Source organism: Zingiber officinale, chromosome 7A (genome assembly GCF_018446385.1).
Source record: "Zingiber officinale cultivar Zhangliang chromosome 7A, Zo_v1.1, whole genome shotgun sequence".
Lineage (NCBI taxonomy): Eukaryota > Viridiplantae > Streptophyta > Magnoliopsida > Zingiberales > Zingiberaceae > Zingiber > Zingiber officinale.
Genome location: NC_055998.1, coordinates 2250594 through 2393045, shown reverse-complemented (window position 1 = coordinate 2393045; position 142452 = coordinate 2250594). Strand labels below are relative to the sequence as shown.

Here is a 142452-nt window from a genome sequence, read left to right as displayed (position 1 = left end):
TGTTCCGACCTGTACGTCAGGTCTGTATTCCGACCTGCTTCTGTCCTCTGTACTCCCTGGCTCGTACGTTCCAACCTGTACGTCAAGTCTGTATTCCGACCTGCTTCTATCTGCTATTATCCATGACTTGTACGTTCCGACCTGTACGCAGGTCTGTATTCCGACTTGTTTTTGTCCTCTGTAATCCCTGGCTCGTAGGTCCCGACCTGTACGCCAGGTCTGTATTCCGACCTGCTTCCGTCTGCTATTATTCATGGCTTATACATTCTGACCTGTACGCCAGGTCTGTATTCTGACCTGCTGCTATCTGCTATTATCCATGGCTTGTACGTTCCGACCTATACGCCAGATCTATATTCCGACCTGCTTCTGTCCTCTGTAATCCCTGGCTCGTACGTCCCGACCTGTACGCCAGGTCTGTATTCCGACCTGCTTCTATCTGCTATTATCCATGGCTTGTATGTTCCGACCTGTACGCCAGGTCTGTATTCCGACCTGCTTCTATCCTCTATAATCCCTGACTCGTACGTCCCGACTTGTACGCCAAGTCTGTTCTATGCCAGAGGCCTTTCCTTCACCGCCTTTACCTGGTCTATGCGCCCCGCCCTTAATTGCCATCGATGTTGGATCTTGTGCAACTTGTAATCTTATCTTTTGATTGCCCCATCAACTAAGACTTTGACCATGGTCACGCAAGCTTAACTTCTAACCTCCACAGGGGATAGACTTCTGACCATCCTATGGGCTTGACCTTTGACCACGTCATCCGCCTGACCTCCTTCTCATGCACCGTTTCAATACCTAATAAGATTCATTGTTTTATCTTTTTGTCAAAACTTAGATCTCTCTAATCTTTAGGAAGATGTATAGATGTCTTGCAACCCAAAACTCTTATATAATCATAAGAGATTTTTTTTCCTGTCTAAACTCTTTTTCGATGCGTCTTCATCCAAAAGAACTGAAGGAGATAAATTTATCAAATCAATAACTATTCTTATTGCCTCACCAAAAAGACTTTGTTCACTTTGCATGAGAGAGCATAAACCTAATCCTTTCATTGATTGTTTAATTCAACCTCTTTGGAATATTCCATTTTATTGAGAAGTTTTTGGCACTGACTTCTCAAACTTAATTCCATGACTTCTACATTATTTATGGAGCAAATATTAGAGTCTACAACCCAATCTCCTGATATGTAAGATTGATATTATATTCCTATATTAATAATGACACGATCATCGTTAACTATATATAATTGCAACCCATTGAAGTCTTTTATGATCATCATCGACTTAAATTTTTCACACGACTTATCATCATTCTCACTGTTCTTTGCTGTTCTACTTTTGCTTTTACCTCGCTTTTCAGGAACAAGTACCCGACTTAGTATAGCTAACTTTTGGTCTTTTTTCCTCACAATCTTTAAAGTGAAATTTTCATCTGGAACACAATTAGATAAAAAAAAAACAATTAAACATAAAGTCTGAATTGTATCATTAGCTTCATTTAGATCACAGCCAAGTAATTCAGTGTATCTAGACTAAAAACTTCACCTTTCTTGTTTTTTCTGCTGCTTCTCTCTCTTTCGTTGTCTATTGTCACGATGAGCTCATGATCTGCCTCTGCTTCAGCGTGCCACAGGTCAAGTGCAGTGATTGCAGGCGTTGATTAATGAGTAGCAGAATTTAACAAGATGTACCTTCAATAGAGAGACCTGAATCCAAAGTTCTCAATCTATTTATTTAAGTATAAAGAATATCTACCCATATTCTATTTATTCGAGGTTATTAGCATCTAAAGTCACCAGGGCTTTATCCTCCATAAAATAGAGTCAGAACCTGTTTTAGTAAAAAGAATCGTACATTACATCTACGACGAGAAGAGGGGAGAGGGGAATCCAATGTCACATTGCACGACGCGCGTGCCTTCTGTGCCTGCGCACTGTGCATTGCGCAGCGCGCCGTACGCTGCCGGTGTCCCAATCGACTCGTCGTTTAAGGTGCCGTCCCACACGCAGTTGCAGTTAAATAATGCCAATCTCTGCGTCGTCACGCCTGGCCTTGAGACTCTTGCCTCTGTTTTCTTCTCGTTGAGCATCGCACCGCCCCGACAGTCCCGCAGGAGCCATCAGCGTGACCCGATTAAGTGGGCTCAACACTTCTTGTCTTCTTTTGACTAATTCTAGCTAGGTTCGGTTCCACCCTCTGGTCATGTCGCGGAAGCCAATTTTCTATTATTTTTACGAGGCAGAATGAACGGTAGTTGAATTATGAAAAACTAAAAAGCAATCTATGGGCCGCGAGCACTGCGCGAGCCTACACGGCCCCAAAACTCAATGAGCTATGTATTTGTATCTTGTCTGTGAATGGATCAACGGGGAGTCACTCTGCTCTCCTTTCAATTACGGCGGCTGCATAAAACTGACAGCGGCGTGGATTGGACGGACCTGAGACAAAGATAAGATAAGAATCCTCTCACATCATCTTAAAATAACATCCGCCGTGCTGCGGTATTATCCTCTTACATTCGAGGGCGTTCCTGTCATGGTCTTATCCTGTTTGCACTAATGTAAATCCAGTCTCCAACCATTAGAAGCTCACCAGCAAGCAGTTGACTAACCATTAGCCGGAGTAAACGTCAACGTCAACGTCTACACCACTCGATGGATTGAGGTACGATTTTAAAATAAATGAACCAACGGCGAGCCACAACCACGAGTCGCTCCACGTTCAGTCCTTTGCTGTGGACTTCTCCGACGGGCCGCGGTCTCCTCCCCTGCCCTGACGCAACGCTAGGCTCCCGATCCAATCCGATTCCCAAATCCAACTATATAACGCCGCTTCTGCGATCCCAGTTCCCATCAATTTACGCTCTAGTTATTTCTCAAAGTGGTTTTTTAATGGACTGTGAGCTCATTCCGGGGCTTCCCGACGAGATAGCGCGGGAGTGCCTCATCCGCGTCCCTTTCCATGCTTTTCCGGCACTCGGTTCCGTCTGCCGCCACTGGCAGTTCGAGCTCCGCTCCCCCCTCTTCCACCGGCTGAGGCATGCCGCCGGCTTCGCCCGGTCGGTCGTCGCCCTCGCCCAGGCCGAGCCGCCGCTCGCGCGGGCTGCCTCTGGCCCCGCCTCCAAGTACGCGGCCTCGGGCGCTACCTACCGCCTCGTACTCTTCGACCCCTGCTCCGGCGCGTGGAGGCGCCTCCCCCCCATCCCATCCCTTCCCCGCGGCCTTCCCCTGTTCTGCCAAATCGCCTCCGTGGGACGGGAGCTGGTGGTGCTCGGCGGGTGGGACCCTGAAACGTGGGCTGCCTCCGGTGGCGTCCACGTCTACGACTTTGCGATCGGTTCGTGGCGAGAAGGTGCGCCGATGCCCGGTCCGAGGAGGTCCTTCTTTGCCTGCGCCGCATCGGCTGAGCTCCGGACGGTGTTCGTCGCCGGCGGGCATGACGAGGAGAAGAACGCGCTGCGGTCGGCGATGACGTACGACGTTGTGGTGGACGCGTGGACGCATATGCCGGATATGGCGCAGGAGCGGGACGAGTGCCGGGGGGGGGTCTTCATGCGCCGCGGCGGCGGCGGCGTCTTCCTCGTTCTCGGAGGCTACCCGACGGAGGCGCAAGGATGTTTCTGGCGGAGCCTGGAAGCGTTCGACGTCGGCGCCTGGCGTTGGGGCGCTGTGGAGGACGGCAAGTTGGAAGCGAGAGTGTGCCCGCGGGCATGTGCGATGGGCGACGACGGGCATCTGTATGCGTGTCAACCCGAAGGGGACGTGACGGTGGCGGGCTTGACGCAGGAGAGCGGCTGCGCCTGGCGAAAGGTGGCGGAGGTGCCGGCGGACGTGCGGATGGCGCCGCATCTGGTGGCGTGGGAGCAAAGCCTGATAGTCATGGGGTCGGATAAGCACGGCGGAACCCACGCAGTGTACGTTGCGGAGACGAGAGAGGGGACGAAGGTGGCGACGCCGTGGAGGAGGGTGGCGGTGCCGGATGAGTACGCCGGCCACGTACAGGCCAGCTGTTGCCTGAAGCTTTAGAAGAAAAGTGACCCTTTTTTTTTTTTTTTGATGAAACCAAGCAGATTTGCGTCTTCAAGTTTTACTCTGTTTTTCTGTGTGTGTAAAAATATTATATATATATATAAAAGGGAAATATAAAGTATCAAAAGTAATTTTCTTTTTGCAGTTATTTGTATAAAAATATTATTTATAAGAATATTTTCAAAGAAGAGGTTCCAGTCTTCCAGAGAAGGTTTTTAACTAAGCCACAACCACTGGTCTTAACCAACTGTCTCTTGCCTGATTTCTCAACATCACCATCAAGTTTGTTCCCTATATTGTACGTTTGGATAACTATATGATTAATTATAAATATTAAAATGCCAATAAGAAAAAGTCAATTTGTCATCAGATGATAACTTTCTAATCCATTATAAAGTTTTCCTTTAAAATAAATAATTGGTTGTGCATTAGAAGGTAAATATTCATTAATTATTCGATAATAGATGTACTTATATTTTCAAATTTATTAAAAAATGTAAATTATTTTGGTATTTATCCAAGAGAGTATCTTTTTATAGTCCTCTTCTTATTCTATCTTTTCAAAAAAAAATTTTTTCTGTCATTTCTCTTTTTTTCTTTCCTCCTATGCACATAACATCTCTTCTCTTTTCTCTCCTATTTTCTCTTTTCTCTCTTTTGTATGCATGATAATGTGAACTTAAAAAACCTCCTGAAAAATCGATTCTTTAGCTGATTCTTCTAAAAATATTTCAACACTCCTGATAAATCAAAATAAATAATGGATAATACTGTTTGACTCCTTTCACATTCAGCCTCAAAAATCTATAAGACCTAAAATGGGTCCAATCGTACCTATATAGGTTCATTAGTGAATTTCGGTCAGAATCCACTAATGGATCTAGACATGTTCGATTGGACTCATTTAAGGTCATATGGATTTTTAATTTTACAAGGAGTCAAACAGGGCTATCTATTGCTTATTTTGACTTCGCATAGTGTTAAAATATTTTTAGAATAATCAACTAAAAAATATCATATCATGCCCACGTTGGGCCTAATATGGAATTATATCATAACCACATTGAGATTTTTTTTTTTTGCCGATTGTTCTATTTATATTTAACACCTTTCGAAAAGTCAAAACAAACAATGGATAGTACCTTTTGACTCTTTGCCGCCTTAAAAATCTACGAGATATGAAATGGGCTCAATCGGACCTATCTAAGTCCATTAGTGAGTTTCGGTCCGATTGGACTAATTTTATGTCAAACCCCACAGATAGAGCTAGAAAAGTCTGATTTGACCCATTATTGTTTTCGGTATTCCTAGTGGTGGTTAAAAAATTTTGAAAAAAAAAATCTCTTTTTTTTTATATTTTCTCAAACCTATTATGGGAGATCTGGCCAACTTAAGCCTGTTATCTCCCCATATCAGGCTCAAAAAAAAAGGATATAAAAAAGATAAAAAATTTCCCTTCACGATTTAAAAATTGATTTTCTGAGTTTAAATATTGTGTTCCAAATTTAATTAATTAAAGATTGAACATTAAAAAGATAAATTCAAAACAGAAGGGAAATGTCCAAATATATACCACTAAAAGAGGTAGATATTATTTTACCCTATTTTATTAATTAATTTTCCTCATTTCTTTTGTTGGATCAATGAATTCGCTAGAGGAGGAAGGGGGTAAATAGTGAATAAAAAATATTGTAAAAACTCGAGTCGAATGCACAACGGAAGAATAAAATAATCAAAGTTAACAAGAGTCGTTTTATTTGGTTCGGAGCCTTTGTCGACTCCTACTCCAAGGCTCGCACTCGTTGAGTGCTTTTGTTGGGCAATTCACTAGCAATTCGAAAAGATGATTACACAGTCTAAATTATAGGAATGCTAATAAATAAACAATACTGACAATAATAAGGAAAAGAAAAACAGCACTTGTCAGAGAAGCCTTGCAGAGTCGCAGGAGCATAGCACAGAAGAGCAAGCATTGGAAGATCTTGTTCTGAGATGTTCTTTGCTCTAGGGCACACCCTCCTTATATAGGATGCTCCGGGCGCCCGAATCCCTTTTGGGCGCCTGGAGTGTGACGTAGCCCAGCCAGCCTTGAAGCTCTATGTGGCGAAGCGCGATGGGGATAAAACTTGCATTTCGGGCGTCCGGATTCCTTCTGGGTGGCTATACCACTTTTCTCCAGAAGATCCCTCTCCTGCAAGAAAGAGTTAGTCCGAGATAAAATGTAAATTATATTACCCTATAAAATAAAGTGTTAGCACAGTTATAATTAACAAGCAGAGTATTAATTAGATTCTGTCTCCTCAAGACCGGAATCTAATCACGATCTCAACTTAGATTTCCAAAATTGAGCTAAGTTGGATCGACGCCTAATGTTCCTTTTCCGGGAACGCGTCCTCACAATCACTCCCCTCCAGTGACTTACCTTCACTTACCTGTCAGACGTCGGGTCAACCATTCGACCCGTCTGGACTTCGTGCCAGCTATCATGTTAGCCCGTCGACCTGGTTGGACTTCGTGCCAGATGTCAGGTTAGCCCGTCGACCCGTCGACCCATCTGGACTTCGTGTCAGCTATCAGGTTAGTCCATCGACCTAGCTAGACTTTGTGCCAGACGTCAGGTCAGCGTCGACCCATCTGGACATCTCCTGCACACTTGGTCAAAGTGTTAAATCAATATGAAACTAACTTAACCTACTTTGTCATTCATCAAAACTTGAGTTAGACCGTTAGTGCTAATTAACCGCCCCAACAATCTCCCCCTTTTGATACAATGACAAACTGGATTAAGTTAGTGAAAAATTTTGTAAGTAAAACAAGCAATTATAAGGTTTTTAAGTTAGTCTTATTTTATATTTGGTATTTTGTTATTTTAACTAACTTAAATCACCTAATCCTCCCCCTATGACATTTATCAAAAATAACACAGAACCTACAAAAATAAGCGATTAAGAAAGTAATAGATAGTGCAATAGAAAATTTGAATTAACGTCATATTGACTTGGGGGAGTCACACATAGAAATTTTTTTGAAAATTTTGCTTTTAAAATTTTTTTTTCCAAAAATAGCTAAGTTTAGAAAGAGAGATAACTTTGTAAACTTAGTAATTTTAAATATAAACTTTGCAAAATTAACCTTATTTTTAAGCTTATAAATTTAAAACACTTTTTGAACATAATTTTCAAAAAATAGGTTTTATAAAAGTTAATTTTCAAATATACCATCTTTATAAAAGTAAGATTATTAAAACCAAGTTTATAAAATCCAAATTTCAACTCATGGATAAAATTAATATTCAAAATTAAATTTATAAAATCCAATTTTTAAAAACTAAGTAAAATCTATTTTTTAACACTAAGTTTGTAACGCCCAATTTTCAAAACCAATTCAACAACTAAGTTAAAAAAAGATCAACTTAGTTTTATAAAAGTTAGTTTTAAAAATATAGATTTAAAATATTAATTTTTTTAAAAAAAATATTTTTCAAAAATTAATTTCAAAATAAGGGAAATAAGTATGAAGATAATTAATGCTCCCCCTGAACTTGACATATAAAACTGTCTAACCAATTAGTTACTTATTGACTATCAAAGAATAGCAGCTTTCACTTGGTTAGTCAGGTTAAGTCAACTGTAATCAGTTAATATTTGACTAAACTGAATAACTTAACCTGATTGATATGTGTTTTGTATTTAACGTCCAGACTTATCGATACACTGAAATAAGTATCTTAAGTCCAGACAATTTGTCTATGTATCTCACCCCTTTCTATGTTCAACAATCACAAACAAGGTAGTCCTAGTGTGTTGGTGAGATGCTTAAATTCTAGTCTTATAGGAACATGCTTTCTAAGGAATTGACCTAATCTAAGGCTAAAACTGATTTTGAAATTCTAAAAATAGAAAATTTTGAAAATATAAATGTTTTATCCTAGAAGTTAAAAACAACCATTTTTGAAAATAATTTTAAGAATCCTAGTCTATTAATCAGATCAAGATAAGTCAATGTCGGAGTCGAGATATAACTAAGTCGAAGTAAATCAGAACAGTATAAGTCAATATCTGAGACAAAATATAACTAAGTCAAGTCACGATCAAGTACATATAGTAGTGATCTAGTCTATCGGGATGATGAGGAGGGTGGTCCGGTCCCCAAGGAGCGTAATAACTCTATCAGCTCAGTATGTCGGGCCCGGTTATCCTCTCCGGAGCTAGATAGGTCATGACGAAGGTCGGAGATCTCCTGTCGCACGTCTCGTCGCGAGTCGGAGACCTCCTACCGCATGCCCCGTCGCAAGTCGGAAACCTCCTGCCGCATCTCCCGTCGTAGATCGGTGACCTCCTACCGCATACCTCGATGAAAATCGGAGACCTCCTGATGGAGACTCATCATAGATAGCTCAAGTCCGGCGACTCGGTCGCCTAAAGTGCGAGGAGCGGGACGTGGTGCTTGGGCTGGAGGTGGTGCCGGGGTCGGAGCGGCCTCGTCGAATAGCGCGACCATAAACTTATACTGCTTTGCCTCCTCCTCCTGGGCATCTGGGTCAGGCTGGTGCTGCCCCTCTGCCAAGATAGGACACCCTCATCATCTATCTGGATACCTCCTAGAGAAAAGTTCCTAGATTTTACGACGTCAAACTCAGTCAGGACTCAGATATCACCTCTGGTGACATCAATACGTAGGGAGGTGATATATGCTGTCAAAATGTGACAGTACGACATGCGAACTCATGCGTTGGTGATGACTCCAGCTGTGTAGATAATAATCTGAAAGATATGTAAGCTAATGTCTATATCTAATCTATGGCAAAGTGCATAAAGGAGAAAAGAATGAAATGGGCGCATCATTGCAATGTCGCGAGTGGTCAACGACAAAATACAGGAGACTAAAACCTTATAGAGAACATAGTCGTGAACTTGTAGGGTTACTGACCTAAACATAGTAACAGTGGGTACTCGTTCTCCCCCCCCCAAAATACAAATAAATTATATCAAGAGTAATGCGCGAGTAAGGATCACCAAATGGTAGATCCCTATGAGGGTAGCACTGAAAAGCGCATGTAAATAGTCGTAGGCCTAAAAAGGTCCGGATGATGGTAGGGGATAGCGTGATATTAGTACCAGCTACCCTAGTAGTATATGTAAGATCATCTACCCTGGCTAAGTTGTTGTAAAATTCAGCACATAAACCAATGTATACTGAACTGGTACAGTAAACAAGGTTCTATAAGTTATAATAGTCAACGACCTCTACGGCTGGAATACAGGAGGGCATGAAAAATTGTCTATCTAAACACCTAGTCCGGATAGACATATAAATGGTAGACTCAAACCTAATCCTAAGTTCATCAGTAGGGAACCTAGGGTCAGTACTAGCAGTAGAGGATCCAACACCAGATCTAGAATGTTTCCTAAATTATATTAAAAAAACTAAGTTAAGCATAAAATATAAAACTGAAGCAGTTTAAAAACTTGAGAAGGAAAAAAAAATGTATCGAGACATCGTGAATAAGAATACTAGAAATGACGACCTCGGTTGACGTGTAATGGTGTAATAATCGAAGAAGAAAAGAAAATTTTAATTTTCAATCCCTCACCCGTTAAGGCTCGAAGAGAACCTTTGCAAGAAGTGGAAGGGAGAGGTGCAAGAAGAGGGGGCGCCCGTGGCGCCCCTTATATAAGGCGGTCCGGGAGCCCAGAATCACTCTGGGTGCCCGGAATGATTAGGGCGGGGCGCTCGGAGTGCCTTGCGGGCGCCCCGGAAGGTTATACCTAGCAGGGGCATCCGCCCCTGGTTTTTGACCCATTTTTTTTAGATAAATTTTAAGTTAAAAAGGTTTTTAAAATAAATTTTAAGTTAAAAAGATTTTTAAAATAAATTTTAAGTTAAAAAGATTTTAAGATTTTTTAAATAAATTTTAAGTTAAAAAGATTTTTTTTTTAAATAAATTTTAAATTAAAAAGATTTTTAAATTAAATTTTAAGTAAAAAAGACTTTTTTTTAAAAAAATAAATTTTAAATTAAAAATATTTTTAAAATAAATTTAAAGTTAAAAGGATTTTTAAAATAAATTTAAAGTTAAAAATATTTTTAAAATAAATTTTAAGTTAAAACAATTTTGAAAATAAATTTTAAGTTAAAAAGATTTCTTAAAATAAATTTTAAGTTAAAAATATTTTTGAAATTCTAATTTAATTTTAATTCTATTTTTATTTTTATTTTTATTTTTATTTTTATTTAATTTTAATTTTAATTTAATTTAATTTAATTTTAATTTTAATTTTAATTTAAGTCCTTAGTCATCTCACCCGATCTAAATTTTTAATCAGGGAATCCTATAATTTTGTGAGATGAATTAGATTCAGTTTTAGGATTTGATTTAACTTTGTGTTAGATTCAGGTTTAGCTTTGGACTCAACAAATATACATTCTTTCGACAAACTTCTGGGCTATGGTGAGTCACTTGGACATCATTAGAGTAATTATGCCTTCGAGGTTTTCCAAATAGTCCTATCAACTGAACTTAATATAAAACCTTGGTCTACTTGGTTAGGATCTGTAAAGGGTAGCTTCGGTTAGTTCTACTAAGCCAAATGCACCAGGTCGAAGTCATATCTTCTTAGACATGCATAGACAAAGCTTCCCTATTATCTAAGACTTCACCAGTATTGTTGGTTAAGTTAAACTATTATCCCTTTGAACTAGTCCTAATTACCCTGCCGGGTAAGTTGGTTTTGGTTAACCTGTCGGGTAGGTTAATTTTGGATGTGTCGACTATTCCGGAGCCTCCCCTGAATTATTGGCCTATATTTTTAAGTTTTAGTTCTAAGTTTATGTCTGTTATTTTTATAATTATATTTAACTTGATGATAATCTGATTTTTGATTTGGTTTATCAAATTTTATATAGTATATTATATCTTTAGGTATGTAATATTGGTTAATTCCTACTTATGTGGTTAAGCGCACTTTCGGAACCCAAGCTTTATTTTGTTGTTTATGTTGGGTTATTAATGATTTAAATATTTTATTTGAACTTGACTTGTAGCCAAGTCCGGTTTTATTGCAGACTGATTTTTTACTGTTTAAAATAAGATCTAAATTTTAAGATCTTGTTGTAAATTTTTCTAAAATACTTTTTAATTTATTATTTTCTATTTTTAGTGTTAAATTTTCCTTCTCAAGTGTTAGGTCTTGAGTTGGATTAGAATTTATGATTTGTTCCTTAAGGTTTTGCTTTTCCTCAAGGAGCACTTTATTATCATTTTCAGTTGCAATTAATTTCTTATTTAAACAAGCAATAATTTTAAAAAATTTCATATTCAAATTAAAATTTACCTCTTCGGGACCTTCGGAAATGACTACGAACTCGTGGCTTGATTCAAGTTTGGACCCGTCTTCCGATTCATCCTCTGATTCTTCTTCGCGGGTCATCAACGCGAGGTGACTCTGGTGCTTCTGATCTTCTTCCTCCGATTCTTCTGAGGATGAGTCGTCCCAGGTTTCTTTGAGAGCCTTCTTCTTAGATAGATGTCTTCGACATGTCGCTCTTCATTCTCAGACACTCGTTCTTGTAGTGGCAATTTTTATTGCACCCGAAGCAAGTCACGTTCCTGGGTTCAGGCGAGAAGTTTATCTTCTGTAGGTCCTCTTTGCTGAAGCTCTTCTTCCTTCTGGTGAACATCTTCCTTACCAGGTTCACCAAGTACTCTTCGTCTTTAAAATCTTGGTCGGACACATCTTTAGAGTCAGGCTTGGTCTTTTTCTTTTCCTTAGAGGAACCTGCAAACAAAGCAATACCTTTCTCGGTTCCGCGCGTTAGTATGCTCGTGTAATTCAAGTTCGCAGAATAGTTCGTCTAATTTCAATTTAGATAAATTTTTTAAAATTTTGTAGGCATCCACGATAGATGCCCACAACGTATTCTCGGAAAAGCATTTAACGGGTACCTGATTAAATCATGATTTTCCATTTGGTGGCCTATCGCGTGGAGTCCGTTGAGGATGTCCTTGATCCTCGCATGAAGTTGACTCGCTGTTTTTCCTTCATGCATTTTGATATTAAATAATTTATTTAACAGAAGGTCGCACTTAGTTACCATGGTGTCGCTCGTTCCTTCGTGTAGTTCGATCAACTTGTCCCATAACTCTTTAGCATTTTGGTGCGGTCCCACTCGGTCCAACTCTTCCTTTGTCAACCCGCATTGCAGCGTGTGAGAGCTTTGTAGTCTATCGAAGATTTCTTTCTCATGTCCGGAGTCCACTATTCTGGGTCTAGTGGGTTATGGAGTTGTCGACCGGCACCTTGTATCCTTTGGTGATGTTGAGCCACTGGTCGAAGTCGGTCTTCAAGTAGACCTCCATTCGCTTCTTCCAGTAGGGGAAGTCGTCCCAGTTGAATAGGGGGGACGTACTGTGTTGAAGCCTTCGACTTGAGACATTTTTATCCTGCACACAAATAAACAAAGAGACAAGAAATCTCAAGACTTGGTCTTGGATTAGCAGTATGAAATAAAATTAAAGAAAAACTGAATTGGTGTTCCACCAATTCAGCTTAATTACTATGAAAAAAAATTCAAAAAGGCAACGATACTAGTTTGGATTTATAGCATAAAAATGAAAATTAAAAAAATAAAAAAATTTCACCCCCTGTCTGATTGGTGGTTGTATCAAATCAGAGTGGTATCTGCTCTGATACCACTTGTTGGATCGATGAATTCGCTAGAGAGGGGTGAATAGCGATTAAAAAATATCGTAAAAACTCGAGTCGAGTGCACAGCAGAAGAATAAAATGATCAATGCTAACAAGAGTCGTTTTACTTGGTTCAGAACCTTTATCAACTCCTACTCCAAGGCCGCACTCGTTGAGTGCTTTCGTTTTGTTGGGCAATTCACTAGCAATTCGAAAAGATGATTACACAGTCTAAATTATAGGAATACTAATAAACAAACAATACCGACAATAATAAGGAAAAGAAAAACAACACTTGTCGGAGAAGCCTCGCAGCGTCGCAGGAGCATAACACAGATGAGCAAGCGTTGGAAGATCTTGTTCTAAGATGTTTTTTGCTCCAGGGCTCACCCTACTTATATAGGATGCTCCGGGTGCCCGGATTCCTTCTGGGCGCCTGGAGTGTGACGTAGCCCAGCCAGCCTTGAAGCTCCACATGGCGAAGCGCGATGGGGATAAAACTTGCATTTCGGGCGCCCAGATTCCTTCCGGGTGCCCGTACCACATTTCTCCAGATGGTCCTTCTCCTGCAAGAAAGAGTTAGTCCGAGGCAAAATGTAAATTATATTACCCTGTAAAATAAAGTGTTAGTACAATTATAATTAACAAGCAAAGTATTAATTAGATTCTGTCTCCTCGAGACCGAAATCTAATCACGATCTCAACTTAGATTTCCGAAATGGATCTAAGTTGGATCGATGCCTAATGTTCCCTTCTCGGAAATGCGTCCTCACAGTCACTCCCCTCCAGTGACTTACCTTCACTTACCTGCTAGACGTCCGGTCAGCCCTTCGACCCGTCTGGACTTTATGCTAGCTATCAGGTCAGCCCATCGACCTAGCTAGACTTCGTGCCAGACGTCAGGTGAACCCGTCGACCCGTTTGGACTTCGTGCCAGCTATCAGGTCAACCCATCGACCTAGATAGACTTCGTGTCAGACGTCAGGTCAGCCCGTCGACCCGTCTGGAATTCTCCTGCACACTTGGCCAAAGTGTTAGATCAATATGAAACTAACTTAACCTACTTTGTCATTCATCAAAACTTGAGTTAGACTGTTAGTGCTAACCGCACCAATAATCTCCCTTTTTTGATGCAATGACAACCTGAGTTAAGTTAGTGAAAAATTATACAAGTAAAACAAAAAATTATAAGGTTTTTAAGTTAGATATGTATGATTTGACTAATTTCAGATCTTATAGATTCCTGAGACTGCAAAGAATCAAAAGGTATTATTCATTGCTTGTTTCAGCTTCTCGAAAGGTGTTAAATATTAATGGAACAATCGGCCAAAAAATCCCAATGTGAGCCTGATATAGAATCATATCAGGTCCACAGTGGGCCTAATATAATTCTATATTAGGCCCATGTTGGACCTGATAAAATTCCATATCAGGCCCAACGTAGGGATGATATGGGATTTTTTTTATTAATTCTTTTAAAAATATTTTAACATTACTGAGAAGTCAAAATAAGTAATAGATAGCACTGTTTGACTCCTTATAGTCTCAGAAATCCATATGACATGAAATTGGTCAAATCGAACATATCTAGGTTCATTAGTAAGTTTTGACTGAAATTCACTCATGGACTTACACAGGGTCGATTGGATCTATTTCAAGTCCTATGAAATTCTGAGACTGCAAGGAGTCAAACGGTGTTATCCATTATTTGTTTTCACTTCTTAAGAGTGTTAAAATATTTTTAGAAGAATAAGTCTCTCAGGAGATTTTTTTAGTTAATATAATATCATGCATGCAAAAAAGAAGAAAGAGAAAATAAGAGAGAAAAGAGAAAAGATATTGCATGCATATGAGAAAAGAGAAAAGAAAGAAAAATAAAAGAAAAAAATAATTAAATTTATCAATAGGTTAAAATAAAAAGAATACGATAAATAGATACTCTTTGATAAATATCAATATAGTTTATTTTTTCCGTTAAATTTAAAAAATCTATGTATATCTTCTGATAAATTACCGTTAATTATTTCTTACCAAATATGACTTTTGCCCTTTACCACCTCAAAGCGCACAGATTTTAAATAAATTGACTTTCGTATATGTTATCATATAGATGTTATGTTCACTATAAGTAAATTTAATTATCTCGGTCTCAAATATCGTGGGACCTTGAAAGCACTTACACACTTTTATTTTAAGATATCTCGGTCTCAAATAACATGGGCAGCTACTTGCCATTTTTCTTAGCCATCAATAAATGGCGCCATTATCATTCATTGATATATCTCTAAGGGGAGGTTTAGTTTAAGGTAATACGAGTGGGGGAATAAGAATGAGAATCATTGATTCTTATTGTTAATGTTTGGATTATAAGAATAGAAATACAAATAAGGGAATGAATCCTTAAAATTGAGTAATAACTCATTCCCATGTACCTCCCTTTCAATGAGCAATTACCCTATTTTCATCAATCAAAATATTCCCTTATTCCAAAAATACTCCTGACTTAAAACTAAAATTTTCTCCATTAATATCAAATATCAAAATATATTTATTTATTTTTTTCTTTCATATCACTTATCTCTCCTTATTCTCTCTCATTATATTTTCTCTCACATTAGATTTTCTCTATCATCATTTTATCACACACTTTCTCTCTCCTTAATCTCTCCTATCACACTCTCTTTCATCTTTTTGCTCATTACACTTTCTCTCTCATCATACTTTCTCTCTCCTCAATCTCTTTTCTCTTTTTTCTCATCACACTTTCTCTCTCATCATACTTTCTCTCTCCTCAATCTCTCCCATCACACTTCCTCCTTTTTTCCTCAACACACTTTCTCTTTCATCATACTTTCTCTCTCCTCAATCTCTCTTATCACACTTACTCCTTTTTTCCTCAACACACTTTCTCTCTCATCACACTTTCTCTCTCCTCAATCTCTCCCATCATATTCACTGTTCTCTTTTTCTCTCACCATACTTTCTCTCTCCTCAATCTCTCTGTCACTCTCTCATGACACTCTCTCTCCTTATTTGTTCTCACTATATTTTCTCTCTCTTCATCCTCTCCTATCATACTTTCTCTCACATCATATTTTCTCTCATCATGCTCTCTCCAATCACACTCTCTTTTTTCATTTTCTCTCATCACACTTTCTCTCTCTTCATTCTTTCTTATCAAACTTTCGCTCTCATAATACTTTCTCTCTCATCATTCTCTTTCATCATATTTTTCTCTCACATTCATCTTTCTCTCACATCTATTTTTTTCTCTTATTTTCCTTTAAGGGTAAAAAATGAAACTTTGATTTATTCCGATAGAAGATATACAACTAACCAAACATTACTTTTAAGAGTGATATTTATGTTCATACCCATTCTCATTTCACAATACAATGATTCTCATTCCGATTCCTATTCCTAGGAAAGAATCAAACGTCCCCTAATTTTCTTTTTTCTTTTCGAGTACAGTGGCATTAGTAGGGAGTCAATGGATAAAGTTTATAAAAGGATCGAAATATCATTGTTTAAGCTTAAATATTTTTATTAGTGTCCAAGCCTCAGAGTAATAGCCAATTTCCCTCTGTTATAATTAATAATAGAGTAGTTATGTTGGTTTGCAAGAAAACATTATAAAGCCATCATATAGCTATATATATTTTGCATTCCTAATCCTTTAATAGTCAATTATAAATTCACTTTATAATTTATCTCTAATATAATGATAAAATGGATCATTCTAAAAAGTAGGACAAAGTAAAGAGGACCAATTACCGTGGAGGTTAAAGTCAAACGATCAAAGTCACATGATCGAACGAGTGGACTTGGAATTGCTAACCAAGATAAGTTGGCCAGCGGACCTCATACCGTCGGTCGGACACGAAAGGCCGATCAAACCTTATGGGCGACCATCCTTCTCAATTTACAAAAGAGGTTTGAGTCTAAGTATTGATATACCCGGCCGGTCCACCACAGTATCCGATCAGACTAAAGGCCGATTGGATATATGGTTCTTCTTATGTAAAATGAAAGGTCGAGAGAAAAATGAGTGGTTGACTGTATTCCGTGAGGCCGAGCTGGCAATCCCTTGACCAAGTGGTCATCGACCGACCCATAGTAGAACTCATACATTGTCATATCGTACTCTTTTGAAAGTTTGTACCATAAATGATAGATAATATATTTTATTTTAGAAACAGAATAGTGCTTTAGAATATTCCAGTCTGTCAAACCTTAGATATTTGCGTGCTCGTTTAAGAAAAGGCGTTAGAAGTACTTTATAACCTGCCCTTTCTTAGGAATGCTTTGACAAACATGTCAGCGTTTTGAGATTCATGCTTAAGCACAATAATGACAGTATAAAAAGAGATATCCATTTATAGATGATGATATGTGATATTTTATATTTCAAAACGCTCATTGCTACAGTGTTGTACTATTCTCTTCTTTCAAATCGTGTACTAACTTGAGTGTTGGAGGACCAACGTCAAGGACACTTTTCTTGACCCGGTACTAATACTCTCTGTGTTGCAAGATAACGTGAAATCTTCTCTTGATCAATAGCAAAACATCATTTCCAACTCACAGGTTTCATCGTTTTTGAACCAGATCAATCTTCCTATACAAAACTTAGGACTGAGCGTGTGAGACAGCTGGAAACTTCCAGCTTAATTAGGAAATCAAAAACTAAGCACACAAACGACAGAAGGAGAAGTAATACTACTTATAAATTTCACCACTTTCCTTTTTCTGACATTAAGCGGGCTCTCACATATCCGATCCTTTCTTTCTCCAATTACAACTACACAATTTCTGCTCACGAATGCATCAGACAAGACAGCCTTAATTTCCCAAAGCTAATTAGCACAGCTATCGTCTCCTCGACCAATCAAACAAGAATCCCTAGCCATAATTCACATGTCGACCAGGTTAGTTGTCGGCCGGATTTCGACATCATCGATCGTCGCTTGGAGGTGAATTCTATCCTGATCGCGGCGTCGACACGTGGAGTTCGCTGGTTGGGACTACCACATCACACCAGGACGCCCGGAAGGGATCTGGGGGGCCCCGAGCCTCCTATATAAGGAGAGTCAAAGGCGAAGCTCAATACAACAACTCAGAACTGAAGAATTGCTCTCTTGTGCTCCTGTAACGCCGCGAGGCCACTCCGACAAAGCGCTCTCTTCCATTTAATTCTTTTCATTTTGTAGGTATTTTCTTTTCTATTGTACTAAATTTGTAATTCCATTTTTTCGAATTGATAGCGATTGTCCAACAAAAGTACTCAACGAGTACGAGACTTGGAGTAGAAGTCGACACAAGCTCCGAACCAAGTAAAATTGGTTCTGTGTTAGCATTGTTTTACATTTCCGCTACATACTTATCGAAATTTTTATTATCGATATTCACCCCCCTCTATCGAACGATCACAATCCAACAGCAACCACCTGATCAGTTCATTCATCCACAATTTCTATCTCATGTTTGCCAACTTAAGAAATCTTCGACAAGCTCCTCGTGCATGGTTTCATCGACTATCCAATTGATTATAAGCTCAAGGATTTTCTGGATCAAAGACTGACTCGTCTCTATTTCACAAATATAATGATCGGTCCATGATATTTTTTCTTATTTATGTGGATGACATTTTGATAACCGGTAATGATCACAAGGGCACCATAACTTTATTAAGTCTTCTCAATTAAGAATTTCCTACCCGAGATTTGGGCATTGCTCGTTTTTTTCTTGGTATTGAGCTTATTCCACATGAGGATGGTTATCTTCTTTCTCAGAGCAAATATATTACTGAACTTCTTCAAAGAGCCAAAATGGATGGAGCACGTTCGGTCTCTACACCAATTGCTATAAACAACTCTCCATCTTCATCCTCTCCTGCTCTGTCTAATCCACAGATTTATCGAAACATTGTTGGAGCCTTACAATATGTCACTTCACACGTCCTGATATTACTTTTGCAGTAAATCGTGCTTGTCAATTCATGCATGCTCCAATTGAACAAAATTGGGATAATGTAAAAAGAATACTTCGCTATCTCAAATGTATTATTCTACATGGTCTTATTTTATATCGTCAATTGTCTCGAGATTTATATGCCTATAGTGATGCGGATGTTAGAATGTATACTAAAAGCCTAGCTTTTGGTATAAAACATTTATCTAAAAATAAGAATCACATTGGTCAAATGTCTACATTTGTGATAAATATAGTTGTTCAATTAATTTATATTGTAAATAACATGGTGTGTGGTGTCACACACAGAAGATCAAGTTATCAGTACCTTATAAATTATAAACAGTAGCTTACGACCATGATGGAAAGGAACAAACCATTGGAAGGTCGTAGTGTAATTAGGTGTTAGTTTATCTTAACTATATAATTACACTAGTACACTAAGAGTGTATTGAGTAGGACCATTAGAGGTCGTTTCTTTTATACTGACTTTATAAAGGAACAAATACCTCAGTTATTATGGAAGTGTGTGCTCTTAATCCTAATATAATAACAAGCACATATATTTGATATTTATTTCTTTAATTTATCAATGGGTGAGATTTAGTTCGATGAATCAATAAGCCCGATAAGTTGGGAAATGATATCACTTATAGTGTATGTTGTTGATTATAGAAGGAAACTGTGTCCTAGTAATCTAGGTTGAGAATGTCCCCAAGAGGAGCTCATAAGGATTGTCATGTTAAACCCTGCAGGTGGACTTAGTCCGACATGACGATGAAGTTGAGTGGTACTACTCTTGCAGCTAGATATTAATTAAGTGAGTTGTCAGTAACTTACTTAATTAGTGGACATTTGTTATCTTAAACACAGGGAGACTAACACACTCATGATAAGAAGGAGTCCAAAATGTAATTTGGGATTGGTGCGGTAATTCAATAATAGTTCTCTAGTGGAATGAATTATTATTGATAGAATTAAGTTGTGTGTTCGGGGCGAGCACGAGATTTATACCCACTGCATATCCACCTTCTTACCCATCCAATGGGGCCGACCAAGCTAGCTTGGAACCCAAGCTAGGGCCGGCCAAGACCAAGTGGATGAGCCATGTAGGTGGCCGGCCACTAGAATATTAAAAAGGATTTTTATTAAAATTATTTCTTATGTGGATATCATGATTTTAAAAGAGAGTTTAAAAATTAAAAATTTCCTTTTATAGCTTTCTACAAAAGATTAAGAGAAGAGATTAATCTCTTTCCTTATTTGTAGTTTAAAAGGATGATTTTAATTTTTGGTAAAAACTTTCCTAATTTGTAAATCATCTACATGTTTAAAAGAGAGTTTAAAATTTGAAATCTTTTCTTATTTGTTGATTAAAGGAGGATTTTAAATTTTAAGAAAACTTTCCTTTTAAACCATGTTCATGATTTAAAAGAGAGTCTAAAATTAAATAGTCTCTTTTATAAGTTTCTACAAAAGATTAAGAAAAGATTTGATATCTTTCCTTATTTGTAGATTAAAAGAGTTTGTAATTTATAGAGATAACTTTCTTTTTATCCACATGTTTAAAAGAAAGATTTTAAATTATTAAATTTCCTTTTTATAAACCAATCATGAAGGGATAAAATTATTGGACAAATTTTTTATAAATTTCCGGAAGCAAATAAGGAAGTTTTAATTTTTGTTTAAAATTTTATTTGCTTGGAGAATTTATGTGGTGGCTGACCATTACAAATTGAAAAGAAAAATTATTTTTAATTAAATAAATTTTCCTTTTCAATGGCAACAGAATTAAGGAAGTTTTTATTAAATTTTCCTTATTTGCCAAGACCAAGGATTATAAAAGAGGGGGTAGAGGAGGCTTCAAGGCTAAGGACTCTATTCTATTTTTCTCCCTCTTTTCCTTGGTGTGGTGGCCGACCCTTCCCTTTCTCTTCTCTCCTCTTGTTGTGGTCGAAATCTATCATCTCTTGGAGCTTGGAGGATGTGGCCGGATCAAGGAAGGAGAAGAAGGAGAGAAAGCATGCATCCCTTGGAACTTGGTTGGTGGAAAATTCTTCATCCTTTGGAAGTTCTTGTGCTTGGCCAAAACTTGAAGGAAGAAGGAAGAAGGTGCCTAGGTGGTTCTCATCTCGGAAGATCGTTGCCCACACAACGTCCGAGGTTAGAAGAAGAATACGGTAGAAGATCAAGAGGTCTTTCTAAAAGGTATAACTAGTAATTTTTCTTTCCGCATCATACTAGTTATTTTTGGAAATAATACTAAATACAAGAGGCATATGATTCTAGTGTTTTGAATTTGTTTTCAATATAGTGTTCTTTTGTTTTTATTTTCCTTGTGATTTGATTGTTTTTTTCGGTTGACCTAAAGTTATTTTAGGAAATTAAATATTAGCTTTCCTTAAAAGGTTTTGTCTAGTCGGTGGTGATTGCTCTCATATCCAAGAAGGTCATGTGTCTCGCCACGTCAGTACTGGGAACCAATTTTAGAAATTAATATTTAATGGAATTAATAACTTAGGTGATTTGGATCAAACGTGTTAAGTTCCGCAAGAGATCCAAGTCAAAACCTAAAAGAACAAATAAATTAAGTTTTGGATCAAACGTGTTAAGTTCCGCAGGCGATCCAAAATTTAATTTAAAAGAACACGTGGTAGCTAGGAAAAGGTTCAGACCTTTGTACAAAATTTTTGTACAGTGGAACCTCTAGGTTTTCCGAGTAGCAACCAACAATTGGTATCAGAGCTAGGGTTTTGCCTCTGTGTATTTGATATTAGTTTAATTATGCACATGTCATACATAATTTAGGCAGGATAATAGTAGGATGTGCTAACTTTGTGGATGCAGGATCCAACTATTATGGCTTATAGTTATTATGTGTGTGATTGGACCCTTGGACATGTCAAGGGCATTTATTGTGTGTGCATGATTGTATTATAAAATACAGCAGGAGCTGTATTTAGTTTTATTAGGTTTTTATTTTTTGATCTAGTTTATATGTACATTCCTTCGAGGAATATAGGATCGAAAAATGTAAAATTCTATTTATGTCGCGGATCGAATCTTGCAAGGTGTGGAACCTTTTAGAGGACCAGAGACGCAGCGGAACAAGGAGCAAGATGGATGCGACAACTAGACCCGGTGGCGGTGGCCAAAGATGGCAGCAGCTAGGGTTGGCGACACACGAAGGACAGCAATAGATAAAAGCCATAATAGTTGAAAATTAGTTTTTCTATTTATTGCTTTTTATGCTGTGTTGTGTGTGCTTGTTGGTATGCATGTTAGGTAGACTAGCATAGTCAAAATTCCTCACTTTAAATAACTAAGTGGGAGAGGGATTTATTTTAAATTCCACGGTCTCCATTACTGGTTTATAAGTGATGTAACAAATTTGCGCGTTGGCTCTGAGTGCCTTCCTCCATATCGGATGAGCTTGTTTGCAGATCACTAGATTAAACTTCCATTTTGGATGACTATAGGAAGTTAATTAAGAGCGTGTGATCTTCTCCATAGGAAGGGGCATAATCTTATTAATGGACTTAGTGTCAAGTAATGGTATACACTTAGGCACGTCTAATAGTATCCTCCTCATCGGAGTCACTGCTATTATTTGTGTGGCCGAAGAAAACCAACTATTAATTTGTCAAATAAATAGGTTGACAAGATAATAAAATTAAAAACCCCTCTTACGAATGTTTGATTTTGTATACGTCCACACTATCGTGGCATACAAAATTCACGGTGTTTGAGGTAATTTTATTTGTCATAAAGATTTATTGACAAGGTAATTAATGGGTAAACCCCTCCTCTTACAAATGGTTAATTTTGTATACGTCCACACTATCGTGGCATGCAAAATTCACGGTATTTGAGGTGTTGGTGAATTTAAATTGTTTGAGGAATCAATGTTATTTTAAATTTAAAAAATTTTGACCAAATATTTGATCAAAGACAGATCAACTATTAATTTTATTCGTCATAAAGTAAAGTTGACGAGATAATAAAATTAATGAATAAAATCTCCTCTTCGATTTTGTATACGTTCACACTATCGTGGCATACAAAATTCATGGGGATTTTTAGGAGTTGATCTTGACCAAATATTTTTGTGATTCTTAGAATTTAAAATGTTTGTCAATCCCCTAGTAGTCATACTATAGAAAAGACTTAGTAGTCCCAATTGTAATGATTGGAAATAGGACTTGGACATTAAGGTAGACTGTCTTCTTAGAATTAAGAACAATATAGGTGTATTTAATTCATTAGTTGAAACATGTTTAGTGGTGTTATCTACCAGAACCTAGAGTGTAGATACAGATGCCATTAATCATGTTCGCAATTCATTGCAGGGTTCCAGGAAACCCGGCAACTAAATGAAAATTAAAACACCGTCCACATGGGCACTACTATAAAAATGATAGCTATTGCAGTGGGAGATGTTTATCTTTTGATAAGAATAAAACATGGATTTTTGAGTAATTGTCTTTATGCACCAAGTTTAGAAAGAACTAGTTTTCAGTTTTTAAACTATTCAAAGAACTTGATATTCTGTCTCTTTTAATAACAAAGTTGTTATTAAGAAAAAGAGGGAAGTTATCTGTTCTGGTACGTTGGTTGGCAATTTATAAATCCAATAACTCTCATGATGCAACAAATGAAAATTAGTAACACATCTTCTAACTTTAAGAGAAAGTAACCTACGGAAATGAACCAATTATATCTTTGGTATCTAAGGCTAGGTTATATTAACTTGAGTAGGATTCATTGGTAGCTGATGAACTTTTGAGTTCATTAGTAGTGAAAATCTTTCCAACCTGCGAGTCTTACTTGGAAGGAAAAATAACCAAGAAGCTTTTAAGTCTAAGGGGTATGGAGTCAAAGATATGTTGAAATTGGTTCATTCTGATTTGTGTGATCCTATGATTATCCAGACAAGAGGTAGTATTGAATATTTCGTCTATTTTATAGACAACTATTCAAGATACAAATAAATTTACTTAATGTACCGCAAGACTAAGTACTTTGATTAGTTCAAAGAGTACAAGGCTGATGCGGAGAAATGGTAAAGTAAAAGTCACTATGGTAAGATCGTAGTGTCACGTACCTCTTGGGAGAATTTAGGAGTCACTTATCAGAAGTAGGGATTCAATCCCAACTAACTGCACCTGGTACACCCCAACAGAATGGTGTAGAAAAAGGAAGGTATAGGACTCTTATGGAAATAAGTAGATTGATGAGTTATTTAGAATATTACCAAAATCATTTTAAGGATATACTCTGAAAACGGAAATGAATATAGTACCTTCCAAAGACAGAACTCTCTACTCATATAGAATTGCTGAATAGGTGTAAATCTATTTTGAAGCATATTCAGATTCGGGTAGTCCAGCACATATGTTAAAGAGAGACAATGATAAGTTAGATAGGAGTTCACTTGTTTGTAAGTTATCCTAGATAAACAAAAGTAGGTTTATAGTCTTAAAAATCAGAAGGTCATTGTTAGCATCAATGACTGTTTTTTTTAGAAAAGGACTATATAATGAACCACAAGTTCATAAGTGAATTTGTTCTTACAGAAATAATAAAAGACATGTCTAATCTAGTACCAACTGTACAAGATGAGATACCACAAGGAAACTGCAACACGTATCACAAATGATACACAATTGCAGAAAGTGCATCATCGTAGTGGGAGGGTTGTTAGGCAACCTAAAAAGATTCATGTTTTGGGAGAGTTTTTGGACTCGATCTCTGGAGGACATGAACCTGATCTCCAGACATATGACGAAGTACTCCAAGATAAAGATGCAGCATCTTGGCAAAGAGTAATGAATAATAGAATTAGAATATATATATTCTAATACAATCTGGAAGCTTGTAGAACCACCAAATGGTGTAAAAGTCTTTGGGTGTAAAAAGGTCTATAATAGGAAAAGAGGGATAGACAGGAAGGTAGAAACTTTCAAAGCAAGGCTTGATGAAAAAGGAAACTTTTTCACTGGTAGCCATGCTTAAGTCTATCCAGATTCTTTTATCTATTTGGCAAGTGGATGTCAAGACAACATTCGTTAATGGAAGTCTTGAAGAAAGCATCCATATAAAGCAACCAGAAGGGTTCATTGTAAAGGGCTAAGAGCATCTTGTGTGCAAGCTCAATCAGTCTATGGACTGAGGCAAAGCTTCAAGGTCTTGGAACATCCAGTTTATCAAAGTAATCCAGACTTATGGATTTATTGAGTAAACAGATAAGTCTTGTGTATACAAAAGGTGTGATGGAAACGTGGTGGTGTTTCTTGTACTATACGTAGATAACATTTTTGGTAGTTGGAAACAATATCAAAATGTTGTCAGAAGTAAGGGTATGGTTGTCCAAATAATTCGATATAAAGGACTTGGGAGAATGTATATATTTTTGATATCAAAGTAATAAGGGATCGCAAGAAAAAAATATATATTACTTATCCCAAGCTTAATACATCGGAAAAATCCTTGCTCGTTTTTAGCATGCAAAACTCCTAGAAAGGTTTCTTACCTTTTAAGCATGGAGTGTCTTTATCTAAAGAGATGTCTCCGATGACATCAAAGGAGATTGAGGACATGTAGGCAGTTCTTTATGCTTCGGTAGTTAAACAACCTAATGTATGCTATGCACGAGATCAGAAATCTGTTTTGCCAAGGGCATAGTTAGCAGATATCAAAGTAACCCTAGACAAGGACATTGGACTGCAGTAAAGCATATATTAAAAGTACCTTAGAGGCACTAGAGATTATATGCTAACTTACAAGGCAGTTAATTTGGTTCCTGTAGGTTGCACGGATTTTGACTTCCAATCGGATAGGGACAATAATAAGTCGACCTCGGGGTTTTGTGTTTACTTTAGGAGGAAAAGTCATAACTATGGAAGAGTGATAAGCATAGGTGTTTTTCTGGACTCCACCATAGAAGCTGAGTATATGGCAAGCCTCTGAGGTAGCCATAAAAGTTGAATGACTTAAATAACCTCAAGATAGACTTAGATATGATTTCTAATTTGTCCAAAGATTATTACAATTTATTATAATAATAATGGTGCAGTAGCAAACTCGAAGAAACCATGAGTCTATAAGGCAAGTAAACACAATAGAGCGCAAGTACTACCTAATACGAGAAATTGTATAACGAGGAGAAGTTGTTGCCGCCTAGATTGCATCAGATGATAACCTAAGGTCCTTAAGGCAAGAGCTTTTTGAAAGGCATGAGAATCAGATGTATGGCAGCAGATATGGCAGCTTAGTCTTTTAGTATAAGTGGGAGATTGTTAGAATGTATATTAAAAGCCTAGCTTTTGGTATAAAACATTTATCTAAAAATAAGAATCACATTGGTCAAATGTCTACATTTGTGATAAATGTAGTTGTTCAATTAATTTATATTGTAGATAACATGGTGTGTGGTGTCACACACAGAAGATCATGTTATCAGTACCTTATAAATTATAAACAGTAGCTCACGACCATGATGGAAAGGAACAAACCATTGGAAGGTCGTAGTGTAATTAGGTGTTAGTTTATCTTAACTATATAATTACACTAGTACACTAAGAGTGTATTGAGTAGGACCATTAGAGGTCGTTTCTTTTATACTAACTTTATAAAGGAACAAAGACCTCAGTTATTATGGAAGTGTGAGCTCTTAATCCTAATATAATAACAAGCACATACATTTGATATTTATTTCTTTAATTTATCAATGGGTGAGATTTAGTTCGATGAATCAATAAGCCCGATAAGTTGGGAAATGATATCACTTATAGTGTGTGTTGTTGACTATAGAAGGAAACTGTGTCCTAGTAATCTAGGTTGAGAATGCCCCCAAGAGGAGCTCATAAGGATTGTCATGTTAAACCCTGCAGGTGGACTTAGTCCGACATGACGATGAAGTTGAGTGGTACTACTCTTGCAGCTAGATATTAATTAAATGAGTTGTCAGTAACTTACTTAATTAGTGGACATTTGTTATCTTAAACACAGGGAGACTAACACACTCATGATAAGAAGGAGTCCAAAATGTAATTTGGGATTGGTGCGGTAATTCAATAATAGTTCTCTAGTGGAATGAATTATTATTGATAAAATTAAGTTATGTGTTCGGGGCGAGCACGGGATGCTTAATTTTATCGGGAGACCAAAACCAATTCCTCCTCTCGGTCCCTATCGTAGCCTCTAGTATATAGAGATTTATACTCACCGCATACCCACCTTCTTATCCATCCAATGGGGGCCGGCCAAGCTAGCTTGGAACCCAAGCTAGGGTCGGCCAAAACCAAGTGGATGAGCCATGTAGGTGGCCGGCCAAAGCTTGGGTCCCAAGCTTAGGTGGCAGGCCACTAGAATATTAAAAAGAATTTTTATTAAAATTATTTCTTATGTGGATATCATGATTTTAAAAAAGAGTTTAAAAATTAAAAATTTCCTTTTATAGCTTTCTACAAAAGATTAAGAGAAGAGATTAATCTCTTTCCTTATTTGTAGTTTAAAAGGATGGTTTTCATTTTTGATAAAAACTTTCCTAATTTGTAAATCATCTACATGTTTAAAAGAGAGTTTAAAATTTGAAATCTTTCCTTATTTGTTGATTAAAGGAGGATTTTAAATTTTAAGAAAACATTCCTTTTTAACCATGTTCATGATTTAAAAGAGAGTCTAAAATTAAATATTCTCTTTTATAAGTTTCTACAAAAGATTAAGAAAAGATTTGATATCTTTCCTTATTTGTAGATTAAAAGAGTTTTTAATTTATAGAGATAACTTTCTTTTTATCCACATGTTTAAAAGAAAGATTTTAATTTATTAAATTTCCTTTTTATAAACCAATCATGAAGGGATAAAATTATTGGACAAATTTTTTATAAATTTCCGGAAGCAAATAAGGAAGTTTTAATTTTTGTTTAAAATTTTATTTGCTTGGAGAATTTATGTGGTGGCCGACCATTACAAATTAAAAAGAAAAATTGTTTTTAATTAAATAAATTTTATTTTTCAATGGCAAAAGAATTAAGGAAGTTTTTATTAAATTTTCCTTATTTGCCAAGACCAAGGATTATAAAAGAGGGGGTAGAGGAGGCTTCAAGGCTAAGGACTCTATTCTATTTTTCTCACTCTTTTCCTTGGTGTGGTGGCCGGCCCTTCCCTTTCTCTTCTCTCCTCTTGTTGTGGCCGAAATCTATCATCTCTTGGAGCTTGGAGGATGTGGCCGGATCAAGGAAGGAGAAGAAGGAGAGAAAGCATGCATCCCTTGGAGCTTGGTTGGTGGAAAATTCTTCATCCTTTGGAAGTTCTTGTGCTTGGACGAAACTTGAAGGAAGAAGGAAGAAGGTGCCTAGGTGGTTCTCATCTCGGAAGATCGTTGCCCACACAACGTCCGAGGTTAGAAGAGGAATACGGTAGAAGATCAAGAGGTCTTTCTAAAAGGTATAACTAGTAATTTTTCTTTCCGCATCATACTAGTTATTTTTGGAAATAATACTAAATACAAGAGGCATATGATTCTAGTGTTTTGAATTTGTTTTCGATATAGTGTTCTTTTGTTTTTATTTTCCTTGTGATTTGATTGTTTTTTTCGGTTGACCTAAAGTTATTTTAGGAAATTAAATATTAGCTTTCCTTAAAAGGTTTTGTCTAGTCGGTGGTGGTTGCTCCCTTATCCAAGAAGGTCATGTGCCTCGCCACGTCAGTACTGGGAACCAATTTTGGAAATTAATATTTAATGGAATTAATAACTTAAGTGATTTAGATCAAACGTGTTAAGTTCCGCAGAAGATCCAAGTCAAAACCTAAAAGAACAAATAGATTAAGTTTTGGATCAAACGTGTTAAGTTCCGCAGGCGATCCAAAATTTAATTTAAAAGAACACATGGTAGCTAGGAAAAGGTTCAGACCTTTGTACAAAATTTTTGTACAGTGAAACCTCTAGGTTTTCCGAGTAGCAACCAACAGCGGATTAGGTAAGTTCTCCTGAAGATAGACGCTCTACTAGTGGATATGCAATATTTCTTGGACGCAATATTATCTCATGGAATTCAAAGAAGCAACCTACGATATCTCGTTCAAGTACTGAGGCAAAATATAAAGTTATAGTAAATACAACGTCTTAAATTATTTGGCTTCAATCACTTCTTTCTGAACTTCATCTTACATCAAATATTGCACCAAAAATTTGGTGCGACAATATTGGAGCAACATATCTCACAGCAAATCCAATCTTTCATGCTCGTACAAAACATGTGGAGATTGATTTTCATTTTGTTCGTGAACGTGTGGCAACTCAACAATTATCCGTCTCTTATATCTCTGCTGAGGATCAAATTGCTGATATCTTTACTGATCCTGTCTGGAAGCTGAGAAAACGAACCTGCCGGTATGACGTGTCTGGAAGGTTGACCGCATCCCCATGACCCGGTCGATGAACTGTACGCTACGTTGACCAGATCGTCAGAAGTCCTCCTCCGGTCAACTGTACCTGTATCCAGCGACCGGGTTCCCCCGGTCTCTGGTACCTCGGTGCTCGAGGCGAATCCCACAAATGCATAAATATCCGGATAATAATAGAATATTGAAATAAATGCAAAGAAGGTACGAGAACGTACCCTGGCCCAGGGGGGCGCCCTCGGATGGATGGATGAGTTGGTCATGTTGCTGACCGAGTCGTCGTGGCCCCAACCGTGAGCTGGGTGGGGACCCGCTGATAAGCAGAATCCGATGGTGGCGATACACAATGGCTCATAGGCCGATATGCGACACGCAGGCCGGATCATCATAGCAGTAATACAAAGAATAGAACATCACGGCTCGACGGCCGGAAAACACAATGGATGCATAGAAACGCCGCAAAGGGCCGGATCTCAAATGTACAGCCGTCGATGCGAGCTGTCAGGACGCCGGGACTCCGGCCGGGATCGCCCGGAGATGGGCCGCGTGTGGTGAGCACCAGCCGGTGGTGGCAAGCAGACGCCGGGCGCCACCGCCAGAGGCGGCGGTGGCCGGAGGCGGACCCCACTGTAGGGTGATGTCGGGGACTGCCGGACGAAGCCCGCGCCGGAGGAGATTTCCGGCAAGAAGAGGAGCAATGCTCCTGTTCCGGTAGGTGACTACTGACAAGGGAGGAGGACACGAGGTGTCTTCCTCGCGGTGGCCTCTCGTGCCAAGGTCATGACTGCCGACAAGAGGAGAGGGAGAAGGGAGCGCCGGCGGCTTCGTCGGCGCTAGCGGATAACTCGAGAAGGAAGGAGCCTCTCCCTGGTGGCTAGCGGCGGAAAGGATCACGGAAACCCCTCTAAAATGCGAGCAGGCCTCCTCCTTGGCTGGCGGCGGAAAAAACCCTTTCCCCCTCCTCCGTTTCTCCCTGGCGACGCCCCCCACAGAAACGCGAGCCTTCCCCGTTTTCTCTCCTCGTGCTTGCCTTAATCACCAAAGAAACCTAAACCTCCTATTACCAAAATGCCCTTTTTCTTTCTCTTAATTACCTTTGACCTCTTCACATATCCGGATCACAAGCCTCCCCTTCAAGTCTAGTCGAAGGAGGCGCGAGTCCGACTGACTGGACAGTCTATTGCAAAGAATTGAACTGCTCCTGATGTCAAAGCCAAATCGCTGGACTAATAATATAATGTCGCCCGAGCGGTCGCTATAATAGTGGTGTCGTAGGAGATGGTAATGATACCGAGCAGACCAAGTCGGAAACTGGACCAATGCCAAGTGCGCAACCGCGAAGATACCGACCGGACGATCGAAGTGCTGTCGATCGGATGGATAGATGCTATACGGACGCTGTTGCGCGAGCGATCGAAATGACGCCTATCGGTCGGGTAAATGCCAGACGGACGATACCGCGCGTGCGACAGGAATGATGTCGTTCGGTCGGATAACTGCCGGGCGGACGATACCGCGCGTGCGACTGCGATGACGTCGATCGGTCAGATAGATGCCGGGCGGACGATGCCGCGCGTGCGACCGTGGTGACGTCGATCGGTCAGATAGATGCTGGGCGGACAATGCCGCGCGTGCGACCGTGGTGACGTCGATCGGTCAGATAGATGCCGGGCGGACGATGCCGCGCGTGCGACTGCGCTGACGTCGATCAGTCAGATAGATGCCGGGCGGACGATGCCTCGACCCCGAACGGGGGAGATAGATGATCATGAATCTGATCCGTGACCAGTGAAGGCCGCTCAACCCCGAACGGGGGATATAGACATATGATGTGCTGGTCCGCTGAACTGGTCCGAAACCGGTGATGATCGCTTGAATATAATCCTCCCGGCCGATCGGCTCGGGGGTCTTCGCCATCGAGCCCCTGGCTCGTATATAAACCTCCCGGCCGAACGGCTCGGGGGCCTTCGTCTTCGAGCCTGTGGCTCGGATATAAACCTCCCGGCCGAACGGCTCGGGGGCCTTCGGCATCGAGCCTGTGGCTCGGATATAAACCTCCCGGCCGAACGGGCCTTCGTCCTCGAGCCTGTGGCTCGGATATAAACCTCCCGGCCGAACGGCTCGGGGGCCTTCGTCTTCGAGCCTGTGGCTCGGATATAAACCTCCCGGCCGAACGGCTCGGGGGCCTTCGTCTTCGAGCCTGTGGCTCGGATATAAACCTCCCGGCCGAACGGCTCGGGGGCCTTCGTCTTCGAGCCTGTGGCTCGGATATAAACCTCCCGGCCGAACGGCTCGGGGGCCTTCGGCTTCGAGCCCGTGGCTCGGATATAAACCTCCCGGCCGAACGGCTCGGGGGCCTTCGGCTTCGAGCCCGTGGCTCGGATATAAACCTCCCGGCCGAACGGCTCGGGGGCCTTCAGCGATAACTCGACCCCGAACAGGGGAGAGAATATATGATATGCTGGTCCGTGCAGAGGTCTTCAGCCCGGGAGGTTTATAGTCGCCGGCCCGACTGCGTCCCGACTCTTGGTCGGTCGCCCGGGAGGTTTATAGTCGCCGGTCCGACTTTCGATTTTTAACGACGGTGCTCGTCGGCGCGGATATTTATAGCCGGTCGGCGCGGCTCTCGATTTTTAACGACGGTGCTCGTCGGCGCGGATATTTATAGCCGGTCGGCGCGGCTCTCGATTTTTAACGACGGTGCTCGTCGGTCTTCAAGTGAGACTATATACCCGGCCGAACGGCTCGGGCCTTCACATCGAGCGCTGGGCTCGAATACCATATACGGCTCGGGCCTTCACATCGAGCGCCAGGCTCGGATACCCGACCGAACGGCTCGGGCCTTCACATCGGGCGCTGGGCTCGTATACGACGGTGCTCGTCGGTCTTCAAGTGAGACTATATACCCGGCCGAACGGCTCGGGCCTTCACATCGAGCGCTGGGCTCGAATACCATATACCCGGCCGAACGGCTCGGGCCTTCACATCGAGCGCTGGGCTCGGATACCATATACCCGGCCGAACGGCTCGGGCCTTCACATCGAGCGCTGGGCTCGAATACCATATACCCGGCCGAACGGCTCGGGCCTTCACATCGAGCGCTGGGCTCGAATACCATATACCCGGCCGAACGGCTCGGGCCTTCACATCGAGCGCTGGGCTCGGATACCATATACCCGGCCGAACGGCTCGGGCCTTCACATCGAGCGCTTGGCTCGCATATAATCCTCCCCGAGGTAGTCTCGGCTATAATGTACCTGGCCGAGCGGCTCAGGCCTTCGCTCCCTGAGGTAGTACTCAGCTATAATGTACCTGGCCGAGCGGCTCAGGCCTTCGCTCCTAGGCAATATCCTCCCTCTATCATCCTGAACAGCGCAGGGTTTTGGTTTCCCATCCTGCCATAATAGTATGCAGCCCGGCCGAACGGCTCGGGGTCTTCGTGTTTGAGCCTGTGGCTCGGATATAAACCTCCCGGCCGAACGGCTCGGGGGCCTTCGGCTTCGAGCCCGTGGCTCGAATATAAACCTCCCGGCCGATCGGCACGGGGGCCTTCGTCTTCGAGCCTGTGGCTCGGATATAAACCTCCCGGCCGAACGGCTCGGGGGCCTTCGGGACTAATACAGATCATATAACTGCCAGGATAAATACCAGAAAAACTGACCGTGATCATGAGGATGGCAGAACTATCCGGCGTCGTTCATCTTCACGTTCCAGATCAGGCGCGTTCCCACAGACGGTGCCATTTTGATCCTGTCCAGAAGCTAAGAAGACGAACCTGCCGGTATGACATGTCTGGCAGGTTGACCGCATCCTCTTGACCCGGTGATGAGCTACCCGCTGCGTTGACCAGATCGTCAGAAGTCCTCTTCCCGTCAACTGTACCAGTATCCAGCGACCGGGTTCCCCCGGTCTCTGGTACCTCGATGCTCGAGGCGAATCCCACAAATGCATAAATATCCGGATAATAATAGAATATTGAAATAAATGCAAAGAAGGTACGAGAACGTACCCTGGCCCAGGGGGGCGCCCTCGGATGGATGGATGAGTTGGTCATGTTGCTGACCGAGTCGTCGTGGCCCCAACCGTGAGCTGGGTGGGGACCCGCTGATAAGCAGAATCCGATGGTGGCGATACACAATGGCTCATAGGCCGATACGCGACACGCAGGCCGGATCATCATAGCAGTAATACAAAGAACAGAACATCACGGCTCGACGGCCGGAAAACACAATGGATGCATAGAAACGCCGCAAAGGGCCGGATCTCAAATGTACAGCCGTCGATGCGAGCTGTCAGGACGCCGGAGCTAACTGTGTGGGCCGTCGGAAGGGGCGGCAGTGGCTGCCGGCGGTGGTGACACCACCTGCTGGTGGTGGCGGAGCTAGACGCCGGGGGCGTCAGCTGCCAGAGGCGGCTGTGGCCGGAGGCGGATCCCACTGTAGGGTGATGTCGGGGACTGCCGGACGAAGCCCGCGCCGGAGGAGATTTCCGGCAAGAAGAGGAGCAATGCTCCTGTTCCGGTAGGTGACTACTGACAAGGGAGGAGGACACGAGGTGTCTTCCTCGCGGTGGCCTCTCGTGCCAAGGTCATGACTGCCGACAAGAGGAGAGGGAGAAGGGAGCGCCGGCGGCTTCGTCGGCGCTAGCGGATAACTCGAGAAGGAAGGAGCCTCTCCCTGGTGGCTAGCGGCGGAAAGGATCACGGAAACCCCTCTAAAATGCGAGCAGGCCTCCTCCTTGGTTGGCGGCGGAAAAAACCCTTTCCCCCTCCTCCGTTTCTCCCTGGCGGCGCCCCCCACAGAAACGCGAGCCTTCCCCGTTTTCTCTCCTCGTGCTTGCCTTAATCACCAAAGAAACCTAAACCTCCTATTACCAAAATGCCCTTTTTCTTTCTCTTAATTACCTTTGACCTCTTCACATATCCGGATCATTTACTATGCCATTATCCAGACAACGTTTCAACAAGTTAGCAAGCAAACTCAACGTCAAAGATCTCCTGTTAAGTTTGTCGGGGGGTAAAAGCGATAAAAGAGAATTACCAGAATTGATCAGATCAAATCATCAAATCAAATCAAATTAGTTTTAGAATTATTCTAATAATTCTGTTATAATTATTAGAATAATTCTCAGAATAATTTTTAGAAGAGCAATGATATGCTCAAGGAAAAAAAACTCAAGGAAAAGCTCAAGGGTAGACACATAAAGTGATGTCCCACCATTTCACTTTTTGTGGGCCCCATCAGTTTATGTGTTTATCCTTGAGCTTTTCCTTGAATTTTTTTCCTTGAGCATATCATTTTTCTTTTTAGAATTATTCTGTTATTTATTAATTGATTAATTGACCGAGTACTTGTTTAAATCCTATATATTGTATTGTCTTGAGGGCAAGACAAATGCGATGGTCATCGGTTCGACTCTGATAGTCGACTTTTTTCTATCGATTTTTTACGTGATTGAGAGTCTCTCTCCCCATTTTATCAAAATGTTGAATAACTGATCCATCTATTATGTCGTGGTAATTTATAACTATAAATAAAAAACAACATATTGGAAGAATTAGATCTCTTTCAACAGAACAAATCATAAAAGAACAAATCATAAAACGTAGCCATAATTTTCTATATATACAAAAAATTTTAAAATTATATTTATATATAGAATATGAATATTAATGAACAATAAGATTAATTATTACTCTCATATTTTTTATCTTCTTTCTATTCTTCGTTTAACACTCACCTCACCGTCTTCACTATTTTTGGGGAAGACCAATCTTCCTATGTAAAACTTGAGGACGGAGAGACATCTGAAAACGGATTTCCAGCTTAATTAGGAAATCAAAAACTAAGCACACAAACGATAGAAGAAGTAATACTACTCATAAATTTCACCACTTTCCTTTTTCTGACATTAAGCGGGCTCTCACATATCCGATCCTTTCTTTCTCCAATTACAATTACACAATTTCTGCTCACGGATGCATCAGACAAGACAGCCTTAATTTCCCAAAGCTAATTAGCGCAGCTATCGTCTCCTCGACCAATCAAACAAGAAGCCCCAGCGATAATTCACATGTCGGCCAGGCTACGTTGTCGCGCGGTCGGATTTCGACATCATCGATCGCCGCCTGACCTTGGTTCTGAGAAACCGATCCAAATTAACGATCTCTTTTCCCGCGCGCCTGCCGTACGTCGATCAGTCTTGCCAACAGAGGAGCATCGAGACGCACCGCCGCAGGATGTAGAGTCGCGTCCTCTGTTGCTTCACCATCTTGAGGAACCTCCGCTGGAGGCCGCACTCCTTCAACGTCGACGACGACGCCATAGCGAGCCAGCTGCTCAAGTCTCAAGACCAGGATTGAGATAAATTGGAGAAGTTGTGGTGTGTATATATAAAAGTGAAGAAAAAGGGGGAGTTGAGAAAGAAAGAGAGGCGCTAGCTTGGCTGATGCCTTTTCGCCTCCCACGTGTCATCCTTATCCCTTCCTTCCAGCTTTATTCCATCAGTCGCCGGTCGACGGCCTCTTCCTCCACAAATTTCCAACTCGTTTACTTGTCTCTCGCCGCTCGCCAAAGGATAGATAGGGATCTCCAAACCGAGCCAAACCAATCACGTATCTTCGACAATCGTGCACGTGGCAAATCTTCGTTTGCGCCGTCAAAATAAGTGCCGACATGCCAAGTAGATGTGGGCCCGCTTTACGTGTATGCCAAGTAGATGTCGGTAGGACAAAGACATGACAGGCCATCAATAGGTGTGAACTCAACGGCCAATTTGTCCCAACCGTTGTGAACTCTTAACTAATACTTGAAAAAAAAAAACAAATTCGACAGTAGAATCAATAAAAACTCATTTTATATTTGTTTAACAATTAAAAAATTAAATAAACAAATAAATAGAGATTTTAAATAATTTATTGGATATACATTCCCTATATCTGGCAGAAACAGTCATTTCTTGGTGATTTTATTGGATCTGTTTCTCTAAAAATCTTATCCCATTCACGGTCTGTGCCATCACATATGGAACTATCATCCAACTCAAGAAGAGAGTCTTCTATTTCTTCAACTCAGAAGAGCACTCTGAGTACCATAATTTGTTTCAATCAACAGTTATAATTTAGTGTTGATATGGTGTATAATAGTAGAATCTGATAAAGATTAGTCACAGAAGTTAAAAGGACGTGACAATCAGAAGTCAAGGATATATGACAGTCAAAAATTAAGGGGGCGTAGCAGTCAACAGGTATGGAAATAAAAAGTAAGGTCAGGTGACGACATCAGCAACTTAATTCCCGGTCGATTTCTCACAGATTGGAACTCCAGACCTGAGACACTTGGGTAAACAGTCGGGGTGATACCTAACCTTGCTTTGACGGGTCAAACTCTCACGGCCTGGGTGTACTTAGGTCTAGTGCTCTCAGTAAGCTAAACTCCCGGTCAGCTAACTTCCGGTCAGCTCTTGAGCGATCTCTCCACGACTCCCGACCCCCCACGGTTTAGGCCAGGTGTTATATCCGATTAATCATTCCAATCTACCCTATTCATGTCCGGTCGGGACAGAAGACGCTATATGACAACAATGATAGGGAATTGTAACCGTCTATCAGAGAATAACTACTAAATGTCAACGAATATTCCAATGGTCTGTAGACATTTGCGAATGGAACTTTCCTTCAGTCTACAGGAGAATGTCACATGTCCTCCCTCACCTGATCAGTCCTGACACCCGACATTCTCTGGCATCAGTCAAACTCCAAAAGGTACGCACTGTCATATGAAAAGGGATGTCCTCTCTCTCATGCGAGTACGCTCTCTCGCACATTGACATTTGTCTTCTACTTTTTTTCTCCTTCGTACACTGTTCTTCTGGGGAAAAAGTACCTGACTTAAGGATCGGAGGACCTGCTCCGGGGACTTTTTCCCTGATTTCTGGCTTCTAATGCCTGTGTGCCTATCTGAGTGTGCGCAGAGCCCAGGTGCAGCCGACCCCGTTATCGTCTGTTAGCACCACGTGGGAATCCATTTTTGGAAGTGCATACGAAAAAGGTATCTCAGTCGCCCCTCTGTCAACGCCAGCAACAGCTCACCCGACCTTCATCCGACTCAGATTTCAGACAGGATCAAGTGTAAGTAAGATTGTCATGATCAAATAGATGTATAATTAGGTATATCACAATCTAATATAATGGAACAATAAATAAGGTATAACTAATTTACTCTAGCGCATTCAATTCACACGAAATCTCTGGAGAGGATCATTAAGCTTTAAACTAGCTAGCCAGTGAATACTCTTGAAAACTTAATTACATCATTAAGAATAATCGCATCCAAATATTCCATCGTGTGTTTTTCTCTTGTTATTACGATAAAACAGAGCGCAAAAGTGCATGATCTTACTTTTGGAGATTCACGACGATATTCTCCACAAGATCAATTCATCACAAGCGACGGGAAGCAAAAATTGTCTGGTTCAATTTATTCATCCAATTCATGTAGAAGGCATGACTACATGTAGGGAGGTACTGTACCACTTCTAATTATTCTAACGAACCATGATATAAATCATTAATAGGATAAGAGCATCTAATTATTGAGGCGACTGTTCGTACGTACTAATTAGCCTGAGACAGACATAAACCGCAGTCTGCAAGGACGGAATATAATCCATGCACGTTCTTCAGCACCAATTCATGTATCTGTTCCATCCCCCCTTGCCCTGTTCTTTGCGTGACCCTGATCATTCCTACCTAGCTCTTGTACATGAATCCAGGTCTCTTATATGCTCCCATTTGCTAATTATTCTAAGTCCTGAAGAGAGGCATGGATCCCGGAGAGGAAACTATGGCGAAGGTTAAGAGGGGATGCATAAAGGAGACAGCTGGGCCGTGGAGGGTGCGGCGGAGAGGGCGAGATGGGGCGGTGAAAACGTCGGACCGGTGGCCAAGTCCACGGGAGAGGGAGAACAACCGCCATCGGGAGCAGCAGCGGCGGAGGGTGGCTGCGAAGATATACGCGGGGCTGAGGGCTCACGGCAACTACCAACTGCCCAAGCATGCAGACCAAAACGACGTGCTCAAAGCATTGTGCCAGGAGGCAGGGTGGCACGTTGAGGAAGATGGAACCATTTACCGCAAGGTATATAATATATATTCTTATATCTATATATATATATAGATAAAAGACTCACTAAGGATAATGTTTACAGATGAAGACGTTTTCATGTGAGGCTGCCAATGGAGAAACGGGCGGCAATTATACTGTTGACAGTGAGTTTTTAGACTCGCAATTGTGTATCGGGAGAAAAGAGGAGAATTCAAGTGATGAGATCTCACTGGATCTTACCCTTAAGTGTATGTGAATTACGGAACACTAACAGTATGTTCATATTCTGTCATTCTGTATGACAACTAATACAACATTTGTCACTTGAGTTTAGGCATTTTACAGTCAAACTATGGTTCTCTTTAGTTCCTTTGGTGAATTGCTATATATAGCATGCAGATAGAACATTTAAGAATGTGGTCGAGTTGGGTTCTGCCGAATCTTCCCTAGAAGCTTTCGTTCGGCCAAAAACTTCCATAGCCTCTTTGCCATGCCCATGAATGGCTAGTCCTGAGATCATTGCAGTCCACAAGAGGACAATAAATAAGATGAGAATGGTTGCTTCATTCACCTTTATGTCCCTTGATTTCCTCTCTGAAAATAACCTGAGGGCCTCCGCAAAGTTCCCATTTTCCAGAAGCCCAAGTATCAGAATGTTCCATGAGAAGGAGTACTTTTTAGTCATTCCATCGAACAACTTATCGGCAGTACCAATCTGCCCACACTTGACATGTTCAGAAGAGAGTCGTAGAGAATCAGGTTCAATTCAATGGCCTTATCAATGATATAGTTGTGGATATCTATACATAGCTTCAAGCGTAATTTGATCAAGGTTCATCATTTTTCAGTCCTTGGAGCAAAACAGAGCCAGCATCCTTGGGTCGCCCATTGTTGATAAATCCAGCGATCATGGCAACCCAGGAAAGTCTCCTTCAATAGCTGATATAATAACAAATGAAGATGAAGATACGACACATCATTTCTTGGCTATTAAAAGATCGAAGCTTAGTAATTGAGAAATGAATACTTTGAAACAAAAAGATGTGGGCTTTGACAGTTGCTATTATCCTTGTTCATCAATAGATGCTCTATCTAACTTAAGGATTCCACACCTTTTGAATTTGTGAAAAATACAACACCTGGAAAACCATAAATATCAACGTTTTCACTGAGCTTTAGTTATTACTTTTTTCTTTTCCGCAACGTTGCGGATTTAGAAGATTCTTTTTTGCAACTTTTCATAGACCGGTCCTTGGCGTACACTTCCCCCATCTTTTTCTTGCATTCCTTGCTCGCAGTATCATGGGAGACCACTGCAAGCATTCCCGAAGGAAAAAAAAATGTTTGATCAGGAAAAATAAAGAATGCAAACTCATTTTGAGTTTCAAATATGTAAAACAACACAATGATAAGGAAACTAACACATGTTTGGGCACACTAAGTGACATTATAGGCGGAAAAAGTGTCAAGTTGCATTAAAAAATCTTGGAAGCCAAACATATCATTTATATGAGCATCAAGGATACGAATATATCAGGTATATATACTGCTGGCTCTTCACTACCATCTCACTTGACAGGATGAGGTCAGTGAAGGCTTATATATATATAGCCTAAAGTAGCTTTTAATAATCAAAGAGAACGATTGTATTAACCAATTCCACAAGACATGCAACAATACAGATTGGCAGTTACAATGCGAAAACCAAAAGAGAATTATAATAAGTGCCTGACCTGGCCTTGGATAGTCTTTTCCAATTATGCAGTTTGCTTTCCTTTGGACACTCAAAGGAGCTGTCCAAGGCTCATAAACATATTCATTTGGCATATCTGCAACAAATCAAGTGAATGCAAAATGGACAATTGATCATCACAGTGATTAACTTGGTTTGAACAAATTTAGTACCTTTTAGCACAGGGATAAAATGTCGGATATATTTTCCGTCAGGATCATACTTCTTCCCAAAAGATATTGGAGAGTAGATGCGGTAATACTAACAACAAGCAAGAGAAAGGTGGATAAAATTACCAAAGCAGAAACAATCTATTGCAGATAGACAGTAAACATAAGTTGATTATGGTGTCAGGGAAAAGCATTAGTCTCACCTGGTTAAAAAAGGCTGAACTAGAAAGCCATAGCCAATTACCGTTGTTAATTGCCCAATCAGAATCAAGAAGTAATCTCTCAAAAACATCACGTCCTTTTTCCCAGTGGATAAACTGCGACTCAGGTCAAATATCTTATCAAGAACAGAAAAGGAATCTCCAATATCATTTGGGTAAAAGTTACATGAAGTCATCCACGTGAAGGATGCACGGAAGTCGGAACCACACAAATGTTAAACATTTTATTAGTTGTTTTAATAAAATAATTATATTCTTCATTTTATTATAGTAGGTGCATTTGTTTAATTATAACAATTGCCTTCATTTGGCAAAAATAATTAAAAAAAAAACATGCATGCTTATAGTTATATTAAGTTCATTTATTTATAGTAGATGTTTTCGTTTGATTGTAGTAAGTGTTGTCATTTAGTTATAACAAGTACACCACAATGTTTAACTATAGAAGTGTCTTTATTTAATTATATTAAGTGTTTTTATTTAGTTATAGTAGGTGCCTTTATTTAATTATAGTAGGGGCATGAAAAAAATTTCACTACAATGCAGGAGCACTCATTTAGGTGTCTTATTCTTCTTAAAAAATAATAATAATAATAACAATAAATAGAATGCAAATGCTTTTATATAGTTACAATAGATGTCTATCAGTCCCTTTGTTTAGTTATACTAGGTGCCTTTAATTTGACACAAAATAATCATATTTTTATTTAGTTTTATTAGATGCTTTTATTTATTTAATCAATGATGCTTTATGATCATTCTAAAATTCATTCACCATTCATGTGATCATCTATATCATTTTGTAGATTACAATGTTGAACAATCAGCCCAACATCAAACTCTGCTGATCTATTGACACAAAGTGAAAGCATAAATGACCTCAACTTGCAGAAATCCTGATTTACAAAAAAAAAAAAAGGAAATGGGATATGCTGCTTCAATAGTTTTATTTTTTTATCGAACTTAAGTTACCTTTGAGGGTTCACTTTTCTAACAAAGAAGGATTGAATTTTAAAGATACCTGATTGCGGATTCACAAACCTTTCCATTCATAAAAGAATAAAGGATTATTCTTGTTACCTTTTATATTTAATTTGTAAAACAACTCAATCTGTGCAAATGCTGATTGATTATTATTGATAGATCACGGAAAACAAGAGAGTTAATAGACAATGAAGAATAATTGATTTAAGATAATACCAGATCACCACGTGTTAAGAAACACGCAACAGAATGCCGCGCCAGATGGTGCATCCATCCCCACTTCTTAAGCTAGTGGTGAATCATGAATATCTTCAGAACTTATGGCATATACAAGTAAAACATCTAGTTTGCCTAAATCACATTACAAACTTACTGAACAATTAGGTGAGTGTACCTGTATCATAATGGCATCAATCCAGGGATATCCAGTCCTGCCCTCTCTCCAAGCTACAAGCAAAGCTTCGTCTTCTCTCCAAGGAACCTTCCATTTGACAGTGGGATCTTTCATTCAACAAATGCAATATAGCGCAGAACAAGCACAAATATGTGCAAATGCAAATGCTTTAAGTACAAGGCACAGAAACAATTTTACAGTGTCCACATTAACAGATCCCTAAATTCCTTTCAGGATAAGAGTTGCAAAAATCATGTGCAAATGCTCTAAATACAGAATAAAGGACAAATATGTGCAAATGCTCTGAATACAAGGCGCGTTAACAGTTTCACTGTGTCCACATGGACTGATCCCTAAATTCCTTTCAGGATAGGAATTGAAAAAAAAAAACATGAGATGGAGATGTTAACTTACCTGTTTGCATATCTTATTTCCAATCATCTGATCAAAATTTGGAGTTCCAAAGGCCACCGTGTAGAAAAATTCACGCCATAGTAACTATCAGCAAATTGTCTAAATGACATTAGCTTATTTAGTTATTTTCATAAAGTGCACTTGAAGATAAAGTGCTCGTTAATAGCTAACCTGACCAAGAAGTGAAACCGGAGGGGATGTGTGCTTCCCAACAATTTGGTAGACATTGTGAAGGCGTTGATAAAAGTACCTTGAAGAAAGACAACCAAACTGCCAAATTCCAACTATTAAAGCAAAATCACCATACAGACTTAAAGATGCCTAACAAACCTCATGTATAATTTAACTTTACTTTCAGATACGGGGACAAAACAGTAGTTGCTGGCTTCAGAAAGGCAGATGGATCACCCTTTGGTTTCTCAAAATTTGCTATCCATTCCTGCAAATTCTTAAGTTAAGAAAGATACACAAATTTTCCAAAAGAAGAAAGATAAATGGGAAAGGCTCGTAAATTGAAGAGATAAACCATGAAAAGAGTATTGGCTAGATCATCCAAGAGAGGTTGAAACAATTGAGGATTATTTGTTTTTCATTGTTCAGGGTCTAAAAATAGCGATGGAAAAAGGAAATGCAGTATGGCAGTAAATGAAAACCTAATTGTGCTCCTTACTGTGGAATTTACAAATTCATAACCTCCAGCAACTCCTTTTCCCTTTATGATTTTATTTTATATTTTTTCTGTTTGCTAAATTTTTTTAAGAATCTAGAATATTTTAAAAACTACTTTGATTCTCAAGGAAGCAAAGCTAATAAGAGCAGCCAAGCGCAAGATATTCCTTGACAGCAAGATCAGTTTAGAGTAACTAGGTCAAATGCAACCACCCTTAGCTAACATAAATTACCCATCACTGAGGAAAAGGAAAAAAAAGGAAGGTTTAATTCTCAAATTCTTGCATACTCGTTTTAAACCAGAACTCCTTCTCCACCATTCTCCTTCAATCTAAAGAAGTGAATAGACAGGCCGAACCTTATATTTACATTAAAATACATATCGAAAAACAACCAGAACAAGCTCCTATTAGAATGCACTTGATTAAAGACTTCATTGGTAGTAAAGAAAGTATAATCATAAAGGTAAAGAGGGTTTGATACCTTGTCTTTAAGAACTTCCTTAAGTCTCCGAAGAGCCTCTGATTCACCGCCTTGAAATGGAGGAAACTCTTCCTAGAAAGGCAGCATACAGTAGCAGAATATCACGTTTTCTTCGTTTTCAACCAGAAACCTCTAGCTAAAAGTTATAACCTACTTCTTTTGCATCAACCAACAACAATACACAAAGTAGCAAACCTCTATCGTTTCCTTGTAGCCAAGTTCCTCAATTGTTGGAACAGTAAGCAATTCAGATTCTCCAACATTTCCCACAGGAGGAAGCTTGGAGTATGTCACTTCAAGTGGGCCCTCAGGTTTCCCCGCAAGTGCTATAAATGATTGATATGTCAAAGGTGGTTTTCCTCCATTCTTCACAGCACGAGACATAATACGAAAGTAGAAGAAAATGAATAATGAGTAAAAGAATATGCATATAATGACTGTCCAGGGAAACAAACATGGAAATTAAGTATGCCATTTGCTAGCAATTTCACATGTTTTCAGTGAAGTACCTTCCCAATCACATCCGCTGGATTGAAAAGGGTATGGCTAACTGGGCAGAACACTTCGATTCCGTGTTTTGAGGCAAAATCCTTCAAGAATCCGAGGCGAACTATCATAATCTTATAATTAGTCAATAGATAACAATCGAAACTCATAGCCATACGAACATAATTTCATTTTCAGTTCTGGAACACCACGAACATTAGAAAATGAAACAGGAAATAAGAAGGAGAAGAGTCAAACTAAATGACCTTAACTTTTCTGTCCAGCTCTTGACCATATGGTTCCGTGTCATATTCAAAGCAGAGTTTCCGGATCTTCCACTACAACAACGAGGAACAAAACTGACCTCAGCTCGTGATTTAAATGAGAAAAAAAAAAAGAGTTGTTTTCGGGGTTAACTCACTTCCTTAACGATTCTGCAAATGGCCGAGGCTGGGTCAGAGTCTCCCCTGAGAACGAGGAGACGGGAACCGAGCCTGCGGAGGCTAGAGTCGAGGTCCGAGAGACACTCGAGAAGGAAGCGGATGCGGTTGATGCCGGCCCGAGTAGAACCAAGGGAGAAGGCGGAGGAATCAGGATGGAGGTAGCGGGGGTCGATTACAAAGACGGGAAAGAGGTTGTTCGATTCCCGGCGCGCGTAGTCCAGGGCGGGGTTGTCGTGGATCCGCAGCCCCTTCCGGAACCAGAGCAGGGCGTTGGACTCCATGGCCAAACGACGAGGGAAAGAGGAAATGGAGCTCGCCGCTGCTTCTTATGCCATTGGGCGGTTGGCATTCTACACTGCAGCCAACGTAAACAAGGGGTTCCACTACGGCCACGTCTCTCTCTCTCTCGGGTCTCGGCAAAACAACCCTTCATTTTATATATTCTTTTCTTTTTAATTTAATTAAATTTATTTCAACTTTATCGAATTTAATTTTATTAAAAATTATTATAATCAGCGGAAGGTCCCGATCGCGTTCTCAACTGATCGTAGACTTCAAAACCCTGGGTCGGTGGCCGGTGACGCTGCTTTGTCTCTTTTCATTTCGATTTGCCTGATGGCTCTTTTCAGGCGACTCATTTCGTCCAAGCTTCCTTCTCCATCAGTCGCCGCTTTTCTTGGCGCCTCCAAAGAATCGTCTAATTTGCATCGTCGCTTCCCGTTCGCTGCCGCCGCTGCCATCTTCGGTGGCGCCGCCGTCTATTGTTACTCTTCATCTCCTACCTTCGTAAGGATCCGTGTTTCCTTCGGAAAAATTGGTCACTTTGTCATGCGATCCGCTTTTGTTATTTGGGAGGCGTATTTGGTGGGTTTTGGTTTTTGATAGATTGGTTCGTTTTGGTTTTTCTGAGAGGCATTTTTGATCGATTCTTCTAGTTTTGCTGCCCAACATTGTGATTTGTGATTTGATTTGGTTAACGGAAAGACGTCCGATTTGCTTTTGCCTTCGTAGGTTTTGGATTCGGTATGTGCCAGCAATTCTCATGCCCCCTGTTTGGATTTACATACATGTAGCTTAGTGCGTTAAATTGATTAGTTAAATCAACCATCTTTCTTTCTGAAGCTTTTATTCCTTTCTAGTGACGATTTGCTTGGAAAAGAAATTCTTATACAAAGGAACTTTATAAATCCTGAGCTTGTCAATGAATGCTAAACTGGGTCTCTTTGCAATTCTGTGGAATCCATCTAACCCCATCTTCTGTCGAAACTTCTTTCTCTGACATGCCAATGAGAGTTTCACTTTGAGAAATTGTGGGTGATCTGTTTTTACCAGTAGTACAGATGCTTAATATTAAATTATCTTCACTTATGATTGTTTGTTCTCATAGGTTCAACTTGACATTGATAGTGATGAATCTTGTATTGGTAAGTTCTTGTCAACCTTTTTCTGTTGAATATTTGAATTCATTTGAAAGATTCTGCTTTTATGCTTTCTATGTGTTATGTTGGATTCTTTCCACATAATATGTTGGCAAAGAGTATGAACTAGGGAGCGCGAGTGCCACTCTGAAATGCTATATTATGTCACTTTCCTACATCTATGTTTAAATGCCAATACTCAAATGAATAATGTCCTTTGTCTCTAGTTGCTTATTTTCTTTCAGTAGATGTGGCTGACCTTGATAAAGGGTTGGGTGATAAGCTATAAATTGCGATTTAATTTCTAGGTGCCCGACTATTATTTGAGTATTTCAATTTCCTTTATTGTAAAAGAATTATTGGCTATTAGAAACTGCAACATACTTGGTGAAAATTGAGTTCATGAGTCATGGCTATATTATCGTAATTTTTTTTTCCTTTTGAAAAACATCTCAATTTGTTGCAGGAATGATCAATTTGGTTGTGCTTACTGGAGTCTTATTTCTTTCTTTTAACAGCATTGAATCCTGAAAAATGGTTGGAATTCAAGCTTCAAGAAACTGCAAGGGTCAGTCATAATAGTCAATTGTTCAGGTACTTCATACTATTGATTTTCTTTTGCATCCAATTTTTCCCAAGGAGGTTCAATTTTTTGTCACAAGGAAGTTCTACTCATTTTTTGTTTTTCAGGTTCTCATTTGATCCTACTGCCAAATTAGGTCTTGATGTTGCTTCTTGCATTCTTACACGGTATGTTTCTTGATCCTCCATCTCCTAGTTCTAATGTAATGAAGGGTCATTACATACATGTTCATAGTCATACGTCAATGAACATGTACTTACATTCCTGACCATATCTAAGGCCAATTATGAACAACTGCTAAGTTTCGATGTGAAAAGATTGACATGATCATTTTATTAGCGCTCCTACTAGATCAAAAAGATTTTACTTATTGGTTTCATTTGAAGTTTTGTAATCATTGGGCAACATGGAAAGGGATGACAATTATGTTTGGATGCTTGTTAGCCAATATAATCTTTGTTAGGCTTACTTTGTCACAGCACCACCTAAATTAGAAAATTATCCTATTACTTTGGTAGGATCGAATCACTATTCCAAAATTCTTTAGTCTACGATATTGGAAGTAGACTCATCTAAGCCTTCTAAACCCCTTAATTAGCTCACAACATCCAGCGTACAACCAAATCTTGGAATGACAATGAAGGTTCTCAAAAGCTGCAATCACTTGAATCACACTCAAATTATATGTTACAAATGCATACACAAACTATTATCAATACAAATTAATGCTATAAGTACGTGAATGGATCTTGCTACCACAATAGGCATTTGGTGTTGGAAAAGAACCGAGGTGAAAGTTTTTAGGAAGGAGCATCATATTCATATCGATTTACTTTTTTGTGATTTTCTGTCTTTTGTTTTGTTATGGTTAACTTTAGAATGATTTCAATATGTTGTTACTAACCACCTTTGGATTGCCAATCACAGGGCTCCAATTGGAGAAGAATCAGACGGACGGAGAAAATATGTCATTCGTCCGTAAGCATTCATATTTAGGTTTCTATTTTCCAGTTGGGGAATTAAACGTCTGTTAGCAACAAGAATATAATTATGTTGTTTTAAAAATGTTCATAGTTAAGTTTACCCTATGAACCTCCCCCAAACATAATCCATACAATAATGTATGCGATAGACATGAATTTTCTATTGCAGGTATAATTTTCCTTTTTTCTCCTTTTTTGGCTTGGTGCCATGACAGTTTGAACTTGTGAAAATAATTATATTGACATAGTTCTTCTATTTTTGTCTTCTGTTATTATGTTGTTTACAATCATATCTCATAAGAAGCTTATTATAAAGTTGTTGATTACTGCTGATTTGTGTGTAAGAGCGAAGTAGAGATATCTATCTTCTAGATTTTGCTGCTGTTAATATGTTCAGATTTTCTAAGAATCGTTATCATATTGAACTGACAATTGTGCAGTCATTCTCTCAGAATGTGTTGGTTTATGTCTCAGGTATACTCCCATATCAGATCCTGACTCAAGAGGCTACTTTGATTTATTAATCAAGGTAAAATTATCTCTCTGCAATACACCATCAATCTTGTTTATACTTCTTGATGTTCTGGATTTACTTCCTGTATTTGCAGGTGTATCCTGAGGGGAAAATGAGTCAACATTTTGCAAGCTTAAAGCCAGGAGATATGATTGAAGTTAAAGGGTAATTAGATAAGTGATTATTAGCTATTCATATGTAAAAGTATTCTACCAATTGAGCTTCTTTTTCTTTGTTTCTTCAGGCCAATTGAGAAGCTCAGATATAGCCCCAATATGAAAAGGAATATTGGAATGGTAAGTGACGAGTAATTAGTTCCAAATTTCTTCTATGAAATTTTGCTGGGGCTGAAAATTACATATATGAGAATAAAAAATACAATTAATAATTATTAGGTGGTGTTTAATAGTCATAATTGACCTACTTGAGGATGTCTTCTCTACTTTATGCTGTTTTGTGTTCAATTGTTACCTCTTGATTTCTGAGGTGATGCACCAACTAATGTCTTTGTTTTACTTTTATTTTAGCTTATTAGGTTAACTAATCTGTTCAGTTTTTGTGATTTTGTATTTAGTGCAATCACGTGACATTTTTTGTATTCTTTTTTTTTTTTTTTACCTCGGTGTGGTAAAATTATGATTTTTGCTAAGGAATTCTTACTTTGGTCCCCTCGGGGCGGTGTGGTGGTTAAGACATGGGATGTTGCCACATGAGGTCTTGGGATCGAAATTCGGCGTGTCCGAACATGCCCTCCCCCATGCTTTGGCCATTTGCATTAATGGCTAGTAGCCACTCGTGATTTACCTCCTCCGTGTTGGCCTAGGGACGGGCTGGCGGGGGCGCTGGAAGCGAGCGAATCGCCTTTTTTGCCACATTATTGTTCTTACTTTGACCAACTTTGCCTCTAGGGCAGGGTTGAGTTGGCTAGTGCAGGGCAGAGTTGCTATCATAAGGTCTTTGCACTGGCCAACTACATCTTCCTGATTTACCTCCTCACATATAGTCATGGGCCGACCGTGTGGGGCCGTTGGGTGACGGATTCCACCTTTTGCTACCATTATTGTTCTTACTTTAGAGCACTTGTATAAGCATCTGGACATCTTGCAAATTGTATGCTATGTTTGTGGATTGAATTTTCTCTTTATGCTCAAGTCTTCCTCTTTTCTGATCTCTTGTAATGCCTCTTTTCATAGTGATGTGACATTTTTTTTACCAATTCCGAAGGCATTTCACCCCAGAGCGCTTATACTTTCCACTTAATAGAAAAGAGTCCATTTTCCTAATGACCACTATGGAACTTTGAAAATAGACCAAAATAACTCATAATAACTGTGAGTTAGTACAAGTCTTTCTCTGGAGACAAAACATGCTTTCTCTAAACCTTTTTTTTTTTGTTAAAATTTCAAAGGTGATCAGAGAAAGAAATGTATATGGCTAAACCTATAATTGTTTTTCCTTTTTACTCATGAAAAAATTGATTTATATTTGGGGGTGAATGTTTGAGGTTCTTTCCTTCTGAAGCCCATGTAATCTTGAATCCACATTATTTATCACTACAAGTGAAAAATTCTCTTTTGGTGCTCTCTTTTACTAATGAAGATCCGTACCTCCTACAAAACTATGCTATGATGGAAATTAGTGAATATTAAACTTATCCATGCAGCCAATGGATTCCAAATAGTTGGGACTTGGCATTTGTTTGTTATTATTAGTGTTGTTGAGTTTATTTTCATTTTTCAGGCTTATATCTTATTGCATATCATATTGGAATTTTTCACAGTGTACACCCGGTGAGTTTAAGTTTGTGCATCTATTTCCTTCTTAGATTGCAGGGGGCACTGGTATCACACCAATGCTGCAGGTTGTAAATGCAATTTTGAAGAATCCTGATGACAACACCCAGGTGCTTTTATTTTCCCTTTTTGTCCAATGATCATATTAGAAGTCCGCAATTTTCTATTTGATTTTGATGGTTTCTGCCATTCAAATGATGCCCTTGCATGTATCTTAATCGATCTTCTCCTTTTCATAAGTCCACATATCATTTATTGCCCCCACGGGTGGACACAATTGGTACCTCATGGGTGGTTTCTCCAATAGGTCTTGGTTGGTCAATTTCCAGGTGCAAAATGTCTCATTGGGTGTCTGACCTTTCCCATGCAAAAGGCTGTTGTGGTAGGGCAAATGCCCTCCGTGATTTACTTCAATTGTGTTTTTGCTGAAATCAATATGTTCATAAGCTATCAGGCATGAAACATGCTCATGACTGGGCTAATGTTTCAGATTGACATGTTGATAGGCTGTGGAAGGCATAGGTCTAAGTTTCCCGCTGTTGTGTGACTTGGCCAAATGAACTTTGGTGCGAACCAAATATGCAATATTATCAGAAATTGCAGATCCATGATTAAATCAAATCCAACGAACTTGTGTGCAAGTTGGATGTGAGGCTAGCCAACCTAATTATAATCTTAGGCTAGCTGATGCATAGTTCTGGGATGGGCATGCTTTACTCATCCATAGGCTTGAGAAATGGCCTGGCAGTATTGGACCTAATGAGACTGTCTTCTTGCTTGGCAAAGCCTTGCCATGAATTTATCTTGGCTTGGTCAAGTACAAACATATTTTCAAGACTCTATGTATAGTTTGTTCATGTCACTTTTTAAGTGAATGTAGTCATTCTTTTAACAACGTGTTTGAAGCATAGGCAAGACCAGAGGATGTATATACCAAATGATACCATTGCATCAATAATGTCATTGATCATACTCGACATAATAAGAGGAGAATATATAAACCGAACAAGTAGGGAAGAGAGGAAAACTACAAAACTGATAGAATACTGGGGCTAAAAAGAAGGGCAGGGGAAAGGGTTACATTAGATCATCTAAGGAGAGAATGTGGCATGTGGCAATGAGGAGCTGCTTGACGATAGCAATAGGGTTTGGAGGAGCAATGAGTCAGCAGCAAGTCCATGAGGCGTTCGGAGTACGAGGGTGACATAGTTTTTTGGAGTCCAAGATGAATGAAGTACTATGGAGGAGATTACATGTAGTGTCGTCAAATGGGTCAACTTGTGGCGAGGCGGGCTGGCCCCGCCAAAAACCCGTCATATGACGGGGCAGGCGAAATGAGTCGGCACCGTCTTGACGAAATCCCCAATCCGACTGCGGGTTAGCCCGGTCAACCCACGAGTCTATCAAAAATTATATATATATATATATATATATATATATAAAAGGTTTAAAATTTTAAGTTTGGGTTGCGGATTAAGCGGGTCAAGCCTACGAGCTCATTGTGTTTTCTACTTTAGTTTTAAGTTTTGGAGAATTTTTTTTTCTTCTCAACCTGGAGGCCAACCCAAATCCGCCACGGGCCGGCCCACTTTGGTCCGCAACCCGTGCAAGGCAGTCCGCCTATTACTCGTCTTTAAATGGGTTGATAAAATTTCAATCATACCCGTGTAGGTTGGCCTGCCTAGACCGCCTTTAAATTGAGATGATAAAATTTTCAACCCAACCTGCTTAAATTATTTGGCGGGGCGGATCAATCCAACAGACCCAACCCAAATTGACGGCTCTAATTCCATGTGTTTTGGAATATTTGTTTTGGGAGTACAAGCAAGGATTCATCCTGACTTGTTCTTAGTTATCAAGGAATTAACATTCTAACACAAATAGGTATTCTTCATTCAAATTTGTCACTAAACACAAAACACAGAAATACACATTCCGTTTGAATCCATAGGGAACGGAATAATATTCCAGCAAACAAAACGTGCCATCATAGTTTTCTTTTAAACCTGTTGTTTGCTATAGTGCTATGCAGCAAGCAATGTATTGGGAATATTTATGGAAAAATTGGTTTTTTAGTGATAATATGAGAGATATAGTCCGAATTTGTTCAAAGGCAACCAAATCCTTTGAATTGAAGGTGCAAGGGGTAATGGCATAAAAGGATATTATAGAAATTTATAATTTAAAATAATTTTTGAGATTTGTATAGTAATAGTGATGTAGTTTTGAGATTGTTTTAATTGAACTCAAATATTTGACAATCATACATCTTGGAACTATTTTTTTCCTAAAATCTTAGTTTATATGAATTTACATGAAACTTCTTGTGAAATGTCATTCCCCCAATTGTTTGCTAGCTGTTTACTACAGTGGAAATTCAAATAATCTACAGGCTGTTATTTAGTTTAATTCAGGTTCTTTTGATAGCTCCTTGGTGAATCAGGTATCCTTAATCTATGCCAACATATCGCCAGATGATATTCTACTGAAAAATGAACTTGACAGACTAGCTGCTAGCTATGCAAATTTTAAGGTAGATCTACGATGAATCTTTTAGCTATAAACTGATATCAACCCCTCAATGTGATTGATCATTTTGTGGGTGACTTTGCAGGTATTTTACACTGTGGATAAACCTAACAGAAATTGGCGAGGAGGTATAGGATATGTATCGAAGGACATGGTCTTGAAAGGCTTACCCAGTCCAGGGGAAGACACATTGATACTTGTGAGTACAATTTTATTATTATTATTATAGTTTTTAATCAATTACAAATTCCTTTTGTTTCTTTTTTTTTGGTAATCCAGGTATCCAGAATTATAAATTCCTTTTTTGACTCTACATTTGGTGCTTTATTTCAACGTCAATGGTGGTTTTGGTTTTGAATCTATCTTTCTAAGTCTTATACATTTCACAGGCACGTCTAACACATGATGTTTAACACGTTACTAAAAAGTAAATGCTATATCCCGGAGCAATTTGGTGTTTGTTTTAATACATACTAAAATAATAGAAAATTGAATGAGATGGTGTCAACATGTTCAAAACTAATAGGGTTAAGAATTAAAGAGTGAAAGGTGTAAGATATAGAAAGAACACAGAAAACTTTAATTGATGTTGTAAAAATAATTTACTTGAATATCGCTGGAAGATAAGTTGGGAAATCAGGACTTGATGATGATGATGAAGACGTACACCATAGGTTTTAAAAAAACAGAAATAAGATTTTTGTTGGAAACATACCAAAAATAATGTTTATCCGAAGAGAAAACTTCAAAATTAGGTATAATTTGCATTCCTTGCTATCTTTATCTAGACCACTTGTGATAATTTCAACTAAGATGCATCAAGACCTTTTCCCTGACAAATTTAATCCAAGTGCAATCTCTTTTATTCTAGATCTCAATCATCTAGTAATTGTTTATCACAAATCATTTCCTTGCAAAACTACTTATTATCCTCTCTTTTTCTACCCGCCCTTTATTCATGAATACATCCATCTTGCCTCTTGGGGCAAGGTGTGGTGGTAAGAAGCAAGGTTGTTTCCCATGCAGTGAGGGTTTGAAACTCATGCTGGGCATTTCTGAACGCCCGTGGAGTTCGAACCACCCACTTGCGCTTTCTGGATTTACCTGTTGGGCAATTCGTGAGGCCGGACTGTTCACCTCTAGGATTAGTCATATTGCAAGAGTTGGATATCTAGATTACCAACAACAAAAAAAAATAATAATAATAATACATCTATCTTTCTCTATCTTGCTGAGCTTAGGCTAATCATTTGTTTTTTATAATATAACAACTACATCATTTTCAAACAAATAACCACTTATCTCCTATTACAAGAACAATCATTAAGAAAACACTGATCTTGCTAGAAGCGTTTTCTAGTAAATAAAATACTTGTGGCACGTTTGCAGGTATGTGGTCCCCCAGGTTTGATGCAGCATATATCTGGAGATAAGGCAAAAGACAGATCACAAGGCGAGGTATCCATTATAAAATTGATCTACTTTGCTAATCTATTTTACTCTTTCCATTTTACTAATTTGCCTGCAAGATCAGAAGAACATTACTTGTTTAAACTAAACCTTCATTTAGTTTCCAACTTTGGTTTATGTTAGTATGCTTAGTCCGCATTATCACCAGGAAACCTTGGATTGGGTTAATTAGTTTACAACGGAAGTATGCCAATCGGTTGATGTGGTTTCATTGATCTGGTGTTTTGTTACGCAGCTCACAGGGATACTCAAGGACGCGGGATACACAGAAGATATGGTTTACAAATTTTGAATGAAATAATGTTGGATTTATAACATGCATCCTTTCCAAATTCCACTTGATATAGATTGTGAAGAGAAATAGCAATCTAGTTCCTTTTTATTTTCGATATCTGGAAATCTGTGGCATTTACAAACTACGGATGCGTTTATTTGTACTAAATAAGCTGCGTACTAATCAAAGTTTGTTGATTTGAAGTGAAGAATGTTACATTGCCTCTTTAATTTTTTCAGATTACAGAGCATGATTTGTTTATTTTGTTTGAGCAAAAATTAAAAGGATGTCATTTTTTTTTTCAACGTATAATTTTTTTATTTTAAAAATATTTTAAATAAAATGGCAACGTGCAGTATTGTTAAATAAATATTTATTTCATTAAAATGTCGTATTAACTTCTGATTCAATTTTTACAAATCTTGTAAATTTTGACTGCTATATTTTAGCTAATGTGCATTGGCTTGACATGACAACGGCCTGAAACGTAACTTCACAAAAACACAAATAGGAGAAATGTCTGCAAAAAAAATAAATTAGAGATGAAGAATGATGACTGCAAATCCTTGGGAGGGATGACTGCAACTTTTAGTTTAAACAGGGTTGTGGCATCATTTGGGGGACTACATAAAAAAAAAAAAAAACAATGATTAATCATGCTAGGTGGTCTCATAGAAATTTTCTATCAGTTATTAGGTTAAATCAAAAAGTATTTACAGTATGTGACTCAGAAGGAAGCACTTATGGTGGATGGTCCAAAAGTCTCATCCTTTAATTGTAAGTCTCATTTAGAGAAAAAAAATCTCTATAAATATATCGTAATTGAGAATCGAATCATAATATTTAGGAGACAACTAAGTATCATTACCACTGTAACATAGTCTCGGGGGTAAAGTGGGACTACATCAACAACTATAGTGGAAGCAGGTTAATGGAGCATAGATCCACTAGGAACTTGGTCCGTTAAATACAGTGATAAGTGGATTCAATAACCCCCACTTGCTTAGCAGGTGGGACCATTAAATTTTATGGACCACTGTCCCTGATTTAAAAGTGCATCAGAGTAAATGGGATCAGAGGATCCCGTCTGAAGTTAATAACTTATCATCGTTTACCATTTTGATTAGAAATACAATTAAAGCCTTAACAATATAGTAAAAATTATGAATTTCAAAAATATAAGATATTTTTATTAACACGAGGACTTTAGATAGATGTAAAAATAAAATCATGAAAATTTAAACTTACGATACTTCTAAAAATTTTCAAAACTAACTACTACCGTTATCATTATTTAAATAAAATTTCAAACCTTACTACACCTGTTTTATATAATTTGAATATTCTATTTAAATTCAAATAGAATATTAATGTAATAAATAAATAATATCACTTTCTTAAGTAGAAATCATCGCATGTCATTCCGCTAAATAAAATAATAATAGCAACGATTGGAAGTAAAATTAGAAGAGCTTTCATATACGAAGATGAGTTAAAAATTTACGTATTTTGATAATTTAAAGTTGCAAGGATGATGTAACGAAGCGCAAAATTTTTATAAATTTTCGGAGTAAACTGAAATTTAAATTATGTGTAGTTTTAATATTTGAAAGATTAAAATAAATAATTTCCATAGAGGAAGCCCTGGCTTCATAAACCTCATTTTTTCTGGCATCCTCTTCTCGTCTCGCTTGCTCACTCCGTCGTCCTCAGCTCGCCGACTGTTCACGAAGGCAGGGGGCTTGTTGGTGCCAGAAGTATAATGCCCCTAGTCGCTTGCCGGCCTGCCCAAGCCCTTATCTTGTCCGGCTTCAAGTACCTCCCGTTGAGATCTTCGTCGCTGCCGCACCTGCGCCTCTCCTCCTCCATCGCCTTCTCCATCTTCCCATCCGCACCAGTGCCTACTTCAATTACCCTCTTCGTTCCGAACATTCTCGATGCCTTTTTTTATTCCCGTCAGCCTCGCCGCGACATGGCTGCGGACGGTGGTACTCATCTCAAAGACCGAATCTTTTTCCACTTTGGAGCAGCAGGAATCTTCTTAATTATTTTATGAGCTTACGGTATCTTTAGAATGACCTTATGGATATTAATAGTTGTCTTGCTGCAGCAGTCGGAGTTGCGGCGTCACAAGACGACGTCTTGACGAAGCGACTGCAGTATTTGCAGTCGAAACTCGAGGCGATAGGAATTATGGGCAACGATTGGAAGCTTGGGGTGGGTTTGTCAATACCATGCCCAAAGGTGCCCCCTTACCCCTAATGCCCGTCATTTCTCTGATAGTTACAATTCTCTGGACTTCCAGTGAAATTAGAGAGCCCTCTGTTTTTTCGTCTTGTAGCCTTTTTTTTTTTTAAAAAAAAATAAAGCATACTTGGATATAACGGCGTCATTAGTGATAGACAAGGTTTCTGTCTAACAACTATTCATGCATGTTGAAAGCAAACTCGCTAGCAGTGAGATGAAGTTGTCGGACATTTTGACACTTAACACATCTAGTGTGCGAGGAGAATCAACATGTCAGATTGTCTCTATAAAATCTGGTTGATGCCTTCATAAGTTGGAGCCTGAAATGATTTTCAGAAAATATAATTCAAATAATGGAGGCAGCAGATATTACATTCTAGGCTTTTGTATCTGAAGTACTTTTCAAATGAAAAAATTTGCATTTTAAATGTTTATTGACTAACTTTTCTCCTATTTCATTTTAACAGGCCTTAAGAATGTTGTCCACTGAGGAATCATACTTGAGAATTCCCAACAGGATAATATGAGGAAAAAAGGAGTATTAAAGATTAGGGTTTGGATTTTGGGGTTTAAACCTTGTATTCCCGATACCCAAACTACCTAATGAAGGACCTTCTGAATACCTTCAATTACACAATTAATCAATACCTGAATCTGCCTCAATGTTTAACCAGTGCTAGAATATGATTTGAAGGGGTCAGGTATCACAATCTTGCCACATTTTTCATACACAAACCTGAACACCACTTGCTTCTTTCCTTTGATTTGGAGAGAAAATTCATTGCTCCATAAAGTAGAAATTCCAACTTTTGTGTAGCTTGGGATATTTCTTAGAAATATATTGCTTAGTCCTATATCATATATCTAGTTGAAGCCAGCTCACATGATGTTAATATGAATTTAGTCTAAGCACACTGGGTAGCCTTAAATATAGCTAGTTTAGCTAGTAGCTAGTCATAAAGGTGATAACCTCCAATAAGAAGAATGGCAATTTCCATTTAAAACTAGTTTAGTGACACAATGCCGGATCCTTATGACGTCCAACCATGGTTTAAACGCCTCACTTTAACTCCATATGTAGTTGCTTCGGTGGATTTTTTATGTGAATTGAATATAGGTATCATATGCGGTTAGTGACACAATGCCGGATCGGTTTGAATAGATTTAGAGTAGTTAGAATTGAGGTCTAAAATAACATAACAAAATTCAAAACATTTGATAATTCTATGATAATTCAGGAATTAAAGTTGGAAGATATTTATCTGTATGCTAGAGTTAGAGAAAAATGTAGAAAATTACACAATGTATAATGCATAAAAGATGAATTTCTTGTCAATTATAATGTAATTAAGGAAAAAGGGGGAAATTACAAAGTATTCACTGTTATGAAAAAAATTGGTTTTAGATATCTAAATTATGGTAATTATTTTTATTTTTTATGATAATTTAAGAATCATAGATTTGTTAATATTAGATTGAATGAGATTTCAGAAGTTTTGAAGAAAATGAAGATAAATGGGCCGAGATGATATTCAGTTGGAAAAGTTTTAATTGATCAAGATATAAACTGGAAATTGAGGAATGAAACAAAAGTTTTTTGCTATCTTTTTATGAAAGTAAAGTTGATAGGCAATGCTGTTTTGATTAGAAAGGTATCAAGTTGAGTCATATCATGAAATTTTAGCAGAGAGAGTTATAAGCCAATATGAGATGAAACAAACATTTTTATGAATCAATTTGGCTTCACATCAGAAAGATATGGGTGCTTATTATTTATAACATAATAGAAAATAGGAAAGAAAAGGAGGATTTGCATATGCTTTTTATTGGCTTATAAAATCTATTAGGACTATGATAACTGATTTTTTCTGTTTGTAGAGATTCACATCAAGGGCTAATTTTTAATATCTTATTAGTACTAGATGAGATTAAAATACATTTCTTATATTATTTGTAAATGATATAGTGTTAAGATGGATGTATGACATTACTAAAAAGTAAATACTATATACCGGAGTAATTAGGTGTTTTCTTTAATACATACTAAAATAATAAAAAATTGAATGAGATGGTGTCAGCATGTTTGAAACTAATATATAGAAAGAACACTGAAAGCTTTAATTGATGTTGTAAAAATAATTTACTCGAGTATTGCTGGAAGATAAGTCAGGAAATCAGGACTTGATGATGAAGAAGAGGACCTGCACCATATGTTAAAAAAAACAAAAATAAGATTTTTGTTGGAAACATGCTAAAAATAATGTTTCTCCGAAGAGAAAATTTCGAATTTTGTTATAATTTGCATTCCTTGTTATCTTTATCTAGACCATTTGTGATAATTTCAACTAGGATGAATCAAGAGCACCTTGGTTTTAATTGAGATATCTCACTGGCTCTAGAAGTTTTCAAACAACTACAAGCATATTCAAACAAATACAGCATATCCTTGGTCTATCTTCTTCTTTTTTACTATAGCAACTGCAACATATTCAAACAAATAACCAGTTATCACCTATTACAAGAACAATCAGTAAGAAAATACTAATCTTGCTAGAAGTGTTGTCTAGTAAATAAAACACTTGTTTAATGAAGCATATATCTGGAGAAGGCAAAAGACAGAAGAACATTAGTTGTTTAAACTAAACCTTCATTTAGTTTCCTGCTTTGGTTTATGTTAGCATGCTTGGTCCACATGATCACCAGGAAACCTTCAACATAAGTATACGAATGTCGTCGCTTTGAAAAAAATGGGCTTAAATGGATTTTAAAATCGGTTGATTCGGTTTTATTGATCTATTGTTTCTTTACGCAGCTCGCAGGAATACTCAAGGACGTGGGATACACAGAAGATATGGTTTATAAATTTTGAATGAAATAATGTGGGATTTATAACATGCCTCCTTTCCAGATTCCACTTGATAATCTTGTTCCTTTTTATTTTCGATATCTGGAAATCTCTGTGGCATATTCAATTAGCTACGGATGTTTTTATTTTGTAATAAATAAAGCTGCGTTGCTAATCAAAGTTTGTTCCCTTGAAGTGAAGAATGTTACATTACTCTTTTTTTTCTTCTTCAGATTACAGAGCCACGATTTGTTTGTTTTATTTGGGCCAAAATTAAAAGGATGACATTTATTTTTCCATCATATTTTTTATTTTTAAAAATATTATACTTCGTACAACATTAGTAGCCAGCTTTATCCATGTGCTATCATACTTGACAAACTGAAAAGCCTGTTACACTAAGTATATCTTTCTCCACCTTTTAATTAGATTCATTTGTTATCATACTTACAAACTGAAAAGCCTGTTACACTAAGTATATCTTTCTCGACCTTTTAACTAAGATAAATATCTAAAAAGCTTATTACACTAATATATGCGTCGATTATCATCCACGTATGATCTATACTAGATTTGATCCACTGTTCATCCTATCTTTTCTATGTTTTTGATAGCTCATTTTTTTTTTGTCTCAGTAGAGTCTTTCAATGATATGTTTCTATTCTCTTTTTTATTATTTTAAAAAAATAAACCACCGATTCAGGTACAAGATATTATTATTACCGTTTGAATAATTAAATATTCAACCCGTAATCATAACGATCCAATTACAAGAACGGAATTCTATCAACTGAGTTATATTCTCTCAACTAAGTGGATTAGGTATGAAAGAGTCAGACGCTTCTATTCTTTATCAGGCAGTGGAATTTTAATCTAATTACTCTATTTATAAACACACACATGGTACAGTAAAAAATTTTCAAACCTAACTGCTACAGTAAGATTATATTCAAATAGAATATTAATATAATAAATAAATAATACATTTTCTTGGAGTTAGAAATCATCCCATTTTATTCGGTTAAATAAAATGGATTATGTTTTGTTAATTTTACAGATGAGTCCTTCGCTTTCTCATGAAAGTCAAACTGAGCCCTATTTCCAGACACGATAGAAGCCCTAGTTCCATAAACCTCAAGTTTTTTGGTATCCTCTTCTCGTCTCGCTTGCTCATTCCGTCGTCCTCAGTTCTCCGCCTGTTCATGAAGGCAGGCGGATTGTTGGCGCCAGAAGGATAATGCCCCCAGTCGGCTGCCGCCCTTTCCAAGCCCTTCTCATGTCCGGCTCCAAGTACCTCCCGTTGAGATGCTTCGTCGCTGCTGCACCTGCGCCTCTCCTCCTCCATCGCCTTCTCCATCTTCCTACCCGTACCAGTGCCTACTTCAATTATCGTCTTCGTTCCAAACATTCTCGACACCTTTTTTGTTCCCGTCAGCCTCGCCGCGACATGGCTGCGGACTGTGGTACTCATCTCAAAGACCGCGTATTTCTTCACTTTGGAGCAGGAATCTTCTTAATTATTTTATGCGCTCGCGGTTTCTTTAGAATTGACCTTATGGATATTAATAGTTGTCTTGCTGCAGCAGTCGAAGTTGCGGTGTTACAAGACGACGTCTTGACGAAGCAACTGCAGGATTTGCAGTCGAAACTCGAGGCGATAGGAATTGTGTGCAACGATTGGAAGTTTGGGGTGGGTTTGTCAATGCCATGCCCAAAGGTGCCCCCTTACCCCTAATGCCCGTCATTTCTCTGATAGTTACAATTCTCTGGACTTCCAGTGAAATTAGAGAGCCCTCCGTTTTTTCGTCTCGTAGCCCTCCATTATATTTTATTTTCTTAAATAAAACAAACTTGGATATAACGGCGTCATTGGTGATAGACAAGGCTTCTGTCTAACAACTATTCATGCATGTTGAAAGCAAACTCGCTTGGAGTGAGATAAAGTTGTCCGAGATTTTGACACTTAACTCAACTAGTGTGCGAGGAGAATCAACATGTCAGCTTGTCTCTATAAAATCTGGTTGATGCCTTCATTAGTTTGAGCCTGAAATGATTTTCAGAAAATATTTCAAAAAATGGAGCTGGCAGATATTACATTCTAGGCTTTTGAATTATGAAATCACCAAGTAACACCTGATATGGATTGTTGTATCTAAAGTATCTTTCAAATGAAAAGTTTGCATTTTAAATGTTTATTGACTATCTCTACTCCTATTTCATTTTAACAAGCCTTAAGAATGTTGTCCACTGAAGAGTCATAATACGTGAGAATTTGAGTGAGCATTTGAACTCAAATTTGTTATTTTATGTCTTTCCTATCTTTTGAAGGCTGATTTGCTTACCAATATTCAGTTATCAACATATTACCATAGAACACCTTCTAACTTAAATTAGAACAGGGATGGCTGATGGCTGGTTCACTCGATCATGGTTAATATCCAAATCTGGCTCTGTTTAATTGAATGAGTAGCCAATCCATTAAATACCTTGCTAAATTTTATAACTATCTGATCCCTCAACAAGTTCAATGAATATTGAGATGCAGATGGAATTCTGGGACACCTTTGCTATGGACTGTGAGGGGAACCAAATAGGGGGTCTTTAGTGGCATGTCATGCAATTAGTGGGGTAATGTGATCAAGTGGGTTGTGGGTCTATTGACAGGATAATAAGAGGAAAAAAAATGAGTACTAAAGATTAGGGTTTGGATTTTGGGGTTTAAACCTTGAATTCCTGATACCCAAACTACCTATTGAAGGACCTTCTTAATACTCTCAACTACACAATTAATTAAAACTTGAATCTTCCTTAAAGCACAACCAGTACTAGAATATGATTTGAAGGGGTCAGGTGTCGGGATCCTGCCACAATTTTCATACACAAACCTGAACACCACTTGCTTCTTTCCTTTGGCTTGGAGAGAAAATTCATTGCTCCGTAGAGTAGAAATTCCAACTTTTGTATGCTATGGGATATTTCTTAGAAATATATTGCATAGTCCTATATAATATATCTAATTGAAGCCAACTCACCTGATCTTAATATGGATTTAGTCTAAGCACACTGGGCTAGCCTTAAATATAGCTACTACTTTAGCTAATAGATGAATAGGCAGACAGTTGATAGTCATAAAGGTGAAAATCTCAATAAGAAGAATGACAATTTCCATTTTAAACTAGTTTAGTGACACAATGCCGGATTCTTATGACACCAACCATGGTTAAAGCACCTCACTTTAACTCCATATGTAGCTGCTTCTGTGGATTTTTTTATGTGAATTGAATATAGGTATCACATGTGGTCTGCATGTGTAATTAGAAAAGCCCTTATATGGATCAATGTTACATCATTGATTAATATTAAATGACATTTCATACATTTTGCAATGAATGATTGACATTTTTTATGTGATATGAATTGGACGCTTTAATATAAATATTTTTTATATTTTAAATGTTATTCACATATGCCTCGGCATACCAACCATGCACTATGCGGTGAGATGACTGTACACCATTGAATATGCTTTTTAGAACTGTCATGTCCAACATTATATCACAGAAACATTCATGAGCATGCAATTTTTGAATGTATTCACCAATGTAAAGATTTAGGATTGAATGTCTAGATTAGTTATTATATTTCATTTAAAAGAAAATGTTAAGAAACTCATACATGCCTACTGTCTTTCTACTGTGCTTCACTTCCTCAATCTTCAATATTTGCACATGAACTAAGTGAATGCATATAAAGATAGGTAGTTAATATGGTACAAAACGTAGTCCCAGTTAGATGGTTTCTCTATTGCCTTGAATTATATTGGCGGTATAGTTCCAGTGCATGTACTTATCTATGTGCGTAAGTTCTTGGCTATTTATGTACGACTATGAGGACATCTAATATATGTTTGTGCAAGATGAGATGTTGCATTTGCCTTTGTATATAGCATCATTTGATTTATGAATCAGGAAGTTATCTAGGTTTTGTTTTGTGAATATATAATTTGTTATCCCTTATTTAGTTTCCTAAATTGTGTGTTATTCAATATTTTGATATTTCAGTGTAAAGGCAGACAACCTATGGATATGAACTTATTTTTTTTCATCCATGAGACTGGGTGGGTTGCTTTCTTCTGTACTGAATCATGATATCCTTTTTTTTTCCCTTTCACTCATTAAATGTTTAGTAGTCTTATGACCTTTATATCTTTGTTTGTCTTGATGTTATGTCATAATTATCTAGAAAATTCGCAACATGGAAATGCCTTGGAAGTGATTGTGGATGGGTAGGCAAGATAGAGGTAAAATATATATGCTCCTGCTACTGCTAGATCTTGGAACTAGTCATTCTATTTATTATGGATGGCCTATGTCATGCAGGCTACTGGAGAATTCATGGAAGATTATCCCCTCCAAAAACAAGCTACTGGAAAATTCATGGAACAATATGCCATAAGAAAACAAGCTACTGGAGAAGACATGGGACATTATTCTAAAATAAAACAAGCTACTGGAGAAGTCATGGAACATTATGCCAAAAGAAAACAAGCTACTGGAGAAGACATGGAACATTATTCCAAAATAAAACAAGCTACTGGAGAAGTCATGGAACATTATGCCAAGCAAGCTTCAAAATCTGAAGATTGCAAAATCATCGCAGAAAGTCAATTTAACCTGGAGCCATTGTCTGGCAAGGTAGCTAACAGTGACACTTGTAAATATATGATTTCCATCATCTTTGTTATGTCTCCACCCTGATAAAAAATTTTGGTGAAAACAAAAAAATTTGCACGAGGCTCCCTCCAATTGACAGAGGGACAACAAATTTATACTTTTACAAACAGAGAACACATGTTAATGAATTGAAACTTCATTATTCAGGCTACAAAAAGGAAAACTCAGTGTAGCACCATGGTTCATCCTCTTAGAATAATAACGAGAAATGTTGTCTTGTTTTAGTTAACTTCCTTTATTAGAATAGTATGTTATGATTCATTTTAAAATTCAAGCAGTGTCATCAGATTTTGACCTTAAGATACACTTGATAATGATCTATTGTTTTTTTTTCGGGAAGGTATATATATATATATATATATATATATATATAGAGAGAGAGAGAGAGAGAGAGAGATGATATACTGACATACAATCAATTGAGATTCACAAACTGGTAGACATGCGTCTATAGTTTGTGGAATATCCTATCAACATTAGGTACATCACTATCAAAACTACATCTATGGCGACATTCCCACAAAAGATAAATTATACATGAAACAACAAGGTATCGTGCTTTTATGATGCGCCGCTGGAAAACCTGCAGTAGTCTCTCCATGGTTCTGACCTCATAGCGAATGTCTAGCCTGATGCTCCTGTTGCCTATATACACTTGATAATGATCTATTGTTGCTTCAATATCAATGACATAATTTGATGAGCATTAAATTGCTTCCACAATTTGAATGGCATGGGATCATTGAATTTCATATGATTGAGGATCACTTATTTTACTGAAATTTACCAACAGATTCTCATGTGATGTGGATGTGATACTAACTGTTGTATTTATATTCTTTTGGCTTAAGAAACTTTATTGACTGCCCAAATTTTATTTTGAGTTCAATTTTCAGTTTATTGAATTCTTTGAAGAGAGAAGGATATCAGAAGAAACTCTACGGCGAAATGGTGTTTTACAGAATTGTTCAAAGGTGTTGCTGAGTTTCACTACTTTCGTCTTCAGGTGTTGGAGAAGAAAATTCATTGATCCTGCTAACATTTGGATATACTATGCAGACGGCTATTGCTTTTCCTTACAGAAGAGATGGAGAGATTATAAGTTGCAAATACCGTTCTGTTCCCAAAGGATTTTGGCAGGTCTGTGCAACATCCTTTATATCTTTTATAATATCATTCCTCTTTTGCAATTCAATGCGTAAACAAGACAGAATTCTTATTTATATAACATGCATTTTCACCAACGTACAGGAAAAAGACAAGGAACGCATTTTATATGGACTTGATGATATAAAGAATGCTAGTGAAATTATAATTGTAACTCATCTTCTTCTCATTAGTTTACATTTTCTGTCTGGTTAGCTTGCCTTGTACCATTTAATCATTTTCATCCCTCTTCTATAAAATAGGTCGAGGGAGAAATAGATAAGCTCTCTATGGAGGAGGCTGGCTATCGCAATTGTGTTAGTGTACCTGATGGTGCACCTCCAAGTGTTTCAGAAAATATACCTACTGAGGAGAAGGTTTGACTAGTTTAATATTAATTATTTTATGTTTCTAAATTCTTTGTTCATTTAAATATATAATTTTGCCGTATAGAGCTTTTGTCTTTTCTTTCTTTGGGAACTTTGAATTTTGTATTTAATTAATTAAATAAGAGTACACGGATCTTTAAGTATATATTTGCCTAATTGTTGAAATCATAGGATTGATGATTCAAATCATACATTACTTACAAGCCACATGTAAAATGATACACGTTACAAAGTCACATGTAAAATGGTACATTATACATTGTGTTACTGAGTCACATGTAAAATGATTCCTTCTTACATATTGACTCAAAATGAAAAGAACCATGAGGATTTAGCTTCATTCAATACAATTTAATGTAAATGTTATTTTATACAATTCTAAAAATAAAAAATCATTAAAAGGAAAATCTAACCAATTTAAATCAATTCAAACCATTAAGAAATTAATATGAATCCATTATAAAAGTCAATAGAAATAATGGATTACTTTACAGTATAAAACAAAGGAAGATTGAATAAAGTGGAATTTTAAAGTCAACAATAACATAGAATACAAAATCTTATCACGTGGAGCAATTGACAATTGTGAATTGTCGATGTGAACTCAATCTGTAATAATAAAAATGATTGAATAAAACGTTTTAAAAGGTGATTCTAGGCAGTCAATTGATTGACTAGCGCCTAGGTGGTAGGTGGGGGCCTAGACATTTAGCATCAAAATATTATTAAAATAAAATTATACACTCAAGTTTGCAATTACAGAGACAATAAAGGAATTTTGAATGGATTCAAATATAGGGTTAACAATAAATGTTGAAAATTTTAAAAATATAGGAAGAAAAAGAGAACAAACCTAAAAGATACAAAAGAATGTTTGGTTGGAAAATGACCTAAACAATTATTACAAAATGACCAATTTCGAGTGAATAGAGTCTTGGTTGGCTACTTAGGCCACTTAGGTGGTGAGCTTAGGCTTACAACTTGAGTCAACTTTAAAACACCACTCAGAGGTTGCCTACCACCTAGGTAAAAGCGACCTTTAGCTAGAAAGCTCTTAGGCAGTCACATAGGACACTTTTTAAAGCCATGTTGAGAAATGGCAATGGGAGCGAAACCTATACTGAAGTAGAAGTCATGTCTAAGTTGTGTTCTAGTTGATGATGATTTTTGTATGTGAAAAACTTTTGGCCATAAAATTTTCTATTGCTCATTTTATTTGAATTTTAATGGAATAACATAATTAGTAATATAGCTATTGTCATCAAACAAAGATATATGCCTATATATTTTTTATTACTAGTTGTTATCAAATTTCTCCATCTATGTTATTATGCTATTAAATGAAATATTGTGGGCCTTGACGCATCGGTAAAATTGTTACCGTATGACCTAGTGGTCATGGGTTTGAGTTGCGGAAACAACCTCTTGCAATGTATGCAAAGTTGCGTACAATAGATCCTTCCCTAGGATCTTGCATTGGCATGAACTTCGTGACTAGACTGCCCTTTATTGTATTAATTTATCTGATTTTCAAATATCAAAATTATTCTGGATAATATCAAATTATTTTTAAAATAAATTTTATAATTTTCTGTCGAACCTTATGATGCAAGATTTGATTCAATTTACTACTTGAATATTCACCAATATGATTCACAATATGAATCTCAAACCTCAATTAGAGAACCTTGTTTATTGGTTGTAAAAATTATTAATTTTTAAGTTTTAGTCGTTTGTAAATATCATATATCTGCAATCTTTGTTATTCATTGTTTCTGATGGTGGTGGCCTGGTTGAATATTGTGTAGCAAAGGTGTAGGATTTACTAATTTTTGTTTTTTTTGCCCATCATTGTAGTTCACAAATTAGGTTTACAATAGTTTGTATATATTCAAATAGAATTACTAGTTGTATTTATAGCCTCCAAGTCAAACAGATTTTATCTAAAAATTTGGGATGATACTAGATTATGCCTTTGAATTAGGTTATGCCTTTTTTATCTAACATGTGTGGCACATAAATTGTAGATGCCTTTGATTAAGGTTTCAAGTAAATCTCATGTTTAAATTTTGCAAAGGTGAAAGGACCTATGTGCTATTTTTCTAGTTTGTTTATTAATGCCTTTCTCAAATTTGATGTCAAATTCTCCATTTTTTTTAGAATCTAGCTTTTGCAGAAATTCGATGAATATGCTCTTTAGGTAACAATATTATATTAGAATTATAGGTTGTTCTAGTGTTTTAATCATTTTGTTGTGTTTGATGGTTATGCTGTATATTACATATAAGATGATTCCTTTTGCACTCTTTTGGCATCTAATGTTGGCATGCTCTTTGTAAGGCTAGGACACAAAGTTTCAGTTCTTGTGGAACTGCAAAGCTTACTTAGAAAAGGTAGGTTTCTTAAAAAGTTACACACAGTATCTTGCAGTGTTGACTAGTGTGGTGATTTGTTGCTTATCTGTTTTGCCATTCAATGTTAAAAATCTCAGGCATCTCGGATAATATTGGCAACAGATGCAGATGCCCCTGGCCAAGCCTTAGCTGAAGAACTAGCACGTCGGCTTGGTAGAGAAAGGTTTAGTTTCTTGTTGTCAGTTTTTATTGTGTTCATCTGTATGTGTGTTATTCTCAATCATGTTTATGTGCATCTTAGATTGTTTTTTTTAACTGTGTTACTGTTTTCTAAACAATTGAGTTGCTTGATACCTCTTAATTTGACAAACATATAGGTGTTTGAGGGTTAAGTGGCCAAAGAAAGATGCAACTGAAGTTTGCAAAGATGCTAATGAGGTTTAGTTTTTTGAATTTTGAACTGCTGTTATCTCTTTATTCTACTGAACTTTGCATGGTTCTTTCTTTCTTATTTGTTATTTGTATCAGCATGTTTCTTGTTTAGGTAGATCTTGTTTCATGTTCTCATTACATTGATTTTTATTTTGATGGAAAAGATATCCCTGTCTAGGTGCGAAAGAGTTTGATAATTGAAAATGAACTAAAATATGAATAAATAAAGCAAAGCTAGTAACTAGTATTTTATTAAATACCTATGGACAAATTTCAAACACAATCATACAAACTTTTATATATATATATATATATATATATATATATATATTTTTATACGGTGATGATGAAGAGCCTCACCCCGCTGCCACGGGGGAGGTCAAAGTCAGGGCGGTCAACGCATAGATGGCATCGGCCGATAGGACGGAGCATGCCTCGACCGGGGATAAGGCTTCGACCTGCCGTCGTCTTCAACACGGGGAGCAATCAAACAACGAACGCTCAAGGGAGACAATGTGCAGAAGCCGAGCCGAGCGGCTACTCCACTCGCCCAGCCTACGGAGTTTGATATGGCAGAGTTCGACTTTGGCCGAGCGGCTACCCCGCTCGGCCTGGCAGCAGGCCTCGACAGTGACAAAGTAGACCTTCTCGGCTTGGCAGCCGACCTCGAGCAGACATACATTAAGGGACAGCGAAGTTCTGGCCAACCAGACTGGCACCAGAGCGGCAAATCTCCAGCCAAGCGGCCAACCTGCTCGACCTAGCGGTACAGTTCATTGATATCCCTCAACATCCTTTTGGGAGTTGGTGCCGCCGACACCAGGCATGGATTGCCAGAGGATCGTACGGCGGAAGCTTTTACTGTCACTTCAGAGATATGCTCGACCCGTTAAGGTATTGTGTCAAGGACACTTTACTGACAGGTGTTTTCAAGGAAAGCTTTGGGAAGCGTGCTCACCTTGGGAAGCGTGCACGCGTGCTACCAGAGCTCTATATAAAGGGGGGTCCAAGCAACGATGGAGGTATGTGATATTCACTATTTATGGTACAGTCTTCTTGTTGCTCCGCTTCATTCCTCATCGCTGGTTACTGACTTGAGCGTCGGAGGGCCAACGCAGAGGACCCCTTCCCTGGCTCGGCACTGACGTAGTTTGTGTTGCAGGTCCGAGCGGAGTTCACAGGAGGTCAGCGTGAGCGCTACATCCCCAGCTTTCTGTCTCTTCGACTTTCAGATAGGATTATATCTGGCGCCGTATGTGGGAAAGTAGCCTGCATCCGAGCCAAGAAGATGGAGGATGCTGGACGACTCACCACCGTACTCACCCAAGAGGAGCTTGAGATGCTCGTTCAAGCCCGAGCAACAAAGATGATCGAGCAGCAACAACAAACGCTAGCCGATCGGCTAGCGCCGCAGCATGCAACATCAGCGGTCGGCAGGCGAGCGGGGCAAGAAGACCGAGCGGAGCAAATCTCTGTATGGGGGCAGAACAAAAGGTCGACTGGTACACAAGGGGAAGCGCCGCCCGCGCCGATTCCCTTTCATCGCGCTTTATTCCAAACCCTCTCGGAGATAGCCCAGGCGAATGAAGAGCGGAGATCGTCTTCGGATGAAGCTCCCGTTCGGGATGCTTGAAAAGGCAAGGCGCTCCAGAGTAACGCGTCGCTCGAACGGATCAATCGGTAATTTTCATAGGAGATCTTACAGACCCGTTGCCCAGACATTATACTCCGTTGGCGATCGGGACATACAACGGATCGACCGATCCGGATGATCACTTGGATCGGTTCGACAATGAGGTCACGCTGCACCAGTATACAGACGGAGTAAAGTGCATAGTCTTTTTCATTACGCTCTCCGAATTGGTGCAACGCTGGTTCCGAAGACCGCTGGGCGGCTCAATACGGAGTTTCAAAGACTTCCGAGCCACGTTCCAACACTATTTCGCCAACAGCCGACGTTATTAGAAGATGAGCGTTAGCCTCTTTGCCCTGAAGCAAGGGCCCAAGGAAGCACTCCGAGCGTACATACAGTGCTTTAACCAAGTGGCCATGGACATCCTTTCGGTCTCGTCCGAGACAATGATGAATGCCTTCACTCAGGGGTTCGCCGAGGGAGATTTCTTTCGATCGTTCATCAAGAAGCCGTCCAGGGACTTCGACCACATGCTCAAGAAGACCAACGAGTATATAAATATGGAAGAAGCCTAAGCGGCCAGAAGAAAAGAGGCGTCGATCGAACTTTCGGCGCTAACCGAGCGCCAACTATCAAGCAGCCATCAGCCGCCTAAGGGGCCAAGGGCCGAAGGAGCGACGCCACACCAGGAGACCAGGGCACATGTCGTGCAACATATGGCGTCCGGTCGACCGAAGGCGTCAAAGGGCAAAATATGGATGCCAATGTTCTGTTCGTTCCACTAGTTGGCGACCCACAACACGCATGATTGCCGCGGTCTGACACCAATCGTCAGTCGACTGGCTCCTCGCGGATATAAACGCCGATCTCCTTCTCCCGATCGACGATAGAGGTATCGATCTGCTGAGCGGCGAGAGGGCGACAGAAGGGCGCCCGAGCGGCACCACCAGCATCAATAGAGGGATGACACTGACTCCTCCCGGTGAGCGAAACAGACCCTCCGCTCGGGAAGAGTAGAACAGAAGCAATGCTTCCTGAGGAGAGATAGGCATGATCGTTGAAGAGTCGACCGACGGCGATTTCAACAGAGCCAGGAAGTCATACGCTCGGCGGTTGGAGATCCACGCTGTGGGATGCAGTAAGGAGAAGGTCGAAGGGCCCAGATCAGCTTCGGCCCTAGCGACTTGGAGGGAGTGGAGATCCCCTACGATGACGCGCTGCTCAGATATCTGAGCGGTAATTGCTAATTACACAATTCATCGAATTTTTGTTGATACAGGGAGTTCGGTGAACATTATTTTCAAAAAGGCGTTCGATCAGTTACAAATTAATCGAAGCGAGCTGCTGCCCATGACAACCCCGCTGTACGGTTTCACGGGCAATGAAGTGTTGTCGCTCGGACAGGCTCGCTTGGTCATCTCACTCGGAGAATAGCCTCTAAGGAGAATTAAGACCACCAATTTCATCATGGTGGATGCGCCGTCGGCCTGCAATGTCATATTGGGTCGATCGGCCCTCATCGAGTTCCGAACGGTAGTATCTACTTACTGCAAAAAAATCAAGTTCCCGGTGGACGACCGGGTGGGCGAAGTCAAGGGCGATCAGCTGGCCGCTCGACGATGCTACGTCGAGATGGTCAAGTCCGAGGCGAGGAGCGCTCGGAAGACTTCACGACTGGAGGTAAACACGATCACTGAAAAACTCCTTACCTTGGTGTACGAAGAAAAGGAGGAGGTTCAGATCCACCCAACCCGAGCGGAAGTAACAACCTTCATCGCCGCCGACCTGGAAGAGGAGAAGAAGGCAAAGCTGGTTGTCTGCCTTAAACAAAATCACGATGTGTTCGCTTAGTCGACACACGAGCTTCCTGGTATCTCTCCAAGCGTTGCTTAGCATGAGTTTCATGTCCGACCAGACGTTCGGTCGGTGAAGCAGAGAAAAAGGGATTTCAGCGTGGAGTAAAATGTGATCATTTAGGCGGAGATAGAGAAACTGCTGGAGGCCAGCCATATTAGGGAAGTACAATTCCCGAGTTGGCTAGCCAATGTCGTGCTGGTCTCCAAGCCAGGTAATAAATGGCAGGTCTGCATCGACTTTCGCGATTTGAACAAAGCTTGCCCGAAGGACTTCTATTCACTATTGATGATAGATCAGATGGTGGACTCGACGGCAGGCTGTGAGCTGATCTGCATGCTCGACGCGTATCAAGGGTACCACCAAGTGCCGCTCGCCCGAGAAGACCAGGAAAAGGTCAGCTTCATTACGGCCGACGGAACATACTGCTACAACATCATGCCGTTCAGACTTAAGAACGCCGGAGCCACTTACCAGAGGTTGATGAACAAGGTGTTCTAACGGCAGATCGGTCATAATATGGAGGTATACGTCGACGACATACTAATTAAATCCCTCCGAGCTACTGACCTATGTGCAGATATCAACAAGACTTGCCGGACGCTAAGGACGTACGGGATAAAACTGAACCTTGGCAAGTGTCTGTTTGGCGCAAAGAGTGACCACTTTCTGGACTACATCGTCACTAAGCGCGACATTCAAGCCAACCCAAGCAAGGTTAAAGCTTTGCAAGACATGCCGCTGTCTCGGAACTTGAAGGAAGCTCAATGGCTGACCGGTCGGATCACTGCACTGTCTAGGTTCATATCAAGTCATCTGACTGGAGTCTGCCATTCTTCAAGGTGTTTCGTCGAGCCACAAAATTCCAGTGGGACGCCGAATGCGACTGGGCATTGGAAGAGCTTAAGGAATATCTGAACTCCTTGCTTGTATTGGCCAAGTCGGTTGTTGGTGAGCCACTTTGGATTTATCTGTCATCTAATGAACATGCCGTTGGATCGGCTCTGGTTAGGCAGAACGGCTAAGAGTAGCAATCTGTATATTTTTTGAGCCATATATTGAAGGATGCAGAGTCTCGCTACACCGGTATTGAAAAATTAGCGTATGCTTTGATTCTTGTCTCTCGGAGGCTTCGTCCGTACTTCCTAGTGCACACAATCATTATGCTAACTAACAGCGCCCTAGGACAAGTCCTTCTCAACCCTGAAGCATCAGGAAGGCTAATCAAATGAGCGACCGAGCTAAGGGAATTCGACATTCAGTATCAACCTCGAGCGGCAATCAAGGCTCAGGTCTCGGCGGATTTCGTCATAGAAGTCTAGAGTAATGAACCAGTGGCAACATGGAAGATATATGTGGACGGCTTGTCCACTCGGCAGGGCAGCGGAATCGGCATATTGCTTATGTTACCAAGGGAAGACCGGATGCCGCTCTCCATTCGGCTCGACTACCGAGCCACTAATAATGAAGCCGAATATGAGGCGTTGATAGCCGACTTGTAAGCAACTCGGCATGCAGGAGCAGTTAAAGTCCTCATCCACTCGAACTCCCAGCTTGCCGCTCAGCAACTAGTCAGAACATTCGAAATAAGCAATGCCCGACTCTGGCTCTATGCGGAGGCTTTCGAGAAGCTAAAGACCAACTTCCAGAAGGTCATTATACAAAAGATCCCCCGATCAAAGAACCAGACGGCGGATGAGTTAGCGAAACTAGCCAGTTTGTTGACGCTGATTGTCATAGGCTGCCCTATCGAACAGGTCTCGCTCGTTGCGTATATCGATCGAATGGAAGGAATAATCTTCCCGAACGACTGGAGGACAACTTTGATAGAGTTTCTGCGTTCGGAAGTAACATCTGCTGATCTAGATGAAGCTTTCTTGCTGAAGAAGAGGGTCAGACGGTTCACCTTGATTGGGAACCAGCTTTATAAGAGAGCTTTCTCCAGGCCCCTCTTCAAATGTTTCGGATCGGAGGACGTTGAGTACATTTTGCGGGAGTGCGGAGGTCATTTGGGCGGTCGTGCACTAGCTCGAAAGATACTCCTGGTCGGATATTTTTTGCCGACCCTCTAGGAGGATGCCGCTTGGACGGTGGTGACCTGCTTGTCCTGCCAGAAGTATCACAACTTGCCGCACCGACAGATCGAGGAAATGAAGGCGTCCAATCCTGCCTGTTCGACCAATGGGGTATGGATATCGTTGGGCCATTCCCCATGGCGACCGGTCAGCAGAAATTTTTACTCGTCGCGGTGGACTACTTCTCGAAGTGGGTGGAAGTCGAGCCGCTTGCAAGGATCACCGAGCAGATGGTCATTAAATTCGTTTGGCAGAACATCATTTGTCGGTTCGGCATCCCACGCTGACTCGTATCTAACAATGGAAGATAGTTCGCTGGTCAGAAGCTCAGAAAATGGTGTGAAGGCTTTGACATCCAACAAGCCTTCAACTTTGTGGCCTACCCTAAGGGTAACGGGCAAGCCGAAGTCGCCAATCGAGAGATCCTCAGAGTTTTATGTGCTCGGCTCGACCACGTTGGAGGCAGCTGGGTTGACGAGCTCTCCAATATGCTGTGGGCCCTCCGCACGACCCCAAAGGAGGCGATTGGCGTAACCCCCTTCCATTTGGTATACGGCGGCAGAGCAGTTGTCCCCGTGGACGTCGTAGTGAATCCGATCGAGTGTAGCACTATGACGATGGAAACGTCAAACGGAGGCTCATGGAGCTCGACTTGGTGGACGAAACGCGGGCGAAAGCAGCGGTTTGGCTAACGGCGTACCGGCAACGGATGAAACAGAACTACAACGGAGAGTGATCTCGAGGTCCTTCCAGGTCGGTGATCTCGTCTGGAAGAAAGTGAAGCCGATTGGCGACATTACCAAGCTCGAGGCACCATGGGCAGGACCGTTCAAGGTCGTGCAGAAGTTCCGTTCGGGCGTTTACTATCTGGGGGTGAAGAGGGGAGGCAGCTCGAGAGGTCATAGAGCGCAAATCATCTTTAACCTTACAGGGCTGGATGAGAGGTGCGCGAGTGAATATTATGTATTGTTTGTACGTTTCCCGAACGCAGCGCAAAATATGAATAAAAAGCGAAAGCCTCTTGAAATGCGTCTCCACCAACAGTCGAGCGGCGACTTTAAACTCGGGTGAATGTCAACGGTCGAGCAGTGACCTTAAATGCGTGTCTCCATCAATGGTAGAGAGGCGACCTTAAACCCGGGTGAATGTCAACGGTCGAGCGGTGACTTTAAACACGTGTCTCCATCAACGGTCGAGCGACGACCTTAAACCCAAGTGAACTTCAACGATCGAGCGACGACCTTAAATGCTTGTCTCCACCAACGGTCAAGCGGCGACCTTAAATGCTTGTCTCCGTCAACGGTCGAGCAGCGACCTTAAACGCGAGTTTACTTCAACGGTCGAGAGGCGACCTTAAACGCGAGTTGTCCTCAACGATCGAGTGGTGACCTTAAACCCTTAGCCCAATAAGAGGGCAAGCGTTGGCTACTTAAAAGCCTAAGTCTTCAAAATATAGCGACCGTTCGACACTATTCTTGAAGACATCCCCGGGACCGATCGGAGGTTCATAGAATCATGCCGGCACTATACACAAAAGGGATCGGTCAATTGGATAGACTAATTACAGACGATCAAAGTCACGAGGCCACGAGTTCGTGCAATGCTAGAAGAAAAGGGGAGTCGAAAAAACATTCAAGGAGATAAAACTCGTCCGAACGGACGAGCATTCATTAAAACTTCATAAATTTTATAGAAATTTTACAGGGACTCTCGGCCTCACTCAAGATAGTCCAAGACGTCATCAGACAGCGCGGCAGTGAGTTTATCCCGGCTGATGACGCTGCTGGTCAAAGCCGCCGGCAGGTAACCACCCTTCATGAGCTGGTTGATCGTCCCATCTATGGCCAGATCGAAGAGGTGTAGAGCCCGATCGGCGACATTCTCGTTGAAAACATCCGAGCGGAGGTAATTCTTCTTCATAGCCTCGAAACGGCTAGGCTCGGCTCCTTGGTAGGTCTTCAAAGCCGCTCGGGAGGCCTCCAACTTATCCTTGGCGGTGACCATGTAGTATCCTTGGAGGCGAGTTGGTCGCGAAGGGTCGTTTCTTTGGCCGACCAACTGTTCCGCTCGGCGACCAGGAAGTTCTCAGCTTCCTTAAGTTTTTGGGCGAGGGCCCGGACCTCCTTATTCTTCAACTCGAGGCCTTCGATGACCTGATTCTTCCGCGTGTTGGCCGACTCGATTTTATTGTTGAAGGCGGTGACTTGCTTATTAAGCCGAGGAAAGTGGCCTGCCCTGAACTCTTTTCCTGCTTGGCCTCGAGCAGTTTGTTGCTCTTCGCCAGATCGGCTCGAAGTTGGGCCACCTCGACGTTTGTTTGTTCTTGAGCGGCGGAGGATTGGCCGCTCCGCCATCATTTGCTTCACTTCCTTCTCAAAAAAAGCGAGCCTTTGGCACATGACCAGTCTCTCCACCCAGTACTGCAAACAAAGCAAATATAATCGTTAATCGGAAGTAAACTATGCAAATGTACAACTTACCCCAGTAGTCATCTGGGTGTGGCTATCCGCAAGTGTCCCCGGAGGCATCACCGCCTCACGGGTCCGAGCATCTTCCCATATTTTGACGAGCGACCCTTGGATGATGATCTGGTGCTCCTGAGCTCGGGACTTGACGCTGGATTCGCGTCACTCCTCAGTTAGCAGATGCAGAATCGTCGTAATGTGGCGTTGGCCGCTCGGGGATGACTGTGCAGAAGTCGCCCACTCGGACGGCCGTGATGAAGAAGCCGGTCGGATGCCCGACTTCTTGGTCTTTGATTTTGGTGGCAGGAAGGCCACCAGCGGCGCGCAGACCATCCCCTGAGGCAAACCGGATAGGGAGGGGGTCCGATTTGACGACTCGGGGGCGGTGGGCTCTTAGATAAAAGCGGGGGTCGACGTCTCCACCTGTTCGGCGGAGCGCACCCCCGAAGTAGCAGAGCGCGATGAAGGCTCCGCCCGGTGCCTCTTGCGCTTGGTCAATGGCTTGTCTGACGAAGCTGAGACCGAGTCCCCCCTAACTGGAATGATCGGACGCCGTTCAGAAAGAGGTTGGGAGCCACCGATCACTCCGCCACTGGCCAGAGCGGGAGCCGCCTCGCTCTTGTCCTGCGGCTTCTCTTGCGAGCCGACCGGCTGCAGGCTGCGGCTTCCCAGTTCTTTGACAGCAGCCGCGTTGATCGCGACATCTGCGAGGTTCGCCTTATCGGTCAAACGTGCGCGCAACATGACTTCGACTGCATGAAAGGAAGAAAAATCAGTTATAATCAAAGAAAGGAGTAAAGTGATCGCATACCTAGGTTGAACGGGAGTCGGGTGCGGATCGGACTCAGGCCGAAGATATACAGGACACCCTCCAGTAGCAGCTTGTGGATGTCGTATTTCTGACCGACCAACATTGAGGCTGCGTTGAGGTAGTCCGATCAGCTCTTGTACTTCTTCAATGAAGGCTGGGTCGCCATGTCGAGCTGCCAATTTGTTGGGAAGTTTGGCCGTTCGGGAAAGCGCACGAAAAAGAAGTACTCCTTCCAATATTTGTTGGAAGTCGGCATTTTATCAAAGAAAACCAAGCCCACTCAAGTTTGGAAAAGAAAAGTCCCCAGCTCGGACGAGTTGGGGTAATAAAAGTAATGGAAGAGCCAGGGAGTGAGTGGAATGTCGTGCAGGCGAAAAAGAACCACCTCGCACAGCAGCCGAAAGGAGTTTGACACTAGCTGATGGAGGGAGACTCGAAAATATTTACACACGGAAGAAAAGATGGGGTGGATAGGAAATCGGCTGTAAAATGATCTCGAAAGAAGGTGATATAGCCAGGCAGCGGAGAATCTGGCCGATTGGAAGGAGAGGGCAGAAAGATTTCATAATCAGGAGGAAGTTCAAAAGCAGCTTTTAGACTCTCAGCGTCACCGGCGTCGAACCAGGACTCGGTAGAAGTGTACCAGATCCCCGGGATGCCAGCGGGAGGCTGCGATGAACTTGCCATTACAAAACGAGAAAGCGAGAGAAGGAATAAAATGGTGGAATGGTCGCCGGAACATAGACGCTGAAAATGACGTAGACGAGGAAACACAGAAGCCGGAAGACGCGAAAGCAAAAGGTCGACGGAGGGAGCTTACTGAAAATGGGTCGCCGGTGAAACAACGAAGGAAGAAAAATCGCTGGAGAACAAGAGCGGAAGGTCTCCGGAGGCCGAAGGGTGCACAGGAGCAGAGAAGGACTGTTGTCAGAAGCGCTTTAAGATGGTAAAGCATAGAGGAGCAACGCGACGCGATGGACTTATAAGCCTCGAGATCGGTCGATCGGAGCCGTCCGATCTAGGTTACGGAAACCCAGGCCTAAATTTGACCGTTGAATTTAAACAGCCAAACGTCACATCGGTACCCTGTCACGTCAGGCGTGCGGCGGCAGTGGGCAGGACACGTGGCACATCGCCATAGGTCGACATTTAATTATGGCATGGGAGCGCGCTCAGCCTTGATGCGCAGAGATTTGCATAATTTCCTATAAATTTGGGTGACATAAGTCTTGCTCGCGCTCGCCCAAGACAGTCCAAGCAAAGATTTTTCAAGTGCAAACCTTCGTTGTGTTGATCGAATTGAGGGAGTATACCTATGGCCGAATGACAAGGTCAACAGGCTGATCGGTAAGGAGCGGTCATCGCCTAATCAGAAACCGAGTTGATGCCGAAGGCTGATCGGGAGGAAATCTGCTCATATAATTGTCCAGTCAGTTTGACTTATAACTTCTTTTGACTAGACTTGAGGGGGAGACTTGTGATACAGTGATGATGAAGGGCCCCATTCCGCTGCCACAGGGAGGTCAAAGAAGGTCAAAGTCAGGGCAGTCAACGCATAGATGGCATTGGTTAGTCGGACGGAGCATGCCCCGACTGGGGATAAGGCTCCGACGTGCCGTCATTTTCAACACAGGGAGCAATCAAACAACCGACGCTTAAGGGAGACAATGTGCAGAAGCTGAGTTGAGCGGCTACTCCGCTCGGCCAACCTACGGAGTTTGATATGGCAGAGTTCTATTTCGGCCGAGCGGCTATGTTGCTCGGCCTTGCAGCAGGCCTCGGCAGCGACAAAGTAGACCTTTGGTTGAGCAGACATACACTGAGGGATAGCGAAGTTTTGGCCGATCAGACTGGGCACTAGAACGGCCAACCCGCTCGGCCTAGCGGTACAGTACATTGATATCCCTCAATATCCTTTTGGGAGTTGGTGCTGCCGACACCGGGCATGGATTGTCATACGATCGTATGACGGAAGCTTCCATTGTTACTTCAAATATATGTTCGACCCGTTAATGTACTGTGTCAGGACACTTTACTAATATGTCTTTTCAGATAAAGCTTTGAGAAACGTGCACGCGCGCTACCGGAGCTCTATATAAAGGGGGGGTCCAAGCAACGACGGAGGTATGCAATATTCACTATTTGTGCTACAGTCTTCTTGTTGCTCCGCCTTATTCCTCATTGCTGGTGACTAACTTGAGTATCGGAGGGTCAACGTCGGGACCCCTTCTCTAGCTCGGTACTAATGTAGTTTGTGTTGCAGGTCCGAGCGGAGTCCGGAGGTTAGCGTGAACGTCACATCTCCAGCTTTCCGTCTATTCGACTTTCGGACAGGATTATATATATATATATATATATATATATATATATATTTAACATTCTTAACAATGAAAGTTTTTGGACTTTCAAATCTGAAATATCTCCAATGTTGTAAAATTCAAAAAGGAAAATATTTTTTAATTCATAGAGGAATTGGGAATAGAGAAAGACTCATTTTCTCCTTATAAGTGATTAAAGCTAAAAATTAAAACATGAAAATTTTTTAATTCTAAAAATTGAGGTGATTAAATTATCAACGTAGAGAACAAACATAAAGTAACAATCTAATTAATCATAAATAAACAAACAGATAATTACCATAAAAAGTTAATTAAAATTACAAATAAGTATCAAAATTTGACTAGCATGGTATCATATGGTACCGCAACTAGATCATTTTGAAAAAATGCTGAAACTCCAGTACTACTTGATACTTTATACCTTGACCAGTTGACCCTAAAGTTCAATTTTCATTTGTCAAGCAAGAAGGGGCTCCAGAACTTGTATGTAGGCTTGCTACATAACGTTGAGATCTACTTAGTTACATGGCTAAAAAATAATAAATTCTGTCTCTTGTTCTCTCACGTCGCTGGTTCTCCAGTCTCCACAGTCAGATTTTCCATCACCATTCCACCATAACCATTTCATTTGCTACATGAAAGTGTTTATAAGCTGAAACAAAATAGGAAATGAAACAATCAAGAGATGTGTCTTTCTCTCTAGCCATTCGGACCAATTGCCTATTCAATAGCTGCTAACATGCTTTGATACCCTGCAAGAGAATAAGCAGCTATTTCATGTTGAGCTATGACTGAGTATCCCTTCTAGATATAGATGTTATTTGATTCTCCTGATATTTGAGTTTGGTAGAATCTTAGTAAGTTGCCCTTGGTTGAAGTTTTGTCCCTTTCAACATTAGTATTGGTTTTGTAGGTTAGTCAGCTAGCCAGTTGGTGTAACCAAACCTCAGTCTTTGAAAGTGAAGGGATTGGCTTGTGGTTTGCAAAGCAATAATTCCTTCTTCTTTTCATTTTTAGGCGAGCTAAAAAAGTGATTAGTCTCTCTTTTAGCCATAGGTCTTGACATTTAATCATTTTTCTGTTCTCCATGAATCAATGATAACAGCACGTCTCTTTGCATTTGTCTTGGCCACTTGATCAAGTGATTTTGTGTATGATCTTGAAGACTTCTAGATGTGAATGGGTTGTGCTTGGGTCAGGTCTTACATAAACTCAAAAAGATTTATTTCTTAATAGTTTAAGCTTTGTTGCTAGGTACAACTTGTTTCACGTGGTGTTTGGCATGCCATGAAATTCTTAAACTCAAAGTTCAGTACAAAATGCAACATGATATTTCATATTATGCCAAGAAAGTGAATGTTCTGTCTGCTTTTTAGGTGTAACAATGTTGTGCCCAATGAACTGCCAACTAATTCAAAATTCTAGGAAAAATAAGTAGTCGTTTATTATTATTATTTTTTTAAATCTGACATGAAGTGAAAATGCATGATTTTTTTTACTTAATTACTGGAGGAGGATTGCGTTAGGTTGTCAGCCAACGTCAAAACTATGACAAATATTCAATGAATGGATCCATTAAAATATTGTGCTAATGCTATGTTGTTCTTCAGAAGGAACGCGTTGCAGGGTCCGACTGTATCGTCTCGGCAAGAACCGTTACATCTCCAAAACTCGGGTGTAGTGCTAAATATGCAAGAGTTCGCATTTCAAAGTCCGATTGTAATGTCTCAACAAGGACCGCTACATCTCCATGAGAACTTGGGTGTAGTGTTAAATAGGCAAGAGTTTTCACACCATGGGTTGGATAAGAACAAATATGATAGGAAAATTAATAATCTAAGATTTGGAACATGGAATATAGGAATTCTCACTGGTAAATCATTGGAGGTAGTAGATATGATGATTAGGAGAAGAATTAGTATTTTGTGTGTACAAGAAACAAAATGGACAAGCGAGAAGGCAAAGATGATAGAGAACTTGGGTTTTAAGTTATGGTACACTGAAAAGAGTAAAGTAAGAAATGGAGTGGGTATTATTGTAGATAGTTTGTTAAAGGATGAAGTTGTAGGAGTAGTTAGAAAAGGGAATAGAATTATAGCCCTTAAGATAATAGTGTCGAAAGAAACTATGAGCATAATTAGTGTATATGCACCACAGGTAGGATTAGATGAAGTTACCAAATTAAGGTTTTGGGAGGACTTAAATGAAATATTACAAAATATTCCACCAAATGAAATGATTTTAATAGGAGGTGATATAAATGAGCATGTCGGAGTGAAAAATGAGGAATATGAGAGAGTACATGGGAGTTATGGGTTTGAAACGAGGAATGAGGAAGGAAAACTATATTAGATTTTGCGATAGCATATGACCTTATATTAGCTAATACGTTTTTTAAGAAAAGAGAAGAATACTTAGTTACATTCAAAAGTGGGAATAATAAATCGCAAATTGACTTTCTTATGGTTAGGAAGAAGGATGGAAAGATTTGTAAAGAATGCAAAGTCATCCCTGGAGAAAGCTTAACTACCCAACATAGGTTAGTAGTGTTGGATATACGCCTCAAACATAGTATCAATAGAAAGAAAATATATATAATTTCTAGAATTAAGTGGTGAAAGTTAAAGGATGCGAAGCAAAATATATTTAAGGAGAAGGTAGAAGTACAAGTATTAGGTGAAATATACGATGACTCTAATACAACATGGGATAAGATGGTATCAAAGTTGAAAATAGTGCTAAGAGTGTACTCGGTGAGTAAAAGGGACATACACCACTAAGTAAAGAATCTTGGTGGTGAAATGAGAAAGTACAAGAGAAAGTGAAGAAAAAACGAATAGCTTATAAGGAATTATATATTTGTAAGAATGAGGAAAATTTAAAAAAATATACAATAACCAATAAAGAAGTTAAGAAAGTAGTGAGTGAAGCAAAAAATGAAACTTTTGAACGATTATATCAAAAATTGGATATAAAAGAAGGGGAAAGTGACATTTATAGAATAGCTAAAGTGAAAGAAAGGAAAACAAGATATCTTAGCCAAATAAAATATATTAAAGATGAATGTAATAGGGTATTAGTAAACGATGGAAAAATAAAAGAGCGGTGGAAGAGATATTTTTATCAACTTTTTAATGAAGGTTTAGGTGATCAACTTAACTTAGGTAATTTAAGTATGTCAAATGAGCATAGAAATTTTAATTTTTATCATAGAATTCAAACTTTAGAAGTAAAACAAACTTAAATGAGATGTACAATGGAAAAGCCGTTAGACCAGATGATATTTCGATAGAGGTATGGAAGTGCTTAAGAAAACAAAGTATTGAATGACTTACAAAATTATTTAACATGATATTGAAAACGAAAAAAATACCTGATCAATGGAGGATAAGTACTCTAGTTCCCTTATATAAGAACAAGGGAGATGTACAAAATTGTGCAAACTATAGGGGTATTAAATTAATGAGTCATACTATGAAACTTTGGGAAAAAAGTAATAGAAAAAAGATTAAGGAAGAAGACCACAGTGACAGAAAATTAATTTGGGTTCATGTTTGGAAGGTCGACAATAGAAGCTATGCATATTCTTAGACAATTAATTGAAAAATATCGGGAGCAAAAACAAAATCTACACATGGTATTCATTGACTTAGAAAAAGCTTATGATAGAGTCCCATGAGAAATTATATGGAGAATTTTAGAAAAGAGAGGTCTTAGCGTAACATATATTGAACTAATTAAGGATATGTATGAGGATGTAACGACCAGAGTAAAGACTTCAGGCGGAGTAACTGAAGCATTTCTAATAAAAATAGGGTTACATCAAGGATCAACTCTAAGTCCCTATATTTTTACGCTAATTATGCACGAACTCATTGCGCACATTCAAGACACGGTACCGTGGTGCATGGTGTTTGTAGATGATATTATTTTGGTAGATGAAACACGTGAAAGAGTAAATGTTAAATTAAAATCTTAGAGGGAAACACTAGAAGGGAAAGGTTTTAAGCTTAGTAGATTAAAGACAGAATATATGAAATTTAAGTTTAGTAATATTAGAAGTAATGAAACAATTATTAAGATAAGAGAGGACGAGTTACCCGGAACCGAGAGATTTAAATATTTAGGATCATTTTTGCAAAACGATGGAGGGATTGAGAGAGATGTCTTATATAGAATACAAGCAGGATGAGTGAAATGGAGGGGAGCGTCGAGTGTTTTATGTGACCGTAAAGTAGCTCTTAAACTTAAAGGTAAGTTCTATAAAACCGCAGTTAGACCTGCTATGTTATATGGAGTTGAATGTTGGGCTATGACTCGAGCACATGAGCAGAAGATGAGAGTTGCAGAGATGAGGATGTTAAGGTGGATGTGTGGACATACGAGGATGGACAAAATAAGAAATGAAAGCATTAGAGAGAAAGTCGGAGTTACATCTATTGAGGAAAAACTCTGAGAGACACGTTTAAGATGGTACGGACCAATAAATGCTCCAGTTAGGCGATGTGAAACTATGATAAACATGCATATCAAACGAGGAAGAGGAAGACCAAAAAAGACTTGGTTAGCAACAATAAAACAAGATAAAATTTATTTAAATATAGATGATGATATAATAGGAGATAGAGCTCAATGACGTAAAAGGATTCATACAGCCGATCCCACTTAGTGGGAAAAGGTTTGGTTGTTGTTGTTGTTGTAATTACTGGAGAAATTCCATAATTAAGAATCACATTAAGGGGAAAATAAGGGGACTTGGGGACTGTTCCTGGACTATAGGAAATCTATGTTCTTCTTATTGAAGAATCAAGTTTCAATAGTTCTCTAGAATGTGGACCTGATCCTCCTTTCCTAACTTTTATCTATTAGGTTCCAGATGGTCTTGGACTGTTTGTTGGGCTTCCTCATCGAAGCTAGGTGTCAAACGTCCTTGCTGCCTTATAATTGACTTTCTACTTCTAATAATCTTTAAGACATGCACATCTTTGTGCTTGCTCATTTAGTTGACTCCTTTATTCTTTCAACACCTTATTACACTCTCTAAAACAAGACTATTATATTACTGTGAACAGAAGAATAACCACTTGCCAAAGCACCATCCAGTAATGGCTTTACTTTGTGCATTTACATATTTTTTTCACAGTTCAACAGATTCATGAAATTCAATAGATTTTCATCTCTTACTGCTAAGTTGCGCTTTGCAGACATAGAACCTTTAGAAAACACTGATTATCAGATACAATAAGGATTACAATTACATTCCTAGTATATACAAGTACTGTAGCATTATGATTTCTTCATAAGAAAGTAGATGGATCAGTTTGAGGTTTTTTCATTTGTTTATTCAGGTTCTGATGAACCTTGGACCAGATGCTCTGCAGAAAGTTATTGAGAATGCTGAGTTCTATCCTATAAGGGGATTATTCCAATTTGGTAACTTTTTCCATGACATTGATGCGTATTATTACCAGCATCTTGGATATGAGTTGGGTGTTTCTACTGGATGGAGAGCTGTGGATGAATACTACAAGGTAAGAATTTAACCTTTATTCTGTTTTATTACTAAGATATCATCAAGATCTTTGTATTTGTAAATGGGCTTTGCTTCCATAATTATCTAGCTTTGATCCGCTCAATTTGTTTTCCTTTGAACTGCTATTTTTTGATTTTTTTTATGTTTTAAGTTAACTGCTTGGATGTGATGGCTTGTGCCCAGCATGTACAAGTTACAAGTACTCGTAGTGGTGATGTGGCTCCCCACATGATAAGGTGCAAAAACCATAGTGAAGGTTTATTGCTGTAAAGATGAAAATAGATAAATTACCAAAATGCGCTAGTGAACCCACAAGCCTATTTCTTGCTATTACGAGCAATTTTATTTAGATTTTCTTGCTAATTTGTTATATATCATCCTTGTTATGTTGATATGACTTTATGATTTCTATATTTTCCAAATTATGAAAAGCTTTGTTTCTAGTTGCTGAAATGATGTGGGAACTGTGGAATCCCTCCCTTGACCAGCTGTGGCAGACATGTCAAAAGACTTGTGCATAGAGGCTATCTTATCTTAACTTGCCTTGCCAGGAAAGACTTAAGCTGGCCATCTAGACAAGAATCGGATTGTTTGGTTTGTGATATTTGCATTATCAGACTGTTGTTGATGATGAATTATGAATTAAACACAATTTCCCTGCTAATACTTATTACAGGGCTGTTAATTCCTTTTGAATACGTTATGGATCTTGCAAACACTAAGGAATCACTTTTAGTTGGCATCTGGCTTTTGAGTTGGCTATTGAAACAGTCATATAGAAGAGAAATATTGTTGTATTCAAAAGGTTTATTTGACATATAGGATTCACAGGGGTTAGTTAGGGGGAAATTGTTGAAATTTGAGGATTCTTCATTCTTATTGTTATGATTAGGGTCTGCTTATGGTGTTAGAATATCTAAGAGTTAGACATGTGGGCTTTTATTTGAGTTCACTATGGGTTCAAACTGAGTTCGAATCAAGATGAGTTGTAATTGGATCAATGTTGAACTAGTTTGAATCAGTCTGTTTAGACTGAGCCAACTAGATAAGATTAAATGGACCTGAGACATTTGATGAGCTATTTTGTTCAAATAATAATTGAAGTGCCTTTTTTTTCTTGTACTTTTAACATTGTTTCTCTTGAGCAGGTTGTTCCAGGTGAGTTAACTGTAATAACAGGTGTCCCCAATTCAGGCAAAAGCGAGTGGATTGATGCCTTGATTTGTAACATAAATAAAAGCGACGAGTGGAAATTTGTGCTTTGCTCTATGGAAAACAAGGTTTGTTTGTTGACATTTCTTATCTTATCATACAAAAGGATTGATAAAAAAAATCTTGGTCTACAGGTTCGTGAACATGCAAGAAAGCTTTTGGAAAAGCACATTAAGAAACCATTCTTAAATGCAAGGTATTAAATATTTCATGTTTGTTGTGTTTGTCTTATTAACTTGGAATCATTATACATAAATTTCACTGAAAATCACAGTAGTGCATCGTGTGGTTAACCATGAAGGTGCTTCATGTTTTTGCTTGTTTGCAAGAATTTCACTTTTTTCTTCCACAAATTAGCATAATAAAGAAGTAAGCTTATTCATTATTATTATGCTGGCAAATGCATACTTTCTTATCATAGCTTTCAAGATGAGACATTGTGTGGTTTAATTGAAGTTTGCCTAACCTTTAGAGGTGAATTATAATTTCATCATGTCTTGGAAATGGTTGCACTGAAGGGACATGGAAATAGAACTAATGATCAGTTCTAGAAAGGGAAGGTTCACCAGTGACACAATCAGTTCGCAATGACCAAGGTTGCGATCCTGGATGAAACAATAGGGTATTGTGACTATCAATTATTGAGGAAATCAAGTATTAATGTTGGATTGCCAAAAATTTTATGATCCACGGCCTCATCATAAGAACGTAAGAAGCAAGGGCAGCAAAAGGAACTCACTAAATCAGAAGGGAAACCCCAGCTGGCGGTGTCCCTCAATCTCCAAGCTGCCAAACAGGAGACGAGAGAAATCTTGTAGGAAGAAACACATATAAAGGGAAAAGCTCAGCAATGACTAGGGTTGCTAGGGTTTTAGGGATGGCATTGCCAAGCTCAAGCTTATAGGACTCAACACTAGTTGAAGTGGACAGCTTTGGAGGCTGAGATGTCACGTGAGGATTTAGGGGTTTCCACTGCAAAACTAGCAGATATGAGGTTGCATGGAGTCAACATTTGCGCTTTGAAAAGAAGAGATGGATAGGTTGGGGTTTCACGAGAAAGGGATGGGGGATATGATTGGCTTTATCACTAGAAGGGAGGAGGCATGGTTTTGTGAGAGAGGAGGATGGCATGGTATGGGGTTCTTGTGAGGGAGGGTGGGGTTGGGGCAGAATCACAGAGGAAAAAATGAAAACAATGTATTTTCACATATGTATAGATTTTTTATAATGTCATTTTGTTTTTGTGGAAAACTTGCTTTCTTGGCACTCTTATTCTGATAATTGAGGTGATGCAGAATTGATTTTGATTAAATTGTTTGACAGTCTATGTTTGGCTATGAAAATTTGCTGTGTTTCACGATGTCCTCATTCTTAGTGTTCAAAAGTCAGATAAATAGAGCTATAGTGTTTAATGGAAATTCTGAACAATAGCTTTGGACTTTTTAGTTACTTTGTTGGATATATTTGGGTCTAATACAGCTCTACAGCGTGAAAAATATGAAAAGAAAAAGTTATTTCAGACTGAGTGGATGAAGTTCATTTTTTGTATATATATATTTGGTTTCATATAGAAATTTCTGAGTGTTCATGTGATCTTATCTCATAGACGAATTTATTTGATTTTTTGATTTGCTTAATTATATTTTAACTGCCCTACCTAAGGCAATTTGTAAATTTTTTAAGTTACTCTTGTTGCCTGGCTATATGTTCACCTTGGACTTGGTTAATGATATTTTTGCTGTCCTGACTCCTGAGTATATCTGATGGATAAAGAGCTTCAAAATATTGCTTTTGGTATTTCAGATTCTTTTGCTTTGCTTCTAACTTACTCTTGCTTTCTGACTATGATAAGATATTGTGGATCTGCTGAGCGTATGAGTATTGATGAATATGAGAAAGGAAAAGAATGGCTATTTGATGCCTTTTGTCTGATTCGGTGAGTTCTACTTGTATGCTGTAAAATTTGAAAATGATTTTTTTATTCTGCATTTTCTCCAAACATGATATAAAAGCTATTGTTCTTCTCTATGGTTGGCATATATTTAACAATTTGTGGCTTGTAAGTTATTTCCAAGAATTGTCTTTAGAAGCCTTCAGATAAGTTGCTTATGTGGCCACATAGACTATGCAGTAAGAGACAGTGTTGTGTCCACTTATGGTTGTCTAGGAATATGCTGACTGAATCAATTTCTAGCTTGTTAAAACCCAAATCATATCCCAGTTAATATTATTTCTTTTAATAAATTGTTTTCCAAATAGATAAAGAAGGAAATTCTAGATATGATTAAGTCTGACATGCATATTTCCTTATTCATGGATTCTGTCAATTGGTTAGCATGCATTGCTATATGTTCTAGCGTAATAGATGTTGCTTAGATTTATATACAAAATATTTTGTGGATTTCTGGGTTGCTTCGGATGATTAATTTAATATTCTAAGTAATAAATGTAAATATTTTATATTGATTATGAGTTGATTAATTTGATAATTGATCTACTATATGGTATATGTCTCATGTATTTTGACACATGATCTTATACATCTTTGTCAATTTAATCACTGTATTTTTCCTTCAAAAAATGATGGCATGTAAACCTGCTTTATATTGCGGCTCGATTCCATAGAATTTGCGTATGCTTTTCAATATTGTTTTCAATTCCTCAGATAAATAATTCTCGGTGACTGTTGCAGGTGTTTGTCACTTATAGTTTATTTTCTGGATCATGTATAGGTGTGAGGATGATAGCCTTCCATCTATCCAGTGGGTTCTTGAACGTGCGAAAGGGGCTGTTCATCGATCTGGTGTCCGTGGGCTTGTCATTGATCCATACAATGAACTTGATCACCAACGGGATTCGAGCCAGTGCGTATTTTTCGCCGTTTTACAGTTCCATATGTTTTCTTTATCATCTTTGAATTTTTAGCAACCATTTAGCACAGCCATTTAACCTGTGCAGTACACTAGAGCAACAGACAATGTTGCCACTATTGAATGAATGATAATTTTTTATGTTGAGATTTCTTTTTGTTGTAAATAGGGTTAACTTTTTAAGCTGGCCTATTGATAAGCATGACGATGTAACAGATCTGAAACAGAGTATGTGAGCCAGATGCTTACTAAGATAAAACGCTTTGCTCAGCACCACTCTTGTCATGTATGGTTTGTAGCCCACCCAAGACAGGTATAGTTTCAGTTGAATTATACATTTATGCAAGTGCTACTTTTTCTGAGATTACAATTTTCTTCAGCTTCAAAACTGGAAAGGTGGTCCACCTAATCTTTATGATATTAGTGGAAGTGCACACTTTATAAATAAATGTGATAATGGAATTGTGATCCATCGAAATCGAGATGAAAATGCTGGTCCCCTTGATGCTGTACAGGTTCAAAAATGTTCATTTACCAAGATTCATTCACATCCTTGGTTATTTTCTGTCAATCTCTCTTTTTTTTTATGCATACAATTTGTTTAGGTTTGTGTGCTGAAGGTGCGAAACAAGGTCATTGGAAAAATTGGCCAGGCTTTTCTGTCCTATGACAGGTAGAATCCTGCTGGCCCACCAAATTTCTTTCATGAATTAGAAAATTTTAATTGTCAATTTCTGTCCCAGCTATCAGATACCTCCAAAACTTCAAATTTTATCTCTTTCAGCCTAAACGCCTGTGAGTTATTCTATTTCTTGAAATGTAACAATAGACCACAAAGTATGTGTCAGCATAGTTTTATTGTGAAGTTACGAACCAGAACCAAAGATTTAGTCCTAACCTTGAGTTAGGATGATAATAAAAGGAGATTCCGTGTCACTTTTGTCCAAACGTGCACTCCCAGTGAGTTCGCTTTTGTTTGATTTGCATCGTTAACCTAATGACTTATTGAACGGTGCGAAAGCTGATTCATTCCTTTTCAAGACAATAACTAGTATCACTAACCAAGCATTTTCTTTGGTTGAGCTTCAATGTCCGGGGTAGGTTGGACTATGTCTGCTCAATCCACCAACGGGATAATTCACTAACTTGGGCTGTATTACTCCTGTTGCCCAACTCCCTACCTTCTGTCAGACAAATATGGTCAGGAATGACCTGAGACTATCTGAACAAGAGATGTTCAGTCCATTCTGTCAAATTTTGCTTTGGTGGAATTCAAATTAATCTGCTCTACTGCATGCTAGGGACAAGGAAATGTTCCCACATTTTTTTTGAGTGGTTGCTTCTCAATGCAGTAGTATTCTCTCTTGTATTAAGTTCTATGATAAGATGCTTCACGCCTGCCTCTTTTTTGTTCCATTCATTCAGATCCCTAGTTTTTTTTTTTGCTTGAACCTTCAGGAAACTTAATCATAAATGTATCCTTCGACAAATCTTTGCAGGACCACAGGGGAATACAAGGATTTGGACTAGAGGCTATTCACATGTTCAGTAAAGGATTAAATTAAGTTTTGCTACTGTGATCTGCTTATGCACTCTGAGCAAACAAAAATATTCGTGGCCCGCTGAACCAGTTTTTAGCTCAAACCGTAGCTGGATGAGTAAAAGAGAGAATGTTGTAAAGCCAGGAACAATTGGAGCACTGGTGTGCATAGTGTGGGTTTGAAGTAACTACAAAATCAACTTCTCCAAGGATGCAATCCTTCAGCTAAAGTGGAGATTTGTTCTTAGGTGCCTTCCACACCTAAATTTTCATATGTTCCAACTTCGACACTTGTGCCAAAGACGGTATTCATCGGCCCTTCACGAAAGTTGATGATGTAACTTTTTCACAAGTTTTAGGGCATCTCTAATAGTTATAGTTTGACAAAAGTTTTTTTTTATGATCTCAATATACCATATCATGTCACATCAACATTCTAAAAACCTATTGAACATCTCTAATAGTTAGAGCTTTAAATGATTTTTGTGTGCTTCATTTTATAATATGTAATTGTCTGACTACATGCATATTACATCAATTTTAACATAAAAAAAATAGCTTTAAAATTTCACTATTGTTTTTTAACAATAAATTTTAAATTTTACATCCATAATAATTAGAATTTTTTTATGTAGTTTTTTCATTTTATAAGCCTCTTTAAAAATCTTGCATTGGAGATACTCTTATTACCGATAGGATTTTGATCTTCTCACTAATAATATTGATTTTTTTTAATTGACACCAGCGCTGATTAATTATGGAGGTAATTAGTTTGGTCTCATATAATTTTTTTCCGGTTACTAGGATAAATTATAAAATATTTGATTTATCTATTAATTTATTAAAATTAAATTTGAACTTTAGATATTTGAGAAATTATCATTGTGCGGGGGCACTAATAATATTGATTTGATCACATATGAATGAAATGATAACTCAAATGTGTTTGCCCCCATGGGTTGGCGAAGATAGTTTATGCAGTGTTATTGTCACATATAAGTCTAGGGTTGATTTTTAGTAGGTGTGGAAGTCCCTCAATTTATCTCATCTCTTGTATGAGTTACTTTTAAAGGGTGGAATTTTTTTATGATTTATTTATCTATATTTAATTAGGGGATCAATGATATTAAACTGCTTAAATGAGTATTATCATCTTTTGTACACAAATATTTTTTTCATTATGTGCAAATGATGGAATCCGTCATCCCACGATTTTATACGGGTCCTATAATTATTTGTGAGGAGATAATCATTACAAGAAAAATTATTTATTTAACTTTTATCGAGAATCGATTCTTATCTATTATAATAAATTCTATCTCATAGTAACAAACTCAACTCGGCCTCCAGAACCAACTAGCCTCACACTTATACTTAATGGCTACATTACTAATTAAAAAAACACGATCTTGGTAATTAATTAACGGTTGGTCATGCGGACGCGGGTCCCACCAAAAATAAGAGAAATCAGTATTTATTTATTTACTGGTCTTAAATGCTATTTACGCCTTTATTAATATATTGCACCTCTTCGCGTCTTCCCTCCTTTCGCGGCCAGCGACTCCCGAGCTGTCCCTTCGTCGTCTCCTCCTCCTCCTCCTCCGACGCCGATCGAGAGCTAGGGTTTGGGTTGATTCCTTCTCCTAGCGATGTCGCGTAATTCTTCTGATTTCGACCTTTCCGACGAGATACTCTCGGTGATCCCCACCGACCCTTACGACCAGCTCGACATCGCGAGGCGGATCACCTCTCTGGCGATCTCGTCCCGGGTTTCCCGGCTCGAAGGGGAGGCCGGGCGCCTGAGGCAGAATATCTCCGACCGCGATCGCGTCATCCACGAGCTCCACGAAAAGATTGCCCACCTCGACCGCATGGCCCAGGAATCCGATGCCCGTCTCAGGGAGACGCTCAAGGAGAATGTGAGGCGTTTAGGTGTTTGATTCTGTTTCGTACTCTCGTTCCTGGATCGGAATTGATCGATTGGTTTCTGTTTCCTTTTTTTCTTCTTCTATTCGATTGGTTAAAGGCTAGGCTTTTGAAGGAACGGGATATTATGGCTGCGACATCCACGAAACTCGCCAAAGACTTGTCCAAGGTAACGCTATATTTTTCCTTATTGTGGTTTAAAGATCTTTCTTTTCAACCTCGGTCTCCCATTCAAAGTCGATCTCTGTATAGCGATATATGGAAGGAAACCATTTTGTTTTGGCAGATTCTTAGTGTATTTTGCTCTTCTGGAAACACTACAAAAAAAAATATCCATTGCATTTATCAACATTGTACAAAGAAATACATAGAATGACCATCAAACATTGATTACTCTTTTGTAATTAAGGTAAAGGATCATTTTTACCCCAAAGAAGGAAAAATTTGGATATGGTTTTCCAATGTAACTTTTCCAAAAGCAATCAAATCAAAGAAAATTGACACGAGAGCAATACTTGAAAGTTCAATCTGCGCTGCAAAAAACTTAAAAATGAAAGTTCAATCTGTGTTCTTGATCAGTTTTTTTAGGTCCTGTATATTTTGCATTGTGATTTTCAGTTTTTTTGGTAAGGATATCATTGGAAGTTATTTAGTATCTGTCTCTATATTGGAATGGTTCTTTCTATAGCTGGAGAGTTTCAAGAGGCAGCTGCTGAAGTCAATGAGTCATAACAACTTATCTGTAAGTTTAAATCTATGAATGTACAGACATGATACTTAGTTCCTCTTTTAATATAGATCTAGCATTTATGGTAATCAGTGAAAGTTTAATGACTCTTAGTTTTTCTCACTTAGCAACTATCAGAAACAGTTCATACTGGAATGTATCAGCAACCAATTGCCAGAGTCACTTCATGGATCGGTAAATTAGTGTCTGAAATCCATTTGTTTACATTATTCCTGTTTCATTATATTTCATTTTTTTGTAATAAACATAAAATGCATTTGGTCTTTCATTGCCAATGTTTGAATTTGTCAAAAAAGACGACGCTTCATTTAACCACTTTGAATTGGATGAAGCAAGTGGATCAGCTGAAAATGAGGATTCAACTCAGGATGGTACTCACATCTGGGCTTCAGCTATATCAAGGATTTGATGGTTCAAGGCCTTTAGTTGCTAACTAATTAACTCTTCCTAACAGAACCAATGCATGTGCCTCAATTCTCAACCAGGCAACAAACTACTCCAAGGCGGTCACCTAACGGCACGCCAAGTTTCTCACCAGCTAATGGTTCTCCTAAAGGACTGTTACGTGGAGGATCATCACCTAGAGTTTCGTCACGCACACCATCGCCAATAAAGTCTCAAGTTGAACAGCGCACATCGCCACCTCCAATTCAGCGATCCTCTCCCCCAAGTTCTCCTCCTAATAGGCAAACTTTGCCAGGTCAGTAGATTCTGGTGTTGCCATAGGACAAGTAGTTGATGCAATATTTACAGACTCTGGTTTATACTTCCAGAACGTGCTCCTCGTATAGAAGGGAAAGAGCTCTTCCGGCAAGCAAGGTTAGTTTTCTATTTTATTATTCAATCTAATAAGTAATAAGCAACATGTGATCAAAAAGAGCTAAGCCTACGCTTTTTGTATGGGAAAAAACTAGCAAAATAATCATTTTTATATATCTCGTCGTTCAGTAGGGTGGCTTCTTTGCAAGTAAGAGACCTAAGATATCATAGTATGCTATTTCTCATCCTCTTCCATGTTTTACAAGGCCAGTCTTTTGCTAGAAAAAGTTAAGGAGCAACTTGCCATTTTTTTTCCTTCTGTTTATCCATCACAGGATCCGACTTTCCTATGAGCAATTTGCAGCATTTTTGGCTACTGTCAAAGATTTCAATGCTCAAAGACAATCGCGCGAGGTACCAAATGATTTACTGAGACCTCTTTCCCTTTTGAAACAATATCACAACGATTTCACATGCTTGACTTATGAAGGAAACTTTGGCCAAGACGGAAGCAATCTTTGGTGCAGAAAACAATGATCTCTATCTCTCCTTTAAGAGCATGATAAATCGAAACCGACAATAAAGTTTAGTTGGGTGTATGGCGTCAAATTCTGGTATTGTGTTTCTTTTTGTTTTTTTTTATATCTATTGTAAAAAAGGCATTTCATTCTGCTTTACTATGACTCTATCTTACTGATTGAATTTCCAACCGTGAAAGTCAGCGTCTAGTTGAAATCTGTCTGTTATATATCTTAATCATTTTTTTGCAGGTGACATGCGAATAAAATTCCCGTGATAGATTTTGTACTGTTATATTCTATTGACCACGACACTTTGGATCTTTGATGATGAATTACGCAGTGCTTTTGCACCTTTGTACGAGGTGATATTTTTGACAGGACCGCGTTGGTGTTCATGAAAGAAACTTTCAACGCCCCTCTGCAGGCTGCAGCGGCCAATTGGATTTGCCATTTAACCACACTTTATTTATTTATTTATTATTATTATTATTGATATTTTTTGTGTTTTGTACTAAACAGTCTGCATTTTTGGTAATCCTTTAACATTTAATGTGAATAACATCACCACCAACACTTTGGATGTCTGATGATATTACACAGTGCTTGTGCTCGTCGTCGGCGGTACGAGGTAATATTTTCGACAGGACCGCGCGCGTTGTTGGTAATGAAAGCAACTTTCAATTTCAACGACCTTGCACAGCAGCCATATGTATTTGCCATTTAACCACACTTCAGTTCTTGGTGTCGTGTACTGAATAGTATGCATTGTTGGTAATCCTCTAGCATTAAATGTGAATAATAAAATGAGTTTTATGATTAAATTAAACAATATTTAGAACGTGTAGCATTATATTAGTTGGCAGTTGCTGTATTTGAATCAGACACGATGAGTATGTATGTAAACAAGTCTGAATTAAAATAGCGTTTAAATTTATTTAATAAGATAATCCAGTTAAAATATATCGAGTTTAAAATTAATTAAGTTTATAAAATAATTATTCAAATTTAGTATAGTTTATTTTGTATGAACTTGACTTGACGTTAAATCGTTTAGATGTTATTGAGTTTTATATATTTAATTAATTATTGAGTTTCATAATTTAAAATTATTTATTTATTTTAAAATTTTATTTATTTAGTAGGTTGATGGAAATTTTATTAATGCACAAACGTATTTGTTTAGATATGAGGCATATATTTACTCCTGACATTTGGATATGCTTTGAGTATTTAGTGATAAAGCAAAGTAAGATCTTTATATACGTCCCAAATGATTTTTATTCTCCAGACAATTCTTTTATTTAGCTTATAGTATTTCCATAATCTACCTACATGAATCATAATAAAAAGAAATACTAAAATATTCAAGTACGCCGTCTGTGGGAATCGAACCCACGACCACGTGGTTAAAAGCCACGCGCTCTACCAGCTGAGCTAAGACGGCTTGACGATTGAAAGTATCTAACATAATTAATGAATATAAATATTAATTAATGGACTCCCAGTGTAAACAACAATTTCCTCTTTGCCATTTCCACTGGCCCCACCTTCCGGCTTCGTGCTTTCTCCGACCACTTTTGGCTCCATCCTACCACACGTGTTGAGGACCGGCCTGCCTCAATGTGCCGGAATCAAAAGGCCGAACAAATGCTTCCTCTGCCACTATATAAATATTATTACCTCCTCACTCATCTATAATTGTATCTCGGCGTGTCTCAGCGTACACTTCACTTCTTGATTTATCTGGATGATTATTAAAAAAATTCATGAATCGAACCGATCTCCTAAGATAATCAATAGGATTAATTGGAATTATTATTGTATCTCAACGTCTTTATTAACTCCCTCCTCCCACATACGTACTCCAACTCGATATTCTCCATCTCTTTTTCTCCAAATATGAGTTTGTATTCTCAGCAGCAGCAGGCTCCTCCTCCTCCCCATGGTATTACTATTCTTCTTCAATTAACAATTGTTTTTCCTTCTTTTTTTGGCCCTTTGCAGCTGTGCAGCGATCTGTTGCCGCTGTGTTCTGGACATGTGCATCTGAAGCTAACGGTCTGTTTGGGAGGAGATGAGGGAAGAGTAAGAAAGGAAAAAATAAGTGGAGGGAAAATTTTGAATCTTTTGTTTGGGAAGGAGTGAGGAAAGGAAAGGAAATGAAAGGAAGAATAAGCTTTAACGTTTGTTACCCATGGAAAGAAAGATTTTCTTACATTTTGAATTGGGGGTATGGAATGAGAAGGAAGAATAAAAAAAAATTTATTCCAATTGTATCCCTGTTCTTAATAGTTTAAGAAATATTCTAATTTCTAATTTTGTTACGTCGAAGTCCAATTTCCTCACATTCTTCATAATAATAGGAATAATAATATTAGAAATTATTTTTGTCATCAAAATTTAAGATGATATCTATTATTTTTTAATTTGTCTATTAAAATTTAATAAGTTTTTAAATAATAAAAATTCTCGTTATTAACATTATCTTTCAAATTTTTTTATTTAATATTTCTAAAATTATTATTTTCATTATTTCTCGTTTAATTACTTGATTATCGGTAATTCATTATTTTATTATGAATAGTATAAAAAAATAATTTTTTATTAAAAATAACTAATTAAAATGATAATATAAAAAATTAATTTTATTATTAAAACTATCTAATTTATATTTATAAAATAAATATTAATATTATGAAAAATGTCTAATTTAAAAATAAGGATATTTTCGTAACTTTATCTATTTATCTATTTTTGTAATAATTAGTTGAGACTCCTCTCTGGATTCACCTTCTCATCTAAGTTATAATTTGGATCGGGATGGGTGACTGGAGGCCGCTGGCACCTGGTAGTGGGCAGGTGGCCGAACTGTCAGGCACCAAGCGGAAGGTGGCTATCCGTCCCAATCCAAACTATAACCTGGATGGGAAGGTGAACCTGTAGGTCTCTTGCGGCCGGTACGAGAGGTGAATTGCCTGAAAATAAAAATGCAAATCTTTCTCGATCTTATTGATTGATCAACACAACCACTTGTACAAAAAAAAAAATAAGAAACAAATTAATTAAAAGATAGAGGCATATAAATTTACTTAGTTTGTAATCAGAGAATTACTAATCCAAAGCAAGTAAAGTTCACTATGACGATCTCCTTTGGGCGGAATAGTCTCTTACAACATTGACAGCTCACACAGTAGTAAAACAAACAAAGAACTTATTTAGAAGTGTTGATCTCTAACTACTGAAATTAGGGTTGTATTTATAGTGCTGATCCGGGGGGGGCTAGAAGGGTTCCGGGTTCCTGGGTGTTGATAAAATTTTAACCACGACGCAACAAATCGCAACAAATGGGCAAGTGATAAGTTTTGTGGTCCGGGCGCCTGGACTAGGTTTGGGCACCTGGATCGGGCTGAACCAACCCTCGACCATGGCTCAACTTGGGGTGCCCTGGCTGGCTCCGGGGGTCCCAACGCCCGAAATAGCTCCGAGCGCCCAGACCAGAGTCAACTCCATGTTGACTTTTTGTCCGGGTCTTCTGCTTCGGCTCCGTTCACCTAGGTGATTTCGGTCATCCGGAATAGGACTCTACCGAACCCATTTTTCTGCCTTTTCGAGCAACCTTCTGCTCCGGCTTCTCGTTCATCAGAATCGCCACACGTTTTCTTTTCGTCCGCTAGCGTACTCTTCCGCAACACCTCGTCCCTCGGCTCTCTCCCATATCGTACTTCTCACTAGCTGCATCTTTCGCTCGACCTCCTGTGCTCCTAAGTTCTTGATCACTTAGACACAAGGCATCAAACCACAACAGGACCTAACTTGACTTGGTTGATCATATCAAAACTACCACAGGATACTTACAATCTCTCCCCTTTTCATGTCAGCAAACCAAGTTAAGTTAGCGTAAAAAAAAAATAATTTGGTAACAAGTATATAATTTATAATTAAAAAATGTGCAAAAATCAAAATATATCCTCCCCTAGACTTAACCTCTAATTCTCCCCAGTTGATCACATTAAAAATAGGGGTATATTATAAAAATAACTTGAAGTAAATTCAAAATAGAGTCTAAGGGATAAAACTACAGTGACTATCATCAAGAAAAATCATGAACTTTAAGTTTAAAAAATTTAGATTTTTGTAATGGTTAAACAATCATATTCAAACCAGAGATAAAATTTTCATAAAAAATTAAAATTAATTTAAGCAGTAATAAATTCTTTTCTACATAAAGACATATTTTTTTAAAAAAAAAATTGCTTAAAATAGTTTTTAAGCTCGAAATTTTTTTAAAAATTTCTCAATATGTATTATAACAAGTAACTTTATAAAAGAAAAAATTTTAAAAATAACTTCTCGATAATTTTTAATATTAAAAATGTAGCATTTGGATAAATAATTCATATAAAATTTAATAACGGTAAAAAAATTTTTAAAATATTTTCTTAAATAGGGAACATGATAACTTTTCATAGAAAAATGAAGTGTGCAAAAATTACTCGTGAATTATTTTAAATAAAAAATTATAATTTTTGTTAAAAAAATTATAAAAAATAATTTAATAGTTAGAAAATTTTAAAAAATTTTCTATAGATAAGTGATGAAATTCTTTTTCTTATAAAAATATAATTTCAACATAAATTATATGAAACAATTTATTTAGATAATTTAAAGCAAAGAAAAATTAAATTAATTTAAAAGTACGATATGTATAAAAATTTAGTTAAAGCATAATTTTAGAATCCAAAATAGGTTCCTTTCATCCGAATTAATAAACTTTCAAGGGATATATTTTGGTGATAATTTTCTAATCTGACCCTTATGATATTTAAAATACCAATTAAGTTTTGAATGATTTTTAATTTGTTGAACATGTGGACATGCATAATTTTTCAAATTTTCTATTTCTATTTGTAATTTTTCATTTTCAATTTTGTCCTTGTCGAAATATTCTAATCGATAGGATGTTGCTAAGGTTTTTTTTAATTCCTCATTTTTCTTTTTAAATTTTCTATTTTAAATTTCTAATTTACATGTATTTTTTTGATAATATTTTTATAAATCTAAATAACTTATTAGGAGGTACAGATCGTATCTAACTTATCTTGTCGATCTCATTATCTGATGCTCCCCCTTCATCGATGCTCATCTCTGATGAACTTGCTCCGTCATCTTCTTGGTGACTTGTCATCAATGCAAGTCCGGCATAGGCTACAACGCCTGAATCTGATGAAGATGTTTTGTCCCATGTCGTCTTTAGATTCTTGTGTTTCTTCTGGGTCGTTATTTTATCCATTTCCTTATCATTGTCCTTATTCTTCAGTTTTGGACAGTTGTTTTTGACGTCCCCTTCTTCATTGCAATGATAGCACTGTAGGTGCAGCAGAGGTCGGCAAGAGGGGGGTGAATTGCCTGCAAATAAAAATTATACTCTCCTCGTGCTTTCAACTCAACTAGTGCAATAGTAAATAAAATGATAAAGCAATAAAGAAATAAGAAGACAGGAATTTAACCTGGTTACAACCAAGAGAGTTGTTAATCTAGGACAGTAAGAAGCGCGCAGTAGAAAAATCTCCTTTGCTGAAGGCGGAGAAGCCTTTTACACACTAACGGCTCAGAACTATTGCTAGGAAGTTGTTACAGAGTTGAATAAATAATCGATATTGAATTCCTAGCTCCAGGGGCCTTTAAATAGCCTCTGAAAATCTGATCTCGAGAGTTCAAGGTGCCTCCAACAAGGGTCTAAGGCGCCTCCATCGAGTGGGTAGATAAAACTTTATCCAAAAGCTCAACGTTCAATTCTGTCAGGTCCGAGGCACCTTCAACAGGGGTTGAAGGCGTCCTGAAGCTGGAGGTGTCTCCAAGCCTGATGGAGGCGCCTCCAAGCTGGCTGGCAGCTTTTCCAGGTTGGTTGCTTCTTTGCTTCGTCTTCCGAAGTCTCGTTCTTTTGGGTGATTCCGACCAACCGAAATAGGGCTCACCCGAACCTAATTTCCGGTCTTCTCCTCGAGCAGGCTTCCATCCGGCTTCTCGTCCCTCGAACGCCACGCACGTTCTTCTCGTCCACCGGAGTACTCTTCCGCAGCTGTCTCGTCCTTCGGGCGCACCGAGCTCGTCGGCTCCCTTCTCGTGCCGTCATTCTCGCTAGCTGCGTCTTCCGCTCGACTTCCTGCGCTCCTAAGCTCCTGCACACTCAGACACAGGGATCAAACACAAAGCAGGACCTAACCAACTTGGTTGATCACATCAAAATACCCACGGGGACCAACAAACACCTTACTTTCTTTTTTCTTCTTTTAGCCTGCGCTTAATTGAATTTATTAGTTTTAACAAACTTTTTGAACTTTCTTACTATAAAGTTCGTTTCGTCATCATCGAATCATCAAGAGACGTTTCAGATTCTGGTTCATCCATTTTTGCCTTCAAGGCAATGTTGTACTTCGACTCCTTTAGATCTGTGCATCTAGACTCATGGATTTCAAAAGTAAAAAATAACTTTTCTAAATTACTTAGTCTTAAATCTTTAGAGACGTAATATGTATCTACTAGAGTTGACCATTCAGGAGTTTTAGGGAAAGCGTTAAGCGCATTCCTTAGCGAATCTCGATTGATTACCTTTTCTCTAAAATTCGTGAGTTTGGTGACTAGTTTTTTAAGCTTGGCATGCAATTAAGGAATTGTTTCACCTTCCTTGAATCACATATTCGTTAGTTGGTTCTAAAGAAGATCTCTTCTTGCGAGCTTAGCTTTGGAAGTTCATTCGTGAAGCTCCAAAAATTTTTTCCTTAACTCCTTTGTAGACTCGTAAACTCCGATTCAGTTTACCTCTTGTGGTGGCAGTACGCTTAGCAGATGGAACTCTTCTTTTCCATTCGCCACAAATTCGGCTTGTTCCTTTTTTGTCCAATGGTCTTCTTTCTTTAGCTCGCCGTTGTTATTTGTAGGTACTGCAAAATCATTTTTCATGATTAGAAGTATATCGAAATCAGTTTTAAAATATACCTCAATTTTCGTCTTCCAATGTGCGAAGTCTCCCTCGAATTTCTGTAAGTGGATGCTTGTTCTGACCACCGTCTTTTGTGCTTCAATCGACGGTTAGTTCTTCTTAAGCTGTTGGGCTCTGATATCACTTGTAGGTCCCTTGCGGTCGGTAAGAGAGGTAAATTGTCTGAAAATAAAAACGTAAATCTTTCTCGATCTAATAGCTTGATTAACACAATCACTTGTACAAGAAAAAAAAAGAAATTAATTAAAAGACAGAGACATAGGAATTTACTTAGTTTGCCATCAGAGGACTACTAATCCAAGGTAAATAAAGCTCACTATGATGATCTCTTTTAGGCAGAGTAACCTCTTACAACGTTGACAGCTCACACAGTAGTAGAACAAACAAAGAACTCATTTACAAGTGCTGCTCTCTAACTACTACATCAAGGTTGTATTTATAGCGCTGATTCGGGCGCCTGGGTATGGATAAAATTTTATCCACTACTCAATGAATCGCGACAGCTTGGCGAGTGATAAGTTTTGTGGTCTCGGCGCTCGGAATAACTTCGGATGCTCGGACCAAAGTCAACTCCGCCTTGACTTTTTGTCCTAGTCTTTCACTCCGATTTCGCTTGTCTGGGTGATTTCAACCATTTGGAATATGGTTCAATCGAACCCATTTTTCGACCTTATTGAGTAATCTTTCGCTCCGGTTTCTCATCCCTTGAAATCGCCGCTTGTTTCCTTCTCGTCCACCAGCGTACTCTTCTGCAGCACTTCGTCCCTCGGACGGATCGACCCCGTTGGCTCTCTCTCGTGTCGTCCTTCTCACTAGCTACATATTTCGCTCGACCTCCTGTGCTCCTAAATTTCTACACACTTAAACACAAGACATCAAACCACAATAGGACCTAACTTGACTTGGTTGATCACATCAAAACTACTATGGGGTACTTACAGAATCCGGAGAGGAATCACAATCAATTGTAGCCGAATCACGACCGCGATCCGACCATAATTACATTATGGATCATCCCCTCGTCCATAAAAATAGACCAGAGGATTCGGTCTCAATACTTTGGGTGGCTCCAAGGGCGTAGCCACCTTAAGGAGAGGGGGTGCGACTGCCCCCTCTCACATTTTATTAAAAAATTATATATATATATTTGGAAGTTTTTATCGTCGTAGTTGATTCATCATCATTCAATGTCTAAAACTGAAATTGATCACATATTTAGAAAGTGCATGACCTAAGTTATCCATTAGTACCACTTCTACGAGGAAATATCATGATTTGAAATGCATGTTAAGTATTGAAATTTAAAAATAAAATATATAATAATTAATGGATGAAATAAATTGTAGGACACAAAGTAAGGAAGCTAAATTAAAATTGAATCGAGTTTGAACTAAATTCAATGGGTAGATATGGAGATAAGAATTATGGTAGTTCTAATTGGAATTGATTTGAAGTTGAATTATGACCGAACCAAGTTTAATGTTTAAACAAGTTCGAACGCTTTAAAGGATATTTTTGATGAAACCTTTCATTTTTTTTCTCTCCCTTTTCTCTCTATGCATGTTACATCCCAACGTATCGTATGCCAACCCTTCACCCATTCCTCTCTTTTATTTTTTTTTCTTCCTCTTCTTCCTCATTTGCTTCTTCTCCTTCTCTTTTCCAACGTTAGTAAACCTACAATTTTTTCCTCTCCTCTTCTAGAGCACACGAGCTTTTTTCTTCTCCTTTCTCTTCTCCAGCAAACAAGAAATACAACACCAGTTGTTGCCCCCTTCTAACAACAAGATCAAGCAGCCATCATCCTCTCTATCTTCTTTCTCTTCTGGTATTTTTTAGGATTTTATTGGCACAACAAAATAGTCATGTTTTATCTTACCTTGCTCTCTTTTTGCTATTGTTGAACTCACCGAAACTAGTCAAGGTTGTTAATGAAGAAAGTAAAGTTCTCCTTTTTTTCTTCTTCCTCTCTATTTTTCTCAAAAGCAATGATCTTCCAAGAGTTGTAAGTTATTCCTTTCTCGTTTCATGAATTTTTGAAAATTGCCCCTCCTAATCGAAAATCCTAGCTACGCCACTGGGTGGCTCCGTTGCTTGAGGCCAGATCTCTTGGACCAAGGGAATGAACCATTTATAATTACGGTCTGATCGTGATCATGATCCGATCGTAATTGATTGTGATCCCTCTTTGATTCAACGTCCCCTAGATTATAATTCGAGTTAAGACGGATAGACAAAGACCACCCGAAGACACTCTCACTCAGCGCCAAGCAACCTTCGAACTATCTACCGTCATTCATCTCAATTTAAACTATAATTTAGGAGACAGATAACTCAAGAAGGAATCGTAATATATTGCGATAAGATCACAATCATAATCCAATCATTCTTTTGTGACCAAAGGATCTTGTCTCCCGATGCTTAGCTCGCCCAAATAACAACTCTCGTGTTGCATCATCGACCTTAGATCATGCATCGTATGGACAGCCTTAACTGATCAAGGAGAAAACCCCGAACACTTTCCAGTAAAAGCCCTCCCTCGTCTCCTCGAGCCTGCACGCCCTCGCCGTCGACGCCCGCTCCCCCCTCGCCCTCAGCGCACCCCCCGCTCCCGCCAGAGCTCCGGCGGGTAAAGACACCCCGATTCCGCGAAGAAGAACCTCGTCCTCCCGCGGAAAACGACTCCGTCCCCTCTCCTTTCGTTCTCCACTGGGGTAAACGGGGAAGAGCTCTTCAGTCCTCTTCGTTCTCCACTGGTATAACATTAGCGCAGCGTTTGCAACTCCATTAGTCGGCGAGATGCACCTCTCATCCTGTTCCGCTCTCTTCTCGGCTAAAAACATATCTTTTCCTGTGAGGTTCTTGCCCTCTTCTCCATTTTATCTCTTTGTTTTTTTTTTGGTCGATATTTATTTATATTTACCTCTTCTTAACCAATAGTTGATGCTCTTCTCTGCAGAGCGTTTGGGATTGGAGAAGGGTACAAATCGCGCCAAAAAGATCATTTTTCCAGAGGAATTTTGCCGTAACGGCTGGCCATAAGAGGATAACTTTTGACAATGATTGCAGAAGGGCATTGCTAGCTGGGATCGATAAACTCGCTGATGCTGTTACCGTTACGTTGGGACCTAAAGGTTTTGGTTTTGATTCTTAGCGTTTGCAGTCCTGAACCTCTAGAGTGATATTTTGAGTTGTTCTATAATAATGTTTGCAGTCACATCGTGTTTAGCTTTCCCTCTTGATCCATTTTGTATTTGAATGCTTGTTATATTGCCCCCTCTGCCATGAACAAGTTCTGTCGATTTCTGGTAGATATGTGGTTAGGACGTAAACTAAAGCGAAGTTAACATGGTCCATCTTCATTGTTTTTCTTCAAGTTCAAACTTGAATGTTTGAATTCATAGATATTACGTCACATCTTATTGGGTTTCTGCATCACTGTGTACAATTATTTATTTTTCACGCATTTCTGTTACAATCTTGTTTGCAGAAGAAACTCCTGTCTAGTGAAAAGTATTGTTTGTCTTTTCAATTAAGGTTTACAATTCTAATACGAGAAAAGGTCCCTTTGAACAATTAGGTGTGCTGTATCTACATGCTTTACTATTACATAGGCATGGCCATCTAACACCCTGTTTGGATGTATGAGTAATTATCCATTATGAAATTTATAATTTCAACATTGTCTACGAATAAATACAATACCATGGGAGACATTAATTTGTTTAATGCCGTATAAACAGGGAGAAATGTGGTTCTTGATGAGAAAGAAGTTCCAAAAGTAATCAATGATGGCGTGACAATTGCTCAGGCCATTTCACTGCCTGATGGAATAGAAAATGCTGGAGCAATGTTAATCCAAGAGGCGTGTGATTTTCCTGCTCGTGTCTTTACACACTCCATTCCATTCAATGCTGAAATTATTAAATTTTATTTTATCTTCCATGCCAATCTGAACAGGTAGCAAAAAAGACAAATGATTCTGCTGGTGATGGTACCACAACAGCAATTGTGTTGGCTCGAGAAATCATCAAGTTGGGTCTATTGGCAGTTACTTCTGGGGCTAATCCTGTTTCTTTAAAGAAAGGTATAGATAAAACAGTTCATGAACTAACTCAAGTATTGAGGAGTAAATCCATCCCTGTAAATGGAAAAGAGGATATTCAAGGTAAGACTTTATTTCTTCTTAAGGTGGGAGCCCATAGTATCAATTATCAACACATCAATTAGACTTTTCTACCTTCAGCTGTCGCTGCAATCTCTGCTGGAAATGATAACTTTGTTGGGAATCTTTTGGCGGCTGCTATAGAAAAAATTGGTCGCGATGGAGTAATATCAATTGAATCATCGTCATCTTTTGATACAACAATAGAGGTGGAGGAAGGAATGAAGGTAGTTGAAAATGGAACAAACCTCTTAGCTTTACTCAATGGAAATGCTAGTAATATCTGTGCTTGATCTTCGCAGATAGACAAGGGTTATATATCACCTCATTTCATAACTAACCAGGATAAACAAATTGTTGAGTTTGAGAATGCTAGAGTTCTAGTTACTGATCAAAAGGTGGTAAATATTGGTGACATTGTTCCTCTGTTAGAAAAAGCAACTCAGCTTAGTGTTCCGTTGCTCATTATTGCTGAAGACATCTCAAATCAAGTGCATGCAACACTGGTCCTCAACAAACAACAAGGTGTTTTAAATGTTGCAGTCATCAATTGTCCTGGAATTTTGGAAGGCAAGAAGGCTCTTCTGCAGGATATTGCTCTCATGACAGGTTAGAATCTGCACATCTTCTACCTAATTATATGAAAAAAAAATTGTATTGTATTTTACTTCAGATGCAGAGTGTCATTGACATGTTATCAATCAAAGGAGTATCACGTTTTGACTTCTGTAGTCAAACTAACAGCATTGCTAAAATTTTCTTTTATGAAATTTATTCGTATAGGCATCTTAAGTGATGCCAATTATTAGCTAAGTATAACTGGAGAATACTAAGTCTTGGATTTTGTAAAATTCTAGCTTTTCAGTTTGCCTTTATTTTGTTGTGAATTTAAATAACCTTGTTATTCATAATTATTAGTTCCATTTTTTTCTCTACACTGCTTGTGTGATTGTCCAATTTGCTCTTCACAATTCCTTCTGATGTCATGTTCAAAGTTCGGATCTTACTTCTATTTATATTGCAAGAGACAGGTGCAGATTTTATTGCTAGTGAGCTAGGTTTAATGCTTAGAGATGTAACATCGGACCAGCTAGGTATTGCACAGAAAGTGACTATAACGAGTAAGTCAACAACCATTGTTGCTGATCCATCTATGAAAGCTGAGATACAGGCAAGAATTTCACAGATAAAGAAAGATTTGGCTGATGTAGATAGTTCGTACCTATCAAAGAAGTTGTCTGAGAGGATAGCAAAGCTTTCTAGCGGTGTAGCTGTAATCAAGGTCTGCACTCTGCATTATTTTCTTCCACTTAAAACTCCTGGTAGTACAGTCTAGACTAGAGAACATTCTCACGCATATAATTTTCAAATTCCACATAGTGAAAAGGAATTCCAAGTAAATCCAAAGTTGGATTGTTTCAATTTGAGTTATCATGATGTTTCTTGTATTCTGAAGAAATGCAAATGATATTTAGGTAGGTGCTCCGACTGAAGCTGAACTTGAGGACAGGAAACTTAGAATTGAGGATGCAAAAAATGCAACTTTTGCTGCCATGGCTGAGGGTATAGCACCAGGCGGTGGGGCTGTATACGTCCAGTTATCCAAGCATATTCCACCCATAATTGATATGCTTGAAGACTCGGATGAGAAGATTGGTGCTGAGATAATTGGAAAGGTCTAATCTCTTTTCCTCTCTTTTTTTTTCTGCTTCTTCATTGGTTAAGGCTTACAACTAAAAAATAGCATACTACTGTTCTGAATTGATTTGAAATACCATAAAGCATTCCTTTTGCAAAACTAGGATTAGAAATCAATAGTCCTGGAATTTTGACATTGGTGTTCTGCTAGAATAATTTACAATACTTCTCGCCCATAAGCATTGTGCACTTAAACGCTGGTTTGTAGAACCACACTAATTCAACTGCTTCATCATTACAAACGTTCTATTTCTTTGTTGGTATGATTCCACTGAAGGGTAATTCCAAACTTATCCGTTTGAGGAATCTTGTAGGCGCTTCTTGTACCTGCCGCTTCAATAGCCAGAAATGCTGGGTATGATGGTTCAGTCATTGTGGAAAAACTTCTTGAAAGTGAATGGGGAGTTGGTTACAATGCAATGACCAATGAGTTTGAAGATCTTTTTGAATCCGGTGTGGTGGATCCCTGCAGAGTCGCAAGATGTGCCCTCCAGAATGCAGCATCAATAGCTGGAATTGTCCTAATGACCCAAGCTGTTATGGTTGATAAAACGAAAAAGCCCAAGCCTGCTGTTCCCTATGTTCCCGGAATTACTCCTTAACTAGAAAACAGGCTGAAGCTTACGTTCCAGCTCTAGAACCTGTCAAATGGTTCAAATTCCATTCCGCCATGACTGAGATTTGAATTTCTGCATTGCTTATCGTTCAAAGGGTGAAAAGATACTTTTTGATCAAAAGACGTCGCGACTATGAAAGATTAAGCCTTCAAATGTGTAACAGAATGACTCCAAAGCTGCAAGGATGCCGTCTGTTAGGAAATCCATTGTTCCGGTGAATAGCTGATGGCTCTAATTCTACACTCGTTGAGTTTTGCAAATGTAAATACCTTGTATAACTTTTTTTTTCTGGATATTCAATTTCTTGTTTCACTATCTACCTCGGATCATATTTCTTTCATGAACTAGAAATTTCGAAGGTCATTATATATGTTCTAGAGTGTGAATTTACTAATTCAAAGAAACTTCTTGGGCAACTTGAAAAATGAAAATTTTACTCCTAAATTTTTGGATCTTAAATGTTTTTAACACGTGGGTATCACGTGCCTGGAGTCTTCCATTCGATTCAAACTCGATTGCGTTGTGCCCGTCGACCTCGGCGTCAACCAACCACGATTCGACGCGTCAGCGGTCAACAAAGACACCATTCCGAAAACGATGCCAATCGTAGACGGTCCAATCAGTTACTTCGACAATCCTGGCCGTCAAATTACAGCCCACCGTTACGAGCCCAAATCCTCGGCGGCCCGTAGATTCCAAATCCAACCTAGCGCACCGTAGCAATTAGGAACACTCTAATCTGCGCGGTTCGCTCGATCGTCCTATATAAAGCATATCGATCGAAGGCACAAGCATCTCTTATCCATTTGCTGCAGCCGCTGCTTATCGTTGGGTTTGAATCGCAATCGCATCGATCCATTGCATCCCTCGAGCATCGTTTCTTTCTGCCGATCGGAGATCAAACAATGGCGACGAAGAAGAGTGTTGGTGCCCTCAAGGAAGCCGACCTAAAGGGGAAGAGGGTGTTCGTGAGGGTGGATCTCAACGTCCCCTTGGACGAGAACCAGAAGATCACCGATGACACCCGGATCCGTGCTGCAGTTCCCACGATCAAATACTTGATTGAGCATGGCGCTAGGATCATCCTCTCTAGCCATCTGGTGACCCCTAGTCACTTAAATCGATCTAGTTTTTATATTGCGTTGTTTGGTCATCAGATTGTTGTTTTTTTAGTTATATATTAGTTTATCTCGTCTCTTCCCTGGGCTTTTAGTAGATCGATCTCTCTTACAATTTTTTTTCCTTTCTTTTTAGGACTTCGTTTATCGCGTGTTTACTCATTTTCTTCGCGCGCAGTGTTATTATCTAAAAATCAGAAACTTTATCTTGGAGTGAATCAAGAAAACAACCTAAAAGGACGGTTTTGTAGATTATAGTTCCCTAGATTTCTAATAGCTATCAACACGGAATACCTCATTTGACTTAAAGACTCTCCCGTATATTCAATTTCAATTCAGTGGTGTCTGTTTTAAAATCTAGGTTATTTTATATTTCATCACGCATGTCGTGCATAAATCAAAGGGAGAAATGGGCCAGATGGAAGGTGGTGCAGGAAAAATTGTAGGTTGCTAGCTTACTATGGGCGCCAAACTGCTGATATTCTGACTATATTAGGCATATTTGGAGTGTCTATCATTTTCTAGCCCTTGCATAATGGAAAGGCTTGAATAATTACATATCTGGAAATAAAGGCTTAGATTAACTTCATTTTGCATCTTTTTCCACTAGAAACAGTGTCTGACATGCTAAATCAATTTATGTAGCTCTCCGCATACTGATTTTTCACCTTAATGGCTTGATGGCTACCTAAGATCATAAGATGAAAGTGGTAATGGTATCGTACTGGCTGCAGATAACTTATTTGTATCATCCATTTTGTCTTGTTGTTTTTTACTTTCTTAATATTTTATCCCATGTTGTGGGCAGCCTTTCCCTTTATGACTTATGAGAACCTGAGATTTCAGTGAATGTAATCTGTTGCAATTATTGCCTAAAATTTCCCTTTCAATATTCTTTTATGAGTATGAGATTACCTTGCTATTCATACGCTACACTGGAACGTATGATCCAGAATTTGGTTGGCCTTATATGTTTGTAAATGGAAAAATTTTATTTGTAAGATTCAGTCACCAACTTCTAGTCGATTTTCTATTTTTAAAAAAATGGAAACTTTTATGTATGCCCCTTCCTGAATCAACATAAAGCTGTTTGTACGTTTTAAATTTACTTAATATTTCAAATGTGTTGTAATGTTTACATGTTTTACATACCAGCTTCTTTGAAATTGTGTTTGCATATTGGACTAATTCATATATCCAACATGGAACTGACGTTGACCTTTAAATTTATAGGGTCGCCCAAAAGGTGTCACTCCAAAATACAGCTTGAAGCCTCTTGTGCCTAGGCTATCTGAGCTTCTTGGCATTCAGGTAAAATTTTCCATTAATTTTTAGTTAGGATACCCCACACTTTATAATGGGATTGAGGAAGCATATTGAAGTTAGGATGCTCCATGTAGTCCCAGTGGTTTGGCGTGCGACTTATGGTGTTTCTATATAAAGAGAGTGTGCGGTTTATGGCGTTTGCATATAAAGAGCATGTGCCCCTCCCTAGTGATTAATTATTTTTCCTGCTGGAATCTTGTTGCTTTATTTTTTTGATATAATATTTTGATTTACTTAACTAGGTTGTAATGGCCAATGATTGTATTGGAGAGGAAGTTGAGAAGCTGGTTGCTGCATTACCAGATGGAGGTGTCCTGCTACTTGAGAATGTAAGATTCTACAAAGAGGAAGAGAAGAATGATCCAGAATTTGCAAAGAAGTTGGCGTCCTTGGCTGATCTGTATGTCAATGATGCTTTTGGCACCGCCCATAGAGCTCATGCTTCAACAGAGGGAGTTGCCAAATTTTTAAAGCCATCTGTTGCTGGATTTCTCATGCAGAAGGTATTAGTTTTATTTGAATTGAACTGGCAATATTCCATTCACTTTTCTTTTCTTTCTATAACAACAAGGGATTTCTCTCAGTGAATTGAAACCTTCAGTCCATTGAATTTTTAATCTCACTTGAGAGCCTTGCAATCATAATTCTTATAACTTTCACATAACAAATTCGAAATTAACTCAAGAGGACAGCAACTCATTTCTAGCACCAAGGCATTGCTGTGGTTCGACGAAAGATTTAGATGAGTTCTTTCATTGCAGATGGAACCAAAGCCTTATAATGAAGAACAATTATATTAAGTCCAGATTAGGTGCATAGGATCAAAGAAAAGCTTAGTGTGCATGCCATCTGTCTATGCATTTTTTGGTATAATTGGCTTCAATCTGTTAATTGCATTAGTTCATCTACTATTGGTATAGATCGCTATCTTTTCTTAAGAGTTTGAGAATTTGAGGCAAGTGGTGAACTAATCAACTTTAATCATGATGCCAAAGTGGGAGTCCAATTCTCATGCACACATAAAGGGGAGTATTAGCTCAAGTTAAACATTTTCTTTGAAGAAACTAACAACCTAGGTATTAGTTTCTGATTTTGGTGTATATACCTTGGACGGTATTTCACTATTAGTTCATCTGCCTTGGTTTTGCAATTGCTATCTAATGGTTGTTGCTGTGAATCACAATGCAACTTTCTTTGATTAAAAACAACTTTTACCTTTTTTGTAGTAGGTTACATTATTCATTATCAGGTCGTTAAAACAAATTGTAAATTCTGTTGTGTCAGGAGCTTGATTATCTTGTTGGTGCTGTTGCCAATCCCAAGAAGCCTTTTGCTGCCATTGTGGGTGGGTCTAAGGTTTCCTCCAAGATTGGGGTGATAGAATCACTGTTGGAGAAGGTAGACATTCTTATCCTTGGCGGAGGAATGATTTTCACATTCTACAAGGCACAGGGGCATTCTGTTGGTTCATCTCTGGTTGAGGAAGACAAACTTGAGCTTGCCACGTCTCTTCTTGAGAAAGCAAAATCTAAAGGAGTTTCACTCTTGTTGCCCACTGATGTAGTTGTAGCTGACAAGTTTGCAGCTGATGCAAATAGCAAGGTTTGTCCTTGAACTTTATATAGTCTAGCTGGACTTGCGCGGCTTAGCCAAATTTCCTTATCAATACACAATTTTTTTGTTGTTCTAGTTTCTATGATTAACTGGACAGAATGTTTAGATTAATGATATATTCACAATTGTCCACGAGATGTTGTCTTCTATTTTGAATAGAAATTTTGTTTCTGCAGCTTGTACCAGCATCCAAAATACCTGATGGCTGGATGGGTCTTGATGTTGGTCCTGATTCCATCAACACATTCAGCCAAACCTTGGAGAGCACCAAGACGATCATTTGGAATGGACCTATGGGCGTATTTGAATTTGAAAAATTCGCAATAGGAACTGAGGTAATTTATTGCAGACAATGAAGCACTTCCGACCATTGCAATTTTTGGTTATTTGATAGTGGATTATTCAATTCTGATTTGCACGCAGGCAATTGCAAAGAAGTTGGCTGAATTGAGTGGTAAAGGAGTCACCACCATCATTGGAGGTGGCGATTCTGTAGCAGCCGTGGAGAAGGCGGGACTCGCGGACAAGATGAGTCACATCTCTACTGGAGGAGGTGCTAGCTTAGAGCTCTTGGAGGGCAAGCCTCTTCCTGGTGTCCTTGCTCTTGACAATGCCTGAACAAAATTGGCAATTTCTCAGCTTCGACTACAGAGATGTCCTACTGGAACTTTTGCTGAAATTTCAATAAATTGCGTACCGGTGTTAACTGCACGCTACCTTAATCCACTTTTGAAGTCAATTTTATCAGCTGCTTGTCATATTTTCCAAGTTCTCACTCTGTTGAGTTGGTGATTTCAGCCTCTCTTGGCATTTTGACCTCTGTACACGCAACTTCCAAGCCTGCTTCTCGGAGTTCCATACTTGTTACTTGGACCGAAGAGACGTGTTCCTCAGTTCTTATTTTTGAACAAAGAGATAAGGATGAGATGCAAACATCTGTACTTGCCTAAAATTCGCATGCATGGGACATCTGTTTACAATACTGCAATAAATCAAGTGCTGATGCTTCAACCCTTCCCTATTGCATTTAAACTATATCATCCTCCAACTTCATTCATTTAATAAATACAGTATCAAGTTATGAAGTCGAAGTTGAATCAAAGTTTTTGCATAAATTATTGGAACCATAAGTTTTTGCATCTAGTTTTCATCTTCTTAATTAAGTGTATGCATTTAAATAATTGCTATTACTTTATCTAAAAGGCTAATGATACCTTTTCTAATCGAAGTTAAATCAATTAAGAGGATGTTTGACTGAGTTTATAAGTTCTCTAAAATAGTTTATAAGTTGTTTTAGAACTTATAAATTTTTTAAATTTGTTTGATAATTTTTTTTTCAAATAATTTATAAGCTGTCAAAATAAATTATTTTGGAGTTTATAAATTATTTTTAAAAAAGTATAGAATTTTTTTTTTTAAAAAAATTATTTTAATATTTTTTAAAAAAATATCCTTATATAATTTAATAAATCCTCATTTTATTTTTCATGAATTTCGATACAGAAATTCATCCAAAATTCTTTATTAATAAAAGTTCAAAATCCTCTATTAATAATATTATCGGTAAAAAAATGGAAAGTAATTAACATTTTATATAATAATTGACTAATCATGGTATCTTCATTTCCACACACTATTTAATGGTGTTTTTGGTCCCTTAATATTCCTATCGTCCAGGTGTATCCTTCGCTTTTGCTCCTTGATTTGATCCTTCATCTCTGTTCTTCTCCGATCATGGCCGGCGTTCTTCTCCGATCCAGGCCTTCCAAGGTTGGTGTCTAGTTTTTAAGATTAGATCTATTGGGTGTTCAAAATTCCGAGATTCATTTTTTGTTGCATGAAACAATCATTAGAGATGGTTGGTTCTTCTCCAAAGCGACCGGCGATTTTTTTTTTCCTGTGTTCGTTAACGAAGCATTGTTGCTTCAAAAGTGCTCTTCTCCGCTCCCCTGCGATCTATTCGGGACTACTAGTGCCCTTGCGGCTGCGGCTCTTCCGGGCTAGCTGCGTTCTTGTTCCCGTTCGCACGACCATTTCGATTGGGACTAGGGATGGAGGACGCCGAGGAGTTGGAGAAGGGAATATTGAAGCGCAGCATTGGTGTTGGTATTCGCCGTTGAAGGCGCCACCTAGTCTATCCAGAGAAGTCTCGTCATCTCCATCTCGCCTCCTTCCGTACAAGTAAATAGCATGATAGATTTGAAACCCCTTTTCTCCCCTCCCACCTCCCTCCGCTTCTTCATCTGCCCGAGTCGATGTAGCCAAGAGATTTGTATAGGAAGTGGATGTGCAATGCAAATCCTGAAAAAACTAAATACCGGTACAGTGGAGAATTCGTAATTCCTATTTTCTTGGAGTTGGTGATGTGGTTGCGATAATTTTATGGATCCACTTTGCATGCATAATTCTTGTTGTATTAAATACACAAGTGGGCTGATTACATCCTTGGACCCTGTTTTGTTTTTTCAACAGAATGAATATTCAGAAAATATAACTTATTACCCTTGCCTTTAGGAGAATAGTCAATTGGTTTTAAATTGATTTGCTTGCGTGTCTATTATAGGAATTTACCATTGTTTTGAAATCTGAATTATTTTACTTGCATATTTATGTTTATGTTTTTTGCTACATAGTTGTTCTCCATTGCTACTACGAAAGATTGGGTGATTGTTTGGGGTTGCGACCTTTTATAGTCGACTTGCATCTCTGAATATTCTTTACTTTCTTAATTGCAGGCTGGGTCATTCATCAGACTTATTACATCTATGGGGTGGTCTCAGGAACATGTACCCAAATGCTCAACTTTGACAGCCACAAGGTTAATGAGCTCAGAGACTTCTCTTCAATCGGAATCAATGGAAGAAAAGGGGTTTGTCCTGTGTCTTTCATCAAAATAGATTTCTTCATGGAATATTGTTCATTATCATCTCCCTGTACCTCTGGAAGATATTGTTTGTTTACCTATGTTTTAGATTTGTCTTCCATCTTAAATGATATTTCTGTTAGGTTCAAGGGACATGATATGTTGGCACCATTTACTGCTGGATGGCAAACCAACGATCAACATCCTCTAGTTATTGATAGATCAGAAGTAAGCCACTGATTTTGTGTGGTTAACTTGTATGTATCTTTGTTTATGACATATTGCATCAGAAATGTATTTCAAACTCTTAAAAATTACACAATAGATCAGATGAACCATTGCAACCTTCATATCGCCGCTATTGTCTTTGTGGCTTGCTACTTTTTTCATTGATTTTCTTTTGTTGCAGATTATTTTGTGTTTGGAAAGAAATTAGGTAATATTTGATGCTCTATTTTAACTATGGGAAAGGATCAATGTTTCATGTGTTTATTTGGCTTTGCATGAGAAATCAAGCTCTTAGAAATAATTTTTATTATTCTCTTAGAATTAACAAGATATTGAATGACTTACAAAATTATTTAACATGATATTGAAAACGAAAAAAGTGTCTAATCAATGAAGGGTAAATACTCTAGTTCCCTTATATAAGAACAAAGGAGACATACAAAATTGTACAAACTATAGGGGTATTAAACTAATGAGTTATACCATGAAATTTTGGAAAAGAGTAATAGAATAAGATTAAGGAAGAAGACTACGGTGATCGAAAATGAATTTGGGTTCATATCTAGAAGGTCGACAATAGAAGCTATACATCTTCTCTAACAATTAATTGAAAATTATCTGGAGCAAAAGCAAGATCCACAAATGATATTTATTAATTTAGAAAAAGCTTATGATAGAGTCCCAGGAGAAATTATATTCTAGAAAAGAGAGGTGTTAACGTAGCATATATTGAACTAATTAAGGACATGCATTTTAGGCGGATTAATTGAAGCATTTTCAATAAAGATAAGGTTACATTAAGGATTATTTCTAAGTATATATCTTTTTGCACTAATCATGGATATAGTACAATGCATGTTGTTTATAAATGATATTGTTTTGGTAGATGAGACACGTGAATAAGTAAATGCTAAACTAGAATTTTCGCGGGAAACACTAGAAGTGAAAGGTTTTAGGTTTAGTAGAGTAAAGACAAAATATATGGAATTTAAGTTTGACAATATTAGATGTAATGAGATAATTGTTAAGATAGGAGATGACGAGTTGTCTAAGAGCTTTAAGTATTTAGAATCAAACTAATGGAGGAATTGAGAAAGATGTCTTGCATAGAATACAAGCAATAGAATCAAGCAAGATGGTTGAAATGGAGGAGAGTGTCGGGTGTTTTATGTGATCGTAAAGTACCTCTAAAACTTAAAGGAAAGTTCTACAAAACAACGGTTAGACTTGCTATGTTATATGACGTTGAATGTTAAGCTATGACTCTAGCATATGAGCCAAAGATGTGAGTTGCAGAGATGAGATGAGGATGTTAAAGCAAATGTGTGGACATATAAGGATGAACAGAATAAGAAATGAGAGCATTAGAGAGAAAGTCGGAGTTGCATTTATTAAGGAAAAACTCCGAGAGACACATTTAAGATGGTACGAATATGTACTTAGATGACCAATAAATGCTCCCCAATTTGAAACTATGATAAATACGCACATTGAATGAGGAAGAGGAATACCAAAAAAGACTTGGTTAACAATAATAAAAAAAGTTAAAATTTATTCAAGTATAGATGATAAGATATTAGGGGATAGAGCCTACATAGCCGACCTCACCTAGTGAGATAAGGTTTGGTTGTTGTAGTATTCTCTTAGAATTGAAATTGTGGCAATTTTTGTCGTTTTAAAGACATCTTAATTTTATGTAATAAATTGAAATTTTTGGTATGTTCCATGCTTCATTTTGATTATCCAATTTTGTATTGTTAGTCAATTGAAATAATTTATTCTTACAGTCTATCTCTGCAAGAAACATGGGATTCTGTGTTGTTATCTTAAGATTTAGAATCCATTTTATGTCTTTTCTTATATGAGTAGCTGAGCATATCCATTAACAAGTTGCAAATTCTACCTCTAAAATTTATATCAGTAGTAGGTTGTCGCTGGTGTGATGCACATTTTCTGTGTGAGATAATGTTTCTTCATAATATTAATGCTATAAATGATTGCAGGGCTCCTATGTTTATGACATTAATGGGAAGAAGTATCTTGATTCTCTTGCTGGGTTGTGGTGTACAGCTTTAGGTAATTGGCATCTGTTTTAGATTTTGCTTTCATCATTTATACCCTTAGCGCAACGGTAAAGTTGCTACTGTATCATCTTGTGGTCATGGGTTCAAGTCGCACAAACAACCACTTGCCTTACAAGGTAAGGTTGCATACAGTAGATTCAATGTGGTCCGACCCTCCCCGGGATCCAAATTGGTAGGAGCTTCGTGCATGTCCTTTCCTCATTTATAAAAGCATTTCTTATCTATTGCTATCTTTTTCTTCCATCTTATTAACCTGTACCAAAAATATGCCTCTTGACGTCTATATTTGCCAATAAACTACACAGACGCATATTTTCTGTAATTAAAATCTGGTAGATCTTTTTTTTCACAAAACCATCTCCTGCTATCTAACATCAGACATTAATATTTTAGGTGGAAATGAACCGCGTCTTGTTGCAGCTGCGACTGCACAATTAAATAAGCTACCATTCTATCATTCCTTCTGGAATCGGACCACAAAACCATCCCTGGTATGAATACATTTTTTCTAGTTATAATTCTTAATTATTCTACGCTCTGATATAGATCAGTTAGCCAAGTCCCAATTTAGTTCTTTTGCCTCCGATATATATGGTACACATGGGCTTTGTTGTTTCTCATGTAATTATCTTGTATATTTTGTTTATCAATGCCAAACATTTTCAGGTGTGTAATTACATATATTACCATTTATTACAGTTGAAATAGTTTAATTTTTTTAAATTAGGATCTTGCTAAGGAAATTCTTGATACTTTCACTGCAAGAAAAATGGGCAAGGTCTTCTTCACCAACAGTGGTTCAGAAGCTAATGACTCCCAGGTGATTTTATCTACCTTGTATTGGAATTAACTATTTACTCACTGTATTTGTTTCCTTTGCACATTGGCCTACTATTGGTAACTCGTTGTTTGAAGATTTCATGATCTAAACCCTTTGTAGTGCTTTTGTAGATTCCTTCTAGTGCTCAACTTTATTTGGAGCAACATAAAGCATGTAAACATTATTTCTGTCTGTGAAGGCCCTTGGATGAAATATACAGTGTTTATTTACATAGGTGTTCCTAGAAACTAGAAAGAGAACAGGATAGTTGAAAACAAGAAAATCAAAATAAAAAACAGGTACAGCTAAAATATGTTGCACACACTTTTACATATTTCTGAGGCAATAGAGCCATCTTTGACAATTTTAGCAAATCCTGTTACTCCATTTTATGTTTCTCCAACACCATCTTTCCATATTTCTGAGGCCTTATCTAGCTAATCTTGATGGTGGTTTTACATCCTCTTTATGGCAGATTGCTTTCTTATGCATTCAAAATAACAAAGATGTTCTACCTTGTCAATGTCTCAGTATAAATTACAACTAACAAGTGCTATATGATTTTTGGTTTCCCATTTTCTTGATTATATCATTTGCTTTCTTGTCTACTGGCATAATCCGTGAATTGAATGAATGCTATTTTACTATGTTTCAATCAAACTAACAGTTAGAAGTATAGATGTTTCTGTTGTTGATGAGAAATGCTTCTTCTAGGTCAAGTTGGTCTGGTATTACAACAATGCACTGGGAAGGCCAAACAAGAAGAAATTTATTGCGCGATCAAAAGCGTAAACTTTCTACCTGATTCCATAAGATGTGCCTGTTTACTTAATTCTCTTGACATGATTTTAGACAAGAATTTATCATCATTGAATTGGGACATTCACATTGGTTCTTTCTGCAGGTATCATGGATCAACGTTAATATCTGCTAGCCTTTCAGGGTAAAATTTTCTCAAAATCCACATTGACAAACTCTTTCACAGATCACGAGCTATCATACCAACAGTTGTCATCTGTAATCCTAATGTACATTTTGTTATTTTTATTTCCTCTCGGCAAATTAGCTCCTCTTTTTTCTGGACAAATTGTTATTTCGTGGACAAACTGATTCATTAAATTTTTTAGCCCAGGTCTATTTTCATTTTTAAATGTTTTCTTCATAGGCCTCCAAAATGATGGAACTTCCGAACCTATATGTTTTTCTTTTCGGGATTCTTTCCTTGGCGCAATTCTTTTACCAAACGTGATATCATATTTTTCATAGAAAGCTGGTTTCCATTTTCCTGATAATTCAGGAAATTCTCATTTTTAAAGTCTTAAGTTATTGAAAAAATATTTTGTAAATTGTCTTTCAAAAACTATTTACCAAACATAATGTTATATTTTTCATAACAAAAATGACCTTAGCTATTTATTCAGTGTCTAGTTTCTTCTTGATAGTATTGACATTTTGATATGCATGCTCCATCTACAGTCTTCCGGCTTTGCACCAACAGTTCGATCTGCCTGTGCCATTTGTTTTGCACACAGATTGTCCTCACTACTGGCGGTACCACCTTGCTGGTATTGTATTATTCACTTGTTAAATATTGTTTGATTTTAAATGCTTTCTTATTTTTTGAAATTGAATAATAGGTGAGACAGAGGAGGAGTTTTCAACTAGATTGGCTAACAACTTGGAGAATCTTATTCTGAAAGAAGGACCAGATACAGTTAGTGTTTCCTTTGTTTCGCATACTTGACAAATATTACAACAGAATATCTTATGTTAGGTTGCTAAGTTAGAGTTTCTATCCAGATCGCTGCTTTCATTGCTGAACCTGTTATGGGTGCTGGAGGTGTTATACCTCCTCCAAAAACATATTTTGAAAAGGTTAGCGCTGGTGAATTTCTAGTTTCTTTGATTAGTTCAGAAACTGTAGTTTCTCCATGTATAGGCTCTTATGCTAAACTCAAGAACTTAAGCTGTGTTTACTCGGTGGTGAGGCATATAGAAGGGAAAAGAAATAGCTTAAATGAAGAGACAAAAAGGATAATTTTATCTTATTTTGACTCGCTTGCTTATTTTGTGTTTATGAGATTTGTAAATTTCATCCCTGTCGATTTCTGTTCTATTTAAGAGAAATAAAATAGAAGAAATGGATGGAATTAAAGAAATGTCCATTTCTGTCCATTTCATCCCTGCCCGTTATTTATTTACTTCCAAATAAAAAATTCTTTTATTTTCCTTTTCTCTCGTATGTCCTTCTAAGTAAACATGACATTGGTTATATCAAGATTAAAATAGTTATCTAACCAAATCTTTGGCACTTTGATGAATTTTTGAATGCTGATTTTCTTATTCCGTATAATTTTAATTTTTCCTGATCTATTACATTATGTGCTTGAGAGTTTTTTTAACTTAAGACCTACCTTTTCTTTTTTCCATGGTTTGTTAGTCTATATTTCATTTGATCTGGATTCTGGCCATTGTCTAAAGTATAACCTTTTTCAGTTAGAAGTTGAAGGCAGCTTTGACCAGATTAAATTCTTTCTATTGATGGACTCGCTTGCTCAAATTGAAAATTAATAAATGTTATTTCTTCAACTTAGTTACACAACATACTATTCCATATCCTGAATGTAGACAATACTAAATCATATGGCCTAGTCGCTTTCATCTACCATATGAATTATTTCCTTTATCATGGTTTTTTTTCTTGTGTGTTTCTGCTCATATGAGCCATGCATACAACAACATGTCCAATATCAAACTTACTTTTTGGTGACTTCCTTTGACCACGTGCAATGTAAAATGCTACGGAATTAGACTATAATTTGGAATATGCTAGCTTACCAAAATTGTGAGGATTTCTTTGAAAGATTAGTCTCAATTGTTTCTGTTTATTCTTGGCAATCCTTTTGTGAATTGTGTTTCTTGGCTCTTTATATACGCTTATGTAGGATGCAGGACTGTAAAAATTTATGCACATATTTGACATTTCTTATGACGTGGGATTGTGTTTTCATTTCTTCCATCCTTGACTTCATTGTGATTGATGTTAGCAGTACGCTAATTAGATTTCCTGGATAGTCCTTCCAATAATCTAGGGTTTACACAATTTTTATTTCTAACCTTTCTTCTAAATATTTTATGACTTCTCATTTTTTATTTCCAACAGGTTCAAGCTGTTGTGAAGAAGTACGATATCCTTTTTATCGCTGATGAGGTTTCAAACACTTTTTCATAAATCAAATGCTCTCTTTGCAAAGAGGGAAACACGCAAGTTTAAGGTCGTCTCTTGAATGGTTTTACGTCAGGTCATTACTGCTTTTGGAAGGCTAGGGACAACATTTGGATGCGATAAATTTAAGATCCAGCCTGACCTTGTCTCCATCGCAAAAGTAAGTCTTAATATTAGTCAATTGAAACATCCAGAAACAAGAACGAAATGCTTGCCTTTTCTGATATCATGCAGGCCCTTTCTTCAGCGTACATGCCGATTGGTGCAATACTTGTTAGCCCAGAAATTGTGGAAGTTATATATTCTCAAAGTAACAAACTAGGTGATGTTATAACCTATCTATGAAAAAGGAAGACATTCACCGACTTTTGTAGTTGCTTGTGTGTTTGTTCTTATTGTTCCTAATCAAGATCTTTTTTTCCCTTTAGGTTCTTTTGCCCATGGATTCACATACTCTGGCCATCCTGTATCTTGTGCTGTTGCCTTAGAAGCAATTAAGATTTACAAGTAAATTTCTCTCTGCATGCTTTTGGCCTTTCGATTCTGGAATGAAATACTGCTAAAAGGTTGCATCTTTAAGCCATACTGCTAGTCAATCTAAGAGCAGTCATCGCTCGCGTTAATACTAGAAGGAATTCAAACTGGTCGCTACCCTTTATATGTCAATGGAAACATCTTGAAATTCCATTCTTAACTGTGTTTTGCAGGGAGAGAAATATTCCTGAGCATGTGCAATCTGTCTCTCCTAGGTTCCAGGAAGGCATCAGAGCATTCTCAGAAAGTCCCATTATCGGTGAGGTATATACTATTCTGGAATCTTCAAGCAACATACCTACTTCATGATGGATTGTGAACAACTGTATACAAAACTCCTATTGTTTTGCAGTTACGAGGGATTGGATTGATTCTTGGAACCGAGTTTTCTCAAAACAAGTCTCCAAATGAACCGTTCCCGTCCGAATGGGGTAACTCGTAGCATTATCGATCCTTAATCTTCTGATGGAAGAGAAGTGTTGGCATCTGCTTCAACAAATTGGGACGTTTTGATATGATTTCAGGTGTAGGAGCAATCTTTGGATCAGAATGCGTGAAGCGTGGAATGCTTGTTCGTGTTGCTGGGGATAACATAATGATGTCTCCTCCCCTTGTAATCACCCCAGATGAAATTGATGAAGTAAGATTTCCCATGCTTATTCTTCATGCATTGAAAAAAAAAATAAAGAAAAAAAAAATGAGGCACTTTGTTTTCTTTCCGCTCTCAGCTGGTAAGCATCTACGGAGAAGCGCTTAAGAGCACAGAGGAGAGGGTGGCAGAGCTGCAATCCAAGAGCAAGAAGTAGCTAATTCATCTCGTGAAGTTCCCTCCGGGTGAATCGAGACTCCCACTCTAATGATCGTGATAGCTGTGAAATAATGTTGTCGACGCTTGCAAAACTGTGTCGAGAGTAAAATTATTTGTGGAAGCGTCTGGAATAATCAAGGCTTCATCGTATTTTAAGAAAACTGACGACATGGTCGAGCAAGCCGGATGCATGCATTTCTGCAGCCGCGATGAACTTTTAATTTACACGGACGCAATTGACAGTTAAAAAAATAAGGTGCTGAAAAAAAAGATTTTTTTATATATAGAAAATGGCATAAATAGAAAAGGATGGGTGAAAAAAATGGATTAAAAAAAACGATTTTACAAAAAAAAAAACTGTTTTAAAATCTAGATTTTTCTATCCCTGACAAGACTAAAAATATTGCCAAAACCAAATAAGTCAATTTCACCTACTAATAATGAGTGACTGTCAACAATTACATTTTCAACTTCTTCTAGAATTATCACAAAAAGCACACTAATTGATATTTTAAACATGGATATGCGTATGAAAAAAAAAATGGAAAGATGCGAACAAATGTTCAATTTTTCAAAATAACTTAATGATAGGCTTCAACTTCCTTCCTGAAATGTTCAAGTAGCGCGTCCAAACTCATTACAGAATGATCTGATCCATCTCTCACGCGAACACTTACCTACACAACCCAAGAAACATGTCAAATGATAATTCGGATAATATTTTGGTTGAAACACAATAAATACTTGCACCTATTATATCTCAAATTTCTATGAACAAGTGAAATAAATTAACAAATAGCCAACTCAAAAACTGCAAGTAGACCTGTCCAGTCTTTGCTTCCTCTTCGCCAACCACCAGAATGTAGTTGTACTGTGCTAATTGAGCCTCTCGTACCTATCACAGTGAACCACAATGTTTTCGTGAATACTAAATATCGTTAGTTCAATAATTATATATGCACAATTATGTTGGTTGTTGAATATACCATTACCCATCACTGGTTAAAGAATAATAAGAGAGTTGAGTTTTGAATTCCCAGCCAAGGAAAGGCCAGTCCATGTATCTTTATTCAAATAGATAAAATCTATATGATGCATTATTGTCACTGCAAAGCAGGGGCAGAGTATCTATCCGGGATCAAAATTGAGCTAGCATTGTCAAAAGTGAGGCATGGTTTTAATTTTAGAACCATGGTCGAATGTAGTAATAGAAAAGGATCGTTTCTGAGAATTTGAAATTAAACCCAAGACGATGGTCGGAATTTATTTCTCCTTCAGAAAATTACAGCTCACACCGTTGAAAAGATTACAAAAGAGGAAATAAACACCTTGGTGTTGCTCAAGTGTGCTTAAACCTCTACACTCGAAGTCCTTTAATAGACTCGGCAAAGTTGTGATGATAGGAAGCGGATACCCTTCTTTGGCCCCATCATCCTTCCTATTCAGCACCTTTGTCGGTCATTCTGGACTTTACAACGCATACTGACTCATCATTTCTTCTTTATGTCACTTTGCTAAGTCATAAAGTATTCTTTACAGCTATTGAAAGGACGGCTCCCCGGGGCTCAATCCCTTCTTTTTACACGTGTTTGGATTTAGGGCTTACCACTTGCTTCCGGGTTATGGTGGAGTTTCCTGTATGACACGATAGATGTCTCGTAAGGCATTGGATGCCCTCCAGAGATCTTTTCTTGTTTCTTGAATTATTGAGAGTTTCTCGATACAATAATTGTCTCTTGTTCCTCCCAGATGCCTTCTGTGGTTCAAATCATACTCTTTCATTTGCTGAATGAGTTCCAACTCATTAATGGCTAAGGATGCATTTCTAATAGCTTGATCTTCAATTTCTTTCATCCTTCGTCGCTTCTGATGTTCTTCGGGAAGGAGTATATTTTTGGCAGTCTCATGTATTAAGTCTTCGTATTCAGTTAATAACGGAAATTGAGTGAACCCTCCTATTCCTTCTTCTGTTAGTACTGCCAATGTCTCTGAATCTTCCACCAGCTTGGATAGATTGTCAGCGAAAAAATTTAATTTACCATCAATATGCTCAAAATTTACCTTTACTCCAGTGCCCGTAATAAAGTCGGTAAAAGCAATCCATCACTCTGGAAGGCTTGTTTCTGGCAGACTTATTATGAAAACTGATGATGGCTTGACAATCTGTCCTCAGTGTAATTTCCTCCTTATCCAGGAAGTGAATTTTTAAGGCGCTCATAGTTTCCATTGCGGCAAAAATTTCCGCATCAATTACAGATTTGACTGTTGGAAACTTACCATGAGCGTATGCACATACTTTTTCCATTACTCGTGGATCATTCCTTTTGGGCTTCCATTTACAAACGCCTCCCCATCCCGTCATTGACCCATCTGTTTCAAGAATAATATAGGCCCTTTCAGGAGGGATTTCGAGGTCAAGTAGTTGTTGTACCTGGGTTTTGATCTGTTTTACAAGAGCCCAGTCTGATTCCTTCATCCTTTTATCTCCATGAGGTGATGTCTTTTCATATAGCGGCCCGAGCTTAGAGCTCAGGTTTGGTATATAAGTCCTGGCGTAATTTAAGACGCCCAACCAGGATCTCAACCCTTTCTTTTCCATTAATTGATCATTCTTGACTTCAGTAATCTTCTTTATAATGTGTGGTTGAAGTCGTAGCTTTCCTTCACCGATTTCTGCTCCCAAAAACTCAATTCTTGGTACTGCGATTTTACATTTTGTGGGAGATAAGACCAATCCTTGCTGCTCGTATATTTTTAGCATGATCTCCAAATGCTTGATGTGCTCTTTCTCCGTTTATGAAAATACTAAGATGTCATCAATATAAACTACTATAAAATCTTCCATACCTTTAAAGCAAGAATCCATCTTCCTCTAAAAAATTGTTGGAGCATTCTTCAAACCGAATGGCATTGCTAGCCATTCATATAATCTGGATGGACAAATGAAGGGCGTCCATTCGATTGATGATGGATCCATGGCTATTTGGTGGAATCCTGACTTTAAGTCAAACTTGGAGTTCCCTTCCTTCTTTAAAATCGTATTGATTCCAGGCAAACTATATTGATCCTTGTATGTGTTGTCATTTAGGGTCCGGAAGTTGAATACCATCCTTTCCTTGCCCTTTATTTCCTTTCCTGAAACTAGAACTATACTTGTGCCAGATTGCACTATTATGACCATGGTCCTATGTCTTGATTTACCAGGCCTGATCACCTTCAACTTTAGTAAAGCCTCAACATGTCTATTAAAGGCTTACTTCATAGCCGGAGTTGTGTGATAAGGGCTTATCCTGAATAGTAATGTCCGGGTTGATGATATGAATCTTGCAGGTGATTTCATTCTTGGCCCAACGCTGGAGGGGGTTTCCCCCAATATAACCCTGCTCTTTAAGTCTTACAAGCAATGACCCATGCTTTGTGAGTATATTAGAATTTGGAAAGCTATTACTGGTAAAAAGTACCTGCTCCTTGATATCTAGATATTCCATCTCATCTAGTTCCAGCTCTTCAATTGTGGCGGCTACATGCTGATTTGTAGCAATAGATGTTATATTTTTGTAGAAGGCTACAGTGTTACCTTCTATTCTTACACCGCCTTGCATACTTCTGATAAAATTGCAACCAAGGACCATCTGGATTCCTTCCCCAGAGTCATTTCAAAGGAGTGTGTGAAAGGAATTCTGAATTTGTTTTCGCCAATTATCATTTGGCCTCCCTTTAACTTCCAATTTGCCGATTGTTTTGAGTTAACCCCATTAATTACCACTGTATATGAATTTTCTTCCAAGGCTTGTGCTGGTACACTCCTTTTATCGATACAGCAGGAGGTGGCATCTGTATCAAGTATTGCATTGATACTAAATGGTGTAATATTTGGGATTTCGAAGGCTACCTTCATATTATACAGCCTGTTTACAGCTCTTTTCTGATGGTACTGCCCTTCAGCAGCCTTTACTACAGAATGTTCTTCAAGGAAAACTATCTGTTCTTTCCCCTTTTCTAAGGATAACTGCTGTAAGTTTTCAAGTAACTCCTGGGTTAATTCTTCTTCCTTGTCCGAATACCTCTTTGTTAGTCTGTTTATTTCAGTTATTAACCTTCTGTTTTCTACGAGAAGATAATCAATATAGCTAAGTAACTCAGGTACTAGGTTCTTTTCATCATAAGGCGTGGGTGGTGGGGGGTGCAATGACTGCTTCAATTCCCCAATAATAATCTGCACACATTGAGCAAATTGGAAGCTAAAGGGAGGCCAAATGATAATTGGCGAAAACAAATTCAGAATTCCTTTCACATACTCCTTTGAAATGACTCTAGGGGAAGGAAACCAAATGGTCCTTGGTTGCAATTTTATCAGAAGTATGCAAGGCGGTGTAAGAATAGAAGGTAACACTGTAGCCTTCTACAAAAATATAACATCTATTGCTACAAATCAGCATGTAGCCGCCACAATTGAAGAGCTAGAACTATATGAGATGGAATATCTAGATATCAAGGAGCAGGTACTTTTTACCAGTAATAGCTTTCCAAATTCTAATATACTCACAAAGCATGGGTCATTGCTTGCAAGACTTAAAGAGCAGTGCAAGACTTAAAGAGCAGGGCTATATTGGGAAAAACCCCCTCCAGCATTGGGCCAAGAATCAAATTACCTGCAAGATTGATATCATCAACCCGGACATTACTATTCAGGATAAGCCCTTATCACACATAACTCCGGCTATGAAGCAAGCCTTTAAGAGACATGTTGAGGCTTTACTAAAGTTGAAGGTGATCAGGCCTAGTAAATCAAGACATAGGACCATGGCCATAATAGTGCAATCTGGCATAAGTATAGATCCAGTTTCAGGAAAGGAAATAAAGGGCAAGGAAAGGATGGTATTGAACTTTCGGACCCTAAATGACAACACATACAAGGATCAATATAGTTTGCCTGGAATCAATACGATTTTAAGGTAGGGAACTCCAAGATCTACTTCTAGTTTGACTTAAAGTCAGGATTCCACCAAATAGCCATGGATCCAGCATCAATCGAATGGACGGCCTTCATTTGTCCATCCGGATTATATGAATGGCTAGTAATGCTATTCGGTTTGAAGAATGCTCCAGCAATTTTTCAGAGGAAGATGGATTCTTGCTTTAAAGGTATGGAAGATTTTATAGCAGTTTATATTGATGACATCTTAGTATTTTCAGAAACGAAGAAAGAGCACATCAAGCATTTGGAGATAATGCTAAAAATATGCGAGTAGCAAGGATTGGTCTTATCTCCCACAAAATGTAAAATCGCAGTACCAAGAATTGAGTTTTTGGGAGCATAAATCGGTGAAGGAAAGCTACAACTTCAACCACACATTATAAAGAAGATTACTAAAGTCAAGAATGTTCAATTAATGGAAAAGAAAGGGTAGAGATCCTAGTTGGGCGTCTTAAATTACGCCAGGACTTATATACCAAACCTGAGCTCTAAGCTCGGGCCACTATATGAAAAGACATCACCTCATGGAGATAAAGGATGAAGGAATCAGACTGGGCTCTTGTAAAACAGATCAAAACTTAGGTACAACAACTACCTGACCTCGAAATCCCTCCTGAAAGGGCCTATATTATTCTTGAAAAAGATGGTTCAATGACGGGGTGGGGAGACGTTTGTAAATGGAAGCCCAAAAGAAATGATCCACGAGTAATGGAAAAAGTATGTGCATACGCTCATGGTAAGTTTCCAACAGTCAAATCTGTAATTGATGCGGAAATTTTTGCCGCAATGGAAACTATGAGCGCCTTAAAAATTCACTTCCTGAATAAGGAGGAAGTTACACTGAGGACAGATTGCCAAGCCATCATCAGTTTTCATAATAAGTCTGCCAGAAACAAGCCTTCCAGAGTTAGATGGATTGCAGGCACCGGAGTAAAGGTAAATTTTGAGCATATTGATGGTAAATTAAATGTTTTCGCTGACAATCTATCCAGGCTGGTGGAAGATTCAGAGACATTGGCAGTACTAACAGAAGAAGGAATAGGAGGGTCCGCTCAATTTCAGTTATTAACTGAATACGAAGACTTAATACATGAGAGACTGCCAAAAATATACTCCTTCCCGAAGAACATCAGAAGCGACGAAGGATGAAAGAAATTGAAGATCAAGCTATTAGAAATGCATCCTTAGCCATTAATGAGTTGGAACTCATTCAGCAAATGAAAGAGTATGATTTTAACCACAGAAGACATCTGGGAGGAACAAAAGACAATTATTGGACCGAGAAACTCCTAATAATTCAAGAAACAAGAAAAGATCTCTGGAGGGCATCCAATGCCTTACGAGACATCTATCGTGTCATACAGGAAACTCCACCATAACCCGGAAGCAAGTGGTAAGCCCTAAATCCAAACACGTGTAAAAAGAAGGGATTGAGCCCCAGGGAGCCGTCCTTTCAATAGCTGTAAAGAATACTTTATGACTCGGCAAAGTGACATAAAGAAAAAATGCTGAGTCAGTATGCGTTGTAAAGTCCAGAATGGCCAACAAAGGTGCTGAATAGGAAGGACGATGGGGCCAAAGAAGGGTACCCACTTCCTATCATCACAACTTTGCCGAGTCTATTAAAGGACTTCGAGTGTAGAGGTTTAAACACACTTGAGCAACACCAAGGCGTTTATTTCCTCTTTTGTAATCTTTTCTTCGGTTGTGAGCTGTAATTTTCTGAAGGAGAAATAAATTCCGAGCATCGTCTTGGGTTTAATTTCAAATTCTCAGAAACGATCCTTTTCACTAATACCAAGTAAACTAACTAGTGAAATCAATCTAAACATTTTCTTCTCTTTTTAACAATTTAAATGAATCTTACTTGCTTAATATTAGAACACAGTATCTCACACTTGTCTTAAATAACTAATCCTCAACATGCTATCAGTTAGCATAAAAAAGATTACGATGTCAAAACTTTTTTACCTTACTACTGCACTTACAAAAGAGGTAGAAAATGAGTTAAGGTATTGGCAACAATATGTATGCACATACAGAATGAACAGAGTATATATCCTATGACTAAAACTGGAGTACACATTCTACATATCCATTCCATATGTGACTATATCGGCCACAATAATGCATGTCATTCAAATATACTGTCAAACTTTAACCAATGTATAGGATATGAGTGGCATCATATCCCTTTGGAAGAATTTAAGAATTGTTAAATCAGCCTTCTGCCACTATAAAAGCTCATAAATAATTTCTTTGTAGTCAAACAAGATCACTTCTCAAAAGATACCGATGATGCAAATGTAGATAAATAGTCGCTAAAAAGGCAATATTCCAACTAGATCTGGGTTACTAAGCTGGCAGGCTCGAGGGTGATCCACTAGTCAAAAATGGCTCATACAATTTTTTTTTTCCTTAGAGCATTTTATATAATATCTCCAAGTAATTTTTAAGAAAATTAAAATATAATTAAATGAAACATTTGAGAACAAGAACATACCTTTTTCTGAATCTTTCTGTCTGTTAGGTCAGCATCAACATAATAACCAGCTGTGTGTATCTTATCTCGTAACTGCAGTAACAATGAAATTGGCATGATAGAGGTGTGGAATACTTAAAATGGGGGGAAAAATACTTGCAATCGCAAAAGTATTAGAGCATCTCCAATGGTTTGAAGGTTTTTTGGATTTTTTTGTGGCCCCCACAAAAAAGGATGAAAGAGATTAAGAAGCTGGGTTCGAAATTAAATTTCGAACCCAGCTTCTTAATATTCGATGACACATAGGAAAAAGAAATTAAGGGAGCTTGGAAAAAAGCTCCGTTGTGGATGCCCTTAGTGCAGCTTCATAGTTTGTTATCCTTGAACAGAATTACAAACTCATCACAGCACCAACACATGTCCAGCTAAACTTAGAAACTTCAGGATTCTACCAGACACGGAAGCTGTTAAAAATGGAATAAACAGAAAGCTGAAGTCAATTACAATACAAAATATTGTCTTGAAGGTGTTGCAACTCAGTGGGCCCCGTCTACATGTGAAAACAGTTGCATAGCAGCCTACTTAGATTATGAAGCATCTATTACATAAGATGATTAAAATTTCCACAGAACAATAAGTAACTTATACATAGGTAAATAGGGTGGAAACCGTTCATAAGTGTCAATAAATCCTGATCCAAATACATGAACATCTAAGAGAAGCAATAGTTAATTCCATCAGAAAGAAAAATCACTTTAACTAAATATGTGTGTGTATCAAAACTGCAAGCACAAATAAAAGATTTCTTTGGAAATTAGTTACCTGCTCTGCATAACTTTGTGATTTTTCAGACACAGGACAGACAATGGCTTGACGAGGGCTAAGCCAGAAAGGCCACTTTCCTTTATAGTGTTCTAAAAGGATGGCTAACATTCGTTCAACAGAACCTAAGATGGCTCTGTGAATCATCACAGGTCTTTCGAGTTTAGCTTCGTCTTCTGCAGAATAACTTAATTTGAAGCGGAGAGGAAGCTGGAAATCCAACTGTGGCCACATATTCATAGGTTAGATTAGATGAAGACACTGTTGTTAAAATATGATGCATGCTTTCAGATGCATCACCTGTAGAGTTGCACATTGAAATTTTCTTTTCAATGCATCAAAAACACCAATATCGATCTTTGGCCCATAGAATGCACCATCTCCTTCATTGATCTGTATTAAGAATTTGCTTGCCAATTCTATTGAGATTCTACTAAAGAAACAAGAATGTAGCAGAAAACTGTGTAAATCCATATAATTGAAAGAACTCCAAGAGCAGAGCTAAAGCCCGTAGTAGTTTACAGCTAATACTTCAAAAGTGTAATCTGCAAACCATAATAATTAAGAAGCTGAATACAAAAAGTTTCACCCTTGCCCAAACCGGATATCATCTTGCCTATGAATGGTGTAAACTGAGAGCATAAAAGTACTACCAATCTCCAAACGTATGCAGGGAAAGAAATACTTTTCCATGCCTAGTATGACCATGAAATTAAATATGAATTCAACGGTGATTTCTGCAAAATCTGCACAAACTACAGCTTCAAGGCTCGGTTCATTTTGAGTGCTTTTTATTGCATTTTCAGCATGAAAACCAATAACAAGAATCCAAAAAGTAACTAATGATAGATACCCAAGGTAAAATACCTGCCATGGCCTCCCAAATTCATTTAAAGCTTCTCCAAGAGCCGCCTCAGCTTTATCCCATATCTCTATTTCTCCAAGGTATTTTTCAGGCCGCTGTACTTTCCAAACATCAATATAGTTAGAAGTGGTAGCCATAGAAAACTGACATGACAGATATTACGTTTCTTTTTGTTACATGTAAATCAACATATTATAAGAGCCATTGTAGTTGATTTCTACAGTTTTGTTTACTCACTGACTAGCCATGTGACTGATTAGAAATGTCAGGACAAATAAGGCCCTATGCATTTTAAACTACTACAACAACAATAAACCAAGTCTTATTCCACTAGGTGAGGTCGGCTAAATGAATCCTTTTACACCATTGGGTTTTATCCCTTATTATATTACTTAAATAAATTTTATCATGTTTTATTGCTGTTAACCAAGTTTTTTTTGTCTTCCTCTTCCTCGTTTGACGTGCGTATTTGTCATAGTTTCACATCGTCTAACTAGAGCATTTATTGGTCATCTAAGTAACATATCTCTTGGAGTTTTCCCTCAATAGATACAACTCCACTTTCTCTCTAATGCTCTCATTTCTTATTCTGTCCATCCTCGTATGTCCACATATACACCTTAACATCCTCATCTTTGTAACTCTCATCTTTTACTCATGTGCTCTAGTTATAGCAACATTCAACGTCATATAATATAGCATATCTAACCGCTGTTTTGTAGAACTTCCCTTTAAGTTTTAGAGGTACTTTACAATCACATAAAACACTCGACGCTCTCCTCCATTTCAACTATTCTACTTGTATTCTATATAAGACATCTCTCTCAATCCCTCCATTTTGTAAAAAAGATCCTAAATACTTAAAACTCTCAGTTCCAGATAACTCATCATTTCCTATCTTAACAATTGTCTACTTCTAATATTGTTAAACTTAAATTCCATATATTCTGTCTTTACTCTACTAAGCCTAAAACCTTTGACTTCTAGTATTTACCACTAAGATTCTAGTTTAGCATTTACTCCTTCACGTGTCTCATCTACCAAAACAATATCATCTGCAAGCATTCTTGATGTAATCATATCTTTATTAGAAATACTTCAGTTAATCTGCCTAAAGTCTTCACTCTAGTCATTACTTCCTCATACATATTCTTGATTAGTTCAATATATGTTACGCTAACACCTCTCTTTTCAATGAATACCCTGTGCATTTTAAACTAAAGCCAACAATTGCAAAAGTATTATTTTCTTTATTTCAAGAAACACTCAATCATCTAATGTCTTCTTTAAAAACATTATGCAACAAGCAACTAAGAAAAACGAAAAAATAATGGGAGAGAAGAAAAAGAAATGGCAAACAATTTCTCACTAATATTCACTTATATATCAATTGACTTAGCAAGGATATATGATTAAAGCTTCCCAAAAGTAGTAGATGGAATTGAATAATGACACAAGGTCAAGCTAGTCTAGTGCAGAACAGGTTATGTGGTCATAACAGGTCTACTAAAAAATATTGCCATACTACAATAAATTCACAATTTTCTAACAGGGAAAGAGCAGAAGTACTTGCTGAACCATGCAAGTAGTTTTGAACCAAGACGAGATTTCTTACATGAGATTGTAGATCATTTAAAATGAAAATCCCAATATGTTTCTCTACTACAAGTTAAAATTAACTTAAACGAGAGAAAGTAATTTCCTAGTCAACAAAGGAGGCATAGGCTTGTTCAGATTCAGTGTCAATATGACATTCTCATAAATCGTACAACGATTTAGCTAATTGAATAGCTAAATTTTCTTAGATTGATCTAGAGGTGAGTATAATTTGTTTCAGATAAGCTCAAACAGCTTAGAGCCATTCTAACAATAAAAAAGTTCATCTAAATTACACAAAATGATTAATTATTTTTAACATGCTAAGCCTTTTAGGTTATCAGGATTGCGTGACTGACTAGCATACGAGGATAGTTTCTGCTAATGATATGACAAATACAGCCCTAGAAGGATGAAGGTAATATATGCCACATGAAGTAACACTTGCCATCCATCAATCTTCTTCAAAAACCGGTCAGTGTTAATGTTTTCATGTTTCCCTACTTAAATAAGTTATTATGCAAGATAGCATTTGGATTAGCTTTGCTCTCCAATCTACACACACACACACACACACACACACACAAAAAAAAACCTATTGACAACAAAATAAAAAAAAACTTTGAAATATTATTAAGAATTACTCTCAGGTGAACACTTCCTTAATAAATTGAATATAAAATAGAAAATTTGTGCACTAAAACCACCAACTACAGTTAAAGACTTTAAGCATGATATCAAAAACCATTTTGGACAACAGAGAAGCTAATGTAAAGAACTGTACCGTTGATAACTCCAACTCAAAGGTAAACCCAAATATACCATAGGTATGACTAATAAAATCCAATACATTCTTGACCTCCTCCTTTATCTGTAGTAAAGAAGAAAGAGTGTGTCAAAGGTAGGATGCTTATAATAGAAAGTCTCATTATCATCCTATCAATATTTTAAATATCAGTGAACAGACAAGAATAAGATTTGACAACAAAGAATGTCGATTTAGTTTCTGCAATTTCACCTCTCAAATGTAATCTACTTAATCTTATAGAGGATTCAAATTGCTAAATATACATGTTTCAGAACTCTTCATTACCCAGAAAAGGTTACCCATCAACCAAGTAGCTCAAGCACAGAAAATTGAGAGATAAAAAGGAGGGAAAAAATGAGAGCATGTACAGACATACAGTTAAATATTTGGGTCAACTAAATAATTGATGCAGCATAAAGACACCAAAAGGGTCATGTCAATGAAACCCAGTTAAGATGTGGAATGTGATATTCACCATGTCTGCATATCTGGGAGAAGAATATAAAATCCTCTAGATATTAAAACACAAGATTGTGATGTGATAGAACTTAAGAGGCAATGTAAGGATACAATATACTGTATACAACATAAGTGGTAATGCAACAATAAAACGAAGTAAAAAATTGCCCAGCAACATAAAATACAACTAAAGGCAATCCCATTTTCATAACCTCTAACTCATTTTACATCTATAACATCTGGAAAAATAAGGAAGCAAAAAGTAGTTATCAGGTTCAAAAAAATTCACTTATTATTCTTTAAAAATATTACAGTTAAAGTATAGTTCAATATATGGGATGAACAAAAAATAAGTTGGCACAACTGGAAACTAAGATTAGACTCTTGATATAATGAAACAACTATCATACATGTAACACCATAGGCACCATAATGTGTTCTTGACAAGTTAGAAATTTTGAAATTTCTAGTTATGAAATTATATAAATCATTCCAAAACATACCTGGCTCTCCCTGCAAAATATGTGAGCATCATCCTGCATGAATGAATACCAAAATCAAATATAAAAAAACAGTAAGTTGTCAGGTGAGGTATACAAGTAGTAGTGATACCTGCTGAAACCTTCTAACACGTGTTAGGCCAGTAAGTGCACCACTGAGCTCGTTTCTGTGGAGCACTCCAAAATCAGCTAGGCGAAGAGGCAATTCTGCAAAGAAATTTGAATGGTCAACGAGGAAACCAAGAGAAAAGTCAAGAATAAGCATATCTGGACAAATATGCAAGTAGCACCCGCTGTTAACTGGGCCTTAACCAGATGAGTTTAGTTTCCCATCTCACATAAACATGGAAGAACTAAATTACCAGTTGTAATTTAAATCAGCGTGAACTTAACATAATAATTCTAACAAGTATAATTTTTTACTTCAAATATGAGGTATGTGTAATGCTAAGCAGTCTGTCACTGTACTTGCCTGTAAAGTTCAGAAATTTCTCAGTAATTCAAATGGTTAGGTAGCCACAAGATGGTTTAATAACTGATCAATGACTAAAGAAAGTAGATTGCATTCATCTAAATGATTGTGCAAGTTAAAAATTTGTATCTACTTACATTGCACATGTGATGTGGCAATCAACAGTTCAGTAACTGCCTTGCTCTTTAGCACAATAGAATGTAATAATTAGGTAAATAAAATACATTTTCAACTAACTGTTAGCTCACCTCTATATGAACGGACTCGGTGCTCAAACATTAAACAATGACCAGGACAATTCATTGGTTTTAGTCCAAATTCTTGCTTCTCTATCTGAAACAAGATAATTACAGTAATAACAAGGTATGACTATACAAAGTATAAAGCATATGTAGTCATAGAAATAAAAACTTCCATGAAATCACCTCGAAAACAAACATGTTTTCCTTGTAATTTGCAGCATGTCCTGAAGTTTCCCACAATTGCATATTGTATATATTTGGTGTTATGACCTAAAGATTGGAATAAAAAATTAGTCAATAGAGAGAATATAAAAAATTATCCAAGAACGAGCTATTCTTTCAGAAAAGAGTAACCTCTTGATAGCCTCTATCTCTGTACTGGGCTCTCAAGAACTCAATTAACTTGTTGTAAATTCTGGTTCCATGTGGAAGGAAGAAGCAGCTCCCAGGACTGGATATTACAGAAAAACAGAGGATTTATATTCCCCATCAAGCAATTAAGAAAATAGGCAAGTGCACTCTCAAAAAACCTAAGTTGGTGAAAAAAGAAAAGGTCTTGATTCTGTCCAAGTATCCTGTGGTCACGTTTCTTTGCTTCCTCTATCTGGGTCAGATACTCCTGAAAACAAAATTGTTAAAATGGATATAGGAGCCCATTATGTGTGGTTCAGGCGAAGGTTAATGTAAGAAACAGAAATACCATCATTATGGACCTTTCAATAAACTCCACACAAGGAAAAACCAATAGTAAAATTGTAAACAGATACATGAAAGATGTAAAAGTTTCCTCAGAATATATGATCTTGTAATTCAGAAAACGAAGTGTCAACAAATCATTGGTCTGTCTAAACTTTTGGCAGAACATCCTCTACTCATGAAACACAGCTGACAATTGAAGAAAAGATTGTGGTGAGTCCTCAATTACCTGACTGATAAAGTTAACAAAATAGGGCATTTTCTTAGGTAGATATCACAGAAACATGATCAAAATGAAGTAGAAACTTAATATTTCCACCTATATAATATCAAATATCAAGTTTGGCAACTAGAGTAGCAGACTTGACAATCCATGATGTACTACAACTAAGAATATGATGAGAGAATCCCCAACATTGAGAGAGGAAGAAATGTTAAAATGATTCCACAAACTAACCCTACAGGATAAGCATTACTAGCAAAAGCAAAAGGAGATGAGTTCATGGATTCAAGCATTGTGCAAATTAATGTTAGGAGCCTTTTACTAAAAAAGATAGTCTGTGAGATATCCATTTGCACAGCTACCATAGTTGGGCATCTAATCCAAGCATATGCAAGTCACACTACAATGTACACCATACAGAAGTCCAAAATCATAATATGAATGCAGCATACATTATCCCGTCAGATGAATGAAACATGTGCAAAATGTGAAACTAATAAAGTACATTACCTTGAGACGTTTCGAATCTGGAAATGATATACCATAGACTCTTTGTAGACTCTCCCGATCAGATTTCCCTCTCCAATATGAAGCTGAAGCCTGAAAATTATAGAATATAAAGAAATATAAAAACTATAAATGCAATTATCATGGAGAACCACTAACAAAGAACAAGCATCACCTTTAGACAAGCAAATGCTTTGACAAAAGATGTGTTGGGTATATGAGGCCCACGACAAAGATCGACCAAAGGGCCACATCTATAAACAGTGATTGTCTTATCCTCAGGCAATTCATTAATGATTTCTACCTGCATGCATTACAAAAGATCAATGTACAAATTACAAAACACAAAAGTAGCAAACAATAGAATTGCACACGATCATAGAAAAGTATCAGGTTATTGAGGAGTAACATGTACCTTGTTTCAAAGAAATTACTCAATTACCTTGAATTTGTTTTCAGCAAATATTTCAAGAGCTTGTTCCCTTGTCACCTCAATTCGCTCAAATGGTTGTTTTTCCTATAACAGAATATGAAAGGAAACACTCAGCATTGAAATATCTTTTCCACATAAAGTAAATATCTAGTATTACTTTTATTCAAACTACATAAGGATGAAAAGACTATGGATTAGATAATCAGACATGCTTGTCATTAGAACGCAAAGTAAATTTTATGATTTGAAAACTACTTTAAAATACAGCCTGTAAGTACCCCGTGGTGGTTTTGATGTGATCAACCAAGTCAAGTTAGGTCATGTGTATTTGATCCTTGTGTCTAAGTGTGCAGGAGCTTAGGAGCACAAGAAGTCGAGCGGAAGACGCAGCTAATGAGAAGGATGGCACGGGAAGCAAGTCGACAGGCTCGGTGCGTCCGAGGGATGAGGTGCTGCAGAAGAGTATGCTGGTAGATGAGAAGGAAGCGCGCGGCGTTTCCGAGGGACGAGAAGCCAGAGCCGAACACTACTCGAGGAGAAAAGGCCAAAGTTGGGTTCAAGTGAGCTCAATTCTGGAAGGCCGAAGGATCACCCAAGCGACCGAAGAAGGAGGCAACGACCGGAGAAGGCGTTAGCGGTCAGCACATGGCTGACCGGTCTTGGCGCCCAAACCAGTTAGTCCAAGCGCTCTGACCAATTTGGTACCGAAAGGGTGCCTCAACGCAGTGGATCAACTTTGGGTCTACGTCAGCACGGTCCAGGCGCCCGAAACGGGTCCGGACACCTGGGAATGGATAAAAACTTAACTTCACACCGTTATGAATGTCGTTGCGTGAAGATAGAATTTGTCACGCTAGTGGCGCCCGGATAGGGTCCGGGCGTCCGAACCAAGCCACGTCAACAAACAGTCAAATTCAACTAGCAAGCTATATATATAGAGCCCTTGTCTCAGTAGTTTTACACAATACTTATAAAACGAGTTCTGTACTTCAATTTCTAGTTGTAAAAGTTCTTTACTTTTTTGAGATTTTAACGTTGTAAGAGGCTACTCCGCCTTTGGAAGAAGGAGATTTTAGTGAGCTACATTTACTTTGAATAAGCAATCTTCTGATTGCAAACCAAGTAAATATTCTTGCATCTTTCTTTATTTTATGCATTTTACTTCCTGTTTCTTAACAAGTGTTTGCCTAACTTAGTCCAAAGATCGAGAAAGGGTATTTTTGTAATTTCAGACAATTCATTCCCCTCTTGCTGACCGCCCGGGGACCTACACAGCCTTCACTTTGTTAATAGTTGAAACATTTGGAAATGTGGAAACAGATCCTTTGGCAGGGACAACCTTTTCTCAGCCCAAATGTCTTATGTGTTGGTTAAAAAAGGAACTCAAATGCCAAAGATAGAGGCACATGAGAATCTGAATGACTTATTTAAGATTTAGGATTATCCATTCCTTGTTAAACTGAAGGGATGCTACTCTTGGCTGATACTTTTGTTATATCCAGATACACTATTCAACAATGCCAATTTTTAAGGTGCAAACTGAAAAGGAGAATACTAACAGCCTTTCAATCATGAATATTGAGCCATTCATTTATTTTCTTCTTCTAACTTCGTATAATAATAATAAATCTTAAAATAATAATAAAGCTTTTATTGACAGTGATAATAAACATATTTTTGAAGATATGTTTTATGTGTGTACAAAAATAGTGTTTATCCATGTTCAAGACATAAGGTAGTGTCATGAAATTTCTAGTTCAGATGAAATTCCCAGTGCTCCCTAACAAAATTAAAGAGGTAGCCCTCTAAATAATCAACTCATAGCCAAGCCCACAAGCTTTTCCACGACTATTAAGGGAAGTACAACTGGCAGGTATTTGATACAGTATGTAAAGGAAAAGCAATGTGTTGGAACTTCTTATGCAGGAATAGCAAAATATTTTTCTTTTCAGGAATGTTTTAACTATTAATGCATTCCAAACTATCAGATCCCAAACAGTGCAATTCCACTTGTTGCACATCAGCTAGAAAATAAGGACTCCTCGCTAACTTCAGCACACACATCATATATTCAGCAACATCTCATAATTTTTAAAACCAATCTTATATAAAGGGAATATCATTGATAAAGTAAATCATTGTCAAGAAAAATAGAATAGTTAAAAAAAAAATCCCCAAAAAAAACATACCCCAGCAGCTTTGCTTGCCCAAGACTGAATTTGGTTAAAGTTCTCCTCATTCAATGTCAAGTCATCATAGAAAGCATCATAGTAAAAACCCTATAAAGTGTGAGCTTAGATGTCATAAAAATGATCCATATAAGTTGAAGGATAAGAAACAATGGAAAAGTTGCATTTAGTATATGAAAAGAGATTTAAAGATTATAATAGGGCCAAACAATGTAATCACCTCTCCTCTAGTAGTACATGGTCCAATGCATAGCCTGCATCCATACTCCATCTCAAGGGACTAGAATGACAGAAGGAAAAGACAAAGCATAGTTAATTTCATTTATCATGAGTAAATTTGGCCATTTCACATTTTTTTAAAACAGAACTAAGAAAATAGATCTAAATATTATAGTACCTGCCCTAGAATGTGAGCACTAGAATGCCAAAAGGTGTCACGCCCTTCATTGTCATCAAATTTAAACAACTTGAGGTCTGAGTCACCCTCAAGAGGTCTTGTCATGTCCCAGAGAGTTCCATTAACCTTCACACCAATAAAAGAAAGGGAATATTACAAACAACGTTGAAGACACTTTTACTAGTAATAGTCAACCACAGAATAATATGCCTCGATTATCAAAACTAACTAATGATAAAAAAAATTGGAGGAAACTAGTCTGTGATCATGCTGCTTTCCTCTCTAATATAATTGTCAAGTCAATATATACAGACAAATGGAATAAACAATATAACGTGATTTAACTAAAGCTTTTGTCCTGAAAGAGTAAAGAAAACCACAATAATGTTGGTCGGAATTGTTCAAAGGGGAAATTCCATAGTCATAAGTTTCGGCAAATAGTCTCTTAGGCAACAAGCTTAAACATGTCATCAGCCAAAAGAGGAAACAAGATAAGTTTATATGAAAGTTGGTACTAACAGTTGGTCTCAAAACTATGCTCAGTCCATCTCTACTATTTGGCAAAGCCACGATGGCTTCTGACAAAATAGATGCATGGTCAAACCAATGAAACTAAACTAACTTGAACAGATTTGGTATTTCAAACAAAAGAGAAGTGATATTCAAACTCTATATATAAGCAAATGATAACTATACAAAGAAAGAAAGAAAAAATAAAACCACATTTACCTTCAACATAACAAAAGAATAAAATAATGAATGAGTTAACAAAATACGATGATCCTGCAGGATGGTTGCTGCGAGTATCACAAACAGCTTATGTTTTGGCTTCGCTGTGATAGCAATGATTTAAATAGGAAAATAGCATAACATTAAGTAATGCAAGTTATGAAAGATGCTGTTGATCAAAGATTCTTATGAAGAATAATTAGTTGTGATAGCAATGATTTAAATAGGACAATAGCATAACATTAAGTGTGCATGTTATGAAAGATGCTGTTGATTAAAGATTCTTATGAAGAATAATTACTTGAGCTATTAAAGCACTTGCAGCCAATCCAGCCGATATCTCCTTAGCAATATCCATTGGTGATGTCAACCACTTCTTCCCTTCTTTGATTGTCCCATCAGGCAATTTTATTCTAGAAACCAGAAAATTGCAAAGATAAAATACCACAATGCATGACAATTTAGCGTGCAAAGAAGCATATAAAAATAAGCTATGTATGAAGCTTAAGCATTAAAATGCTGGCTTTAATATATCAACACGAAGTAAGATTATTTTAAGCTTGAGAACCAAAAACGAAATTGAATGACTTTAATAAATGAATGAACATTCAGAAAGAGTTATGTGCTAGCAAGGTTGTACAAGTTACGGTTTTAAACCCACAAATATTTCACACGAAGAACGTTTCTAATTAATATCTAAAATCCCATTCACAGCATTCAGCTTAATCTAAACATGGTCAACTATTTCAAAGAATTCTTGTGCGACCAGGCCGCGAAAATAAAAATTTAGAACAAGGAGAAATAGGCATACTTGATGGGTTCTCCGTCGAGTTTGAGGCGCTCCGCCTTCTGTTGGGCTTGAATGGTCTCGAATAGCTTGATTCGCTTCTGTATGACGCCGTCGAGGTAGACCTCGTCTTTGTGGGCGGAGATGGGTGAAGAGGAGGTTTTGGATTTGGAGGCTTTGGCATCGGCAGAACCACCTCGGCCAGCGCTATCTCCCATGGAGGAGACCGGGGACAGAGGGAATCTGGAAAAATGGCGCGGAAGACGGCAGAAGGACGACGGAGGAACTAAGGGCGAGAACCACCGGCAGCCGCGGCAACGGAGCATGCAACGAAGCAAGGGCTGTGACGGCTGATGCGTTGTTTGAGGAAGAGGAATGGAGTGTCCCGAAGGCCGACGGTGGGGATTCTGCGTCGGGGAGAAGCAATGGTGCTGATTCCACGATAACCAGATTTCCAAATGCTTGCGTAATGAAACGCTTTTATTTTATTGAATTCAGATCCGGTACTATAAAAATCACATTCCCAAGTTAATCCAATAAAGTAAAAATATATGGCACCTACGTTCTTATTAATTATATCATATTAAATAAATATATTTTAAAATATTTAAATTATTACTATTTTTTAAAAAATAATCTTATGATAATCTTACTTTTAAAAAATACTATTATTTTTAAAAAATAATATAAAAAATTTTTTAGTAAACAAAAGAAAAAATAAATTAAAAAAAATAAGAGAGGGGCGTTTAAAGACGTTCATCTCTTTGAACGTCCTTCTCTCTCATACGAATAGACATAATACCTATTATTTATTTATAATGTCAAAGGAGATATTAAATAGTTATTATAATACTCATTTAAATATAAATTTATTATATTAACGATTATTTTAGTGTTGGTCCTATGGATATAAAAAGAGATATATATATACATATATATAAATATTAGGTACATGATGAAATAAATTATA

General features: G+C 38.2%; 10 protein-coding genes and 1 non-coding gene across 17 annotated transcripts; 8 read left to right on the top strand and 3 right to left on the bottom strand.

Annotated features, from left to right (window-relative positions):
- Positions 1–2514: 2514 nt before the first annotated feature.
- On the top strand, positions 2515–4180 carry LOC122000742 (F-box/kelch-repeat protein At1g80440-like). Its single transcript, XM_042555184.1, has one exon. The coding sequence runs from the start codon at positions 2690–2692 to the stop codon at positions 4031–4033; it is 1344 nt and encodes a 447-aa protein (XP_042411118.1). The 5' UTR covers positions 2515–2689; the 3' UTR covers positions 4034–4180.
- A 34330-nt stretch (positions 4181–38510) lies between these two features.
- LOC122000741 ((6-4)DNA photolyase-like) lies at positions 38511–44602 on the bottom strand. Of its 2 annotated transcripts, XM_042555182.1 has the most exons (15): positions 44179–44602; positions 44024–44095; positions 43781–43861; positions 43467–43637; positions 43272–43343; positions 42472–42558; positions 42291–42389; positions 42120–42203; positions 41706–41792; positions 41528–41599; positions 40310–40423; positions 40110–40197; positions 39938–40033; positions 39391–39517; positions 38511–39143 (listed from the first exon to the last, which is right to left on the bottom strand). In XM_042555182.1, the coding sequence occupies exons 1-15, from the start codon at positions 44479–44481 to the stop codon at positions 39137–39139; spliced, it is 1560 nt and encodes a 519-aa protein (XP_042411116.1). In that variant the 5' UTR covers positions 44482–44602; the 3' UTR covers positions 38511–39136. The 2 variants fall into 2 exon arrangements, with proteins under 2 accessions (XP_042411116.1, XP_042411117.1); XM_042555183.1 differs by lacking the exon at positions 38511–39143 and having other exon boundaries at positions 39188–39517.
- A 139-nt stretch (positions 44603–44741) lies between these two features.
- Positions 44742–53967, top strand: LOC122000739 (NADH-cytochrome b5 reductase-like protein). Its single transcript, XM_042555180.1, has 13 exons — positions 44742–44986; positions 45588–45624; positions 46137–46212; positions 46309–46368; positions 47129–47179; positions 47659–47713; positions 47793–47863; positions 47943–47994; positions 49524–49601; positions 51935–52024; positions 52106–52219; positions 53410–53478; positions 53726–53967. The coding sequence occupies exons 1-13, from the start codon at positions 44816–44818 to the stop codon at positions 53780–53782; spliced, it is 981 nt and encodes a 326-aa protein (XP_042411114.1). The 5' UTR covers positions 44742–44815; the 3' UTR covers positions 53783–53967.
- A 1447-nt stretch (positions 53968–55414) lies between these two features.
- On the top strand, positions 55415–58813 carry LOC122000740. The gene is made up of 3 exons (XM_042555181.1): positions 55415–55752; positions 55875–56008; positions 56479–58813. The coding sequence occupies exons 1-3, from the start codon at positions 55527–55529 to the stop codon at positions 56536–56538; spliced, it is 420 nt and encodes a 139-aa protein (XP_042411115.1). The 5' UTR covers positions 55415–55526; the 3' UTR covers positions 56539–58813.
- Positions 58814–59960: 1147 nt separating this feature from the next.
- Positions 59961–90722, top strand: LOC122000738 (twinkle homolog protein, chloroplastic/mitochondrial-like). Of its 2 annotated transcripts, none has more exons than XM_042555179.1 (21): positions 59961–60319; positions 60443–60573; positions 62918–62973; positions 63099–63156; positions 63236–63550; positions 64486–64563; positions 64649–64729; positions 64841–64906; positions 64999–65112; positions 67470–67517; positions 67616–67701; positions 67856–67916; positions 84436–84618; positions 85769–85900; positions 85967–86028; positions 87685–87768; positions 88565–88696; positions 88919–89015; positions 89083–89217; positions 89308–89375; positions 90202–90722. In XM_042555179.1, exons 1-21 carry the CDS (start codon positions 60094–60096, stop codon positions 90230–90232), a joined length of 2244 nt encoding a protein of 747 aa, XP_042411113.1. In that variant the 5' UTR covers positions 59961–60093; the 3' UTR covers positions 90233–90722. The 2 variants fall into 2 exon arrangements, with proteins under 2 accessions (XP_042411113.1, XP_042411112.1); XM_042555178.1 differs by having other exon boundaries at positions 60440–60573.
- Positions 90723–91752: 1030 nt separating this feature from the next.
- On the top strand, positions 91753–94987 carry LOC122000737 (uncharacterized protein At4g15545-like). 4 transcript variants are annotated; one of them, XR_006117214.1, is made up of 11 exons: positions 91753–92161; positions 92269–92337; positions 92857–92910; positions 93024–93090; positions 93213–93287; positions 93371–93616; positions 93690–93735; positions 93865–93905; positions 94011–94089; positions 94166–94289; positions 94446–94985. XR_006117214.1 is itself a non-coding variant. In XM_042555175.1 (10 exons), the coding sequence occupies exons 1-10, from the start codon at positions 91892–91894 to the stop codon at positions 94236–94238; spliced, it is 1020 nt and encodes a 339-aa protein (XP_042411109.1). In that variant the 5' UTR covers positions 91753–91891; the 3' UTR covers positions 94239–94987. The 4 variants fall into 4 exon arrangements, 3 of the variants coding, with proteins under 3 accessions (XP_042411109.1, XP_042411111.1, XP_042411110.1); XM_042555175.1 differs by having other exon boundaries at positions 94166–94987; XM_042555177.1 differs by lacking the exon at positions 93865–93905 and having other exon boundaries at positions 94446–94981.
- A 580-nt stretch (positions 94988–95567) lies between these two features.
- Positions 95568–95640, bottom strand: TRNAK-UUU. The gene has a single exon. It is a non-coding gene; the product is annotated as a tRNA-Lys (tRNA).
- An 8045-nt stretch (positions 95641–103685) lies between these two features.
- Positions 103686–107993, top strand: LOC122000735 (chaperonin 60 subunit alpha 2, chloroplastic-like). 2 transcript variants are annotated; one of them, XM_042555173.1, is made up of 9 exons: positions 103686–104049; positions 104156–104330; positions 104940–105061; positions 105157–105364; positions 105443–105588; positions 105664–105970; positions 106393–106643; positions 106837–107037; positions 107374–107993. In XM_042555173.1, the coding sequence occupies exons 1-9, from the start codon at positions 103996–103998 to the stop codon at positions 107659–107661; spliced, it is 1752 nt and encodes a 583-aa protein (XP_042411107.1). In that variant the 5' UTR covers positions 103686–103995; the 3' UTR covers positions 107662–107993. The 2 variants fall into 2 exon arrangements, with proteins under 2 accessions (XP_042411107.1, XP_042411108.1); XM_042555174.1 differs by having other exon boundaries at positions 103688–104054.
- A 466-nt stretch (positions 107994–108459) lies between these two features.
- Positions 108460–112749, top strand: LOC122000734 (phosphoglycerate kinase, cytosolic). Its single transcript, XM_042555172.1, has 6 exons — positions 108460–108776; positions 110028–110105; positions 110363–110623; positions 111405–111722; positions 111911–112069; positions 112158–112749. Exons 1-6 carry the CDS (start codon positions 108582–108584, stop codon positions 112350–112352), a joined length of 1206 nt encoding a protein of 401 aa, XP_042411106.1. The 5' UTR covers positions 108460–108581; the 3' UTR covers positions 112353–112749.
- Positions 112750–113353: 604 nt separating this feature from the next.
- On the top strand, positions 113354–122460 carry LOC122000733 (probable gamma-aminobutyrate transaminase 3, mitochondrial). The gene is made up of 19 exons (XM_042555171.1): positions 113354–113504; positions 114470–114603; positions 114741–114825; positions 116829–116901; positions 117303–117400; positions 117637–117729; positions 118444–118517; positions 118634–118672; positions 119206–119294; positions 119367–119443; positions 119530–119604; positions 120893–120940; positions 121032–121115; positions 121190–121277; positions 121384–121462; positions 121663–121753; positions 121842–121920; positions 122014–122129; positions 122218–122460. The coding sequence occupies exons 1-19, from the start codon at positions 113469–113471 to the stop codon at positions 122293–122295; spliced, it is 1536 nt and encodes a 511-aa protein (XP_042411105.1). The 5' UTR covers positions 113354–113468; the 3' UTR covers positions 122296–122460.
- A 254-nt stretch (positions 122461–122714) lies between these two features.
- On the bottom strand, positions 122715–141932 carry LOC122000732 (threonine--tRNA ligase, mitochondrial 1-like). Its single transcript, XM_042555170.1, has 21 exons — positions 141507–141932; positions 140997–141108; positions 139967–140092; positions 139790–139849; positions 139570–139659; positions 137390–137464; positions 137123–137251; positions 136951–137040; positions 136052–136140; positions 135876–135972; positions 135705–135791; positions 135528–135612; positions 134920–135014; positions 134811–134843; positions 133825–133911; positions 131447–131539; positions 130880–130972; positions 130580–130801; positions 129779–129850; positions 123121–123192; positions 122715–122974 (listed from the first exon to the last, which is right to left on the bottom strand). The coding sequence occupies exons 1-21, from the start codon at positions 141806–141808 to the stop codon at positions 122879–122881; spliced, it is 2205 nt and encodes a 734-aa protein (XP_042411104.1). The 5' UTR covers positions 141809–141932; the 3' UTR covers positions 122715–122878.
- Positions 141933–142452: the final 520 nt, after the last annotated feature.

Coding starts and splice junctions, on each gene's coding strand:
- LOC122000742 (XM_042555184.1), top strand. CDS start 2,690: ATGAACCAACGGCGAGCCACAACCACGAGTCGCTCCACGTTCAGTCCT.
- LOC122000741 (XM_042555182.1), bottom strand. CDS start 44,481: ATGGAGTCCAACGCCCTGCTCTGGTTCCGGAAGGGGCTGCGGATCCAC. Junction 40,424..41,527: donor TCTTAACACGTGGTGATCTG/GTATTATCTTAA, acceptor CCTGAGTCGCAG/TTTATCCACTGGGAAAAAGG. Junction 40,198..40,309: donor GTTCAGCCTTTTTTAACCAG/GTGAGACTAATG, acceptor GCTTGTTGTTAG/TATTACCGCATCTACTCTCC.
- LOC122000739 (XM_042555180.1), top strand. CDS start 44,816: ATGGCTCTTTTCAGGCGACTCATTTCGTCCAAGCTTCCTTCTCCATCA. Junction 46,369..47,128: donor GCTTCTTGCATTCTTACACG/GTATGTTTCTTG, acceptor TGCCAATCACAG/GGCTCCAATTGGAGAAGAAT. Junction 49,602..51,934: donor ATCCTGATGACAACACCCAG/GTGCTTTTATTT, acceptor TTGGTGAATCAG/GTATCCTTAATCTATGCCAA.
- LOC122000740 (XM_042555181.1), top strand. CDS start 55,527: ATGCCCCTAGTCGCTTGCCGGCCTGCCCAAGCCCTTATCTTGTCCGGC. Junction 55,753..55,874: donor CGACATGGCTGCGGACGGTG/GTACTCATCTCA, acceptor GTCTTGCTGCAG/CAGTCGGAGTTGCGGCGTCA. Junction 56,009..56,478: donor TGTCAATACCATGCCCAAAG/GTGCCCCCTTAC, acceptor TCATTTTAACAG/GCCTTAAGAATGTTGTCCAC.
- LOC122000738 (XM_042555178.1), top strand. CDS start 60,094: ATGCCCCCAGTCGGCTGCCGCCCTTTCCAAGCCCTTCTCATGTCCGGC. Junction 63,157..63,235: donor GATGGGTAGGCAAGATAGAG/GTAAAATATATA, acceptor TATGTCATGCAG/GCTACTGGAGAATTCATGGA. Junction 89,016..89,082: donor TTGTAGCCCACCCAAGACAG/GTATAGTTTCAG, acceptor AATTTTCTTCAG/CTTCAAAACTGGAAAGGTGG.
- LOC122000737 (XM_042555175.1), top strand. CDS start 91,892: ATGTCGCGTAATTCTTCTGATTTCGACCTTTCCGACGAGATACTCTCG. Junction 93,288..93,370: donor TGAGGATTCAACTCAGGATG/GTACTCACATCT, acceptor TCTTCCTAACAG/AACCAATGCATGTGCCTCAA. Junction 94,090..94,165: donor CTCAAAGACAATCGCGCGAG/GTACCAAATGAT, acceptor TGACTTATGAAG/GAAACTTTGGCCAAGACGGA.
- LOC122000735 (XM_042555173.1), top strand. CDS start 103,996: ATGCACCTCTCATCCTGTTCCGCTCTCTTCTCGGCTAAAAACATATCT. Junction 104,331..104,939: donor CGTTACGTTGGGACCTAAAG/GTTTTGGTTTTG, acceptor CCGTATAAACAG/GGAGAAATGTGGTTCTTGAT. Junction 106,644..106,836: donor GCGGTGTAGCTGTAATCAAG/GTCTGCACTCTG, acceptor AATGATATTTAG/GTAGGTGCTCCGACTGAAGC.
- LOC122000734 (XM_042555172.1), top strand. CDS start 108,582: ATGGCGACGAAGAAGAGTGTTGGTGCCCTCAAGGAAGCCGACCTAAAG. Junction 108,777..110,027: donor TCATCCTCTCTAGCCATCTG/GTGACCCCTAGT, acceptor TTAAATTTATAG/GGTCGCCCAAAAGGTGTCAC. Junction 110,624..111,404: donor CTGGATTTCTCATGCAGAAG/GTATTAGTTTTA, acceptor CTGTTGTGTCAG/GAGCTTGATTATCTTGTTGG.
- LOC122000733 (XM_042555171.1), top strand. CDS start 113,469: ATGGCCGGCGTTCTTCTCCGATCCAGGCCTTCCAAG. Junction 118,673..119,205: donor ATATCTGCTAGCCTTTCAGG/GTAAAATTTTCT, acceptor CTCCATCTACAG/TCTTCCGGCTTTGCACCAAC. Junction 119,444..119,529: donor TGAAAGAAGGACCAGATACA/GTTAGTGTTTCC, acceptor GTTTCTATCCAG/ATCGCTGCTTTCATTGCTGA.
- LOC122000732 (XM_042555170.1), bottom strand. CDS start 141,808: ATGCTCCGTTGCCGCGGCTGCCGGTGGTTCTCGCCCTTAGTTCCTCCG. Junction 139,660..139,789: donor CATGTACTACTAGAGGAGAG/GTGATTACATTG, acceptor CACACTTTATAG/GGTTTTTACTATGATGCTTT. Junction 130,973..131,446: donor AATTTGGGAGGCCATGGCAG/GTATTTTACCTT, acceptor TTCTTAATACAG/ATCAATGAAGGAGATGGTGC.